The sequence below is a fragment of the Staurois parvus genome, unplaced genomic scaffold (assembly GCF_062004578.1).
Source record: "Staurois parvus isolate SC_StPar_1 unplaced genomic scaffold, SC_StPar_1.0 ptg001235l, whole genome shotgun sequence".
Classification (NCBI taxonomy): domain Eukaryota; kingdom Metazoa; phylum Chordata; class Amphibia; order Anura; family Ranidae; genus Staurois; species Staurois parvus.
Window position 1 is genome coordinate 111826 of NW_028319031.1, and position 144179 is coordinate 256004.

At 45.3% G+C, this 144179-nt stretch overlaps 1 long non-coding RNA gene across 1 annotated transcript; it reads left to right on the forward strand.

The window, feature by feature from the left end:
• The first annotated feature begins 38094 nt into the window (after window positions 1-38094).
• On the forward strand, window positions 38095-96837 carry LOC149437969 (uncharacterized). Its single transcript, XR_016307973.1, has 3 exons — window positions 38095-38289; window positions 93806-93974; window positions 95416-96837. It is a non-coding gene; the product is annotated as an uncharacterized LOC149437969 (long non-coding RNA).
• Window positions 96838-144179: the final 47342 nt, after the last annotated feature.

Sequence of the window (144179 nt, forward strand, 5' to 3'; positions counted from 1 at the left end):
AAACACGGAAAGGTTTCTTCACAGTAAGAGCTGTGAGAATGTGGAATAGACTCCCTCAAGAGTTGGTTGTGGCCAGCTCAGTGGATTGCTGTAGGAAAGTCCTGGATTCTTTCTCGGATACACAGAATATAACTGGATATAACATTTATAGGTAAAGTTGATCCAGGGAATATCAGATTGCCTTTCGGGGGATCAGGAAGGAATTATTTTCCCCTGCAGGAGCAAATTGGATCGTGCTTTGCTGGGTTTTTTTTTGCTTTCCTCTGGATCAACAGTGGGTGTAGGATTATAACTTTTTTTTAATGGTAGAACTTGATGGACTTTTGTCTTTTTTCAGCCAGATTAACTATGTAACTATGTAACAAGTACATCAGACCAAAATGAGGAGGAAAGAGGGACTTTGTTCCAAATGAGGGACAGTCCATCGAAATCAGGGACAGTTGGGAGCTATGCATTTATGGTTTGATGTTAGGTTTTAGAGGGTTGGTGGTCCTGGATCGGAACCTAGCACCTCGGCTGGGTCTGGCAGTAACTCTTCTTGCTGAGCCACCTGAGATGCTGGACAGCTCCCTGTCTGATCCATTGGCCAATCCTATATTGCACCCTGTTTCTGGTGAACCTTGAACCCTTTTCTCCTCCCTTGAACATCCTATTTAAGCCATGTATTTGCACTTCCTCTTTGCCAGATAATTGTGCACTTTCCAGCCAATATCTTGCTCTTGTCACTAGAAGAGGTAGAAGAGGCTCTGGTCCATAGAAGAGGTATGGACTCCATCACTTTTTATTCAGCACAAAGCCATTGGAGGAGTAGTGTAAGATACTGAGGCATTCCATAGAAGAGGTATGGACTCAATTCCATAGAATGGAGTCTGATCCATTATGCTCCCCAATCTGCAGATCCGATCCATCCTGCGGGGATCGTCGGCTTGCTTTACAATTTACCTTTTTGTGGAGCGGGTCTGGTGTCACCCCGTATAGGTTGCATGCCGATGATCCCCGCAGGATGGATCAGGTCTGCGGATTGGGGAGCATAATGGATCGGACTCCGATCCATTATGCTCAATCCGCAGATCCGATCCATCCTGCGGGGATCATCAGCTTGATTTACAATTTACCTTTTGGTGGAGTGGGTCCGGTGTCACCCCGTGTGGTAGGTGTCACCCGGTTCGGGGATCCTTCGGGAATCGTCGGCATGCAACCTATACGGGGTGACACAGGACCAGCGCCACGAAAAGGTACGCTGTAAAGCAAGCCGAGGATCCCCGCAGGATGGATCGGATCTGCGGATTGAGCATAATGGATCGGAGTCAGACAACGTTCTTCCCAAAAAATATCTCTTATAATACAAAAGTGCTGAAAAACAGCTATAAAGAACTAGAAATAAAAAAGTGTGGAAAAGTGTCCAAAGCTACAATGTGTGGAAAACTATTCAAAAACACAGCATATTAATAATCAATATATCTTAAAGTGATTAACATCAACAAAAATATCAAAAAAGTATTTAAAATAATTAATTACAAAGATGTAGGAAAGTGTTCAAAAGAAAAAGGTTAAAAAAAAAATCAATACATTTGTGAAACAATTTGTGCACCAATCAGTGAACTGATGGAAAGAAACGTCCTCTACCCAACCAGGGCAAACAACCAAGGAAATGTATAGCACTCTACCCAAACAATTTCTCTAAAAATCCTAAAAAAAAAATGTAAAAAAAACTGGTGATAAAAAAGTGTGGGAGAGTATCCAAATCTGAAAAAAGGCAGAAGCTGATTGGCTACCATGCACGGCTGCACCAGATTCTGAATGCACCAGTTTTAGCAAATCAAACCCCCCCCCCCCACGGCCCAGCTGAGTAGACCCCAAGTTGTAGGTGGTCCAAAACAGCATGTTTGAATCAGGGATGGTCCACCCAAAGATCAGAGACCATCAACAAGGATCACAGCAGCAGGATACTCCAGAGGCATTTGGGAACCACATGGCGCATCAGCAGGGATCACTACCAGCGCTACCACTCTATCATGCATGTTATCCCATAAAAGAAATAAACAGGCATCCTGTAGTGTTTCCTGTAGCTTTTATTTATTATATACGGTATATATTGTATATATAATCACATACAGACGTAAAACAATTGCATGAAGTAAAACCAGCACCGCCGTCACCTCCGGCGGGCGTGATAACCTCTGCCCCCCGGTGCGTTTCCTCCAAAAGCACTTTTTCGAGTGCTGACACTTACTGTCTATGCAAGATGCACTTATAAGACACTGCAAAAAAAAAAAATGTAAAGTGATTACACAAATAATTAACCCCTTCCAGTCCGGACACTTTCCCCCCCTTCCAGTCCGGACACTTTTGCCCCCTTCCAGTCCGGGCACTTTTACCCCCTTCCAGTCCGGACACTTTCACCCCCTTCCAGTCCGGACACTTTCACCTCCTTCCAGTCCGGACACTTTCCCCCCCTTCCTGCCCAGGACAATTTTCAGCTTTCAGCGCTAATACACTTTGAATGACAATTGCGCGGTCATGCAACACTGTACCCATATGAATTTTTTATCATTTTTTGAGACATAAAACTTTATTTTGGTGGTATTTATTCACCGCTGGGATATAAATGAAAATGTCCACAAATTTAGAAAAAAAAGTGTAAAATTCTGCAAATAAATAATATTTCATCATAAATCTTGGCCCAAATTTATTTTGTTATCTTTTTAGTAAAAAAAAAAAATAACCCAAATTAGTTGATAACCAAAAATTATAATTTGTAAACATTTCTTTTACATTTTTACATTTTATTTTATTATATTATTATTTATGTTTTTTTTTTTTACATACTGTCACCCTAGCAGTACAGTGTCACCATGGTGACACTACTACTTGGGGGTGATGAAGATTTTTTTTTTTTTATCACTGATTGCTTTTACACTCATAAAGGCTGTAAAAGCAATAATTTCTCCTTCTCTCTGGCTGCATTCTTGCAGCCATTGAGAACTACGTGTGAGCTGTGATTGGTCACAGCTTGTCACATGGTACAAGGCTGTTGCGAATAGCCTTGTACCACGTGACCTCTGGGATCATTCACAGATTTCACACGTAGTAAGCAATGATGTCACAAGTGACATCTTGCTTACTACTCTGCATGTGATCACTGATTGGCCAATCAGTGATCACATGATCTGGACCTTGCAGAGAGGTCACGTCCGACAATCGGTGTTCCACTGTGCTTGGAGGACACAGTGGGCACCAGATCGCGGTGCTGCGCGCTCCCAGGGAACGCGCACAAGCAGGGTGCGGGGAGGCCATTTATAAATGGCCACCCAACCCTGCACTGCCACCGCCTGGCCGTTTATATACAACAGCTGGACGGGAGGTGGTTAAACACACTAAAACAAAGGAACAAACGCTAAGGCCTAGTGCACACGATCAGAAAATCGTGCAAAAAATTACACTTTTGAAGCGGCCATGCGATAATCTGATCATTAGTACACAGCTTTCGTATGTAATTATTTGAAGGGACAAGCATGAAAATTTTATACCAGATCGCACGATTTTTCGTTTAAGAAGTACAGTTTTCTTCCGAAAATAGAATACAATATATGACATCACTTCCGAATTTTTTTTTTTGTTGTACAAGAATTTTTGTAACATTAGTGACCTCTTCACATTCCATATGAGACTAGCATGCAAAGAAAAATGGACGAACATTCGTCCAATATTCTCATCGTGTGTACGGGGCTTAAAGAACACAAAATCTAATAAATTACCCTATATGCACCCTCTAAATGAAAATAAAGAAAATTTCTAAATTTTGGCCAAGCAGCTAAATGAGCAAATTTGCAATTAAAAAAAAAACAAAAAAAAAACAACGCAATATCTCTCCTCTAAATAAAAAAGAAAAGAGTATTTTTTTTATTATTTCACCTAAAGCCGGCCATACACGGGTCGAATTCCAAAAGAAAATATTTTCTAAGAATTTTAGTTCAAATTTCGCACCATTAGTGGGTCACAGAAACAGCCGATTTTCATGTGACCATCGAATTTGAGTGATCGGCATGTTGAATCAATGATGGGAGAATCGTGCAAGAAATATAAAGCTGTGACCTGGAAAGAAAAGAACGTTCTTGGCCACGAAAATTCTTTTCTGCAGCAACATGAGGATAAATTGAAGGCTTGGTTGGTTGAATTTCGAAATCAATGGTGACACCATCAGGGTTACCAAACGCACAAAATTTCCGATTTTCTAAACTAAATCCATTCAGAATTTGACCCGTGTATGGCCTGCATAAGCAGCAAAATTTGAAGATTAAAAAAAAAATAAAGCTACAATCCTCAGCTCAGAAAACAAAATCAGAATTATAGATTTTTGTTTTCATTTTAAACTTTGCCTAAGCAGTTTAATGAGCAGAATTTAAAGGAAAAAAAAATCTGTAATATTTCTCTATAAAATAGTAAAGCCAAAATGAAATTTTAAAAAATGTAAAATATTACACAAATAACATATAAACAAGCAAAACTAAAAGGAACAAACACTAAAGAATACTAAATTAAAAATATTTTATCTATCTAAGTGACTATCTATCTATCTATCTATCTATCTATCTATCTATTATCTATCTATCTATCTATCTATCTATCTATTATCTATCTATCTATCTATTATCTATCTATCTATCTATCTATCTATTATCTATCTATCTATCTATCTATCTATCTATTATCTATCTATCTATCTATCTATCTATCTATCTATCTATCTATTATCTATCTATCTATCTATCTATCTATCTATCTATCTATCTATCATCTATCTATCTATTATCTATCTATCTATCTATCTATTATCTATCTATTATCTATCTATCTATCTATCTATCTATCTATCTATCTATCTATCTATCTATCTATTATCTATCTATCTATCTATCTATCTATCTATCTATCTATTATCTATCTATCTATCTATCTATCTATCTATCTATCTATCTATCTATCCATATCTATCTATCTATCTATCTATCTATCTATCTATCTATCTATCTATCTATCTATCTATCTATCCATATCTATCTATCTATCTATCTATCTATCTATCTATCTATCTATCTATTATCTATCTATCTATCTATCTATCTATCTATCTATCTATTATCTATCTATCTATTATCTATCTATCTATCTATCTATCTATCTATCTATTATCTATCTATCTATCTATCTATCTATCTATCTATCTATCTATCTATCATCTATCTATCTATCTATCTATCTATCTATCTATCTATCTATATCTATATATTTATCTATGTATACAGGGGCGTATCTACCATGAGGCAAACAAGGTGTTTGCCTAGGGCAGCAATTTTTTGGGGGGGCGGCACCACTCCCCAGAAGAAGGGACCTTTTGAGCAGCAGCGGACAGCAGGAAGATCAATGTGGTGGGATGTGCGGGAGGGTAGTTGCAGAGCGACAGTCGTGTACCTCTCCCTCCAGCAGCTGACGAGCCAGAACCAGGGGACAGTCTAGAGCAGGGAGAGAAGAGGCAGAGAGGAAAGAGCCAGGAGGAAGTGAGCTGTGTTGTCTTCTGTGGGCTCTCCTGCCTGTCATTCATCCAGTACATTACACTGACACCGATCACTGACAGATCGTATGGGATTGCACATAGAGAGAGGGAGAGGGAAGAGAGAGAGAGAGGGGGGGGGGAAGAGGGAAGAGAGAGAGAGAGAGAGAGAGAGAGAAGAGAGAGAGGGGGGGGGGAGAGAGGGGGGGAGAGGGAAGAGGGAGGGAAGGAGGGTGAGGGGGAGAGAGGGGGGGGGGAGGGAAGAGAGGGGGAGGGAGAGAAAGGGGGAAAGTGAGAGAGAGGGAGGAAGAGAGAGAGGGGGGGAATAGAGGGAGAGAGAGGGAATGGAGAGAGATGGGGAAAGAGAGAGGGAAAGGGGGGGGAGAGAGAGAGGGAGGAAAGAGAGAGGGAGAGAGGGGGGGGGGAGAGAGAGATGGAGAGAATCATATATACATACACACACTTATTGAACTCTCTTTCATTGGGGGGGGGGGGGGTGCAACACTTTTGTGTTGCCTAGGGCAGCACAAAATTTAAACACACTACTGTGTATGTATGTATAAAAATAAAATGCCCCATGTGCACTGTCTAAATAGAAATAAAGGAAATTTACTTTAATTTTGCCCAAGCAGCTTGATGAGCAAATTTGAAAAATTAAAAAAACTTTGCTATATCTACCCTCTAAATTAAGAATAAAAGAGTATTTTTTTACTTTACTCAAGCAACTTAATGAGCAAAATTTACAGATTTTGTTTTAAAAAAAGCTCCATTCCTTGTCTAAATAAAAGGAAAGAGATTTTAATTTTTGTTCTTTTTTAACATTGCCTAAGAAGCTCATTGAGTAAAATTTGCAGATAAAAAATGAATCTGGAATTTTTTTTTATAAAATAGAAAAGCCAATGCTGATAGTGCGGAGAGACGCGGAGTGTGACCCATGTATGTATCCCCTTGAATTGGTCCCCCGTCTGATGGCACGAGTAACGCTCAGCCATGGTTGGCTCCGATCCTTTGTTTCCCTCTCTTACAATCTTTGTTTGTCACACTCACAGTACACAGGTCTGGTGTCAGTGATTGCTGAATTGTTTCCGGGAGCTCCAGAGAATTGTAACAAACAGATCTGTAGCATCCTCTGTGTGCTCCATCATTAATCTCAGTGATTGCTGCCCCTCGGCCTGACCCCAGATCTGCGTCACCTAGTGCTTGGAGTATCCGGCTACTGAAAATAGTCCCCCACTGACCTCCTGATAAGAACTTCATTATCAGGTCAGACCTCAACCCTCTACCTTTATCACACCAACAGGATCCCAGGGTGGAAGTCGACTTTGGTCTAATTCAGTGCTCTCCAAACTTTGGCCCTGGGGCCAGATGTGGCCCTTTGCTTGGCTTTATCTGGCCCTTAGGGCATTATTCCTGCCACTAACACCAATAATGGGGCACTATTCCTTCCACTGACACCAACGATGGGGCATAATTCCTTCCACTGACAACAAAAAGGGACACTATTCCTTCTACTGATACCAACGATGGGGCATAATTCCTTCCACTGACACCAACGATGGTGCATAATTCCTTCCACTGACACCAACGATGGTGCATGATTCCTTCCACTGACACCAACGAGAGGGCATGATTCCTTCCACTGACAACAAAAAGGGGCACTATTCTCCCACTGACACCAATGATGGGGCATACCGTATTTTTCGCTCCATAAGACGCACTTTCCCCCCCCCCAAAAAAAGGGGGAAAATGTCAGTGCGTCTTATGGAGCAAATATGGAGAGGCCGGTCCGATATTTCCACCTCTGCCGCCGTGTCAGAATGCCGGGCCGGCCGCTCGTCTCTTCTCTGCAGCGGGACCTCACCTGTTCCTTGGTCCAGCGCTGCGCAGTCTTCCTGAGACGGAGTCTTTAGTGTGGGCTCTTGGCTGTGACAGCCGGGTGCCCAATGCGCATGCGCGAGAAGCTCTGTGCTTTGTGAATGGTATGGCGTCTTCTGGGACACATCACAGGTCCCAGAAGACACCGGACCATTCACAAAGCACAGAGCTTCTCAAGCATGCGCACTGGGCACCCGGCTTTCAGCCGGGTGCTCATACTAAAGGGAGGACAACTCTGCGGAAGTGGGAGTGGGTACCTGTCAAATTCAGGTACGCGCTCCCCTCCCCGCTTTTTGGACGCCATGGACATTTCTCAGTCTCTGGTCATCTCCTGTACTGTGTCCGCAGTCTCTGGTCATCTCCTGTACTGTGTCTGCAGTCTCTGCTCATCTCCTGTACTATGTCCGCAGTCTCTGGTCATCTCCTGTACTGTGTCCGCAGTCTCTGGTCATCTCCTGTACTATTTCCACAGTCTCTGGTCATCTCCTGTACTGTGTCCGCAGTCTCTGGTCATCTCCTGTACTATGTCCGCAGTCTCTGGTCATCTTCTGTACTATGTCCGCAGTCTCTGGTCATCTCCTGTACTGTGTCTGCAGTCTCTGGTCATCCCTGTACTATGTCTGCAGTCTCTTGTCATCTCCTGTACTGTGTCCGCAGTCTCTGGTCATCTCCTGTACTGTGTCCGCAGTCTCTGGTCATCTCCTGTACTGTGTCCGCAGTCTCTGGTCATCTCCTGTACTGTGTCCGCAGTCTCCGGTCATCTCCTGTACTGTATCCGCAGTCTCTGGTCATTTCCTGTACTGTGTCCACAGTCTCTGGTCCTCTCCTGTACTATGTCCACAGTCTCTGGTCATCTCCTGTACTATGTCCGCAGTCTCTGGTCCTCTCCTGTAATGTGTCCGCAGTCTCTGGTCATTTCCTGTACTGTGTCCACAGTCTCTGGTCATCTCCTGTACTATGTCCGCAGTCTCTGGTCATCTCCTGTAATGTGTCCGCAGTCTCTGGTCCTCTCCTGTACTATGTCCGCAGTCTCTGGTCATCTCCTGTACTATGTCCGCAGTCTCTGGTCCTCTCCTGTACTATGTCCGCAGTCTCTGGTCATCTCCTGTACTATGTCCGCAGTCTCTGGTCATCTCCTGTACTGTGTCCACAGTCTATGGTCATCCCCTGTACTGTGTCCGCAGTCTCTGGTCATTTCCTGTACTGTGTCCACAGTCTCTGGTCATCTCCTGTACTGTGTCCGCAGTCTCTGGTCATCTCCTGTACTGTGTCCGCTGTCTCTGGTCATTTCCTGTACTATGTCCGCAGTCTCTGGTCATCTCATGTACTATGTCCGCAGTCTCTGGACATCTCCAGTACTGTGTCCGCAGTCTCTGGTCATCTCCTGTACTGTGTCCGCAGTCTCTGCTCATCTCCTGTACTGTGTCCGCAGTCTCTGGTCATCTCCTGTACTATGTCCGCAGTCTCTGGTCATCCCCTGTACTGTGTCTGCAGTCTCTGGTCATCTCCTGTACTGTGTCCGCAGTCTCTGGTCATTTCCTGTACTATGTCCGCAATCTCTGGTCATCTCCTGTACTATGTCCGCAGTCTCTGGTCATCTCCTGTACTGTGTCCGCAGTCTCTGGTCATCTCCTGTACTATGTCCGCAGTCTCTGGTCATCTCCTGTACTGTGTCCGCAGTCTCTGGTCATCTCCTGTACTATGTCCGCAGTCTCTGGTCATCTCCTGTACTATGTCCGCAGTCTCTGGTCATCTCCTGTACTGTGTCCGCAGTCTCTGGTCATCTCCTGTACCATGTCCGCAGTCTCTGGTCATCCCTGTACTGTGTCTACAGTCTCTGGTCATCTCCTGTACCGTGTCCTCAGTCTCTGGTCATCTCCTGTACTGTGTCCGCAGTCTCTGGTCATCTCCTGTACTGTGTCCGCAGTCTCTGGTCATCTCCTGTACTGTGTCCGCAGTCTCTGGTCATCTCCTGTACTGTGTCCGCAGTCTCTGGTCATCTCCTGTACTGTCCGCAGTCTCTGGTCATCTCCTACATAAAAACTACATAACCGACCTGATACCCAAATACTACCCTACCCGTGCCCTCCGCTCCTCACAGGACCTCCTACTCTCTAACTCTAATTCATTCAATGAAATGAATGAAAATCCGGCATCTCTAAATACTTTTGTCACATTTTTTTCTTGGCAATGGTCAAGTCTTGTATTATGTTTTACTTCTTTTCTTCATCTACTCTGGGAATTCCGTGCTTCACCAACACATACACAGTAACAGAGTCTCTACAAAGGTCCCTTCCCAACCTTCAGGTACTTACCTTACCTGTGCTCTATCACCGCTCCTCCTCCCCCCCACAGCCAGCAAAAATACCTGGCACTTCTAGATATGGGAGATATGTGACACCTGGAACCTATAAGTAGGGAGGAGAATCTGATGCCTGGCACTTCTATGTAAGGGAGATATGTGACACCCGGAACCTCTAAGTAGGGAGGAGAATGTGATGCCTGAAACTTCTAGGTATGGAGAAGCATGTGACACAAAATACTTCTCGGTAAGGTGAACATGTGATGCCCGGCACTTCTAGGTATGGAGAACATATGATACCCAGCATTGCTAGGTATGGAGAACATATGATACCCAGCACTTCTAGGTATGGAGAACATATGATACCCAGCATTGCTAGGTATGGAGAACATATGACACCCAGCACTTCTAGATATGGAGAACATATGATACCCAGCACTTCTAGGTATGGAGAACATATGATACTCAGCACTTCTAGGTATGGAGAACATATGATACCCAGCACTTCTAGGTATGGAGAACATATGATACCCAGCAATTCTAGGGATGGAGAAGCATGTGGCACAAAGTACTTCTACGTAAGGTGAACATGTGACACCTGGCACTTCTAGGTATGGGTAACATGTGACACCTGGAATTTCTAAGTAGGGAAGAGCATGTGACACCTGGCACTTCTAGGTATGCAGAACATATGATACCTGGCACTTTGAGGTATGGGGAGCATGTAATAACACAAAATGTTAGGTATGGGGAGCATGTGACACCCAGCACTTCTAGGTATGAAGAACATATGACAGCCAGAACTTTTAGGTATGGAGGATGTGATACCTAGCATATTTATGGAGGGGGATGTGACACCTAACACTTTTGGGTATGGGGAACATGTGACAGCCAGCACTTCTAGGTATGGAGGAATATGTGACATCCAGCATCTTTAGGTATGGAAGAGCATGTGACAGCCTTCCCTTTTAGGTATGGAGGGGCATGTAGTACTTGGCACTTCTAGGTATGGGGAACATGTGATATCTAGCACATCTAGGTATGGAGGAGCATGTGACAACTGGAACTTCTAGGTAGGGAAGAACATGTGATACCTGGCACTTCAAGGTATGGGGAGCATGTAATACCCCGAAATGCTAGGTATGGGGGGCCATGGGACACCTGGCACTTTTAGGTATGGAGGAAGATGTGACACCCAGCACTTCTAGGTATGGGAAACATATGGCAGCCAGAACTTTTAGGTATGGTGGATGTGATACCTAGCATATCTATGGAGAGGGATGTGACACCCAACACTTTTGGGTATGGGGAACATGTGAAAGCCAGCACTTCTAGGTAAGGAGGAGCATGTGACACCCGCCACTTCTAGGTATGAAGGAGAATGGGACACCCACCACTTCTATGTATGAAGGAGCATGTGACACCCGCCACTTCTAGGTATGGAGGAGCATGTGACACCCGCCACTTCTAGGTATGAAGGAGCATGTGACAACCGCCACTTCTAGGTATGAAGGAGCATATGATACCTGCAACTTCTAGGTATGGAGCAGCATGTGACACCTGCTACGTCTAGGTATAAAGGAGAATGTGACACCCGCCACTTCTAGGTATGAAGGAGCATATGATACCTGCAACTTCTAGGTATGAAGGAGCATGTGACACCTGCCATTTCTAGGTATGGAGGAGCCAGTGACACGTGGCACTTCTAGGTATGAAGGAACATGTGACACCCGGCACTTCTAGGTATGAAGGAGCATATGATACCTGCAACTTCTAGGTATGAAGGAGCATGTGACACCTGCCATTTCTAGGTATGGAGGAGCCTGTGACACGTGGCACTTCTAGGTATGAAGCAGCATGTGACACCCGGCACTTCTAGGTATGAAGGAGCATGTGACACCCGGCACTTCTAGGTATGAAGCAGCATGTAACACCCGCCACTTCTAGGTATGAAGGAGCATGTGACACCCGGCACTTTTAGGTATGAAGGAGCATGTGACACACGGCACTTCTAGGTATGAAGGAGCATGTGACACACGGCACTTCTAGGTATGGAGGAACACGTGATACCCCACACTTCTAGGTGTTTCAAAGCCTGCCAGTGGGAGCAAAGAAGGAGCGGCCCTTGTAAGGTGAGTATAGGAGGGTTGTGGCCCTTTGCAGAGACACAGTCATTTTAACCTGCATGCTGTCTCTCTTTAAATTTTCAAGCTTTTAGGACCTTCTCTAGGTCTTTCCTGAACCCTCCTTAGGTCCTGAAAGCATCTTTATCAAATTACAGCCAAATGTTCAGAAGAGTGTGCTGATAGGCAGAGAGAGTCGATCTCATCATCTGCTACTTCCGCTTTCTAATCACAGGCTGGGGGAGGGACAAGCGTTGCGAAAGTCACTTAAAGCCGAGTTTTGCCCCCCCCCCCCCCCGGCAAAAAAAAAAAATGAAACGTCAGCAGCTACAAATACTGTACACTTACCTGTCCAGGGATCCAGCAATGTCCTCACCCCGAGCCCATTCTTCAATTGGCTATTGGGTGGTGACCAAGGGAAACCCACAGTGAAGCCTTGAGGCACCACAACCGGTCTCCTACTGAGCATGAGCAAAGCGGACCAATCAAGATCTTACTGGAGGGCCCAATGAAAAGTTGGTTTGCGCGGTCATGCAGCACTGTACCCATATGAATTTTTTAGCATTTTTTTGAGACAGATAAAACTTTAGGTATTTATTCACCGCTGGGATTTTTTTTTTTTGCTATATAAATGAAAATGTCCAAAAATTTTGAAAAAAAGTGTTTTTAATATAAAATTTTGCAAATAAATAATCTTTCTTCATAAATCTTGGCCAAAATGTATTCAGTTATCTTTTTAGTAACCCAAATTAGTTTATAACCAAAAATTATAATTTTTCTAATTTTTTTTTACATTTTTTAATATTATTATTTATGTTTTTTTTACATACTGTCACGCTAGCAGTACAGTGTCACCATAGTGGGGGGTTATGAAGATTTTCTTTTTTTTTTTTCTACACTGATTGCTTTTACACCCATAAAGGCTGTAAAAGCAATCATTTCTCCTTCTCTCTAGCTGCATTCTTGCAGCCATTGAGAAATACTGTGTGAGCTGTGATTGGTCACAGCTTGTCACATGGTACAAGGCTGTTGTGAATAGCCCTGTACCATGTGATCTCTGTGATCATTCACAGATTTCACACGTATTAAGCAATGATGTCAGGAAGTGACATCATTGCTTACTACTCTTCATGTGATCACTGATTGGCCAATCAGTGATCACATAATCGGGACCTCACACAGAGGTCCCTTACAGCGATCGGACACAGCGGGCACCGGATCGCATTCCCAGGGAACGCGCACAGTCCAAAATGGTGGGTGCTGTTTTTGAACGGCAACCCACTCCTGCATTGTTCCCGTCCGGCCGTTTATATACATGGGCTGGACGGGAAGTGGTTAAGGCAGGGGCGGACTGATAACTCATGGGGCCACCGGGCAATAGGGGATCATGGGGCCCCTGTGTCCTTGCCCAAACTCAAAAAAGCCTATGAAAAAGGTACCAGGGGCATCTCATGGGGCCCCCTACTGACCCCGGGCCCTCGGGCAGTGCCCGAGTTTCCAAATGGTCAGTCCGCCCCTGGGTTAAGCTCATGTGACCTCTACTTTGAATATCTTGGTGCCACCTCAAGTATCATGAAACATCTCAACTGTCCCCAGATGATCAGTTGGAGTAGTCTTTCTGCTCGTCGTATCTCAGGAGGTATCTGCTTAGAATGCCATTCCTCACTCCAACATTCAGAATCCTAACAGATGCCTCAAATTCTTCCATGCCACAAAAAAAAGATCATCTCATGCCTCCCTCAGCTCTGTAGATGAAGGCATTCGCACATCAAGGAACCTCAGAAGACCTGGTGATGCCTCCATTGTTCTCAGCCCTCGTTGTCTGTGCTTCCATCTGGCCTCTCCTGGTGGGTCATGGGTCACACACACAGTCCAAGCTGAGGCCAATGGCTGTGATTTAGGTGGGTCACTGACCTCAGGGAAACACTGAAACAGATACTTGGCCTCCTCCTGAGTTATGTATAAAGGGCAAGAGAAGCCGATTAACCCAACATGGTCACCCCAGTGACAGGCTAAGACTCCTCTGCTCTATTTAATCCACACAGTCCAGTGAGTGACTGTCATGAGAGATGCCACTATAGTGACTGATGTCTTACTGAGAAGGGTGAGCAAAATTGTCCATTTTTGCTTTTTTTAACATTTTGGCAAAATTCTGGACATTTTGCAGAATTTGGCCCTTTAGGCAAAATGCATTGAAGTCAAAGAGGAAAGTGAAATTAAAGGTGGCGGTAGGCTTTCAATGGCTCCTCGTGTTTGTTTTGGGTGTGTGTCTTTTGTTGTTTCCTGAAAGTCAAGTAACTATATAAAAAGTGAATAAATAATATAATAATATATAATATTTAAAAATAATATAATTTAAAAAAAATTAAAAATACATGCCTAAATATATAAATACATTGTAAATAGTTTCAATATATAAATATTGTATGCTGGTGATTCAGGGTTTTTTGGGTGGGTTTTTTTGGTGCATTTTGTTGTTTATGAAAATTAAGTAGGAAAGTGAAATTAAGGGGGCGGTAGGCTTTCAAGGGCTCCTCGTGTTTGTTTTTGTTATGTGTGTATTTTGCTGTTTCCTGAAAATGAAGTCACTATAATTAAATAAAAAGTGAATAAATAATATAATAATAAATAATATTTTAAAATAATATAATTATAAATAATTAAAAAAGTACATGAATATATAAATACATTGTAAATAAATAGCTACAATATATAAATATTTGTGAAGCTGGTGCTTTGTTTTGTGTGCATTTTGTTGTTTATGAAAATTAAGTACGGTAACTGTAATTAAATAATGGTTGAACTGAATGGACTTTTGTTTTTTTCAGCCAGACTATGTAACTATATAGTTAATAAATAAATAATATAATAATAATATAATATAATTGTAAACAATAAATAAGTAAATTGTAGATAAATAGTTGCGATAAACAAATATTTGTAAAGTGGTGATTTTATTTATTAATTTATTTATTTTAATTTTTTATATATATATATATATATATATATATATATATATATATATATATTTTAACATCCTGTGAAGAAAATAGTAAAATAAAAAAAAGTAATAGATTGCAAAACAATTAAGGAACAAATTAAGAAAAATACATTCTCCTACATTCTCTGCTGTCAGTTAAAAATTTTATTTGTACTTTTCTAAATAATTTTGTGATGGTTAAAAAACGCCCAATAATAATAAAGCTGATTGGGAAAGGGAAATTCCATCACACTGTATATCACACAAGATTTAACTCAAAAAGCTTTAAAACATTAGGTAAGTAATGGCATAAATATTTAATAAATAAATAATAATAGTAAACATAATATAATTATAAATTGTAAAATAATAAATAAATGAATAAATAAAATGTAAATAAACAGTAAGAAAAACAAATAAGCTGTTGCTTTTATTTATTTATATATTTTTTTTACTTTTTTCATATCCCGTGAAGAAAAAAGTCAAATAATAAAATACATTAAAAAAAAAAAAAAGGAACAAATTAAGACAAAATCATTCTTGGGTGCTGTCACCTTTAATTTTTATTTTTACTTTTCTCAAATTTTTTAATAATTAAGCTGATTGGGAAAGGGAAATTCCATCACATATCACACTAGATTCAACTCACAAAGCTTTAACACAAGGATACAGCCCTCTAATTTAGCCATGTGATTGTAATTTTTCAATTCCAGAGCCCTCACCCCTGATGTGAACGGCGTGGAAAAAAAAAAGAATAACCATAAAATACACACAATAAAAGGAAAGTTTTGCTAAAGGTGTATTTATTTTTTTCTAGGATATTCCACCTAAGCAGGAAATATGTACAAATTAGAAGATCATTTCACCAAATTATGTAAAAATAGGTAATTTGGTGCCAAAATGCAATTTTTCTGAAATCGTTTCGCTCATCCCTATGTACAAAAAAAAAAAAACGTATTCCCTTGTGGCACAGAAATTGATGGTTATTGTTCAGGTTGCTCAGTTTATGAAAGGTCCAATCTCATTGGGCGATATTTACGACTTGGTTGCCATTGCTCCTTCTTTCGCCTTGTTAATAAAGCAGGACTCTGAGTGAAGTCAATGGTCATAGCAAAAACTTTGGTTTTCTTTGGGGCTTCTCTTCGCCCACGACAGCCATTTAGAATAGGGACACTTCAGGCCACCACAGCACTGCCAGCCATGATGGTGATGAAGAGGCCACCATTGAGCCACGAAACGCATGAATGGTCTTTTTAACTGTTTCATGACAAATACATACCTGATATGCATACCTAAAAACTTCTTTCTTCGCTACGGCCATGTTTGTTGACCCAACCTCATTTTTTGGGGGGAATTTCCCAAGGAACATTGAGAGCGACCACGCACCGTATTTGCTATCCAGTTGTTGGATCCTTATCTTGGCTCTTTGCAACCCCTACAGAGGTGAGTACACATAGTCTGCCTTATAACGAACTTCTGACTACCTTGAACTTTTTGTCGCAACGACTACAGCCTTTTGAATCTTGTGGTGTACTCTCCTCCTGATTCTTTGGAAAATACAAAAAACAAAGAAAAAAAAAGAAAAAAGTCTACACACCCAAAAAGGCTAACCTCAAAAACACGTTTATTAGTAGAAAATATACAGAGTGAAATCACATTGCAACGGGGACCGGACGATCACTCCCAATCGTGAAGGTCCCCCCGGCGTGGAGAAAACTCCCACAAGGACACTCACCGATGGTACCAAAAGTATTCCCTGTGTCCACACAGCACCCTCACCTTCCCAATTGGTGCCGAGCTCACCCCCCCAAAAAAGATTCACCCCAAAAACCCCAACCACCCCTCAACAATCCCTCCAACCCCCAACCAAAACAAAACCAAAACCCCCGAGAGCACCTCCCAAGGCACCCCAATGCTCCTCCCACATTGACCCTCCCAAACAATACAAAAAATAGAAAAACCAAAGAAAAAAAGAAAAAAGTCTACACACCTAAAAGGCTAACCTAAAAAACATGTTTATTAGTAGAAAATATACAGAGTGAAATTTACATTGCATCAGGGACCTGGCGATCACTCCCAATCGTGAAGGCCCCCCAGCGTGGAGAAACCTCCCACAAGGACACTCACCGATGGTACCAAAAGTATCCCGTGTCCACACAGCACCCTCACCTTCCCAATTGGTGCCCAGCTCACCCCCCCCCCAAAAAAAGAGTCCCCCCAAAAAACCCCAACCGCCCCTCAACAAATCCTCCAACCCCCCAACCAAAACAAAACCAAAACCCCCGAAAGCACCTCCCAAGGCACTCAAATGCTCCTCCCACAGTGACCCTCCCAAACCCAGCCAACCAACCACCCCCTTCCCTCAGAGGGAAGGAAGGGAGCTGAGGTATAACTCCAGCCCACTATCGCCCCCTTACCCTCCAGGTTTTCTTTTTTTTTGGTTGGGGGGTTGGAGGGATTGTTGAGGGGTGATTGGGGTTTTTGGGGGTGACTCATTTTGGGGGGGTGAGCTGGGCCCCAATTGGGAAGGTGCGGGTGCTGTGTGCACACAGGTGATACTTTTGGTACCATCGGTGAGTGTCCATGTGGGAGGTTTTTCCACGCCGGGGGGTGGGGGGACCTTCACAATTGGGAGTGATCGCCCGGTCCCCGATGCAATGTGATTTTATATTTTCTACTAATAAACATGTTTTTGAGGTTAGCCTTTTAGGTGTGATTTTCCCCTTTTTTCCCCCTCCTTTTTATATTCTTTGGAAAATCCCTGCATTAATTAACCTTAGAGTATGATTATGAGATTGTGGATGGAAATCCCCCAACAAATGTAAAGAACATACAAAGTCCATGCAAACTGTGTTCAGGCAGGATCAAGGCATGCCAAGGCACACTCCGGAGCTGAAGATAGGCATTGTAACTGCTTAGCCACCATACTACACTATGTGACCAAAGCTTGGGTTAGTTCTGTTCTGGTTGGAGCCACAACCAGAAATGCTCCAACAAATGTGAAGAACATACAATGTCCATACAAATTGTGTCCTGGTTAGGATCCAAAGCCAGAACCCAGAGCTGTAGATAAGTACTGTAACTGCTTAGCCACCATGTTACAATACGTGACTAGAGCGTGAGTTAGCTGTGTTCTGGTTGGAGCCACAACCAGAAATCCACCAACAAATGTGAAGAACATACAAAGTCCATGCAAATTGTATTCCAGTTGGGATCCAAAGCCAAAATCCAGAACTGTAGATAGGAGCTATAACTGCTTAGCTACCATGCTACTCTACAAGACCAAAACTTGGGTTAGTTGTGTTCTGGTTGGAGCCACAACTAGAAATGCCCCGACAAATGTGAAGAACTTACAAAGTCCATGCAAATTGTGTCCCAGTTAGGATCCAAAGCCATCAGCTAGAGCTGTAGATAGGCACTGTAACTGTTTAGCTACCATGCTATCCTACAAGTCCAAAGCTTGGGTTAGTTGTGTTTTGGTTGGAGCCACAACCAGAAATGCCCCGACAAATATGAAGAACTTACAAAGTCCATGTAAATTGTGTCCCAGACAGGATCCAAAGCCATCACCTAGAGCTGTAGATAGGCTCTGTAACTGCTTAGGCACTATGCTACCCTACATGACCAAAGCTTGGGTTAGTTGTGCTTTGGTTGGAGCCACAACCAGAAATGCCCCAACAAATGTGAAGAACATACAAAGTCCATAAAAATTGTGCCAAAGTTAGGATCCAAAGCCAGGATTCGGAGCTGTAGATAGTCACTGTAATTGCTTAGCTACCACGCTACCCTACAAGACCAAAGCTTGGGTTAGTTGTTTTCTGGTTGGAGCCACAAGCAGAATTCCCCCAACAAATGTGAAGAACATACAAAGCCAATGAAAATTGTGTCCTGGTTAGGATCCAAAGCCAGGATTTGTAACTATAGATAGTCACTGTAATTGCTTGGCTACCATGCTATCCTACAAGACCAAAGCTTGGGTTAGTTGTGTTCTGGTTGGATCCAGAGCCAGGATTCGGAGCTGTAGATAGGCACTGTAACTGCTTAGCCATCACGCAAATCTATGTGACCAAAGCTTGGGTTAGTTGTGTTTTTGTTGTGTCAGGAATGGATTCACCACTGGTGGTGGGACTCACCTGCCGTGTGGGCTGCAGTACCAGGGCTGGCCAGCGGGTGCTCTCAGCAGCCAGAAGCTCACTCCTGCAATCAAGCCATCACCTGAGGCTGATTGCAGGAGGTGTATTTAAGGAATGGCCAGGCCTGCAGTCAGTGTCTTGGTGTATTGTTCCCATGAGCCCCTGTACCTGCATCCTGCCTGCTTCCTGCCTTATCCTGACTGTGCTTGATCCTGACTCTGCTTGAACGCTTGAACCGACCTCGGCTACTCCTGACCAATCTTCTGCCTACTCCTTGTACCTTGTCTGCCCGTTAGCTACCGACCCGGCCCACCTGACTACGTTGTGCTCCACATTTATACATATATAGATCAGTTAAGGGTTTGTTGCACCTGGTTGTACATATTTGTGTTAGTTTTGGGTTTGGTTTGTTTGCACTGCGTTTATCTTTGTGTTGCCTTTAATAAATTATATTGTTTTACACACTATACCTGAAGTCTGTGTTTCCCTGTGTCGGTCCACACACCTCTGGTCATATCTGGAGCCCTGACAGGTTGGAGCCACAACCAGAAATGCCCCGACAAATATGAAGAACTTACAAAGTCCATGCAAATTGTGTCCCAGTTAGGATCCAAATCCATCACCTAGAGCTGTAGATAGGCACTGTAACTGTTTGGCTACCATGCTATCCTACAAGTCCAAAGCTTGGGTTAGTTGTGTTTTGGTTGGAGCCACAACCAGAAATGCCCCGACAAATATGAAAAACGTACAAAGTCCATGCAAATTGTGTCCCAGACAGGATCCAAAGCCATCACCTAGAGCTGTAGATAGGCTCTGTAACTGCTTAGGCCCTATGCTACCCTTCATGACCAAAGCTTGGGTTAGTTGTGTTTTGGTTGGAGCCACAACCAGAAATGTCCCTACAAATGTGAAGAACATACAAAGTCCATAAAAATTGTGTCCAAGTTAGGATCCAAAGCCAGGATTCGGAGCTGTAGATAGTCACTGTAATTGTTTAGCTACCATGCTACCCTACAAGACCAAAGCTTGGGTTAGTTGTGTTCTGGTTGGAGCCACAAGCAGAATTCCCCCAACAAATGTAAAGAACATACAAAGCCAATGAAAATTGTGTCCTGGTTAGGATCCAAAGCCAGGATTTGAAGCTGTAGATAAGCACTGTAACTGCTTAGCCATTGTGCAAATCTACGTGACCAAAGCTTGGGTTAGTTGTGTTCTGGTGGAGCCAAAGATTAGAGGGGTAAGGTGCCGAGTAAAAATATAACATGGAGGGATCGGAACAGAATTTCAGGTTCAAGAAGTAAGAATGTTAGTTTTAGATTGAAGCTCTTCTTGAACCCTTTCATGAACAAAGGTCATTCATGAGAAAATGCCTAAACTAAATTTAGCAGTGCCAGTACGCATTGGTAACTTGACAATAGTTCCAAGGCTAATCCGCCTCCCTAAATCATTTTTTGGCCATCTGTGGACATTGGGCATGATACTCAAAAACCCCCAAAATGTCTTCAAAGTGCACAGAGCAACTACTGCCGTAACAATGGAGCTGCTGACACTGTCATTTTCCGTCGTTTGTTGCCATCATACATGTGCTTTCATGGGCTTGACATGTCTGGTATCTGTTTACTTGACCCAACCTCATCTATTATATTTTACAAAAAAAAGAAATCTGTAATATTGTATTTTTGCCCTATAACTAACCTTAGTGAATTTTTTTTTACTGAATACATGGGTTTATTTGCATTCACTGACAATGACTTCTCAGTTTTGTACAAATGTTCCAACAAAATTCTACTGGTGTATGGCCAGCTTTACCCGCAACAAGCATACAACTAGTGCCTCACCAAGCAGTGAATGTAGGCTGAGGATTCAAGTCTCAAGGTCAACATTTAAATAACAAATCCAGCAAGGAATGGTGGGAACCCCTCACAATGGGCACAGCGGGTGTACAGACTCTGGGAACTCAGCATAGGGATGGTGGGAACCCCTCATAATGGGCACGGCGGGTGTACAGACTCCGGGAACTCAGCATAGGGATGGTGGGAACCCCTCATAATGGGCATGGCGGGTGTACAGACCCAGAAACTCAGTACAGGGATGGTGGGAACCCCTAATAATGGGCACGGCAGGTGTACAGACCAGAGAACTCAGCACAGCGAGGGTGGGAACCCCTCATAATGGGCACAACAGCTGTACCTACCCAGGAACTCAGTGCAGGATTGGTGGGAACCCCTCATAATGGGCACAGCAGGTGTACAGACCTGGGAACTCAGCACAGGGATGGCGGGAACCCCTCATAGTCGGCACAGCAGGTGTACCTACCCAGGAACTCAGCGCAGGAATGGTGGGAACCCCTCATAACGGGCACAGCAGATGTACAGACCAGGGAAATCAGTACAGGGATGGTGGGAACCACACATAATGGGCAGGTGTACTGACCTGGGAACTCAGCACAGGGATGGCGGGAACCCCTTATAATGGGCACAACAGCTGTACCTACCCAGGAACAAAGTGAAGGAATGGTGGGAACCCCTCATAATGGGCACAGCAGGTGTACAGACTCCAGGAACTCAGTGCAGGGATGGTGGGAACTCCTCATAGATCTCTAAGCACAGTACAGATACTAGATATTAGCAGCAGTCTTAGTATACAGTGCATTAACTGCAACCTATCCATTTAATTTCTTCCCATTAGTCGGTCTCCAGTGAACATACAATATATTCTGCACTTTGCTCTCCTATGCTGGATGAGCCCCCGAAGTCTTCTGATCCTTGTAGCCGGTGTGACATGAAAGCAGAGTATTTATTCATGGGACTTGCAATGTTTGTATTGGTTTTGTGCCCCTTTTATCCCGGAGCTCTTTGTTCTTGTAGGTGAGTACACGCAAGGATCATGGCAGCACCTGCTCTTCCCACCATTGTTCTGAATGGAGGAGGATTGTTGGAGAAGAGTCGCCCCCATTATTTGATGGATTCTCTGAAAGGAGACACCCTCACCTGATACACTCCGACTCCTTTCAGATGGAAATGAGTTTAATCGGCCCATATTTGGAAACAAACCCAAAACAAACCAACTGGAGGGGAAATACCAGATTATTTTATCTTGGGCTATAAACCAGAGAAGGAAAACAGGAGTTCTGCCCTATCATGAGAAGATAAAATCACTGGATGTCGTCCAACTTCCTTTCCTTTTGATTTGGGAAATATTATAGAGATGAATTATATTCTGACTCATATAATTCCACCCCTGGACCGACATCCTGACTTGTTTTATTTCCGCTTTTTTTATGTCTATTGTCTGACATCTGCTGCCGACAACCAGTATTATTATTAATATTATACAGAATTTATATTATTATTATTATACAGGATTTATATTATTATTATTATTATTATTATTATACAGGATTTATATTATTATTATTATTATACAGGATTTATATTATTATTATACAGGATTTATATTATTATTATTATTATTATTATAATACAGGATTTATATTATTATTATTATTATACAGGATTTATATTATTATTATTATACAGGATTTATATTGTTATTATTATTATTATTATTATTATACAGGATTTATATTATTATTATTATACAGGATTTATATTTTTATTATTATTATTATACAGGATTTATATTATTATACAGGATTTATATTATTATTATTATTTTTATTATACAGGATTTATATTATTATTATTATACAGGATTTATATTATTATTATTATTATACAGAATTTATATTATTATTATTATTATTATTATTATACAGGATTTATATTATTATTATACAGGATTTATATTATTATTATTATTATACAGGATTTATATTATTATTATTATACAGGATTTATATTGTTATTATTATTATTATACAGGATTTATATTATTATTATTATTATTATTATACAGGATTTATATTATTATTATTATTATACAGGATTTATATTATTATTATTATACAGGATTTATATTGTTATTATTATTATTATACAGGATTTATATTATTATTATTATACAGGATTTATATTTTTATTATTATTATTATACAGGATTTATATTATTATACAGGATTTATATTATTATTATTATTTTTATTATACAGGATTTATATTATTATTATTATACAGTATTTATATTATTATTATTATTATTATAATACAAGATTTATATTATTATTATTATTATTATACAGGATTTATATTATTATTATTATTATTATTATTATTATTATTATTATAATACAAGATTTATATTATTATTATTATTATTATTTTTATACAGGATTTATATTATTATTATTATTATTATACAGGATTTATATTATTATTATTATTATTATTGTAAAGGATTTATATAGCGCCAACAGTTTGCTCAGCGCTTTACAATATAAAGGGAGACAATACAGCAACAATACAGTTCAATAAAAGATTAGGAGATACAAGGTACAAGGTTAGGAGGTAGAATGGAAAGATCTTTAAGATTGCAGCCTAAAAAAAAGAAAACTAATGTGGCCACTACATCTAATGACTGGTAAGCCACAATATATCCACTTAAAGACCCAGCCTTTTCTGACACTTTTTGATTACATTTAAAAAGAATTATTGTTTGCTAGAAAATTACTTAGAACCCTCAAACATTACATATATATATTGTAAAGCGCTGAGCAAACTGTTGGCACTATATAAATCCTGTATAATAATAATAATAATAATAATAATAATAATGTACACGGCTCAAAACAATGAAAGGAACACTTTGAAAACCCAGCAGATCTCAATGGGGAAAAATTTCATTCTGGATCTCCATGCTGACATGGACGGGGTCATGTGTTAGGAACGTAAGGACGCCCCATTATTTGATAGAAATGAAAATGATCGACCTACAGAGGACTGAATTCAAGGAACACACTCCGAAAATCAAAGTGAAATAATGATGCAGCAGGCGAGTCCATTTTGGTGAAATGTCATTGCAGCAACTCAGAATGGTCCTCAGTAGTTTGTATGGCCCCCACGTGTTTGTATGCATGCCTGACAACGTCGGGGGAGGGTCCTAATGAGACCACGGATGGTGTCCTGGGGGATTTCCTCCCAGATCTGGACTAGGTCACCACTGAGCTCCTGGACAGTCTGGGGTGCAACCTGGCGGCATTGGATGGACCAAAACATGATATCCCAGAGGTGTTCTATTGGATTTAGGTCAGGCGAGCGTGGGGGCCATTCAATGGTATCAATTCCTTCATCCTCCAGGAACTGCCTGCATACTCTCGCCACATGAGACCGGGCATTGTCGTGCACCAGGAGAAACCCAGGACCCACTGCACCAGGAGGAACCCAGGACCCACTTCACCAGGAGGAAACCAGGACCCATTGCACCAGGAGGAACCCAGGACCCACTGCACCAGGAGGAAACCAGGACCCACTGTACCAGGAGGAACCCAGGACCCAATTCACCAGGAGGAACCCAGGATCCACTGCACCAGGAGGAACCCAGGACCCACTGCACCAGGAGGAACCCAGGACCCCCTGCACCAGGAGGAACCCAGGACCCACTGCACCAGCGTAGGGTCTGACAATGGGTCCAAGGATTTCATCCAGATACCTAAAGGCAGTCATGGTGCCATTGTCTAGCCTGTAGAGGTCTGTGCGTCCCTCCATGGATATGTCTCCCCAGACCATCACTGACCCACCACCAAAATGGTCATGCTGAATGATGTTACAGGCAGCAAAATGTAAGGGGATATATTACATTTTGTTTTTGAGTTTAGATACACTTTCAATTTAATTACAATAAAAATGGATAGGTTACAACAAGTTTACGATGGAGTCACCATGGCCAGCCTTAGCTATTCGTACTTGCATGCATTCCACCCTAGATAACACCCACATGCTGAGCCTCCATGATTGAAAGAACTGAAATCCAACAAATGAAAAGGGCAGGCTGGGGACAGTCAGGATGGGCAGAAAAGCATTGGATGATGCTGGACGTCTTTCCAGACAGCAAATGAAGCGGGTTCTATCTGACTTGTTTCAGCTTCTACTGCACATTGTGAGAAGCCCACAGGGTGCAGTGAAATCAGAGTAAGCCATTTCAGTACAAACAAGACTGAAGGGGAAGCTGGAGTTCAGCTTTAAGGAATGCCAATGTTCTCATCATCTAATTAAACCTTTCCAAAACCAAGCTCTTAGTTTTCCCCCCAGCCCGTGCCCCCCCCCCCCCCAACCTCTGCATCACGACCAACAACGCCACCATCAGTCCCACCCCGCAAGCCAAAGTACTAGGTGTCACTGTGTCACTCAAGACTCAGACCTGTCCTTCCAACCCCATGTCCAATCGCTGGCAAACTCATGCAGGCTCCACCTCCGCAACATCTCCAAGATACGTCCATTCCTAACCCCAGACACTACTAAATAACTCGTTCACTCCCTTATTATCTCACGTCTGGACTACTGCAACTCCCTCCTCACCAGCCTACCTCATCACAGACTATCCCCGCTTCAGTCTATCCTGAACTCAACGGCCAGACTCATCCACCTCACCAACCGCTCCGTATCCGCCACCCCCCTCTGCCAATCCCTCCACTGGCTTCCAATTGCCTAACGCATTAAATTCAAACTACTAACATTGACATACAAAGCCATTCATAACGCTGCCCCAAACTACCTCACCGATCTGATACCCAAATACCACTCTACCCGTACTTTTCGCTCCTCACAAGTCCTACTTTCTAGCTCCCTGGTCTCCTCCTCCCACGCCCGACTGCAGGACTTCTCCAGGACTTACCCCATTCTCTGGAACTCACTACCCCAGTCCATCAGACTGTCACCTACTTTCCTCACATTTAGGCGCACCCTGAAAACCCACCTCTTCAGGGAAGCCTACCCCGCCCTCACCTAACTGCCGATTTCCTCCACTCCTCCAACCACTCCATCCCCCAAAGCCACTTCCTCCTGTATCACTATCCCCTCCCTCCTAGATTGTAAGCTCCAAGGAGCAGGGCCCTTGAACCCCTCGTGTATTGTATTGTTACTGTATTGTCTCATGTACTGTCCCCCACTATAATGTACAGCGCTGAGCAAACTTTTTGGCGCTATATAAATACTGTATAATAATATAATAATAATAATCATCTGAATAGTTGTGGAAAAGTTTATAAACGAATCAGATTTGTACTGCAGCCTTCTTTTACATGAAATAAATCGCATTTAATTTTTATGGCTCCATTAAAGCTGATAAACAAATACTGTGACCGCGGTCCCTATCATACCAGCAGCTGCCTGAGCCTTCTGTGCCAATATATCATTACAGAAGTAATTACACCGGGAAACGGCAAACACAAACACACACTTCGGCAAACTTTTCAGGAATGTCCACAATTTCCTTAGCAACTAATAAACACTTCATCTATCGAACTGTTTTTATTAGCTCTTGGAAGAGTACTTTTGGGAATGGTTGGATTATCAGATGCAAATACTTTAAATATATTTGATTGCTTTTGCTTTATCAGAGATGATTACTGGGGAATTATTATCATAAACAGTAGAGAGTTGGCTATAATAGTCCAGTTGGAGGAGGATTTTAATTAATAATTTAGGAGCACAAGAACATTTATCTAAATTATGACTTTTGAGAAAGATAACTTGCCTGCTATGGAAGCCAGGCTTGCTAGTTGACTATGGTGCAGAACTACATGCTAGTTGGTTATGGAACACAGCTAAGCTTGCTAGTTGACGGTGGTGTCAAGATTCCCAGTTGATTATGGAGCAGAGCCAAGCTTGCCAGTTGACTATGGAGCAGAGCCAAGCTTGCCAGTTGACTATGGAGCAGAGCCAAGCTTGCCAGTTGACTATGGAGCAGAGCCAAGCTTGCCAGTTGATTATGGAGCACAGCCAAGCTGACTGTGGAGCAGAACTGAGCTTGTCAGATGACTATGGAGCACAGCTAAGCTTGCCAGTTGACTATGGACCAGAGGCAGGTTTGCCAGTTGAGCACCTAAAAGACCCAAGCTTGTCAGTTGACTATGGAGCCAAAGGAGTAGGAGTATGGAGGAGAGCTAAGTTTGCCAGTTTACTATGGAGAAGATGCAAGCCTTCCAGTTGACTTTGAGGTTGAGCCAAGATTGCCAGTTGACTATGGAGTGGAAATAAGCTTGCCAGTTGACTATGGAGCATAGCCAAGCTTGCCAGTTCGTTATAGAGCACAGCTAAGCTTGCCAGCTCATAATGGAGCACAGCTAAGCTTGCTATTTGACTATGGAGGAGAACTAAGATTTTCAGTTGACTAGGGAGCAGAGCCAAGCTTGCCAGTTGACTATGGAGCAGAGTCAAGCTTGCCAGTTGACTATGGAGGAGAACTAAGCTTTCCAGTTGACTATGGAGCAGAGACAAGCTTGCCAGTTGACTATGGAGCAGAGACAAGCTTGCCAGTTGACTATGGAGCAGAGACAAGCTTGGCAGCCGACTATGGAGCAGAACTCAGCTTGCCAGATGACTATGGAGCACAGCTAAGCTTGCCAGTTGACTATGGAGCAGAGGCAAGTTTGCCAGTTGACCACCTAAAAAACCCAAGCTTGTCAGTTGACTATGGAGCCAAAGGAGTAGGAGTATGGAGGAGAGCTAAGTTTGCCAGTTTACTATGGAGAAGATGCAAACCTTCCGGTTGACTTTGAGGTAGAGCCAAGATTGCCAGTTGACTATGGAGTGGAAATAAGCTTGCCAGTTGACTGTGGAGCATAGCCATGCTTGCCAGTTCGTTATGGACCACAGCTAAGCTTGCCAGCTCATAATGGAGCACAGCTAAGCTTGCTATTTGACTATGGAGGAGAACTAAGATTTTCAGTTGACTATGGAGCAGAGCCAAGCTTGCCAGTTGACTATGGAGCAGAGCCAAGCTTGCCAGTTGACTATGGAGCAGAGACAAGCTTGCCAGTTGACTATGGAGCAGAGCCAAGCTTGCCAGTTGACTATGGAGCAGAGACAAGCTTGGCAGCCGACTATGGAGCAGAACTCAGCTTGCTAGATGACTATGCAGCACAGCTAAGTTTGCCAGTTGACTATGGAGCAGAGGCAAGTTTGCCAGTTGAGCACCTAAAAGACCCAAGCTTGTCAGTTGACTATCGAGCCAAAGGAGTAGGAGTATGGAGGAGAGCTAAGTTTGCCAGTTTACTATGGAGAAGATGCAAACCTTCCGGTTGACTTTGAGGTAGAGCCAAGATTGCCAGTTGACTATGGAGTGGAAATAAGCTTGCCAGTTGACTATGGAGCATAGCCATGCTTGCCAGTTCGTTATGGAGCACAGCTAAGCTTGCAAGCTCATAATGGAGCACAGCTAAGCTTGCTATTTGACTATGGAGGAGAACTAAGATTTTCAGTTGACTAGGGAGCAGAGCCAAGCTTGCCAGTTGACTATGGAGCAGAGTCAAGCTTGCCAGTTGACTATGGAGGAGAACTAAGCTTTCCAGTTGACTATGGAGCAGAGACAAGCTTGCCAGTTGACTATGGAGCAGAGACAAGCTTGGCAGCTGACTATGGAGCAGAACTCAGCTTGCCAGATGACTATGGAGCCCAGCTAAGCTTGCCAGTTGACTATGGAGCAGAGGCAAGTTTGCCAGTTGAGCACCTAAAAGACCCAAGCTTGTCAGTTGACTATGGAGCCAAAGGAGTAGGAGTATGGAGGAGAGCTAAGTTTGCCGGTTTACTATAGAGAAGATGCAAGCCTTCCAGTTGACTTTGAGGTAGAGCCAAGATTGCCAGTTGACTATGGAGTGGAAATAAGCTTGCCAGTTGACTATGGAGCATAGCCAAGCTTGTCAGTTTGTTATGGAGCACAGCTAAGCTTGCCAGCTCATAATGGAGCACAGCTAAGCTTGCTATTTGACTATGGAGGAGAACTAAGATTTCCAGTTGACTAGGGAGCAGAGCCAAGCTTGCCAGTTGACTATGGAGGAGAACTAAGCTTTCCAGTTGACTATGGAGCAGAGACAAGCTTGCCAGTTGACTATGGAGGAGAACTAAGCTTTCCAGTTGACTATGGAGCAGAGACAAGCTTGCCAGTTGACTATGGAGGAGAACTAAGCTTTCCAGTTGACTATGGAGCAGAGACAAGCTTGCCAGTTGACTATGGAGCAGAGACAAGCTTGGCAGCCGACTATGGAGCAGAACTCAGCTTGCCAGATGACTATGGAGCACAGCTAAGCTTGCCAGTTGACTATGGAGCAGAGGCAAGTTTGCCAGTTGACCACCTAAAAAACCCAAGCTTATCAGTTGACTATGGAGCCAAAGGAGTAGGAGTATGGAGGAGAGCTAAGTTTGCCAGTTTACTATGGAGAAGATGCAAACCTTCCGGTTGACTTTGAGGTAGAGCCAAGATTGCCAGTTGACTATGGAGTGGAAATAAGCTTGCCAGTTGACTGTGGAGCATAGCCATGCTTGCCAGTTCGTTATGGACCACAGCTAAGCTTGCCAGCTCATAATGGAGCACAGCTAAGCTTGCTATTTGACTATGGAGGAGAACTAAGATTTTCAGTTGACTATGGAGCAGAGCCAAGCTTGCCAGTTGACTATGGAGCAGAGCCAAGCTTGCCAGTTGACTATGGAGCAGAAACAAGCTTGCCAGTTGACTATGGAGCAGAGCCAAGCTTGTCAGTTGACTATGGAGCAGAGACAAGCTTGGCAGCCAACTATGGAGCAGAACTCAGCTTGCTAGATGACTATGGAGCACAGCTAAGCTTGCCAGTTGACTATGGAGCAGAGGCAAGTTTGCCAGTTGAGCACCTAAAAGACCCAAGCTTGTCAGTTGACTATGGAGCCAAAGGAGTAGGAGTATGGAGGAGAGCTAAGCTTGCCAGTTGACTATGGAGCAGAGACAAGCTTGGCAGCTGACTATGGAGCAGAACTCAGCTTGCCAGATGACTATGGAGCCCAGCTAAGCTTGCCAGTTGACTATGGAGCAGAGGCAAGTTTGCCAGTTGAGCACCTAAAAGACCCAAGCTTGTCAGTTGACTATGGAGCCAAAGGAGTAGGAGTATGGAGGAGAGCTAAGTTTGCCAGTTTACTATGGAGAAGATGCAAGCCTTCCAGTTGACTTTGAGGTAGAGCCAAGATTGCCAGTTGACTATGGAGTGGAAATAAGCTTGCCAGTTGACTGTGGAGCATAGCCATGCTTGCCAGTTCGTTATGGACCACAGCTAAGCTTGCCAGCTCATAATGGAGCACAGCTAAGCTTGCTATTTGACTATAGAGGAGAACTAAGATTTTCAGTTGACTATGGAGCAGAGCCAAGCTTGCCAGTTGATTATGGAGCACAGCCAAGCTGACTGTGGAGCAGAACTGAGCTTGTTAGATGACTATGGAGCACAGCTAAGCTTGCCAGTTGACTATGGACCAGAGGCAGGTTTGCCAGTTGAGCACCTAAAAGACCCAAGCTTGTCAGTTGACTATGGAGCCAAAGGAGTAGGAGTATGGAGGAGAGCTAAGTTTGCCAGTTTACTATGGAGAAGATGCAAGCCTTCCAGTTGACTTTGAGGTTGAGCCAAGATTGCCAGTTGACTATGGAGTGGAAATAAGCTTGCCAGTTGACTGTGGAGCATAGCCATGCTTGCCAGTTCGTTATGGACCACAGCTAAGCTTGCCAGCTCATAATGGAGCACAGCTAAGCTTGCTATTTGACTATAGAGGAGAACTAAGATTTTCAGTTGACTATGGAGCAGAGCCAAGCTTGCCAGTTGACTATGGAGCAGAGCCAAGCTTGTCAGTTGACTATGGAGCAGAAACAAGCTTGCCAGTTGACTATGGAGCAGAGCCAAGCTTGCCAGTTGACTATGGAGCAGAGACAAGCTTGGCAGCTGACTATGGAGCAGAACTCAGCTTGCTAGATGACTATGGAGCACAGCTAAGCTTGCCAGTTGACTATGGAGCAGAGGCAAGTTTGCCAGTTGAGCACCTAAAAGACCCAAGCTTGTCAGTTGACTATCGAGCCAAAGGAGTAGGAGTATGGAGGAGAGCTAAGTTTGCCAGTTTACTATGGAGAAGATGCAAACCTTCCGGTTGACTTTGAGGTAGAGCCAAGATTGCCAGTTGACTATGGAGTGGAAATAAGCTTGCCAGTTGACTATGGAGCATAGCCATGCTTGCCAGTTCGTTATGGAGCACAGCTAAGCTTGCAAGCTCATAATGGAGCACAGCTAAGCTTGCTATTTGACTATGGAGGAGAACTAAGATTTTCAGTTGACTAGGGAGCAGAGCCAAGCTTGCCAGTTGACTATGGAGCAGAGTCAAGCTTGCCAGTTGACTATGGAGGAGAACTAAGCTTTCCAGTTGACTATGGAGCAGAGACAAGCTTGCCAGTTGACTATGGAGCAGAGACAAGCTTGGCAGCTGACTATGGAGCAGAACTCAGCTTGCCAGATGACTATGGAGCCCAGCTAAGCTTGCCAGTTGACTATGGAGCAGAGGCAAGTTTGCCAGTTGAGCACCTAAAAGACCCAAGCTTGTCAGTTGACTATGGAGCCAAAGGAGTAGGAGTATGGAGGAGAGCTAAGTTTGCCAGTTTACTATAGAGAAGATGCAAGCCTTCCAGTTGACTTTGAGGTAGAGCCAAGATTGCCAGTTGACTATGGAGTGGAAATAAGCTTGCCAGTTGACTATGGAGCATAGCCAAGCTTGTCAGTTTGTTATGGAGCACAGCTAAGCTTGACAGCTCATAATGGAGCACAGCTAAGCTTGCTATTTGACTATGGAGGAGAACTAAGATTTCCAGTTGACTATGGAGCAGAGCCAAGCTTGCCAGTTGACTATGGAGGAGAACTAAGCTTTCCAGTTGACTATGGAGGAGAACTAAGCTTTCCAGTTGACTATGGAGCAGAGACAAGCTTGCCAGTTGACTATGGAGGAGAACTAAGCTTTCCAGTTGACTATGGAGCAGAGACAAGCTTGCCAGTTGACTATGGAGCAGAGACAAGCTTGGCAGCCGACTATAGAGCAGAACTCAGCTTGCCAGATGACTATGGAACACAGCTAAGCTTGCCAGTTGACTATGGAGCAGAGGCAAGTTTGCCAGTTGATCACCTAAAAGACCCAAGCTTGTCAGTTGACTATGGAGGAGAACTAAGCTTTCTAGTTGACTATGGAGCAGAGCTAATCTTGTCAGTTGACTATGGAGCAGAACCAAGCTTGTCCGTTGACAATGGAGCCAAGCTAAGCTTGTCAGTTGACTAAGGAGTACAGCCAAGTTTGACAGTTGACTATAGAGCACAGCCAACTGAGCATAATGGATCGGACTCCGATCCCAATCCGCAGATCCCATCCATCCTGCGGGGATCGTCGGCATGCTTTACAACTTAATGATATATAAATGAAAAATAACAAAAATGATGTGGCGCTAATACCATGTGAAACCCAAAAAAGTGAATATTAGATAAACCAATATATGAAAAATAATAAAATTATTAATAATGAATATACATAAATCATACAAAGTGATAATAATAATAGGTGTCTATAACAATCACACAAAACGTGTGCAAAAATAATAAATAAAAGTGCCAAAATAGAGTCCAAAATGGGACCGATATATATCAATAGTGCTCAAAACGATCCTAAAATTGGATCCAGAAGTGATATGAAAAACCAACTAAACGTAAAACAAAGAGTCCAAACTGGGACTGCACACACAAGCGCTCCAACACCCCCCCCAAAACAATGCTCTAAGGCACAAATCCCAATCCACATACAAACAAAGAACAATGTGTCACTGGAGCACTCGGGGGTGTTGGAGCGCTTGTGTGTGCAGTCCCAGTTTGGACTCTTTGTTTTACGTTTAGTTTGTTTTTCATATCACTTCTGGATCCAATTTTAGGATCGTTTTGGGCACTATTGATATATTTCGGTCCCATTTTGGACTCTATTTTGGCACTTTTATTTATTATATTTGCACACGTTTTGTGTGAGTGTTATAGACACCTGTTATTATTATCACTTTGTATGATTTGTGTATATTCATTATTAATAATTTCATTATTTTTCATATATTGGTTTATCTAATATTCACTTTTTTGGGTTCCACATGGTATTAGTGCCACATCATTTTTGTTATTTTTCATTTATATATCATTAGGTATATGATTGGATGTTGGCAGCTGTACCTCCTTTATTAATATTGTAGGGACTTAGTTAGGAGTGCAGGAGGTTCTTCACTCTCTTTTAGTAGTTTGCTTTACAACTTACCTTTTCGTGTAGCGAGTCCGGTGTCACCCCATATAGGTTGCATGCCGACGATCCCTGCAGGATGGATGGGATCAGGGGTGGATTGAGAACTCATGGGGCCCCCGGGCAATAGGGGATCATGGGGCCCCGTGTCCTTGCCCAAACTCAAAAAAGCCTATGAAAAAGTCCAGTGCATTTTTTTTTCTGCATCAAAAATGCATGGATAGCAGGTTACATGGATTCCACTTGCAAAGTTCATATGTGTGTTCCAGCGCAGGCAAGAAATGTAGAACATGCTGCTTTTTTCTGCAAGGAACTGTACCAAAACATGGCAAAAGGCATCTGGAACTAATTACACACACACACAAATAAAAAAAAGAAAAAAAAAAGAAATGAAGAACAATGTAAATAAAAAAAAGAAAAGAAATGAAGAACAGTGTAAAAAACAAAAAAAAAGAAAAGAAATGAAGAACAATGTAAAAAAAACAGAAAAAAAAAGAAATGAAGAACAATGTAAATAAAAAAAAGAAAAGAAATGAAGAACAGTGTAAAAAACAAAAAAAAAAGAAAAGAAATGAAGAACAATGTAAAAAAAAAAAAAGAGAAAAGAAATGAAGAACAATGTAAAAAAAACAGAAAAAAAAAGAAATGAAGAACAATGTAAAAAAAAAAAGAAAAGAAATGAAGAACAATGTAAAAAAAAACAGAAAAAAAAGAAATGAAGAACAATGTAAAAAAAAAAAGAAAAGAAATGAAGAACAATGTAAAAAAAACAGAAAAAAAAAGAAATGAAGAACAATGTAAAAAAAAGAAAAAAGAAAAGAAATGAAGAACAATGTAAATAAAAAAAAGAAAAGAAATGAAGAACAATGTAAAAAAAAAAATAAAGAAAAGAAATGAAGAACAATGTAAAAAAAAAAAAGAAAAAGGAATGAAGAACAAGGTAAAAAAAAAAAAGAAAAAAAAAAAAGAAATGAAGAACAATGTAAATAAAAAAAAGAAAAGAAATGAAGAACAGTGTAAAAAGAAAAAAGAAAAGAAATGAAGAACAATGTAAAAAAAAAAAAAAAGAAAAGAAATGAAGAACAATGTAAAAAAAAACAAAAGAATAAAGAAAAGAAATGAAGAACAATGTAAAAAGAAAAAAGAAAAGAAAAAAAAAGAAATGAAGAACAAGGTAAAAAAAAAAAAGAAAAAAAGAAATGAAGAACAATGTAAATAAAACAAAAGAAAAGAAATGAAGAATATAAAAAAAGAAAAGAAATGAAGAACAATGTAAAAAAAACCCAAAAAATAAAGAAAAGAAATGAAGAACAATGTAAAAAGAAAAGAAAAAAAAAAGAAATGAAGAACAATGTAAAAAGAAAAGAAAAAAGAAGTGAAGAACAAGGTACAAAAAAAAAAGAAAAAAAAAAGAAATGAAGAACAATGTAAATAAAAAAAAAGAAAAGAAATGAAGAATATAAAAAAATAAAAAGAAATGAAGAACAATGTAAAAAAAAAAGAAAAGAAAAGAAATGAAGAACAATGTAAAAAAAAAAAGAAAAAGGAATGAAGAACAAGGTAAAAAAAAAAAAGAAAAAAAAAAGAAATGAAGAACAATGTAAAAAAAACAAAAGAAAAGAAATGAAGAATATAAAAAAAGAAAAGAAATGAAGAACAATGTAAAAAAAAACCAAAAAATAAAGAAAAGAAATGAAGAACAATGTAAAAAGAAAAGAAAAAAAAAAGAAATGAAGAACAATGTAAAAAGAAAAGAAAAAAGAAGTGAAGAACAAGGTACAAAAAAAAAAGAAAAAAAAAAGAAATGAAGAACAATGTAAAAAAAAAAAAGAAAAAGGAATGAAGAACAAGGTAAAAAAAAAAAAGAAAAAAAAAAAGAAATGAAGAACAATGTAAAAAAAAAAAGAGAGAAATGAAAAACAATGTAAAAAAACAAAAAAAAGAGGGAAAAAACGCATCTGTAAGGTCTCTTTTACACTGACGGTCCGATCGGATCCGTTTTTCAGGAAGACCCAATCGGACCATCCATGGACTTCTATGGACTGGCGGGTGTCAGCGGACACCCACCGGCATCCAATCCGATCCTGTACACCAAAAACAAATGGCTGGGGATCCATTCCCCAACCGTCTGCTGGATCCGATCGGTCGGCAGTCAGGTGGTTTCCATCCGACCACCCCATAGAAGACAGCGGGCTGTGTCTGCGGACACGGACCTGTCATCTGCTTGCTCAGCAGGGATCAGCAAAAAGATATAAAAGGGGCGTAAGGCATCAAAAATGCATAAAACATTTTTTTTTAAAATGCTGCCTTGAAAACACATCAAAAACGCTCATGCAGGGACACAGCCAAGAACACATCCAGAATGCATTTCTATGGTGTCAACGAGCCCCCATCAAAAACGCTCACGCAGGAACAGGGGTGGACTGACGACTCATGGGGCCCCCGGCCAATAGTGGATCATGGGGCCCCTGTGTCCTTGCCCAAACTCAAAAAAGCCTATGAAAAAGATACCAGGGGTATCTCATGGGGCCCTCTACTGACCCCGGGCCCTCGGGCAGTGCCCGAGTTTCTAAATGGTCAGTCCGCCCCTGCGCAGGAACACACCCGAGAACACATCCAGACTGCATTTCTATGGTGTCAACCAGCCCTTAGCGCTACATAAAAAAATGCATGGAAAGTAGGTTAGCGTTTTTTTTTTGTTACTGCAGTGTAACGCACTACACTGGTATGAACTACGCCATTGGAACCCAGATAACTTATTGTACATGCGTTTTTTTTAGGGTCGGTTCACACCACAGAAACGCAGTCTGCATGTGTTTCTGCGTGCATATTTTTGATGCATTCCAATGTGTTTTTTTCTCCAAGGTTTCTTTAGCTTTTCTTTTGCTGCAATGCGTTCTGGAGCATTTGTGATACGTTTAGTTGCGTTCTGGTGTGTTTTTGATGCCGCGTTCCAGTACATTTCAGTGCAGAAAAGTGCAGCGTGTTCTAATTGTTTTTTGACTGCACTGTAACGCATTACACTGATGTGAACTATGCCATTGTAGCCCAGATAACCTACCGTCCATGCAGTTTTGATGCAGAAAAAACGCACTAAACTGCATCTGGTGTGAGCTTATGACCAGTTCACACTACAAAAATGCCCTCCAGATACATTTTTGCTGACAGTTCACACCGCATGCAGTTCTGGAGCGTTTTTGATGCAGGTATTGATGTATATGCAGTTTGATGTAGTTTGATGCAGTTTTTGATGTATATATACTGTATATATATATATATAATCATACTGCATGTTGAAATACATTTTTTAGATATTACAAAATATATGCAAAATATTTTACAAATTTTTTTTTAAAATATATTCTTCAGGTTTTTTTAACATATAAAAAAGTCATTTTAACATACATTTTTACATATATTTGTAAATGCATTCCAAAAATGTAGATTTGTATTTTTAAAGACATACAGTATATTTGAAAATGTACTTTTAATAATATTTTTCATATATGTTGTAATAAAAATGCATTTCAACATACAGTAAATATATATATATATATATATATATATACAAACACACACATACATACAGTATATATATATATATATATACACACAGATAGATAGATAGATAGATAGATAGATAGATAGATAGATAGATAGATAGACACATATATAAATAAATATATATATATATATATATATATATAAACATACTGCATGTTGAAATTAATTTTTTATATATTACAAAATATATGCAAAATATTTTACAAAATATATATTTTTTAAATATATTCTTCAGGTTTTAACATAAAAAATTAATTTTAACATATATTTTTACATATATTTGTAAATGCATTCCAAAAATGTAGATTAAATGTATTTTTAAAGACATACAGTATATTTGAAAATGTATTTTTATTAATATTTTTCATATATGTTGTAATAAAAATGCATTTCAACATACAGTAAATATATATATATATATACAAACACACACATACATACAGTATATATACACACACACACACACACAGTATATATATATATATATATATATATATACATACACACATATATATAGATAGATAGATAGATATACACATATATAAATAAATATATATATATATATATATATATAAATAAATATATATATATATATATATATATATATATAAACATACTGCATGTTGAAATTAATTTTTTATATATTACAAAATATATGCAAAATATTTTACAAAATATATATTTTTTAAATAAATTCCTCAGTTTTTAACATATAAAAAATTCATTTTAACATATATTTTTACATATATTTGTAAATGTATTCCAAAAATGTACATTAAATGTATTTTTAAAGACATATAGTATATTTGAAAATGTATTTTTATTAATATTTTTCATATATGTTGTAATAAAAATGCATTTCAACATACAGTACATGCATTAATATATATATACATATATATATACTATAATCTTTTTTACATACATATATATATATATATATATATATATATATATATATATATATAAAATATGTTTTTTAATTTTAATAATAATTTATATATATATATATATACACACATATATATATATATATATATATATATATGTATTGAAATATATATATATTGAAATATATTTTGAAATATATTGAATACGGCCAAAATTGTAGTATTACAAATATATGGCAATATATTTGGGAAGAATATTTTTAAAATATATTTAAAATATATTTTTCTTCCATGTGGGATTGTGTGGTCGGAGCAATGTGCGAAGGAGTTCAGATCATTACGGGTGCTAAAAAAGAAAAAAAAAAAAAAAAGGAAAAAGGAAAGAAAAGGGGCGGACCGGATTGCACGCTGGTGACCACATGACCAGCTTGGCTTTCCTCCAAAGCAGGCTAACTAATACAAAATGCAGCTCCAGCTGAATGAGAGCTCATAGGCAGAGCAGAGCCCCCACCAGTAAGGAGCCAACCCTTCCAGATCTGACATACTGGGAGCAGCACAGGGAGCCCCTCCACTCCCTGCATTCACTCAGCCAACATGAATCTGCGCCTTTGGATCCTGGCACTTGTCCTGCTGGTTTTAACCTTCACTTCAGCCTTTGGAGGTGAGTGCCCCCCCCCCCCTGTCCTTCAGCGCAGGGCACCTTGCAAATTGCAATGATATCCTTTTTTTTTTTTTTGATCACTAGTGCATGCCTTTCCTTATTTTAATTCATTCTTGCATGCCTCTTCGGAGTTGTCCAAACTCTTGGCTGCAGAGCTGACCATCTATCTCTATTGGAAACCGTTGTAATCTTTGTTATATATTAACTCATGCAATTCATTGGCCAGGCAATGTGACCGAATGTAAAACAACAATTGTTGGTACGGGGGGGGGGGGGGGTTATTGTATGAGAGAAGTAAACTTGTAACGGTTGCTGGAGAGCGTTGTGTGCCGGTGGAAATTTTGTGTCAGTGTTCAGCACTTTGCAGGATCGAGAGTCTTTGGTGTGTGTTGAGTTTAGGATTTGCAGCAGATTACCAGTGAAGCAGCACAGGCGGGTGCTGTGAATTAAAGGGGAGGTCCACCCACAAGTGATATTTTAGCTACAGGTGGAGCATGCTCATCTGCTGTCTTCTTATATGTCTGGGATACGATGTGTGATATCCCTGTTATAGTTCCCAACTGGGAAGAGTACATGGGTGTTGTGGGGGTTCTGGACCCCCTTTGTGTGGACAGGGACTTTCTGAAGCCATCACTTTGTTGATCGTGGTATCCTAAGGAGTGCCCAAAAATGTTGGCAGGATATTGGATGAATGTCTATGGCTGTCACACCGATGCTTTGATACCAGTGCAGCACAGATTCATTTTTGGCATACAAGTCTTGATGAAGGGGAGGGGGGGGGGATTTGAGAAACTCCGAAACGCGTTTCAATTCACCTTTTTATTGTATCTATTAAAAATGCCCATCATAGAGTGAACTAATCAGTGTGGAGCTCTATTTCCTCCAAAATCTTACTAACAATTCCCAACTATTCCTAGTCACAGAGGGGGGTTACGTGTTCATGACCACCTTTGTGTTTATAGCTACTCCTGCTACATTCTGTATAATATAGAATATTGTTTTACTAAATTGTAGGATGGGTGGTGGGAACCCCTCATTTTAGGCACAGTAAAGGGGAACAGGGAACTTTTACTTAAATCTTGATATTTTTATATTAATGTATGTGTGTGTGTATATATATATATAATCTTTTATTTATTATTTTATACTTTTTTAAAATTACTGTTTTTAATATACATTTAATGCTCAAACATTTTATATTGTTATTATTATTATTGTTTAGGTGTTCCTGTCCAGCTTTTGTGTTTTTAGCTACTCCTGCTACTTTCTGTATAATATTAAATATTTTTTTATTAAATTGTAGGATGGGTGGTAGGAACCCCTCATCATAGGCACAGTAAACGGGAACTTTTACTTAAATCTTGATATATATATATATATATATATATATCAATAATATATATATATTTATATTATTTCATTTTGTTTTATACCCTTTTTAAAATGACTGTTTTATATACATTTAATGCTCAAACATTGTATATTATAATTAGATTATTATTAATAATACAATTTTACATTAATTTATTATATATATTAATTTATATTTGTGTATGTATGAATATATATATATATATATTTTTTTTTTTCATTTACATTATATATGAAACCCAAACTTTGAAAAAAATTATATTACTTTACACTTTTATGTATATGTATATATATATATATATATATATATGTGTGTACAGTGTGTGTATGTATGTGTATGTGTGTATATATATATATATGTGTGTGTATATATATATATATATATATAATATTTTATTTATTTTTTAATCTACATTATATGTAAATCCCACAAACTTTGGAATATTTATATTGATTTATACTTTTTTATATATATATATATATATATATACATTCAGTCATATCCGACCCTTGGAGATTGCATGGACCATCACTCACAAGTGACTTTTTTCCATGAATTCACTTAGCAATTATTTTTATAGGGTAGGTTGCCAGGTCTTTCCCCAACCCCCACCATGCAGGAGAGATCCCGCATTGCCAGGGATATATATAGATATAGATATATATATATTGTGTGTGTGTGTGTGTATATGTATATATATATATATATATATATTATGTGTTTTGGATTTTAATTTGAATTATGGTTGGACTGACCCTTTGCCGGTTATGATACTATATTGTCTTTCTGAGTTGAAAACTTTCACTCAACCATCTGTATTATCCGTATCCCCAAAATCCATGTAGTTTGCTGCTATAGAGTTGGAGAATCACACAGAAGTCACTAACAATCCTAGTTTTCCACTGCTGGTTACTCGCATACATAAAAGTGACGTATGCATTGTGTCAGTCTGCTCTCCATCTTGGCAATCTTGCTTCGTATGTAACGGGTCCACTGTACGGTCCAGTCATTTTTTGGCTATACGTTTGCATGCACGGTGTATGCTGCTTCTGGAGACGTATCCTGCATTGTGTCTCATAGATGGGTGTATGCTTGCCTTCAGTCTTGCAGCAGCATGCATCCATTATTCATGCTTTCATATACCTGATAATTAAACCATCTGAGCTATACAATGAATTCAGTCTTTTTTTCCCGGTAACATATGCAGAGGGAACAATGGGAGACATTCGTAATGCATTGACAGATCTAAAATAACTTGATCCTCATGGAGCGGTGGTGGGGACTGAACGCGATCCGGGGGCATCTGGTGCGGAGTTATTACTACAATTGGAACAAAAGCTTGGCAGGGAGTTTCTGGAGAGGAGAAGTCATTTCTTATACATGGTTGCCTTTTGCATGAATTTCCCCATCGCTGGGAAGTCTAATGGGCTCCACATACAGTATAATGGGCTCCACATACAGTCCCAGCGAAGGGTCAGATATGACAGGAATGCACTTTTCTTGAATAGCATTGGTTGTGTGCCCAGCCATGCGATGAGGGGATGGAAAGCAATAATACATTATATAGGCCGTATTCAATGCCCCGTGTGAAATGTGCTACAACATTAACCCTTTAGTGCTTTACAGGCTTTTCACTGAGCTGTTTGCCAAGGTGACTGTAGCCACATCGGTACACTTGCAACCAGGGGCGGACTGACAACTCACGCGGCCCCTGGGCAATAGGGGATCATGGGGCCCCTGTGTCCTTGCCCAAACTCAAAAAAGCCTATGAAAAAGGTACCAGGGACATCTCATGGGGCCCTCTACTGACCCCGGGCCCTCGGGCAGTGCCCGAGTTTCCAAATGGTCAGTCGGCCCCTGCTTGCAACAATACAGTTACAGTTAAGTGCTCTCCAAGATACGTGTTTTTCCAAATGGCCAGTCCGCCCCTGGTTAACCCATGCCCTCCCGTCCATTTCTGGACCTAACAACATTCTAACCTACTTACAAGATTCATTTGTATTGATAACTCCCCCTGGGCTCCCAGCCTTACCTATTAACTGTTAGCCAATGCTTATGGTATTATTCCTCTTCTAAATTTTCAATTAAAATTATGGAGGAGTCAATGGCAAGAATGGAAATACCAGAAGTAACCTTCAAGAATTAGAGCCAGCAAGTTGCTGCACTATTCAAAACCCAGAACAGGAACGTCAATTTTTCGCCCTACATACCCTTTCATTGTTCTTTTATAGGGAGTTCCACTTGTTCGGGTCATCTTTCAAGGGTAAGCACACACAAATACCATGCTTGTATGGTTGCTATTCATGTCCATCACACACTGAACAGTTATCAAAATACAGTGAGCACATAGATGGAAAAAACACCCTTGTGAGGTCCCCTCAACTGTGATAAACTTTGGTGAAGATTCTTGGAAAGATCAGATAGAGAGGTTATGTCAATATGAGTTAATAACTCACAGGATCTACATGTTTACTCTGAGTGATGGGATGTGGTCTGATTCTGGGTGCTCACCTGAGTAGAGTACCACTAAAAATACCTGCATTTGATAGCAAGATTTGAACCACCTCTTGTTCATACCAAACTAGATGGACACTTGGCGTGAATGATTCCTAAGACTTCCCAAATGAGGTCCCCTCCACTGTGATACACTTTGGTGAGGATTCTTGGGAAGATCAAATATTGAGGTTATGTATGGGACCACTAGGATTACCTGTATTAGATAACTAGATCCGAACCACCTCTCGTTCATACCAAACTAAGGTCCCAGATAGGCATCTGGTAGGAATGATCCCTAAGACCTCCCATATGAGGTCCCCTCCACTGTGATACACTTTGAGGATTCTTGGGAAGATCAGATATTGAGCTTCTGTATGGGACCACTAGGATCACCTGTATTAGATAACTAGATACAGACCACCTCTCGTTCATACCAAACTAAGGTCCCAGATAGGCATCTGGTGGGAATGATTCCTCTACGGTGATACACTTTGGTGAAAATTCTTGGGAAGATAAGATATAGATGTTTTGTATGGGACCACTAGGATTACCTGTATTGGGTAACTAGATGGGATTCACCTCTCATTCACACCAAACTAAGGACCCAGATGAGCACTTGGTGTGAATGATCCCTAAGATCTCCCATATGAGGTCCCTTCAGTGGTAAATGTTGGTGAGGATTCATGGGAAGATAAGATATGAAGATTATGTAATAACGTATTATGTTATGCAATAGACGTATTAGATAACAAGACAGGATCCACTTCTCATTCATACCAAACTAAGGGCCCAAATGAGCATATGCATGTGTGTGTTGGGGTACACTATGATGTAGGTGCATTGAAGCACTTAACTGTCACTAAGCGTGAATGCTCCCTAAGACCTCCAAAATAAGGTCCCTTCCACTCTGATCGACTTTGGTGAGGATTCTGATCAGATATGGAGGTTATATCATTGAGTTAATTACTCACAAAACCTACTTATTTGCAACTGAGTGTTGGGATGTGGTCTGATTCTATAGCTCAGTACACACGGGCCAGTTATCGGCTGATATTGGCAAGTTCAATAGAAACCGGTCAACATTTGGCCCTTGTGTACACCTGCCTGTCCAACAGAACCGACATGCTAGAAAACCTGCATCCAGTTAGCATCCGATCAGTGCCAACGGCTGCAAGAGCTCACCAGTGTGTTCTGGGGCAGTCCCCCTGCTAAAACACAATGGCTCAGTGGGGAGATTGCTGTACTAACATCCATATAGTTAGTACAGCGAGCTTCTCCTGAGCTCTTCAGTTTTTTTTTTTTACGTTCAGCCGCTGGGTTGCCTGTATTAGATAACAAGATAGGATCCATCTCATTCATACCAAACTAGGGGCCAAAATGAGCATATGTATTTGTGTCCTGGGGTACGCTATGATCAGGGGTGGACTGACCATTTGGGCACTCGGGAACTGCTCAAGGGCCCAGGGTCAGTAGGAGGCCCCATGAGATGCCCCTAGTACCTTTTTCATAGGCTTTTTTGGGTGTGGTTTGAGTGTGTGTGAGGACACAGGGGCCCCATGATCTCCTATTGCCAGGGGGCTCCATGAGTTATCAGTCCACCCTTGGCTATGATGTAGGTGCAAATTGAAATACATTGGTTTGCAATCGGCCTCCACTTAGTGTGAATGATCCCTAAGACCTGCCGTATCAGGTTCCCTTTTCTAAGGTAAACTTTGGTGAAGATTCTTGAGAAGATCAGATAAAGAGGTTGTGCCAAGATGAGTTAATAGCTCACAGGACCTACATGTTTATTCCAAGTGTCGGGATTAATCTGAGAGCTCACCTGAGTATACTGTAGGACCACTGGCAATACCTATTTTAGATAACAAGATATGAACCACCTCTCATATACTAAGTATATGTATCTGGGTGTTGAGGTGCACTATATTGGATGTGCATTGGGGTGTAGTTAACTTGCACTTGGTGTGAACGATCCCAAACACCTTTCATAGACATACAATACAAACCAAATGTTGGTTCATCTAAGAATATATCTCTTTTGCATCTATCTCATCAGTTTTTGCATCTTAAGACATTCGAATAGCTGTACACAATACCCATGCGTTTCCTGGACACATCAATACAGAATGACCTGCCATTGTAGTGTGGGTGGTTTGCAAACTAAAGATCTTACTGATAGATAAGATTGTTCCAGTTTATGGAAAGATCTTTCAAACACAGCACCATCTCTAGATAACGTCACCATCTCCTGGACGGCCTCCTACCTAGCCACTTGAAGCTGATAATCCCTAGCTCTGGGTGCCTATGTTCTGGTGAACACAACAATTCATTATACTAGGACCTGATCTGATGAAGCTCCCTGATAAGAGGGATTGAGTTGTCACTGCCTGGGAGGAGGTGAAAACTGATATGGCTGATAAACTGAGTCAACTTCATCTGTCTGTCATCTTCTGGCTGCAGGTTCAAAAGTTTCTGCTTGGACACAAACTTTGTTCCTCAACGGAAAATCACCATCTAGGAATACTATGCTAATGACCGGTGGATTTAAGCAAACATTGAGTTCTCTTCTTACCTCAGTTTACATATTGGGAATTTAGTTCTCTTCTTACCTCAGTTTACATATTAGGGATTGGTTTTATAGAATCTTAATAATGCGATCTGTTCTCCTATCTCATCCTACTCTAATCTACAATCGCGATGAGCACATTTTATACAAATTTGGCCAATTTCAGGTCTAATCTTTGTCAAACCAATACAGCTTACTCATCCTTGTTTCCTGTATTAGATTGGGTGTTTAATAGTTGTTAAAGTCTATTTATACCTTCATTTTGGATGGAATGTGAAAGATTTGGAACTCCAACCAGGTTTTTATTGCAGCCTGTGTCCCGTAGAGGGGATTCGCCCTCTTTGTAATGGTGACCATTGCCATCAGTTTGAGGAATCCCAACATTTTACAGCTGTCACCAAAGCAAGAATGGAGGGGAAATCTTTCATGAGGACAATTAAATGTCTAGAAACAGAATTCCCCTCCCTTTTGGAGGGTCACTTCATGTTTTGTCTTTGGGACAGGAAATGAAGACATATCTCACCAAAGAGATACTAAAAATAAACTGAATGTTGGCTTGCCCATTTCCTATTCTACCCAAAACAACAACAAAAGAACTAAAACCCAAGTACACTCTAAATACAATGTAAGAGCAGGATATACTGTACTATTATCCCCATGATATCAAGGCTCCTTGCTTTCTATGCCGTTGCTGTGTAATTTTTGTTTTTGAAGAAAAGTTAATACAGTCCCTCCAATGAAAAGCATGTTAGTCTAAAACGGATACAAATGAAGGAAGTTAGTGGTCATGGCTCACCAAAGCAATGTTGACTGGGACTAGGGAACCCTCATTCCCGGCCTGTGCAATGTATCTTTAGAGATGTTCTTTGCTGAGATGGATACATAAGCATTAATATGAGGGGGCTGAAATACTCTTCCTAGAGAAAATGCTGTGCCAAGCTCCCTTCAGTGCTGACTGTACATCTGAAGGCTAATGTATTTGAAGGGGAGGATCAAAACTTCAGAACTCTAGTTTGCTCCTTCAACTACACAGTTGAGATTCCTTTTTTTATTGGATTAACTTGCGTTTCCCCCCGAAGAGCGATCCGATGATGAATGGACCAGGGGCGGACTGTCCATTGGGGAACTCGGGCACCGCCCGAGGGCTCGGGGTCAGTAAGGGGCCCCAATAGATGTCCCTGGTACCTTTCATAGGCTTTTTTTGGGTGTGGTTTGAGTGTGGACGAGGATATAGGGGCCCCATGATCCCCTATTGCCCGGGGGCCCCATGAGTTGTTAGTCCGCCCCTGGAATGGACATAATTCTTCATTACCATCTGTTTTAGACCCTAAAGCCTGCACCAGCACTCTGCAACCACATTCATTGCACGTGGTAGTGGGAGAGTTGCGCGTCAGCCCTATTTACTTGAATGAGTTGCATTCAAAGGGCGATACTGCCTGCCAAATGTAAATGGGACAGTGGTTGCCACACCGTGAAGCCAAGCATCGTGGCAAAAGCATGTGTATACCTCTCTATGACCCCCTTGTAGTTTAGGGGGAGCAAAGGGGGGTTGTAAAACAAACCATATTCAGGACAAGATTTTTGAGTGTTCTCTTGGATCCAAGTAGTACTCCATTAACTATAATCACATGACCAAGTATTACACTGTGTACATCTCAAAGCCTCCTGTGTCTTGTTGGTACCAGTCCCAAAACAAGCAAATCCAGCTTAACTCATCCACGACCATACCAAACTCAAGCCACAGTCATGTCAACCAAATCTCATAGAAAACGTTCCGGCATCGGATACCATCCCCACTTGTTGGCCAACGGACTGTAGCTGAAGCCGGAGCTTTTTCTATGAAACATGGCTGACATTTACAGTGTGCAACCTGCGTTTTGTATGGTCATACATAACCAAGTACCTACTGTAGGCCTTTAGACATGTGACCAGTACTAAAAGGGACCTGGAACAGCATTTTCTACAGAAATGGTTTCAAACCTTCTACTTTAAAAATCCATTATGATAAAAAAGATCTAATATTATTATACAGGATTTATATAGCGCCAACAGTGTGCTCAGAGCTTTACAATATAACAGGAGACAATACAGCAACAATACAGTTCGATACAAGAGGGTTAGGAGGGCCCTGATACTTGGAGCTTACAATCTAGGAGGGAGGGGCTAGTGGTACAAAAGGTAGTAACTGTGGGGGATGGACTGGTAGGAGTAGAAGATTCCATTATTAGCTGAGGGCAGGATAGGCTTCCCTGAAGAGAGCGGTTTTCAGAGATCGCCTAAAAGTGAGCAGAGTAGGCGATAGTCTGATAAATTGGGGTAGAGAGTTCCAGAGAATGGGGGAAGCTCTGGAGATGAGCATGGGAGGAGGAGACAAGGGAGCTAGAGAGCAGGAGGTCAAGCGAGGAGCGGGAGTACGGTTTGGGTGATATTTGGAGACAAGATCGGTGATGTAATTTGGGGCAGAGTTATAAATGGCTTTATATGTTACTGTTAATGTTTTGAATATTATCCGTTGGGCAATGGGAAGCCAGTGGAGGGATTGGCAGAAAGGGGTGGAGGACACTGAATGGAGACCAGTGGAGGGATTGGCAGAGAGGGGTGGAGGACACTGAATAGAGACCAGTGGAGGGATTGGCAGAAAGGGGTGGAGGACACTGAATGGAGACCAGTGGAGGGATTGGCAGAGAGGGGTGGAGGACACTGAATAGAGACCAGTGGAGGGATTGGCAGAGAGGAGTGGAGGACACTGAATGGAGACCAGTGGAGGGATTGGCAGAGAGGGGTGGAGGACACTGAATGGAAGCCAGTGGAGGGATTGGCAGAGAGGGATGGAGGACACTGAGTGGAGGCCAGTGGAGGGATTGGCAGAGGGGGGTGGAGGACACTGAATGTAGACCAGTGGAGGGATTGGCAGAGAGGGGTGGAGGACACTGCGTAGAGGCCAGTGGAGGGATTGGCAGAGAGGGGTGGAGGACACTGAATGGAGACCAGTGGAGGGATTGGCAGAGAGGGGTGGAGGACACTAAATGGAGGCCAGTGGAGGGATTGGCAGAGAGGGATGGAGGACACTGAATGGAGGCCAGTGGAGGGATTGGCAGAGAGGGGTGGCAGATATGGAACAGTTAGTAAGAATATAGACTTTGACAACTGGTCACAAAAAAAAAAATTAGGAACTTTTCCAGGGACAAAGCTCCATAAACTGGTATTATCTCTACAAATCAAGGACCACGCGCAAATCTGATGGTGTTTAGATAACAGGTAGACCTTAAGAAGGCCTTGAGGCAAGTGTTAAGGAATTTCAGTCCTCACAGAAGGTTTACATTGCCAGGAAAAGTCCTACCATATGTTCGATGTTACGGAGCGCCACTAATCTTCCGCCCTCAAGGTTTGTTATTGCTCGGGATATAAACTGCATTTAGAATTGTGTGATCTACTTATCCCCCCCACTATAAACTAAGTACACAGCCAGCTAATTCACCTCCCAGCACGCCCGCTCACTGTTTGCTGTTCATTAAATCCTGGCAGGACGGTTGCTATAACTTCCTTTGGGATGGCTGCCAAGAAGAGAATTATTGTTAAACATGTTGTATAAGTTTTACAGCGACAGGTGAAGAGCATTAGACCCAACGCAGCATGCCGGCTAACAAGCCGGGGCTATTAACGCCAAATAACCATGTGTGATGAGAAATAACCCGAATCAACCAAACAATCATCATCATTCATTGTTGTGGCCGATTGGAACGTAAACTTTGCTTGATGGCATTGGGGGAGGGGAGGATGGGGGAACGTCTACAGCCATTCAGAGTTCATAATATAATGTTCCCCTAGATACTGCATTGTATTTACAGTCACGCAAGGCGACCAGCAAAAGGTGGACATTTACAAATGGGCACAATGGAAACTTCAACATTGTACAAGCACGATGGAACAAAACACATAATAGTTGCTATTCACCAAGATGGTTATTTTTCCTTTAAAGATTAACTTAGCTAGAGATGTGTATAAAGGTGAAGTTTCCCTTTAATGGGGCAATGGGGTTGATGGAAGTCATTCACTAAACTAAGGGAAAGTTATTTATTACAGGTACTTATATAATACCGTCAATTTACGTAGTGCTTTATTATTATTTATTATTATTATTATACAGGACTTGTATAGCGCCGACAGTTTGCTCAGCGCTTTACAGTAACAATACAGTTCAATACAAGAGGGATTAGAGGGCCCTGCTCCTCGGAGCTTACAATCTAGGAGGGAGGGGATAGTGGTACAAGAGGTAATTAGCTGTGGAGGATGGAGTGGTAGGAAGAGTAGAGGATTCCAGTATTGGCTGAGGACGGGGTAGGCTTCCCTGAAGAGATGGGTTTTCAGAGTGCGCCTAAAAGTGAGCAGAGTAGGCGATGTCCTGATAGATTGGGGTAGAGAGTTCCAGAGGATGGGTGAAGCCCTTGAGAAATCCTGGAGACGGGCATGGGAGGAGGAGACAAGGGAGCTAGAGAGTAGGAGGTCTTGCGAGGAGCGGAGAGTACGGTTTGGGTGGTATTTAGAGACAAGGTCGGTGATGTAATTAGGGGCAGTGTTATGAACGGCTTTATACGTCAGTGTTAGTGTTTTGAATTTTATCCGTTGGGCAATTGGGAGCCAGTGGAGGGATTGGCAGAGAGGAATGGAGGACACTGAATGGAGGCCAGTGGAGGGATTGGCAGAGAAGGGTGGGGGACACTGAATGGAGGCCAGTGGAGGGATTGGCAGAGAGGGGTGGAGGACACTGAATGGAGGCCAGTGGAGGGATTGGCAGAGAGGGGTGGAGGACACTGAATGGAGGTCAGTGGAGGGATTGGCAGAGAGGGGTGGAGGACACTGAATGGAGGTCAGTGGAGGGATTGGCAGAGAGGAGTGGAGGACACTGAGTGGGGGCCAGTGGAGGGATTGGCAGAAAGGGGTGGAGGACACTGAATGGAGGCCAGTGGAGGGATTGGCAGAGAGGGGTGGAGGACACTGAATGGAGGCCAGTGGAGTGATTGGCAGAGAGGAGTGGAGGACACTGAATGGAGGCCAGTGGAGGGATTGGCAGAGAGGGGTGGAGGACACTGATTGGAGGCCAGTGGAGGGATTGGCAGAGAGGGGTGGAGGACACTGATTGGAGGCCAGTGGAGGGATTGGCAGAGAGGGGTGGAGGACACTGAATGAAGGCCAGTGGAGGGATTGGCAAAGAGGGGTGGAGGACACTGAGTGGGGGCCAGTGGAGGGATTGCAAGAGAGGGGTGGAGGACACCGAGTGGGGGCCAGTGGAGGGATTGGCAGAGAAGGGTGGAGGACACTGAATGGAGGCCAGTGGAGGGATTGGCAGAGAGGGGTGGAGGACACTGAATGGAGGCCAGTGGAGGGATTGGCAAAGAGGGGTGGAGGACACTGAGTGGGGGCCAGTGGAGGGATTGGCAGAGAAGGGTGGAGGACACTGAATGGAGGCCAGTGGAGGGATTGGCAGAGAGGGGTGGAGGACACTGAATGGAGGCCAGTGGAGGGATTGGCAAAGAGGGGTGGAGGACACTGAGTGGGGGCCAGTGGAGGGATTGGAAGAGAGGGGTGGAGGACACTGAGTGGGGGCCAGTGGAGGGATTGGCAGAGAGGGGTGGAGGACACTGAATGGAGGTCAGTGGAGGGATTGGCAGAGAGGGGTGGAGGACACTGAGTGGGGGCCAGTGGAGGGATTGGCAGAGAGGGGTGGAGGACACTGAATGGAGACCAGTGGAGGGATTGGCAGAGAGGGGTGGCAGATACAGAATGGTTAGTAAGGTGGATGAGTCTGACAGCAGCATTCATGATGGACTGGAGTGGGGATAGCCTGCGATGAGGTCGGCCAGTGAGGAGGGACTTACAGTAGTCAAGGCGAGATATAACAAGGTAGTGAATGAGTCTACATATGAATGCTTTACATATATATTGTACATTCCCATCAGTCCCCAACCCTTACCCCCGGTTCACATCTATGCGCCCGTGCGGGCCACGTTTTGCATGGCCACGAGAGCTCATTCATTTGAATGGACTCCCGTGCCTGTGACACGCAGGGGAAGACGTTCCTGCACTTTTTTGGAAAACACAGCCCCCACGGAAACCTCGGTTCCCAGTACGGTTGTGTTTTCCAGTGCGGGCAGGCGTGCCATTAGAACTAATGGCACCTGCCGGCGGGTCCGCATTTCTCTGTGCGGGTGGTGCGGCTGCACAGATTTTCATGCGGATCCACAGCGGCACCACCCGCACAGATGTGAACCTAGGGTCAAGGGGCGTACAATCTAAGGTCCCTAACTCACATTCATACACATACTAGGGCCAATTTTAGACGGGATCCAATTAACCTATCTGCATGTCTTTGGAGTGTAGGAAGAAACCAGAGTACCTGGAGGAAACCCGCACAGGGAGAACATGCAAACTCCAGGCAGGTGGAGCCATGGTTGGGATTGGAACCAATGACCCTGTTACTGCCAGGCGGAAGTGCTAACCATTTAGCCACTGTGCTGCCCAAAAGTTCCTTTGCTCTTGGTTGATGCATTGGGCTTAATTTACTAAAGACAAATAGGCTGTTCACTTTGCAAAAAAATCATCTCTCCGATTGGTTTAGCAAAGTAACTTTTTTGACTTTTTTTTTCTGTATATTTTGGTCCAATGCTAAAGTTGGCAATGATCGAAATTACCTGCCAGCAATTGATACATACTAGCAGCTACTGATTGCTAAATTTGCAACATTGATGATCATTGGTAATTAATTGGGATGCTTTGTAAAATACCAGGGTATGGCTTTGGGGGTTGGGGGAGGCAGGAGACAGGAGGGAAGAGAAGTTCCAGAGTTACGCTTTAAGGGGTGCCCAGCAGTGGGGAAGATTAGACGTGGACCCTGTGCATTATATGAGGCCTGAAGATATCTAGAAAAGTTAATTCTAGAAAAATCTAAAGCATGAAGTACTGCAAGAGGGAGGCACTGGGAATGGGGGGGGGGGGCAGTGGGAATTGGGGAGGGGGAGAGGGGGGCTGGAACTCAGAGTTTGGCTTTGATCATGGGCAATTGCAGTTGGGTGCCAAAATTACCCGTGTTCAGTCAACTTTTACTAGAGGGTAGTATTTTAAAGACTGGTGATCCTTGGGATTCTTCCGTTTTTGGAGAAGGCCCATCACTTTGTACCTGAGCCATAAACTTTTACTGTCAGCCCATTGTTTTCAGACAAGAAATAGACACCTTTAAGGTTTACTCCCAACGCCCCCATCCCAAGTGTTCATGGTTGGGGTATCCCTCAAAATCCTTCTATCCTCTTTTTAACATCATGTATGACGAGCTACCTGCGGTGACAGCCATTGAAGACTCCAGACTGGCTGACAGATCCACATTCACACTCTGTGAATCTTTAATCTTTGTTGTCTCGTCACTCTGCAGTTCGGTAACTTAAGACAATCGAAAGGATTTTCTCAGGTTGTTAAACGCTCTCTGGCCTCACGCTTTCTTCATCCCACTTCTCCGCACATCGGGGGAATCCCCTTACGTATTGTTACAGCTACTGCCAAACATAAGGAAACTCACATATCAGTAGCTGGAAAACGGAACGTAATATTGAACGCCATTATGAAGGCATTTGAGGGATCCCTTGGCCAAGAGCATTGCAAGGCTGGGAAGTCACTTTATTTTCACAAAGGATCTACACGACCTGCCAGAATGGGAATTGAAAATAAATTATATAACAGTAAAAGCTTTACATGATCTCTAATAACTGATACTTTTCATTGTTCGCAAAACCATCCTGTTTTAATTAAAAAATAAAAAAAACAGTTTCAGTTCACAGAAGGTCTACAATGGCAGTAGAGGAGGTAATAATAATCCAATAAAGTGTATGTAAACTCAAACATTTTCAGTAGTTTGGGCATTATGTCTTACTGTACACAGAGTTCTTAGGCCTAGGGGCGAACTGACAACTCATGGGGCCCCCGGGCAATGGGGGATCATGGGGCCCCTGTGTCCTTGCCCAAACTCAAAAAAGCCTATGAAAAAGGTACCAGGGGCATCTCATAGGGCCCCCTAAGGAACCCGGGCCCTCGGGCAGCGCCCGAGTTTTCAAATGGTCAGTCCGCCCCTGCTTAGGCCCCTTTCACACGGGCAGACCGTTTGTCCATTTTTCATCCATCTGTTGACAGGTTGAAAATGGACAGCAATGTATTTTTATGGACCAGCGGATGTGAACGGATGATCATTCATTTACCATCTGTTTACACCCGTGTCCATTACGGTCTTTTTTTTTTTTTTTTAAGGTATAAGGGTACATCCAGATCTGTTGAAACAGAATAGAAAGGATGTAAACAGATGCCATCCGTTTACATCAGTTCCGTTTTATGTCCGTTTTTAGGCAAGAAAATTTTTTTGTTTATACTTTTATCACTTCTGATTGGTCTCTGCAACAACTAAGTAAAAACATGCAAAAACGGATGTAAACTGAACTGAAATAAACTGACATGAAAAATTATGTAAACCAGGGGTGGACTGACCATTTGCAAACTCGGGCACTGCCCGAGGGCCCAGGGTCAGTAGGGGGCCCCATGAGATGCCCCTGGTACCTTTTTCATATGCTTTTTTGAGTTTGGGCAAGGACACAGGGGCCCCATGATCCCCTATTGCCCGGGGGCCCCATGAGTTGTCAGTCCACCCCTGATGTAAACTGAAATAAAATGATGTAAACCGAACAGGTTTTTCCTTTAAAAAACATGTCTTATCAGCTGATGCCCATGTGAAAGGGGCCTTAAGCAACTATTTTTTGGGAATCTGTTGCACAACTTCTTATCCAAAGATCCAGTTAGTAACAGCACTTCCTGCTGTAAGCTGACAACGCTAATATACTGCCTTGCAATTAGCAGCAGTGTAGTCACTATGTTGTGTGGGCTCTTTATGTCGAGAGTTCAGCTGCCAGTCTGATAGCCCAATGGCCAACTGAAGGAGCTCACATGGCAGGGTGACAAAGCAGCTGCTAACTGAGAGGGAGTGATTTGGTGTTGTCAGCTTGCAAAGGGAAAAACTATTACTGGCAGGATCTCCAGATAAGAAGTGAAGCCCCCTTCCTCCACTGCAAGGGTTTAAAACTCATTAAAGTGTAATTTCATTTTTTCAGAAAGCCCCCCCCCCCTGTATTTACCTCCGTGGGTGATGAGCTGCAGCGAGTGTAGCAGTCTCTGGGGTTTTTTCCCCTTTTTTTCTGCAGGGCTTCTGGGGCAGATCAGAGCAATTCCAATTGGTCAGCACTGCCACAGAGAATCACTCTGATCCGTGCTGGAAGCCTTGCACAAAGAAGTGTGAGAAGAGCATGGATTTCAAATCCCAAGGGTGCTACACTGGCTTCACGGGCACTTACAGCTCATCACCCACAGAGGTAGGTAAAGCAGGGACTGGGGGTGGGGAGGGTCAAGGACAGAGTTTCTCAACAAGGGTTCCTCCAGAAGTTGCTATCCACAAACCCATCCAGCACACTACAGATCCCAGCTTTCGATATCCAAAGTGCAATGTGCCAATAGAGTGTGGGGGGTAAGATTCTGGGCCAATGCGACCGGAGGATCCTGCAGGTACCAGAAGAGATCTTGTGGAAGATCCAGGGCAGCTTGAGAGACAAAGGAGCAGCAGGTCGGGATCTTCATTAGCAATATATTTAAAATTTATTCGATGAAACAAAAAAGCACACTTATGTGCAAGGTTCTTGGCAACCGGCTCAGATGGTGAATCCACCACCCTCCGGTACTGTTCTCTCCCTCCCTCTCCCATTAGTGTGTAGAGCTTCAAGGAGGCAATGATAGCGGTGCTGGACGCTGGCCATTGGCGGTCTATGACAGATCTGAGTTCTCTGATATGCCAGGAAGCTAGATTAGCCGATGCCTTATTACAGCTTGATGGTGCCTTTTATATTCTTGGATTAACCACCGGAGCCGATTGTCATGTAAAACCTTGCATGTGAATGTGCTATTTTGTTTTATTGAATAGGTTTTACTATATTGCTAAGGAGAATCTCACTCTGTTGTTCCTTTGTTTCTCCAGAGGTTGCTAGGGGTTCCTTGAGCAATTTCTGCCTCTCAGGTAAGCTCCACTGACACCATTGATCTTTTAAGTTATCTGTAAGGGGGCAATTCTTCCCAATGACCACCAGTGTAAGGAGCATTCTTCCCAATGACCACCAGTGTAAGGAGCATTCTTCCCAATGACTACAAGTGCAAGGAGCATTCTTCTCAATGACCACCAGTGTAAGGATCATTCTGCTCAATGACCACCAGTGTAAGGATCATTCTTCTCAATGACCACCAGTGTAAGGAGCATTCTTCTCAATGACCAGCAGTGTAAGGAGCATTATTCCCAATGACCACAAGTGTAAGGAGCATTCTTCCCACTGACCACAAGTGTAAGGAGCATTCTTCCCACTGACCACAAGTGTAAGGAGCATTCTTCCCACTGACCATCAGGGTAAGGAGCATTCTTCCAAAAGACCACCAGTGTAAGGAGCATTCTTCCCAATGACCACAAGTGTAAGGAGCACTCCTCCCAATGACCACAAGTGTAAGGAGCATTCCTCCCAATGACCACCAGTGTAAGGAGCATTTTCTCCATGACCACAAGTGTAAGGAGCATTCTTCTCCATGACCACAAGTGTAAGGAGCATTCTTCTCCATGATCACAAGTGTAAGGAGCATTCTTCTCCATGACCACAAGTGTAAGGAGCATACTTCTCCATGACCACAAGTGTAAGGAGCGTTCTTCTCCATGATCACAAGTGTAAGGAGCGTTCTTCTCCATGACCACAAGTGTAAGGAGCGTTCTTCTCTATGACCACAAGTGTAAGGAACATTCTTCTCAATGACCACAAGTGTAAGGAGCATTCTTCTCAATGACCACAAGTGTAAGGAGCATTCTTCTCAATGACCACAAATGTAAGGAGCATTCTTCTCAATGACCACAAGTGTAAGGAGCATTCTTCCCACTGACCACCAGGGTAAGGAGCATTCTTCCAAAAGACCACCAGTGTAAGGAGCATTCTTCCCAATGACCACAAGTGTAAGGAGCATTCCTCCCAATGACCACAAGTGTAAGGAGCATTCCTCCCAATGACCACCAGTGTAAGGAGCATTTTCTCCATGACCACAAGTGTAAGGAGCATTCTTCTCCATGACCACAAGTGTAAGGAGCATTCTTCTCCATGACCACAAGTGTAAGGAGCATACTTCTCCATGACCACAAGTGTAAGGAGCGTTCTTCTCCATGATCACAAGTGTAAGGAGCGTTCTTCTCCATGACCACAAGTGTAAGGAGCGTTCTTCTCCATGACCACAAGTGTAAGGAGCATTCTTCTCAATGACCACAAGTGTAAGGAGCATTCTTCTCAATGACCACAAGTGTAAGGAGCATTCTTCTCAATGACCACAAGTGTAAGGAGCATTCTTCTCAATGACCACAAGTGTAAGGAGCATTCTTCTCAATGACCACAAGTGTAAGGAACATTCTTCCCAAAGACCACCAGGGTAAGGAGCATTCTTCTCAATGACCACAAGTGTAAGGAGCATTCTTCTCACTGACCATCACACTAATGTATTATGAGTTGTAGATATAGTACCTTCTAGCAGGGGGTTCCCTGAGGCCAGAAAGTTATTTCAAGGGTTCCTCTGGGTTGAAAAGGTTGAGAAAGGACGTCCATTCACTTTTTTCTGGAAATAACTAACCCTTTTAAAATATAAGTTTACCTTTTTGGACAAAAATAGTAAATGCAAATTTTTTTGCAGGTAAATTATTGTTTTTGTCCAAAGAAGCCTGTAAAGAATTGCACCAGTGATCAGTAGATCGTTGATGCCATGCAGGTCTCCTGCAGACCTGTTGGAATATCTGCTAGCCGTACGGGATGTATAAGGTGTATGGCATGTACGGTCAAGCAGATATCCTGACCGGAAGCTTCAATGAACTACCACGGCACTCCACATTGCCATGGTAGTTTATGGAAAACTAAAAGCCCACAGCCGCTAAGGCTGCCGGGACTTGTAGGCACTCATTCACAGAACTCTGTGAATGAGAGACATGGCCATGTGGGCGGAGCCCTGCATGGCCACGCTGTTTTCAAATCTGACAGTACAGGAAGACTTCTCCCCATACTATCTGTCAGAGGAGGGGGGCGGCTGCGGCTATGGGAACATGTGACATGTTCCACCCTAAAAACGGGCAGAACATGTAACATGTTCCAAAGGTGAACGTATCCTTTAAGTCTATGGGGTAGAGGAATAAACTTTTAATACAGACCTCATTCATTCTCTTCCAAGCCCTCTAAAAGTGATTTGGTGGCTGTAGAGCTGCTCATATTACTTTTTACCAGAAAGTCCATCACCAGCACTAAAAATTTACACCAGAATAATGGCTTCAGCTGCAACTTCAGCTCCTGGTACAACCTCTTATTCCTGATAACATGTATATACAGTCTAAGGATGGGAAGCAGTTAAATATGAGCCCAAGACAATCTTTGAAGTTTAGGAAGTCTTCTACTGCTCATAGATGGTGGATTGTGCAGAATGAAGACATTGAACTGGTCACAAGCATCTACTGACCAACAAACTTCAAGGCTGATATGACCAATATTATTATTATTATTATACAGTATTTATATAGCGCCAAAAGGTTTGCTCAGCGCTGTACATTATAGTGAGGGACAGAACATGAGACAATACACGAGGGGTTCGAGGGGCCCTGCTCTTTCGAGTTTACAATCTAGGAGGGAGGGGATAGTGGTACAGGAGGAAGTGGCTGTGGGGGATGGAGTGGTAGGAGGAGTGGAGGAGATTGGCTGTTAGGTGAGGGTGGGGTAGGCTTCCCTGAGGAGATGGGTTTTCAGGGTGCGCCTAAAGGTGAGGAGGGTAGGTGACAGTCTGATGGATTGGGGTAGTGAGTTCCAGAGGATGGGGGAAGTCCTGGAGAAGTCCTGCAGTCGGGCATGGGAGGAGGAGACTAGGGAGCTAGAAAGTAGGAGGTCTTGTGAGGAGCGAAGATTACGGGTTGGGTCGTATTTGGGTATCAGGTCGGTGAGGTAGTTTGGAGCAGCGTTATGAATGGCTTTGTATGTCTGTGTTAGTAGTTTGAATTTAATGCGTTGGGCAATCGGGAGCCAGTGGAGGGAATGACAGAGGGGGGTGGAGCCAGTGGAGGGAATGACAGAGGGGGGTGGCAGAAGAAGAGCGGTTGGTAAGGTGGATGAGTCTGGCCGCTGAGTTCAGAATAGACTGAAGCGGGGATAGTCTGTGATGAGGTAGGCCGGTGTGGAGGGAGTTGCTGTAGTCCAGACGTGAGATAATGAGGGAGTGAACGAGTTGTTTAGTAGTGTATGTATCTTGGAGATGTTGCGGAGGTGGAGCCTGCATGAGTTTGCCAACGATTGGACATGGGGTTGGAAGGACAGGTTTGAATCTAGAGTGACACCTAGGACTTTGGCTTGCGGGGTGGGACTGATGGTGGCGTTTTTAGTCATGATGGAGAGGATGGGGGGGGGGGGCGCGGGCTGGGGGGAAAATTAGGAGCTCAGTTTTGGAAAGGTTAAATTTGAGGAAATGGAGCGACATCCATTCTGATATGTCGTTCAGTAGGTGGGCAATACGGGCGGGGACTGAAGGGGTGAGGTGAGAGGTAGAGCAGTAAATTTGCATGTCATCGGCGTAGAGGTGATAGTTGAAGCCAATATTGCAAATGATGGGCAACCAGCCACTCAAAACACAATTTACAGATACCATTTTCCATAATTCCTGTTTCTTGGTTGATTCAGAAACTTTAAAGCAATTTTAAAGTACAGTCCTACTATCAAAGTAATTTGTTCTGCAGAAGCTCTCAAGAACCTGTTTGGAGATCTGCTTTGAGTTTCTCTTGATTAGACATATGGTGTAACATTCCAGCAAGTTAAAACCCGCATCCACTTCACTCTGCTAAGCGCCGCCTTCATCCAACATTCTGGAGCAGAAAATGAACAACGGGGCCAACTTGTAAGTGGCCTTACACAAGTCCCATTAGCAAAGACTCACAACAAGATCTGAGCCAGCCAGCTCGCCCCGAGGACGTAATGTAGATGTGCCCTGACACTTGGTGACCTCTATTTTTCTCTTCATCCCTGATTGTTTACCCACATGAATCTGGGCATTGTAGACGTATGTCCTTCTCTACACACCAGGAAAGATTAGGCGCTCATGATGGTATCCTCTGTGCGTGCTCCAGCACTAATGAAGAGACCTAAACACCCTATCGGGAACACGGATCACACGCTGACGATTCTTATCATCCATAACCTAAATAATAGAAGATGCTTTCAAGTCTAATGCTGTTTAACTTTCTTCGTCACACGCTACTTCTCTTCTCACCATTTTCCCAGACAGTTATCTCTTTATTGTCTCAGCTATCCCCACCACTGGGAAAACGGGCCCTAACAGTGATTACAGATTGCTAGTCCCATTTTTTTTGAGCATTGCTTGGGATTATTGAGCCGTTTCTAAACTGTTAGGAAACCATAATAAAAATCTTTGGAGGTTTAAGGCGCTCTTTATCTTCCAGGGAGACCTCCTTCCTATTTTTACGATGGCGAATGTGGCTGTCACCTTTATGTGAGATTCATGGTGGTCCCATTGCTCGGAGAAGTAGCTCTGTGATGGGCTGTTTGTTGGTAGAGAGGTACCTGCCAGACGATGGTTGTCTGTAGTAGTAAGCATGTGTACCGCAGTTAGCATCTGCCAAGGATCAAAGGGTTTGAGATGGACTCATGCAAGCACAGGCAAATATTTACAGGTAGATACCTCCCAGGCCTGGTGTTTTCGAGAGATATCTGACCAGCCTCAGTAGACTGAACTGCATGACGGAGAAACTCGTTTTGCCCCTTTGGGTCAAAGTGACAGGTTCTCTTGGAAGCCCACTAATACTTGCCTGCACATGTTCCCCCACTATTCTTTTGGTCCATCCATGGAAATATCAGTTGCCTATCTATATGGTGGAATGTGACCTTCTCCCCTTCCACCATTGAACTCAAAATGGCCACATAGTATTACATTGTTATCATTGTAAAAATAATACAAGCTTTAATGTCAAAACAATGCTCTATGACAGGGGTGCCAAACTCAATTTCATTGCAGGCCGCATCGGCATTATGGTTGCCCTCAAAGGGCCGGTTGTATCTAGAAGACTAGATGTCCAGAGCACGCCCACCCACCCTTACATTAGAAGTCAAGAGTGCCCACCCTCCCTTACATCACAGTGCACCCTCCTTACCTTGTGCTGCTGCTGGGAAGAATCTGGGGGTGGAGCTGGGAAGCAGAAAGTGCAGGGTCTGGAGGAGGACCAGCGAGGGACTGGAGTCTGCTGCCAACTGCTGAGACGGGGGAGGGGCAGAGACGAGCCATGAAGAATCTGGTGGAGGAGTTCTGTTCTCCTCTCTGCTGCCGACTGCTGGGACAAGGTGGGAGCGGAGTTGAGGGGGTGCTGCAGCTGCAGGAGAGGTGAGAGGGCCACAGGAAATAGTCTGGAGGGCCTGGATTGTGCCTGCAGGCCTTGTGTTTGACACATGTGCTCTTTGTCATATTTGGGGAGATGTTGTGTGTTCCTAATATCTGGGGATCACTCTCTGAAGCCTAAGGTCAAATGCGTGAAATACTGGTGCTGTCAATTAATGCCCTCATAAATGCTTTCTAGTATATATTGCAGGTATGCTAAAGTCAGAATGTCCATTTAGAATGCACTTCTCCACCCCTGTAGTACTGGACAAGCCTGCTGCCTCTTGTTCCATGACCCTGTGATGCACATCATGCTCAGTTGGGCTAGAGTGGACCGAATACAGCTCAAATTGTGGTCAATTAATGCTGAATTGGCAGAAATTGGGGCACAAGGGTGGCGGTGTTGGCACCACCCGGCTTTACAAATTTCAATCTGAAGATCAAAAATGTGACTGACGCCAATAAAATGCAGTCACTATTAAGCTATTCTGATAGCCATGGGTGCAGCAGCGGTCTGAATACAATAGCCAGCAATTAAACAGTATTGGTGGGGAAATCAACTGATTTAACTAATTCAACTCATAGAACTAAACTAGATAAATCTTAACATGCATGGCTACCTTGAGAAAGAGAGGGCAAAGCTTGGACCATGGAACACCCTGGCTTCACTTTTTGTTGCTATGTAGTAAATCAAGGTAACGACCATTAGAGAGATTTGGGTGGCAGAGGAATAGAATGCACAGGATTTGTAACCATATAGGAAAGAGTGCTACTGTGTCCATTATCAATTCCTGATATTGCTGTGCTAAAGCCGAGATACAGGACACATTGACCTTGAAGATAAAGTATTGTTTTCCTTTTTTTTTTTCTTTCTTTCTTCTTTTTTTTTTTTTTTTTTTGCTTGCTGTAGCAAACGTGCAAACATACACATACAGTAAGTTCCACCACGGGAACTCTGGTGTTTGTTTAACCAATGTAATCAGTCATTTAAACAGAGAATGTACAGTGGAGGTGAACCTGAGATATGGAGGCCTACCGTACAGATCAGGAGAGTTTGTAGGAAATGAAGCTGGAGCTGCTTCACCTTTTTTTATATCTGCTAAAAAAAAAAGTTCACTTGTGTATGTGCAGTTGTGTTAATGCCCAACGTCAGGCACACACAAAAAAATACTCGTTCTGTCTAGAGGTTCCATAATGAGGAGAAATTCCTTGTCTGTTTCATGCTCCAGTAGACTTCCTCCATCCATGCTCCAGTAGGCTTCCTCCATCCATGCTCCACTAGGCTTCCTCCATCCATGCTCCAGTAGACTTCCTCCATCCATGCTCCAGTAGACTTCCTCCATCAATGCAACTGATCTCCTGTATCCTCCTCTCTATCTTGCTCTTAGCTGCATTGGTACTATCTCCTCCAAGTATAATGCAGGGTTAATGTAGGACTTGGAAGGGTCTGCCACAGTCCCGAGTTTCTAAGAGAAGCAAAGAACAGGTAAGATTAGGGGTGGACTGACAACTCATGGGGTCCCCGGGCAATAGGGGATCATGGGGCCCCGGTGTCCTTGCTCAAACTCAAAAAAGCCTATGAAAAAGGTACCAGGGGCATCTCATGGGGCCCCCTACTGACCTCAGGCCCTCGGGCAGTGTCCGAGTTTCCAAATGGTCAGTCCGCCCCTGGGTAAGTAGTACCACCTTTCATTCTACCGCTAGACATGATGACCATTTAACTCTTGCAGTACGTAGATTTTTTCCAATTCCTGGATTTGAGCTTTAAGCCATTTCTCTTGTTGGTCAACTCAGCTTATGACTGTCAAGGCCGGCTAAACGTAATTACAAATATTTTGTAAGGTGAAATACTTCATATTAGACTACAGCAGCCTTTCTCAACATTTTCAACAGAGAGGAACCCTTGAAATAATTTTCTGGTCTCAGGGAACCCTTCCTAAAAATCACTTTAGCTACAACTCATGATACATTATTATGATGGTCAGTGAGAAGAATGTTCCTTACACTTGTGGTCAATGGGAAGAATACTCCTTCCACTTGTGGTCAATGGGAAGAATGATTCTTACACTTGTGGTCATTGGGAGAAATGCTCCTTACACTGGTGGTCATTGGAAGAATGCTCCTTACACTTGTGGTCATTGGGAAAAATGCTCCTTACACTTGTGGTCATTGGGGAGAATGCTCCTTACACTTGTGGTCATTGGGAAGAATGCTCCTTACACTTGTGGTCATTGGGAAGAATGCTCCTTACACTTGTGGTCAGAGGGGAGAATGCTCCTTACACTTGTGGTCAGTGGGGAGAATTAATCCCTTACAGATATCTAAAAAGATCAATGTCAGTGGGAACTGATCTGAGAGGCAAAAATTGCTCAAGGAACCGCCAATAACCTCTGGAGAAACCCTAGGGTTCCATGGAATCCTGGTTGAGAAACTCTAGACTACATCAATCTCAACTTTACTCTCAAGAGTAAAGTCTGTCTTAACTGTATCCATTGGATCTCAAATGTTGACTTGACTGGATTTCAAGATCTTGGTGAAGATAGATGTCTATTGTAAGGACGATGATCTTAAGTGGGGCTGTTTTTAAGGCATAGGAGAAGAATGTCACCAGCACACTGTGGATCTCCAATGTGGGTCAAAACTTTTTTTTGGCGATCACATTATTACAGCAAGAGCAATGTTTCAGAGCCTCGCAGGACCCCTTTATCAGGCGTGTGACCTCACAGGCCTGATGAAGGGTTTTTTATGGCATGACAAGACAGCAGATGAAACCAAGTGAAACACACAAAAATGCCAAATCAATTTTTAGGTTCTAACAAAACAATTCTTCAATTATCTAAAAATGTAAAAAGCCGACACATTTCGACATATTCCTTTCTTGTTAACATTAACAAATTCCATACAAAGGACCAAGGAACGGTGCATGGAGGTGGGTAGAGGGCAGAGACAAGGAGTGACTGGGAAAGGGGGAGTTCCTGCTCCTATTCGCTGAGAAACAAAGCCCCGCTTATAATGTTAAGAATAATAATATAGACACACATATACTGTATATATAAAGATATAAAAACATGCCCCACTCTTGAAACTTGCTTCTTTTTACCCCAAGCTACTCACCCCAGTCAAGTGGCCTCCATATTAAACTTATTATTTGTTATTAGAATGATCAATTTCAAATTCACTTATGCAGGCCATAGATGGGTCGAAAATCGGCCGATTTTTTTCTTTTAAAAATACGAAAAATCGGTCGTTCAAGCGGCCGACGTTACCAGCAACGGTAAAAAAAATCGGACGATTTTCATCCCGTCTACAGCCGGCAAAAAGTGTCCCTGCAGAGAGCTCCGCTATTTCTTTGACAGTTCCTTGTCATTAATAGCGGTTGCAACAATGTATCTATTTGTATCCATTTAGGATACAGATGTTTTTATTCGAAAACAAATAAATACAATGTTGCAACCGTCATAAATGTCAAGGAACTGTCAAAGAAATAGTGGAGCTCTCTGCAGGGACACTTTTTGCCGGACTGGAATTCCTCTTCTTTTTCATCCTCTTCTTCTTTTTCATCCTCTTCTTCTTCTTTTTCATCCTCTTCTTCTTCTTCATCTTCATCCTCTTCTTCTTCTTCATCTTCATCCTCTTCCTCTTCTTCATCCTCTTCCTCTTCTTCTTCATCCTCTTCCTCTTCTTCTTCATCCTCTTCTTCTTCTTCTTTCTCTTCTTCATCCTCCTACTTCTTCTTCTTCCTCTTCTTCATCCTCTTCTTCTTCTTCTTCTTCTTCTTCTTCTTCATCCTCTTCTTCTTCCTCTTCTTCATCCTCTTCTTCCTCTTCTTCATCCTCTTCTTCCTCTTCTTCATCCTCTTCTTCTTCTTCATCCTCTTCTTCTTTTTCTTCTTCTTTTTGTCTTCCTCCTGCAGGTCACGGCTCATGCGCCGATATTTTTTTTCCAACTTTACCAATAAAAAAAATCTGCCAAAATACCGAAAAACGGCCAAACAATTAGCCCAAATCACGCCGATTTTCGACCCATCTATGGCCTGCATTATTATCTCAAAGACCATTGTAAATATGTTTTCATACAACCCATTGTTCTAACTGGGACCTGGGATTTATCAAATTAACAGTCGGGCTCACCTGTTGTAGACAGGTGAGGTAGTAATAATAATACCTCACCTGTCTACAACACGTCCTGTCAAATCTCCCTATTTGTCATGGCATGAATATTACTGGGAAGGAGTGAAGGTCGAGTAAGGAGAAGATGTGACATTGCTGACAGATTCTTGATGCAGTGCCTTTCCTGTGTCCGCCATGATGGACAATGGCTCTTTCACACAGCTAACAAAACTCATTTTGTGCTGTTATTCCAGTGGAGAACAATCCACAGATGACACCACTGCCCGCCGATACTACAAGGCTGGGCCAGGACTATGGAACAGATCCTTCAGATATGCACTTTGTCCTCATTCCTGTCATCAGAGCAAATTGATATTAAAGATACCAGAAGCCATCCGCCCAAGAAAAACTGAAATATTAGCTCTGGTTGAGCTGGCCCCTGTCCTGTATACCAGCTCTTATGCAGGCCATAGATGGGTCGAAAATCGGCCGATTTTTAGTCCGAAAATAAAATCGGCCGATTTTCGGATCGTTAGTGGGCTATTTATTCGGCCATTTTTTGGTATTTTGGCAGATTTTTTTTATCGGTAAAGTTGGAAAAAAAATCGGCCGCTTTTGCCGATCGGCCGATTTTCGCAGCAATGATGGGCAAATCGGCCGATTTTTTACCGATAAAAAATCTGCGCATGAGCAGTGACCTGCAAGAGGAAGACAAAAAGAAGAAAAAGAAGAAGAGGAAGAAGAAGAGGATGAAGAAGAAGAGGATAATGATGAAGAAGAAGAGGATGATGATGAAGAAGAAGAAGAAGAGGATGATGATGATGAAGAAGAGGATGATAATGAAGAAGAAGAAGAGGATGATGATGATGAAGAAGAAGAGGATGATGATGAAGAAGAAGAAGAAGAAGAGGATGATGATGAAGAAGAAGAGGATGATGATGAAGAAGAAGAAGAGGATGATGATGATGATGAAGAAGAGGATGATAATGAAGAAGAAGAAGAAGAGGATGATGATGAAGAAGAAGAAGAGGATGATGATGATGAAGAGGATGATGATGAAGAAGAAGAGGAGGAGGATGATGAAGAAGAAGAGGAAGAAGAAGAAGAAGAAGAGGAGGAGGAGGAGGATGAAAAAGAAGAAGAAGAATTCCAGTACAGCAAAAAGTGCTGTACTGAAAAGAGCTCCGCTATTTCTTTGACAGTTCTTTGACATTTACAGAGGTTGCAACAATGTATCTATTTGTTTCCGAATAAAAACATCTGTATCCTAAATGGATACAAATAGATACATTGTTGCAACCTCTGTAGATGTCAAAGAACTAGCAGAGCTCTCTGCAGGGACACTTTTTGCCAGCCCTAGACGAGATGAAAATCGGCCGATTTTTTTTTTTTTTTACCATTGCTGGTAACGTCGGCTGCTTGAACGACCGATTTTTCGTTTTTTAACAGAAAAATCGGCCGTTTTTCTCCCCGTCTATGGCCTGCATTAGTCAGTGAAGCTAAGCCTGTTCAGCTTCACTGCTGGCAAGGTTGGTTTTCCCAAGATCTAGAGAAAGACAGGGGATTCAGAGACATAGTGAGCAATTGCCTATAGAGAAACTGCTGAAATCTGAGTTTTGTTCAAAAATGACTTTATTTGACAGCAAAGGAGAGGGAAAATAAAAAATTAGAGTGATAACATAAATTCAACTGGGGTACCAACAGCAAAAAAACCCCCAACAAAGATTCTAAGGTTTTAACCCTCCCCTACTCTTAAAAAAAAAAAAAAAAAAAAAGTGTTCCCTCCCCATTGGAAAGATTTGTCCTCACTTCCTGAAGAAAAATAATAAGTGTAAGCTCAATCAAAGGATAGAGTCCAAAAGGTGTTTATTCTTTTTATAAAAGGTCTCCTCCCACGCATGATTGCAAGACTTCTCCAGGTCCTCTCCCATCCTTTGGAACTCACTACCCCAATCCATCAGACTGTCACCTTCCCTCCTCACCTTCAGGCGCTCCCTGAAAACCCATCTCTTCAGGGAAGCCTACCCCACCCTCACCTAACAGCCGTTCCCCTTCATTCCTCCCACCACTCCATCCCCCACAGCCACTTCCTCCTGTACCACTACCCCCTCCCTCCTAGATTGTAATCTCGAAAGAATAGGGCCCTCTAACCCCTCGTGTGCTGTTTGTAGTTGCTGTTCTGTTTCTTGTATTGTCCCCCCCTCTATTGTACAAACCCTTTGGCGCTATATAAACTCGATGTAGTAATAATAATAATAATAATAATAACCAAAATTCCACAAATAAACCCGTTTTGAAGGGCTTAAAGTAGAACTAAAGGTAAACCTTTTTTCATTTTGGATAGAGTATGGAGGGTTATGACATTCGTCAAGTTGTTGTGTTTTTTTTTTTGTTTTTTTTTGCCATCTATGCCCCATTTGGAGGATTTCCCTTCACTTCCTGTCCCATAGCCATAACAGGAAGTGAGAGGAAATCCCTCCAAAAAGTGATGGAACCCCTGGTTGTCACCAGGGTCACCAGAACTATTGTCTTCATAGGAAGGTTTCCCCTCTTCTTCTGTTCTGGTGACATCCCAAAATTGTGCATTTTCTTTTACTTTCACTTTCTATAATAAGGGTAAAAAAGACAATTAGAGAGGGCGAGTCTCCCGAACGAGATCACAGATGGCAATAAAAACTGGATAGGTGTTTTCATCCCTCTCCACCGTATCCCACACTAAAAGAAAAAGTATTGCCTTTTAGTTTTACTTTAAGGGTGGCCACTTCATTAGGGCTAAACTTAACAAAATATATAAATATATATATTTCAGAATATATATTCCTCTCTCCTTTGAGCATGGCCCCTTACATTTTTCTTCTAGTTCTTTCCTTGGGCTCCCTGTTTGGAGCTCTCTGCGAACATACTCCCATCCATCAACTCTACATGGCCCCATGGAAGTAGACCTTGTCTGAGGATCCAGGGCCAACCACCTACTTGATTCCCTTCACCACCTGTTTTGTCACCCGGATAGGGTGGATCTCTATAGTGGGAGACACAGACCAAAATAAAAGCATGTCAATGGATCTTACGCCTTCTCCACTCTATTCCTAACCAAAAATAAAGTGTTGGCATATATGGACTTTTGGTCAGTTGGTGCCAGGTCTTGAGGGCTTCCTTGAGGTCCAAAAATTAACAATTATTAGGTCACCTGGACAGGGGAGTCTCCATAGAAGGGGGCACAGACCAAAATAAAAGCATGCCAGAGGATCTTACTCCTTCTCCTCTCTACTCAGAACCAAAAATAAAGCTTTGGCATAGAAGGGCTTTTGGTCAGTTGGTGCCAGTTCTTGAGGGCTTCTTTGAGGTCCAAAAATGAACAATTATTCGGTCACCTGGACAGGAGGAATCTTCATAGAGGGGACAAAGACCATAATAACGGCATGCCAGAGGATCATACTCCTTATCCACTCTATTTGGCATAGATGGGCTTTTGGTTAGTTGGTGCCAGTTCTTGAGGTGTTCTTTGAGGTCTAATGAACAATTATTAGGTCACCCGGACAGGGGAATCTCTACAGAAGGGGGCACAGACAAAAATAAAAGCATGCTAGAGGCTCTTACACATTCTTCACTCTATTCAGAACCTAAAATAATGCTTTGGCATAGGTGGTCATTTAGTCAATTAATGCCAGTTCTTGAGGGCTTCTTTGAGGTCCAAAAGTTAACAATTATTAGGTCACCTAGACAGGGGAGTCTCCATAGAAGGGAGCACAGACCAAAATAAAAGCATGCCAGAGGATCTTACTCCTTCTCCACTCAGAACCAAAAATAAAACTTTGGCATAGAGGGGCTTTTGGTCAGTTGGGGCCAGTTCTTGAGGGCTTCTTTGAGGTCCAAAAATTAACAATTATTAGGTCACCTGGTCAGAAGAAATCTCCATAGCGGAGAGACTGATTTAAAAAAAAAAGCATGCAAGAGGATCTTACTCCTTCTCCACTCTATTCCTAACCAAAAATAAAGTTCTGGCATAGATGGGCTTTTGGTCAGTTGGTGTCAGGTCTTGAACGCCTATTTGAGGTCCAACAATGTATAATAATTACATCCCCTGGACAGGGGGAAACTTCATAGGGGGACAGACTAAAATAAAGGCATGCCAAAGGATCTTACTCCTTCTCCACTCTATTCAAAACCAAAAATAAAGATTGGGCATAGATTGGCTTTTGGTCAGTTGGTGTCTGTTCTTGAGGGCTTCTTTGAGGTCCAAAAGTTAATTATTAGGTCACCTGGACAGGGGAGTCTCCATAGAAGGGGGCACAGACCAAAATAAAAGCATGCCAGAGGATCTTACTCCTTCTCCACTCTATTCCTAACCAAAAATAAAGTTCTGGCATAGATGGGCTTTTGGTCAGTTGGTGTCAGGTCTTGAAGGCCTCTTTGAGGTCCAAAAATGTATAATAATTACATCCCCTGGACAGGGGGAAACTTCATAGGGGGACAGACCAAAATCAAAGCATACCAAAGGATCTTACTCCTTCTCCACTCTATTCAGAACCAAAAATAAGGATTGGGCATAGATTGGCTTTTAGCCAGTTGGTGCCAGTTCTTGAGGGCTTCCAAAAATGACCAATTATTACCAAACTTACCAATCTTTTCATTGAACTTATTGCTCTTTCTCTCTACATTTTATTCTACTGCTACATGGCTGCCCTGTAATTATTCCAAGCATATGTGAGTGTTCTATAAATGACTTCCTCTCTAATACTGACTGCACAAGTCAACTTTTTGAAACAAAACATTTGCAAAGTATTTGCCCAAATAATTGCCGACTGTTGGAAGTATACGCCGCAGATGTTCACTTTCCTCTGCAGTGCCATCTCTAACAATGACCAGGTGAGACAAATAGCTTTTCATGTAGAAATATCCCCCGCTGTTTACTAAGAGCCGCTCCGATGGGCCAGGAAGTTGGTACTTAGGCCATCGATTACTCACATGTGTTCTGCAGAGGACTCTGAGATGGGTTTTTTTTTTAAAGCGCTGATGCATAAGGCTCCTGAAACCCACCAGTGACTACAAGCCAGCTGGGGGCCAAGAGGGCAAAGAAACCTTTGAAGTGGGTGATCCATCACCTAGGGTCTTAACCCGTGTACACAAAACATTCATTAAAGGCCTGTTACCAGGAAGAGCATTGTGGGCCCCCAGATACTAGGTGAAACGAGACTTTTGTAGAACTTTATTTGATCAAACTTTGCACTTCAGCTATATACCAGCAGAAAGGTTTTCTAGTTTTATTCTCCCCGTCTCTTACGTAGATTGAAGGAGACCTTCACTGGAGTGTTACGTCAAATGAAACCTGCAAAGCAAGAGTTTTGATACTCCCCTACGACACTATAGTACCCAACAGAGCACAGGACCGCTCTAGGTGATGTAGTCACTGGACTGCACAGGTGAGACCGAACAGCTGGCACCCCAATGTCCCCAGCAGTGTAGTCCCATTGCACTGCACAGGTGCCACCCCAATGTTCCCAGTGATGTAGTCATCCAACTGCACAGGTGCCACCCCAATGTTCCCAGTGATGTAGTCATCCAACTGCACAGGTGCCACCCCAATGTTCCCAGTGATGTAGCCATTGAACTGCACAAGTGTCACCCCAATGTTCTCAGTGATGTAGCCATCGAACTGCGCAGTTGCCACCCCAATGTTTCCCAGTGATGTAGCCATTGAACTGCACAGGTGACACCCCAATGTTCCCAGTGATGTAGCCATTGAACTGCACAGGTGACACCCCAATGTTCCCAGTGATGTAGTCATCGAACTGCACAGGTGTCACCCCAATGTTCCCAGTGATGTAGCCATCGAACTGCGCAGTTGCCACCCCAATGTTTCCCAGTGATGTAGCCATTGAACTGCACAGGTGCCACCCCAATGTTCCCAGTGATGTAGTCATCGAACTGCACAGGTGACACCCCAATGTTCCCAGTGATGTAGTCATCGAACTGCACAGGTGTCACCCCAATGTTCCCAGTGATGTAGCCATCGAACTGCGCAGTTGCCACCCCAATGTTTCCCAGTGATGTAGCCATTGAACTGCACAGGTGCCACCCCAATGTTCCCAGTGATGTAGTCATCGAACTGCACAGGTGACACCCCAATGTTCCCAGTGATGTAGTCATCGAACTGCACAGGTGACACCCCAATGTTCCCAGTGATGTAGTCATCCAACTGCACAGGTGCCACCCCAATGTTCCAGTGATGTAGCCATCGAACTGCACAGGTGCCACCCCAATGTTCCCAGTGATGTAGCCATTGAACTGCACAAGTGTCACCCCAATGTTCCCAGTGATGTAGTCATCCAACTGCACAGGTGCCACCCCAATGTTCCAGTGATGTAGCCATCGAACTGCACAGGTGCCACCCCAATGTTCCCAGTGATGTAGCCATCGAACTGCACAGGTGCCACCCCAATGTTCCCAGTGATGTAGTCATCGAACTGCACAGGTGCCACCCCAATGTTCCCGGTGATGTAGTCATCGAACTGCACAGGTGCCACCCCAATGTTCCCGGTGATGTAGTCATCGAACTGCACAGGTGCCACCCCAATGTTCCCAGTGATGTAGTCATCGAACTGCACAGGTGCCAGCCCAATGTCCCTAATGATGTAGTCATCGAACTGCGCAGGTGCCAGCCCAATGTCCCTAATGATGTAGTCATCGAACTGCACAGGTGCCACCCCAATGTCCCTAATGATGTAGTCAGGGACAAACTCACCAGCCTCAGGGATGTTTGGTTGCCCAGGAAAGTCTCATCAAAAGAGAGGCTATGCTCAGCAAATGGGGACAGATGGCCATCATACAGCAGAGTGCAGGAGAGGGGCAGCATTGTATCTTCATGTTTGAAGCTGTGCAGGCACCAGTACACTATGGCTCTGCTGGAGCTAGTTGCATATACACAGCAAAGGAAATCTGCCCTGTCCCAGCATGTCCCATGGCTCCAGCAGCGCCATATTGGGGTGGTGTCGGGTGCCAAAGAACTACACCTCTGCAGACATTGGATAGGAGAAATGCCCAAGAAATGAAGAAAGGCGGACCAACTGTATAGGGGGCACCGCAGAGCTGCCGATCAATATGTGCAGCAAATAACTAGGGAGCCTAACGAAGCATTTCTGGGACAAAGCCTGGGACAATTAAGGGACAATCGGGACCGTCTTGGCAAATCCGGGACAGTTGGTATATATGCTATGTATAGACATCATGCCAGGGAAGGAGGTGCCATCTTGACACAGCAGCAAGCAGCATCTTGAAAGAAAGAAGGTGGGGGGAGAGAGAGAAGGGGGGGAGAGAGAAGGGGGGGGGAGAGAGAGAGATGGGGGCGAGCGAGAGAGAGAAGGGAGAGAGAGGAAGGGGGAAGGAGGGGGAGAGAGAGAGAGAGAGAGAGAAGGGGGGGAAGGAGAGAGAGGAAGGGGGAAGGAGGGGGAGAGAGAGAGAGAAGGGGGGGGAGAGAAGGGAGAGGAAGGGGGAAGGAGGGGGAGAGAGAGAGAGAGAAGGGGGGGGGGAGAGAAGGGAGGGAGAGGAAGGGGGAAAGAGCAGGGGCGGACTGACAACTCATGGGGCCCCCGGGCAATAGGGGATCATGGGGCCCCTGTGTCCTTGCCCAAACGCAAAAAAGGCTATGAAAAAGGTACCAGGGGCATCTCATGGGACCCCCTACTGACCCCGGGCCCTCGGGCAGTGCCCGAGTTTCCAAATGGTCAGTCTGCCCCTGGGAAAGAGGGAGGGGGAGAGAGAGAAGGTGGGGGGACAGAGAGAGGGGGGGAGAAGGGAGGGGAGGGGGGGTGGTGGAGAGAGAGACTGTAAATAGTGATAGTTTTTGTCATGTAAGTACCTGAATGTGTCTATGTATCAGCCTCTTGTAGTCTCTATACAGCAGATCTCAGACTGGGAAACAGAAGCAGCACACAGAGCCAATCCGTTGTGTTGCAATGCAAAGAGCATGCTGATAGTAGGAGAGACCAAACTGACAGAGAGATGACCTTATCAATCCACCGCTCCTTCTTTCCCTGTCCTGTCACTGGTCGGGGGAGGGAAAGGCACCTGTAAGTGAAAATGAAACAGACAGGGCTGTGCTATGTGGCAGAGCTGTGGAAACCTCAGGCCTGGATGGACACAAAATCATTTCATGTATACAGAGCTGCAATAATTTGTGTCTTTTATATCTGCTCGGCGTTCCGTTTGAAGTAGACCGACCCAGGCCTGTTAGAATTTCCATTGGGCTGCTAGTCTGCAGTTCCGTGTTGCGCTCTATGCTGTATATAGATACACCTTTCGGAATAATCGCGATGATCTGCGCACGATATTCCTGTGCCATCCGGGGGGACAGACGCCTGTCTAGGAATTCCTGCTCTCAGATCGCACACCTGCCCCTGCATGCACCACCGATAATGTGGGCTGCTGGGTCAGGAGCCCGGGGCCAACCTCTATATACCGCCAGCCGAGCAGCACCTGGAAAACGTGTTTTTCTTTCTTTTTATTCCCTATGAGCTCCACCTGTAAATGATATTTTCTGCCGGAACATGAAAAGGCGGAATATTTTAAGTGCTGTTGCTGTAGAAAAGGCAGAAGAGAGATCAGGATTATCCGGGATGGGAGGGGAAGGGATGTCAGATGTTGGATGACGGCTCTTTGAAGGTCTCTTTATATGGCGGCGCACAGCGGGGTGACGTCTTCTCTGCAGGTACATGAAGGAGACTCTGATGACTTCTAAGGGAGATAAATCGCCTTCACGTACCATGTGTGCCGCCGTTCCAGAGGATTCCCCGGATTCCTGGCTTCTCATCGGCTCCCCGAAGGTTGAGATCTGTTCCGAATTATCGCTGTGCTTCTTTACAGCAAATGGTGCCATTCATCTTCCCGATGTATGAGAGACGAGGAAACTGCAACAATGTATGAGAGACGAGGAAACTGAAACAATGTATGAGAGACGAGGAAACTGCAACAATGTATGAGAGACGGCGAAACTGCAACAATGTATGAGAAACGGTGAAACTGCAACAATGTATGAGAAACGGTGAAACTGCAACAATGTATGAGAAACGCCAAAACTGCAACAATGTATGAGAAACGGTGAAACTGCAACAATGTATGAGAAACGCCAAAACTGCAACAATGTATGAGAAATGGAGAAACTGCAACAATGTATGAGAGACGGCGAAACTGCAACAATGTATGAGAGACGAGGAAACTGCAACAATGTATGAGAGACGGCGAAACTGCAACAATGTATGAGAAACGGTGAAACTGCAACAATGTATGAGAAACGCCAAAACTGCAACAATGTATGAGAAACGGTGAAACTGCAACAATGTGTGAGAAATGGTGAAACTGCAACAATGTATGAGAAATGGAGAAACTGCAACAATGTATGAGAAACGGTGAAACTGCAACAATGTACGAGAAACGCCAAAACTGCAACAATGTATGAGAAACGGTGAAACTGCAACAATGTATGAGAAACCCAAAACTGCAACAATGTATGAGAAACGGTGAAACTGCAATAATGTATGAGAAATGGAGAAACTGCAACAATGTATGAGAACCGCCAAAACTGCAACAATGTATGAGAAACGGTGAAACTGCAACAATGTATGAGAAACGGTGAAATTGCAACAATGTATGAGAAACGCCAAAACTGCAACAATGTATGAGAAATGGAGAAACTGCAACAATGTATGAGAAACGGTGAAACTGCAACAATGTATGAGAAACGGTGAAACTGCAACAATGTATGAGAGACGGCGAAACTGCAACAATGTATGAGAAACGCCAAAACTGCAACAATGTATGAGAAACGGTGAAACTGCAACAATGTATGAGAGACAGCGAAACTGCAACAATGTATGAGAAATGGAGAAACTGCAACAATGTATGAGAAACGGTGAAACTGCAACAATGTATGAGAAACGGTGAAACTGCAACAATGTATGAGAAACGACGAAACTGCAACAATGTATGAGAAATGACGAAACTGCAACAATGTATGAGAAACGATGAAACTGCAACAATGTATGAGAAACGATGAAACTGCAACAATGTGTGAGAAACGACGAAACTGCAACAATGTATGAGAAAAGATGAAACTGCAACAATGTATGAGAAATGGAGAAACTGCAACAATGTATGAGAAATGACGAAACTGCAACAATGTATGAGAAACGACGAAACTGCAACAATGTATGAGAAATGGAGAAACTGCAACAATGTATGAGAAACGATGAAACTGCAACAATGTATGAGAAACGGTGAAACTGCAACAATGTATGAGAAATGGAGAAACTGCAACAATGTATGAGAGACGAGGAAACTGCAACAATGTATGAGAAACGGTGAAACTGCAACAATGTATGAGAAACGGCGAAACTGCAACAATGTATGAGAAATGGAGAAACTGCAACAATGTATGAGAAACGGTGAAACTGCAACAATGTATGAGAAACGGTGAAACTGCAACAATGTATGAGAAACGACGAAACTGCAACAATGTATGAGAAACGACGAAACTGCAACAATGTATGAGAAACGACGAAACTGCAACAATGTATGAGAAACGGTGAAACTGCAACAATGTATGAGAAACGGCAAAACTGCAACAATGTATGAGAAACTGTGAAACTGCAACAATGTATGAGAAACGGTGAAACTGCAACAATGTATGAGAAATGGAGAAACTGCAACAATGTATGAGAAATGACGAAACTGCAACAATGTATGAGAAACGACGAAACTGCAACAATGTATGAGAAACGACGAAACTGCAACAATGTATGAGAAACGATGAAACTGCAACAATGTATGAGAAACGATGAAACTGCAACAATGTGTGAGAAACGACGAAACTGCAACAATGTATGAGAAAAGATGAAACTGCAACAATGTATGAGAAATGGAGAAACTGCAACAATGTATGAGAAACGATGAAACTGCAACAATGTATGAGAGACGGTGAAACTGCAACAATGTATGAGAAAAGATGAAACTGCAACAATGTATGAGAAACGGCGAAACTGCAACAATGTATTGCTGCGTAATCCTACAAACGCCTGGGATTGATTGTGAGGGTCGGATTGGTGATGAAATCTGTCGCACGTTGCACACACTGCGTTACGGGGGTCCACTGCACCCCAAGTCTAGGTTCACACCTGAGCGTTTTCCATTCCACAGTCCATTTAACATGGTTTCCTAGGGGACAGGTTCACATCTCTGCGTTTTTCACCCGCTGCAGTTTTTTGGAAGGTTTCAGGGAGTTTTTTGAATGTGAGACGTTGCAGTTTTAGTTCAATAAACTTCAATGGAGATGCTGCAGAAATGGGTTCTGTGTGTTTTTGACGTGTTTTTGGCACGTTTTTGGATTTTGCGGTTTAATCTGCCCAGCAACAAGTTGGGAAAAAAACCCTACAAAACGCATCAAACACATCATAACGCATGTGCAGAAATGCAAAACGCACCGCAAAAAGCACTGCAGAAGCGGATCAAACACAAACTGCATAGGTGTGAGCTGAGTCGGTTTGCAGCACAATTTTGGTGTTCTGGATGCGTTTCTGCATGTACGTTTGGGATGCTTTCAGGTGTGTTCCCCTCTTCTTCTTTTTTTTTTTTTTGCTTCATCTCCATTAAGAACATTCCAATGCATTTTTGATGCGTTCCAGTCCATTTTGGATATGTTCCAGTGTGTTTTCGATGTATTCCAGTGTGTTCCAGTGCATTGTGATGCGTTCCCGTGCATTTTTTAATGTATTCCAGTGCATTTTGATGTATTCCAGTTCATTGTTTTTGCGTTCCAGTGCATGTCAGTGCATTTTTGGTGCGTTCCAGTGCATTTTTTGATGTATTCCAGTGCATTTTTGATGCGTTCCAGTGCATTTATTTGAGTTTTGCCAAGTTCCAGAAGCGTTTCAAACAGAAAAGATGTAGCATGTTCTAATGCACCAGAACACACTGCACTGGTGTGAAGGCCACCTGAATCTATATTAAACACTCTCCATGCGTTTTTGATGCAGAATAAAAATGCACCGGACTGCATTTGGTATGAACCAGCCCTTCGGGCCGATTCAGGGCCAGTTCACACCACAAAAACGCACTCCGTTCCGTCTGGAACACATCTGGACTGCGTTTTCTATAGTGTGAGCCGACCCTTAAATCCGCCGCTCATCTGAAGAGCAATCGAGATTTGGATCAATTTTTCAGACCCAAATTATCTTGACAAACGCGCCACGACGGTGTGCATTTCATGCGTTTGCAGGGCGTTTGTGTTGCTTCCCTGTTTGCTTCAATGGGCTGTGATGATGACCCGTTGGTTAGTTCACACTATAGAAACGCAGTCCAGATGCTTCCCAGACACTGCTTGCCGTTTTTCATGCGTTCCGGGTTAATTTTTTGCCATTTTTTGTTTTGAATGTGCGTTTTTGATGCGTTCCAGTTCATTTTTTTCCCCTCTCTTTTTCTTCAATTCAATTAGGGACATGTGCATTCCAGTGCATTTTTGTTGCATTCCGGTGCATATTTGGTGCGTTCTGATGCGTTTTTGTTGCATTCCAGTGCATTTTTGAGGCATTCCGGTGCATATTTGTTGCATTCCAGTGCATATTTGTTGCGTTCTAGTGCGTTTTTGTTGCATTTCGGTGCGTTTTTGTTGCATTCCAGTCAGGGGCAGACTGACAACTTATGGGGCCCCCGGGCAATAGAGGATCATGGAGCCACTGTGTCCTTGCTCACACTCAAACCACACCCAAAAAAGCCTATGAAAGGTACCAGGAGTATCACATGGAGCCCCCTACTGACCCCAGGCCGTGCCAGAGTTCCCAAATGGTCCGTCCGCCCCGATTCCAATGCGTTTTTGTTGCATTCCAGTGCATTTTTGTTGCGTTCCGTTGCGTTTTTATGCGTTTTACCACGTTTCAGTGCAGCTCTGTGCAGGTAAAATGCAGACTGCTCTATTTTTTTGTTTTCTGCACCCGGAACGCACTGGAACCGCAAGCACTGATGTGGGCAGCACAGCGGCTGAATGGTTAGCACTTCCACCTGGCAGTACTCGGGTCATCGGTTCGAATCCCAGCCACGGCACCACCTGCCTGGAGTTTGCATGCTCTCCCTGTGCCTGCGTGGGTTTCCTCCGGGTACTCCGGTTTCCTCCCACACTCCAAAGACATGCTGGTAGGTGAATTGGCTCCTGTCTAAACTGGCCCTAGTATGTGTATGTATGGATGTGAGTTAGGGACCTTAGATTGTACGCTCCTCGGGGGCGGGGACTGATGTGAATGTACAATATATATGTAAAGTGCTGCGCAAATTGACGGCGCTATATAAGTACCTGAAATAAATAAATAAATATGAACGATGACTGACAACCAGATCACCTACTTTCTGTGCGTTTTTGGATGCAGAAAAAAAAAGCACCTAAACCGCATGTCATGTGATCCGGCCCCTAATACAAAGCTCATCGGTCGATGAGAACGAACCCTCCGATGCGCGTTGGGAATCCCATCCGGAACTTTGCGCTCAGGATTCTCGGTCTGGTGAGGAGGGTGCGGAGAGAAGCCGCACAGAAGAGGATTGTTTGTTGCGGGGTAACGTCTGGCGACACAAAGCCGCTGTCACAGGTGTCACCGCCGCCATACATCGGCGTGATTTACTGCGGCAGGAAATGAAGACGTGACCTCTGTCCCACATTAAGGTATTCCTACAATGGGCCGCGCCTGGAATTCAGGATTCTGGCGGATTACCGCCAATTAAACGCAGAAAGAAAAGGGAGAACAAGCGGAGCGGGGAGGTCGCGGAGTCATTAGCACAAAATTAAAGCTGAAATATTAATGGCGGACAAATCGGGAGGCCAGAGGGGGGCGCCGCGCGGCGGGACAAAGAGCGCGCTGGAAGCTGCACTTTTCTGATGATAATTATGTTGTCTGCTCAGACCGCCGCTAGTAGCTTCCTAGAGACCGGATTGGCCGGGAGCCAGGACCAATCTGTGCTGGAACTCGGGAAAATTCCTGGACAGCTCCAGAGGATTCCGGCAGCAACAACAGAGGGCCCGGGGCCCCGCAGCACTCCACTACTTCTGTAAAGCTAAAGTTTAATCTGCTTATATTTTGGCTTCCCTAACCCCCCCCTTCATTGATCATTCTGTTTTTATGACATACCCAGGGGCGGACTGACAACTCATGGGGCCCCTGGGCAATAGGAGATCATGGGGCCCCTGTGTCCTTGCCCAAACTCAAAAAAGCCTATGAAAAAGGTACCAGGGGCATCTCATGGGGCCCCCTACTGACCCCGGGCCCTCGGGCAGTGCCCGAGTTTCCAAATGGTCAGTCCACCCCTGGACCTACCTAATTTAGGGGTCATCATTGCATTTCTGTGCTTCTCTATGCAATGCAGGCAGATCATGGCTGGTGGGAGGGTGCTGTACATAGCTTCCTGAAAACATCACAACACCCTTCCTCCTCTGAAGAGCCCTCAGCCCTGATGCAGGCAGTGGGTTGGCTCTTGGGAGGAGCTATGAAAATATCAAAATGCCATGATCAGGGGCAGACTGACAACTCATGGGCCCCCGGGCAATAGGGGATCATGGGGCCCCTGTGTCCTCGCCCACATTCAAACCACACCCAAAAAAGCCTATGAAAGGTACCAGGGACATCTCCTGGGGCCCCCTACTGACCCCGGGCCCTCGGGCAGTGCCTGAGTTCCCCAATGGTCAGTCCGCCCCTGGCCGTGATAGGTGGTAGTGGGTGTCGGGGCATTCCTAGGCTGCGGTAGGTAACGCCCACATGTGATGCTGACCATCAATGATTGGAAGAACTGAAATCCAAGAAATGAAAGGGGTGGGGCCAGGGACAGTCAGGCTGGGGAGGAAAGGGCTAGATCAGGGATCTCCAAACTTTAGTTTTCTGTCCTTCAGACTTTAGGGGGGCCGGACTGTGGCCAGTGGGAGAAGAAATTGTCCTGGCATCAGTGGGAGGAATAGTGCCCCATCATTTGGTGTCAGTGGGAGGAATAGTGCCCCATCATTGGTGTCAGTGGGAGAAATAGGGTCCCATCATTGGTGTCAGTGGGAGGAATAGTGCCCCATCATTGGTGTCAGTGGGAGAAATAGGGTCCCATCATTGGTGTCAGTGGGAGGAATAGTGTCCCATCATTGGTATCAGTAGGAGGAATAGTGCCCCATCATTGGTATCAGTGGAAGGAATAGTGCCCCATCATTGGTGTCAGTGGGAGGAATAGTGCCCCATCATTGGTGTCAGTGGGAGGAATAGTGCCCCATCATTTGGTGTCAGTGGGAGGAATAGTGCCCCATCATTGGTATCAGTGGGAGTAAACAGGGCCCCATCATTTGGTGTCAGTGGGAGGAATAGTGTCCCATCATTGGTGTCAGTGGGAGGAATAGTGCCCCATCATTGTATTAGTATCAGGGGGAGGAATAGTGCCCCATCATTGGTGTCAGTGGGAGGAATAGTGCCCCATCATTGGTGTCAGTGGAGGAATAGTGCCCCATCATTGGTATCAGTGGGAGGAATAGCACCCCATCATTGGTATCAGTGGGAGGAATAGTGCCCCATCATTGGTATCAGTGGGAGGAATAGTGCCCCATCATTGGTGTCAGTGGGAGGAATAGTGCCCCATCATTGGTGTCAGTGGGAGGAATAGTGCCCCATCATTGGTGTCAGTGGGAGGAATAGTGTCCCATCATTGGTGTTAGTGGGAGGAATAGTGTCCCAAGGGCTGGATAAAAGCAAGCAAAGGGCCACATCCAGCCCCCAGGCCGCAGTTTGGAGACCACTGGGATAGATGATGCTGGACGTCCTCCAGCCAGGAAATGAGGCGGAGCTCTCTCTGACTCCCTGCAGCTTCTAATGCACAATGTGAGGAGCTCACAGTGTGCGGTGACATCAGAGGAAGCCGTTTCAGTCCAGCAGAGGAGCCGCTACAACTGAAGGGGAAGCCGGAAGTCAGTAATGAATTCTGGGAGGACCCAAAGAATAATGTGTCCGGTTTCCTCCGGCATCTGCTGGATATCTCTCTTTCAATGGATTCTCCATCCAAATCTGAGGCCGACTCTCCAGGAAGACGAGTAGAATTCAGGGAAGGCTCTCGGGGGGAAGATTTGAGCTATTAATGGAGTCATTGAGGAAAGTGAGCCGCGGATTGGCTGCCGGCCATCACATTTCCTTGTTTCGGTGCCACGAAAAATAATGGGAAAAGGAAAGCAGCGCGGAGCACGTGGAGCCGGCTCAATGATCTGTTCAACGCGGAGATCTGAGCTCCGGAATCCGAGGATTTCACCAGGAAATAAAAATCTGCGGCCAATAAATATTCCAGGAATTCCTTCTTCTGCTGTGTGTGAGAGATGAACCCCGTACAGCAATGAGCGTTACGTAGGGTGGCCAGCACACCTAGCTGATGGCTGTGCTCAGCACAGGGGTGGTGGGAACCCCTCATAATGGGCACATCAGGTGTACAGACCCCAGAACTCAGCCCAGGGATGGTGGGAACCCCTCATAATGGGCACAGCGGGTGTAAAGACCCGGGAACTAAGCACAGGGATGGTGGGAACCCCTCATAATGGGCACAGCGGGTGTAAAGACCCGGGAACTAAGCACAGGGATGGTGGGAACCCCTCATAATGGGCACAGCAGGTGTACAGACCTGGGAACTCAGCACAGGGATGGTGGGAACCCCTCATAATGGGCACAGCGGGTGTACAGACCTGGGAACTCAGCACAGGGATGGTGGGAACCCCTCATAATGGGCACAGTGGGTGTACAGACCTGGGAGCTCAGCACAGGGGTGGTGGGAACCCCTCTTAATGGGCACATCAGGTGTACAGACCCCAGAACTCAGCCCAGGGATGGTGGGAACCCCTCATAATGGGCACAGAGGGTGTAAAGACCCGGGAACTAAGCACAGGGATGGTGGGAACCCCTCATAATGGGCACATCAGGTGTACAGACCCCAGAACTCAGCCCGGGGATGGTGGGAACCCCTCATAATGGGCACAGAGGGTGTACAGACCTGGGAACTCAGCACGGGGATGGTGGGAACCCCTCATAATGGGCACTGCTGGTGTACAGACCTGGGAACTCAGCAAAGGGATGGTGGGAACCCCTCATAATGGGCACAATGCGGTGTACAGACCTGGGAACTCAGCACAGGGATGGTGGGAACCCCTCATAATGGGCACAGCGGGTGTACAGACCTGGGAACTCAGCACAGGGATGGTGGGAACCCCTCATAATGGGCACTGCTGGTGTACAGACCCGGGAACTCAGCACAGGGATGGTGGGAACCCCTCATAATGGGCACAGCAGGTGTATAGACCCGGGAACTCAGCACAGGGATGGTGGGAACCCCTCATAATGGGCACAGCGGGTGTACAGACCTGGGAGCTCAGCACAGGGAAGGTGGGAACCCCTTATAATGGGCACATCAGGTGTACAGACCCCAGAACTCAGCACAGGGATGGTGGGAACCCCTCATAATGGGCACAGCGGGTGTACAGACCCGGGAACTCAGCACAGGGATGGTGGGAACCCCTCATAATGGGCACTGCTGGTGTACAGACTCGGGAACTCAGCACAGGGATGGTGGGAACCCCTCATAATGGGCACTGCTGGTGTACAGATTCGGGAACTCAGCACAGGGATGGTGGGAACCCCTCATAATGGGCACAGCGGGTGTACAGACCTGGGAGCTCAGCACAGGAAAGGTGGGAACCCCTCATAATGGGCACAGCGGGTGTACAGACCCGGGAACTCAGCACGGGGATGGTGGGAACCCCTCATAATGGGCACAGCAGCTGTACAAACCCGGGAACTCAGCACAGGGATGGTGGGAACCCCTCCTAATGGGCACAGCGGGTGTACAGACCCGGGAACTCAGCACGGGGATTGTGGGAACCCCTCCTAATGGGCACAGCGGGTGTACAGAGCCAGGAACTCAGCCCAGGGATGGTGGTAACCCCTCATAATGGGTGCAGCAGGTGTACCTTATATCAGGAAGTGCTTGAACAAGGCAGGATCACTGGGTATTTTTGTAATGATCGCTGTCCCTCAAGATATAAATCTGTATGTAATCGGTGTCGGCTCCGCTCTTAATTCCATTAACTCCAAGATTACATCTGCCCCGGGACCCTCATACACCAAGGATGCTCAGATCCGGGACCCTCGTACACCAAGGATGCTCAGATCCGGGACCCTCATACACCAAGGGTGCTCAGATCCGGGACCCTCGTACTGAAGATGCTCAGATCCGGGACCCTCATACACCAAGGGTGCTCAGATCCGGGACCCTCGTACACCAAGGGTGCTCAGATCCGGGACCCGCGTACACCAAGGATGCTCAGATCCGGGACCCTCGTACTGAAGATGCTCAGATCCGGGACCCTCGTACTGAAGATGCTCAGATCTGGGACCCTCGTACTGAAGATGCTCAGATCCTTCCTCCCTATTGGGGGGGGGGGGGGTGAGTGTCCTTTCAATGTTCTCCATGAATAGAAATCTCCATGGAGAAGAGAAGACATGTGTAGGAGACGTGCGGCAGAACATATGTGGACGGATTATGAATGCCATCCTATACAATGGCGCGGATTGCATTGACAGGCTGCGTGCCGGGAAGGTGCCGGGAAGGTTGTGATCCCCATCACTCAGGACCAGGCGTGCCGACAGATGATTTCAATTGTTCAATTTTCTCCTCCAATCTGTCAGGGAGATTCATCAAAGCAGAAAATAGGAACGGCCATTGCAGATTTCATGTCCTCAGACTCCCGACACACATGGTGATGAGATGTGGAAGGATCGTGAGATGTGGAAAGATCGTGAGATGTGGAAGGGTGTTGAGATGTGGAAGGGTGATGAGATGTGGAAGGGTGATGAGATGTGGAAGGATTGTGAGATGTGGAAGGGTGGTGAGATGTGGAAGGGTGATGAGATGTGGAAGGATTGTGAGATGTGGAAGGCTCATGAGATGTGGAAGGGTGATGAGATGTGGAAGGATCGTGAGAAGTGGAAGGATCGTGAGATGTGGAAGGATCGTGAGATGTGGAAGGATCGTGAGATGTGGAAGGATCGTGAGATGTGGAAGGGTGATGAGATGTGGAAGGATCGTGAGATGTGGAAGGATCGTGAGATGTGGAAGGATCGTGAGATGTGGAAGGGTGATGAGATGTGGAAGGGTGGTGAGATGTGGAAGGATCGTGAGATGTGGAAGGATCGTTCTCTTGTATAACAATGGCGGCCTTCCAGCAGCACGGCTTACATTTCCTCCATTCTAAATCAATATTTCCAAAACAGGTCCGTAGACATCAAGACCAAAAATTTGGGGCTTGTGGTTGGCGGGAGGGCAGAGGCGTAACTAGAACCTTGAGGGTTCCGGCAAAAGAAACCATGAAGGGCCCCCTTGACCACCAGAGACCTCTCCATCGGTTCTGGGACCCTTCCCTTCGAGTCCCTTACCTCCCTTTACTCTGTCCAAGTCCCAAGGAGATCGCAAGCAAGTCACACGACTTTCAGTAGAAGGACCTTTTCACATGTTTGGAAGCATCCTACTGTCTTGGTCCCCCCCACGGTGGCAGAATGCCAGGGCCCGGTCGCAAGTGTGTCTATAATATAATGGGGAGGTGTCCTGTAGTTCGCAGAGAGAAATAGGAAGGGCTGATAACATTTCTCCACATTTCAGTACAGCACAGGTGCGGTGCATAGGAAGTTAGAAGCTCATTAGATGTTTGGAATGATCAACAAGTATATGAAGATTGCACAGCAAAGACTAGACTAGACTGTAAGGCCAGGTTCACATCTGTGCGGCCATGCGGGCTGCATTTTGCATGGGCACGAGAGCCTATTCATTTGACATGGAGGGATGAAGTCCCTGCACTACTTCGGAAATCACACCCCACACGAGAACCGAGGTTCCCAGTATGGTTGCGATTTCCAGTGCGTGCGGCTTGCCATTAGAATTAATGACCCCCGCCCACGGGTCCCGCATTCTTCTGTTCTGGTGGTGCGGCTGCAGGTATTTTTGTGCGGGTCCCACAGTGGCACCACCCATACAGATGTGAACCTAGCCTAAGAGGAGAACGCGGCACATGGAGCTGGATGTGAACCAAGCCTAAGAGGGGAAAGAGGTACATGGAGCTGGATGTGAACCAAGCCTAAGAGGGGAACGTGGCACATGGAGCCAGATGTGAACCAAGCCTAAGAGGGGGAAGCGACGCATGGAGCCAGATGTGAACCAAGCCTAAGAGGTGGAAAGCGGCACATGGAGCCGGATGTGAACCAAGCCTAAGAGGTGGGAAGCGACGCATGGAGCCAGATGTGAACCAAGCCTAAGAGGTGGAAAGCGGCACATGGAGCCGGATGTGAACCAAGCCTAAGAGGTGGAAAGCGGCACATGGAGCCGGATGTGAACCAAGCCTAAGAGGGGAAAGCGGCACATGGAGCCGGATGTGAACCAAGCCTAAGAGGAGAACGCAGCACATGGAGCCGGATGTGAACCAAGCCTAACAGGAGAACGCAGCACATGGAGCCGGATGTGAACCAAGCCTAAGAGGAGAACGCGGCACATGGAGCCAGATGTGAACCAAGCCTAAGAGGGGAAAGCGGCACATGGAACCGGATGTGAACCAAGCCTAAGAGGGGAAAGAGGCACATGGAGCCGGATGTGAACCAAGCCTAAGAGGGGAAAGAGGCACATTATTATTATTATTATTATTATTATACAGTATTTATAAAGCGCCAATAGTTCGCTCAGCGCTGTACATTACAAAGGGAGACAGAACATGTGACAGAACAATACCAATACAATGCAAAACATGAGGGGATCGAGGGCCCTGCTCTTTCGAGCTTACAATCTAGGAGGGAGGGGGTGGTGGCACAGGAGGAGATAGCTGTGGGGGATGGAGTGGTAGGAAGAGTGGAGGAGGGAGGCAAGTTAGCAGGGGGTGGGGTAGGCTTCCCTGAAGAGATGGGTTTTCAGGGTGCGCCTAAAGGAGAGGAGAGTAGGTGATAATCTGATGGGTTGGGGCAGGGAGTTCCAGAGGATGGGTGACACCCTGGAGAAGTCCTGGAGGCGGGCATGGGAGGAGGAGACCAGGGAACTAGAGAGAAGGAGGTCTTGTGAGGAGCGGAGTGTGCGTGCTGGGCGGTACTTGGATATTAGGTCAGTGATGTAGTTCGGGGCAGTATGGTGGACAGCTTTGTACGTCAGCGTTAGGATTTTGAATTTGATCCGTTGCGCAATCGGAAGCCAATGGAGGGATTGGCAGAGGGGGGTGGCGGAGACAGAGCGGTTGGAAAGGTGAATGAGTCTGGCAGCCGTGTTCAGGATGGACTGAAGAGGGGATAGCCAGCGGCGAGGCAGGCCAGTGAGGAGGGAGTTGCAGTAGTCGAGTTGTGATATGATGAGGGAGTGGATGAGCTGTTTAGTGGTTTCTGGGGTTAGGAACGTGCGGATTTTGGCGATGTTGCGGAGGTGGAGTCTGCACGAGTTTGTTAAAGATTGGACTTGGGGCTGGAAGGATAGGTTGGAGTCCAGAATGACACCCAGTACTGTGGCCTGCAGGGCGGGTTTGATGGTAGCGTTGTTGGATGTGACGGAGAAATCAATGGGGGGTGGTGTCCGGGCTGGGGGGAAGACAAGAAACTCGGTTTTGGAGAGGTTCAATTTAAGGAAGTGGAGCGACATCCAGTCTGATATGTCGCTCAGTAGGTGTGTGATTCGGGCTGAGACCAAGGGGGTGAGGTGGGGGGTTGAGAGATAGATTTGTGTGTCGTCGGCATAGAGGTGGTAGTTGAAGCCGTGAGAGTGTATGAGTTGGCCAAGGGAGGAGGTATAGATGGAGAAGAGAAGGGGCCCGAGGACAGAGCCTTGAGGGACCCCAACAGAGAGGGGGAGTGAGGGGGAGGTGGTAGCATTATAGGTAACGCTGAAAGAGCGTTGTGACAGGTAGGATGAGATCCAGGAGAGAGCAGAATCTCTGAGGCCGAGGGAGTGTAGTTTTTTGAGGAGGAGGGGGTGGTCGACTGTGTCGAAGGCCGCAGAGAGGTCAAGGAGTAGGAGCACTGAATAGTGTCCATTAGCTTTGGCGGTTAGCAGGTCGTTGGAGAGTTTGAGTAAGGCAGTTTCGGTGGAGTGTAGGGGACGGAAGCCGGACTGTAGGGGATCGAGGAGGTTGTTGTCGTTGAGGTGAGAGCATAGGCGGGTGTAGACTAGGCGCTCGAGGAGTTTAGATGTAAATGGGAGCAGGGAGATGGGTCTGAGGTTGTTTGGGTCATTGGGGTCCAGGGAGGGCTTTTTAAGTATGGGGGTGATGTGTGCATGTTTCAGAGGGGAGGGGAAAGTGCCTGAGGAGAGGGAGAGATTGAAGATGTGGGTGAGGGAGCGTAGGATGGAGGAGGAGGAAGGTCGTAGGAGTTGTGAGGGGATAGGGTCGAGGGGGCAGGTGGTGAGGCGGGCATCAGAGAGGGTCTTGGAGACTTCCTCGATGGTAGTAAGGTCAAAGGTGTGGAGTGTTGGGGGAGCTTCAGTATGAGGAATGTAGGGTGGGGTGGAAGAGGAGGTCAGAGCAGTGGTGGGGCCGTGGGAGAGGGGTGATGAGGGGGTAGCTGAGTGAGGGTGAAGGGGGTTGGAGAGAGTTTGAGCAGCGACGAAGTCCCTGCGGGTTATGTCGAGGGGGAGGGGGGATAAGGGGGTAGCTGTGTGAGAGGGGACAGGTTGAGAGGGCGTGTGAGTTGCGGCAATGTCCTTGCGAATTGTGTCAATTTTGTTTTTGAAGTGATTGGCAATCTCAAGGGCAGTGAGTGAGGTGCTGGGTGGAGGTGGGGGTGGAGAGATGGAGCCGGATGTGAACCAAGCCTAAGAGGAGAACAAGGCACATGGAGCCAGATGTGAACCAAGCCTAAGAGGGGGGAAGAAGCGCATGGAGCCAGATATGAACCAAGCCTAAGAGTGGAAAGCGGCTCATGGAGCCAGATGTGAACCAAGCCTAAGAGGGGAAAGCGGCACATAGAGCCAGATGTGAACCAAGCCTAAGAGGGGAAAGCGACACATGGAGCCAATCAGTTGTACTGCGATTCTCATGTGATAACCGCACACAGGCTGGTAGGAGGAGAAGGCAGAGTGACAGAAAGATGAGCTCAGCAGTCTGCTGCTTCTCCTTTTGATGTTCAGTCACAGGCTAGGCGAGGGACAAGACCTGTAAGTGCTACTGAACTTCAGCAAACAGGTCTTCTGCCCTGCCAGACTGGACTATGCTATGTGACAGAGCTGTGTAAATATCAGGACCGGATGGACAAAAATGACAAATCCTTTAGCAGGTAGAACAGCTCTTTTTTTATCTGCATTTCATCTGTGTATTTACAGTATCTGTTTGCCTGGAATTCAGCTGTGAATCCAGAAGAGACATCTTATGTTTACTAATTAATCGGGGGAATCCACTTAAAGAACTAGGCCTGCAGCCAAATGGCCGTGTTAATGAGGAGCGAAGCGTGGGAACGCGCTGTATTTCAGGTCTGTGTCTATATCAACTTTAAGAAGAATCGTTCCAGAACTGGAAGCTTGGATGAAGATCCCCCAAATTACAGTCGGCACAAAATTCTGACTTGTAGAAATCCATCTGTGGCTACATCTGGTAACAATATAACAGTAACAATTAAACACGGAACGCATTTCTAAGTATGTCGAAATGCGTTCCGTGTTTAATTGTTACTATGTCGCACACGCTTCAAAGAGCTCAGCCTTTCTGTTTAGGAATTGTGTTGTCCAGCAGCGCTATGAAACATCCCAGCGACACGGCTGTCAGTCTACGGGGCTCTGCTGGGATTAACATACTCCTCAGTATTATCCCTCTTTAGGCCGGTTTTAGGCACAATGAACTTGAACGGGGCATGTAATCCTTTTAGAGATAGGAATGTCGTTGAATTCCCTTCCAAAATCCTCCGAAGGAGAAGTAAGTTGGATGCTTCTGTACAGTAAAATGCAAAGGTTGTGGAGGTCCACTGCGGACCAACTCCATGTTTACGATAAAAGGAGATTATGAGACATAAAGCGGAGGGAGCATCTATAATGTTTCTTCGGTTTTATCCCTTTACATAAGTAAAGGAATCTTAAGTGATGACATCATAAGGGCACAGAGGTCTTCACTTCTTTGGAAGTAGGAACTAAGAGGTCTTCATTATGTTGGAAGTAAGATCTATGAGGTCTTCAAAGAACCAGCAAACACAAATGCTCCTTCGCTTGGGGATGGACTCGATGCAGGCTACAACCACATTAAGAATGTCCTGGAACATGCACACCTTGCTGCCCTCAATAGACCGGGGAAATCCAAATATACTGAATGAGGAAAGAACAAACAGAGGGTGCACAGGCCTAGTGCATTACCATAAAAAGTGCCTTGACTTTATTGTCGTTTTTGAGTACAACTCCTACTTTATTTCTTATTAAACATTTTTTATGGTAATGCACTAGGCCTGTGCACCCTCTGTTTGTTCTATGAGGTCTTTACTCTGTCGGAGTTGAGATCTAAAATGTGTCCAGACCTTTGGATATGGGATCTAAAAGGTCTTTATTCCATTGGAGGTGGAAACTAAGAAGTCTTCACTCTGCTGGAGGTGGGATCTAAGAAGTCTTCTCTGTGTTGGAGGTGATATTTAAGAAGTCCTCACTCCGTTGGAGGCGACATGTAATAGGCCTTCACTCCACTGGAGATGGAAACTAAGAAGTCTTCACTCCATTGGAGGTGGCATCTAAGAAGCCTTCATTCTGCTGGAGATCAGATCTAAGAGGTCTTTTCTGTGTTGGAGGTGGGATCTAAGAAGTATTCACTCCATTGGAGGTGGGAATTTAGAGGTCCTCATTCAATTAGAAATGGGGTCTAAAAGGTCTTCACTCCACTGACAGTGGGACCTACGTAAAAAGTCTTCACTCTATTGGAATCCAAGAGGTCTTCACTCCAATGAAGGTGAAATCTAAGAAGCCTTCACTCCCTTGGAAGTAGGATCTAAGAGGTCCTCACTTTGGAGGTGGGATCCAAGAGCTCTTCACTCAATTAGAGATAGGATCTAAGAGGTCTTCAATCTGTCGGAGGTAGAATCTAAGAAGGCTTCACTGTGTTGAAGAGGTCTTCACTCCATTGGAGATTAGATCTAACAGATCCTCACTCGATTGGAGGTGGAGGTCTTTACTCAATTAGAAATAGAATCTAAGAGGTCTTCACTTCATCAGACGTTGGATCCAAAAGCTCTTCACTCTACCTGATTAAAGAGATCTGCCTGATTGTAGAGATCTAAGTGGTTGCCTTGTGTCACTTCCTCTACATACAGGGCACCCCATTGGATACCAGTACCCCATTGATAATATTTGCTGTCAATCAAAGTGACAACACCACAATGCAGAGCTGTAATCCATGTGGATTCAGCACTGAGCAGTGTTACCATGCTGCAGTAAACTCACTGCAGGCCATTCAGCATTTTCACCCTTGGAGAGAGTCAATGGTAGGATCACTAGGTATGTAAATATGCTAAGCTTTACCATATTAAGATTTATTTAGTTTGATATGCTTCCTTTTTAAATGATTGGCTTGCATTTTTTTTAATTTTAGGTACAGTTATACTTTCATATATCAGTGGTCTCCAAAATTTGGCCTGGGGGCCAGATGCGGCCCTTTGCTTGCTTTTATCCGACCCTTGGGGCAATATTTCATCCACTGATGCCAACAATGGGGCATAATTCCCCCCATTGACACCAATGAAGGGGCACAATTCCTCCCATTGACAGCAAAAATGTAGCCCAATTTCTCCCAGTGACACTAACAATGGGGCCCAGTGACCAATCACCAATGATGAGGCACAATCCCTTCCAATGACACCAAAAATGGGGCATTGTTTTTTCCAGCTGATGCCAGCACCTTTTCTACTCCCAATGGCCATGGTCCAGGCCCCCTAAAGTCCAAAGGACAGTAAACTGGCCCTTTGTTTAGAATGTTTGGGGACCCCTGATGTATATCATACTTCCATAGCGCCATCATACTGTATTCTGTAGTGTTTTGTGAGTAGAGTATATAGCAGGGGCGGACTGACCATTTGGAAACTTGGGCACTGCCCGAGGGCCCGGGGTCAGTAGGGGGCCCCAGGAGATGCCCCTGGTACCTTTTTCATAGGCTTTTTTGAGTTTGGGCAAGATCACGGGCCCCATGATCCCCTATTGCCCGGGGGCCCCATGAGTTGTCAGTCCGCCCCTGGTATATAGTGACACTTATAACAAATCTGGACAATAAGAGTTTGCAGTCTGTTAGTCTCAGTACGAATGAGCCTCATTCTGCCATTGAATATCATGCTGCAGAAAAAAGCAGAGAGGCGAGAGACAGGACGGCTCCTAGAGGTATCATGAGGATAGAAAGTGTTGGAGTAACAGATTATTATTATCCTCATTCTTATTAATGCATTCTGACGGGTTCAAGTTACTATCACGCCAGCAGCCTCACTGATAGAGACATGTAATCTCCATTAGAGGACGCCTTCAGGGGAACGTTCCCGAGTGCAATCTTCCAAGCCTCAGACCCAGATGAGCCCTACAGCCTAGACAAGCTGCTTCTTCAGTTTCATTATGAGCAAAGCCAACCACTGACAGACGATTTCTAGGACTGAAGAGGGTTTCTAAAATCAGAACAAGGCTGGGCGCTCACCTCATCTTTGCCTCATCATGTATTAATAAAAGAATTTTAATTGGGAGGGGAAATAGATCTGCTCTACAAAAACAAATTGATTTACTAAAGGAGCGGAGAACATTCACTTAGCTGTAAATAAGATTGAGAGATCATTTCAAGGCTGAAATGTAATTGTATTTATTTATTTAAATCTATAGTCTACCATTCCTGAAAATAATGAATGCAGCTTTTGCCTGCTCTGTGATCCAGCACAGGTCTTCTTCTGGGTCAAATGACGTCCTCTGTCATTCAGCTCACTTCCTGGAGTGTAGGACGTCATGGTCCCACCCCATGGGAAACAGGAGGAGGCCGTGTGTGTCACATGACTAGCATGAAAAAAAGCTAAGTATAAAAAAATAAAAATATATACTAGGTATCTCTCTCTGCCAATCCCTCCACTGGCCTCCACTCTGTGTCCTCCATCCCTCTCTACCAATCCCTCCACTGGCCTCCACTCTGTGTCCCCCATCCCTCTCTGCCAATCCCTCCACTGGCCTTCACTCATTGTCCTCCATCCCTCTCTGCCAATCCCTCCACTGGCCTCCACTCGGTGTCCTCCATCCCTCTCTGCCAATCCCTCCACTGGCTTCCACACGGTGTCCCCCCATCCCTCTCTGCCAATCCCTCCACTGGCCTTCACTCATTGTCTTCCATCCCTCTCTGCCAATCCCTCCACTGGCCTCCACTCGATGTCCTCCATCCCTCTCTGCCAAGCCCTCCACTGGCCTTCACTCGGTGTCCTCCATCCCTCTCTGCCAATCCCTCCACTGGCCTTCACTCAGTGTCCTCCATCCCTCTCTGCCAATCCCTCCACTGGCCTTCACTCAGTGTCCTCCATCCCTCTCTGCCAATCCCTCCACTGGCCTTCACTCCTTGTCCTCCACCCCTCTCTGCCAATCCCTCCACTGGTCTCCACTCAGTGTCCTCCATCCCTCTCTGCCAATCCCTCCACTGGCTTCCCATTGCCCAACGGATAAAATTAAAAACATTAACAATAACATATAAACCCATTTATAACTCTGCCCCAAATTACATCACCGATCTTGTCTCCAAATATCAAGCTGTACTCTCCGCTCCTCACACAACCTCTTGCTCTCCAGCTCCCTTGTCTCCTCCCATCCCATCTCCAGGACTTCTCCAGAGCTTCCCCCATCCTCCGGAACTCTCTAACCCAATTTATCAGACTAACGCCTACTCTGCTCACTTTTAGGCGATCTCTGAAAACCTATCTCTTCAGGGAAGCCTATCCTGCCCTCAGCTAATAGTGGAATCTTCTATTTCTCCTACCAGTCCATCCCTCACAGTTACTACCTTTTGTACCACCAGAGGGGCTCTCCCTCTTAGATTGTAAGCTCCCAGGATCAGGGCCCTCCTATCCCTCTTGTATTGAACTGTATTGTTGTTGTATTGTCTCCCGTTATATTGTAAAGTGCTGAGCAAACTGTTGGCGCCATAAATCCTGTATAATAATAATAAAGGTGTCTTCTTGATGAGTAGAGTAAGCCAAAAAGAGTTTCCTTTTCTATGATTGGATGATTGAAGTGATTGAAGTTCACCTTTTTTTTCACCAATCTGGTTGACCATTCTACACTGCCCTTGCCTTAGTTATCTGGTGTGTGTGATAGCACTGGATCTAAGGTTTGATCTTGGTGAAAATACTGTGGAGACCATTTTCCTTCCAGGGGCTGGTACCCAAAGAAGGTTCCCTGTTAGGGTTTCGGGTTTCTACCTGACAGCAATGAAGAAGAAGACGCTCCGCTGGAAAACTCTTTGGTGGGCATAGAGGTTCGCCTAATCCAAAAGTTTGCCATACTTGAGGGTATATTTGAGAAATTGATTGAAGGTAGTAGTTCACAGGCAACAGGTCAAGCCAGTGCATTTTGGGGGAACTACTTCGCCCTTCTTCAGGGCTGTAAGCATAGATGTGATGGGAACAAATCTGGAAACCTGGAAATAGTTGGAACAGTGATATGACAAGGAATGAGGCTGCTTTTAACAGAGTGGCGGTCATAGACCTACATCAAGCAGGCACCAGGGAAAAGCTGACTCTTCTTCAATTTTTGTTTAATTTCCGGTTGTTGGTTAGATCTGTGTTTTCCCATAAAGAGCCCTATGACTTCCTAAATTTTCACCTCTTTTCCCGAATCTTCTCTTTTTCCAATAAGTCCTACCAGGGGCGAACTGACAACTCATGGGGACCCCGGGGAATAGGGGATCATGGGGCCCCTGTGTCCTTGCCCACACTCAAACCACACCCAAAAAAGCCTATGAAAGGTACCAGGGGCATCTTATGGGGTACCTTACTGACCCCGGGTCCTCGAGCAGTGCCCGAATGATCAGTCCGCCCCTGTGCTCTACTGACCAACTTCCTAATTTTCTTCCACCAGCCGTGTTCTACAGTATAGGGTAAATACATAGATCTTTATGAAATATCCTGATTTCCGGCTTTCTCTCCTCTGACTCTTATGATATTAAAACTGTATTAACAATGTTGCAAATTGTCTTTGAAATTTGGATAATCCGTACACTGGATACTCATAAAGCTGCAAGCTGCATTATAGATGGAATTAATTTCCAGACTCTGGCAAAAGAAGTCCAACCACTAAAGCAACAACGGCACATTTAAATGTATATTCATTATCAGAGGATGTATCATGCTGACCAGAATTTAAAAAAAAATTGTATTTTTAATTTCTGAAAATGGTATTACTGTATATGTTGCCACATAGCACAGAGTACTAAGGACCTTCTCCTCTCCACAGCTCCACTAGGTGAAGGCTCAGACAGGAAGGATGAAGAGCAGAATATTCGCACCCTTGTGAGTCAGAACAAGAACACGCGTCACGTGCCTCAGCGTCAAGGAGCCTTAAGGAAACTCCGGCGCCAAAGACCACGCCTCTCTCACAAAGGGCCAATGCCCTTCTAGAAAAGGTAAGACTCAAAGAAGCCCAAGTACAGTGTCCATGCCACCATTTTCCTTAAGAAAAAAAATCAGATCAAAATTTATTTCTAGCAAAAAAAATTTTCATTTTTGAATAGAGTAAGGGAAAATCCACTATGTTCACCCAGTGTGTAGAGAAGTAGAAGAGGGGCCCTTCAGACCCCTTCAGACTTCTCTAGGGCACCCTACTTGCTGAAGTAGCAGTGAAGGGGATCCTTTTGGGCTCTTACTTGTACTTGGCTGTGGTTGCCCTTTTAACACCACTGTCCTAATAAGGATGTATAATACTAATATATATATATATAACCACATAGGGCACATAGGCTTTGGCAAACAAGGCATTTGCCTAAGGTAGCATTTTTCAGGGGGGCAGCACCAGGGACACAAGAAGCATGGGGACCAGGTGGGATCTGAGAGAGGTTGCAGGCTGCTTGATGGTGCATGCAGAGACTAACTCTTGTTCCCGGGGATGTCCGAAGCTGAAGGTGAGTATCTTTCTTGACGAGGGGGGGTGTTAGTGGAAGGCTCTCTCAGGTGAGGGGTGAGCAGGGGTGTTGTTGGTCAATGTCAGGTTCTCTCCATGGGGGAGCACCTGATTTTTGTGTTGCCTAGGGCAGCACAAAACCTAAATACACCACTGGCAGAAAGAGGAAGGAGGTTTCTACAGGAGGGGTGATTGGTGCGGCGGGGGGCATTTACTAGAACAGATTACCAGTAGTTCCCCCTTGCAGCAGCTGAAAGCCGGTGGGAGGGAGTGGAGATTAATATGGTAGCACTGCGAGGAAGGCGAGGGGTGCATACAGGGGAGCCCAGGCAGCAGGGGGAAGGGGGAATCCTAATATAGACAGAAGGGGGTGATCATTGTGGCTGGGGGCAATTACAGGAATCTATCCCCTGAATGAATCTCCCTACAACAGCTGAAAGCCAATGGGTGGGAGAGAAGGAGAAGCAAGCTTTCAGCTGCTGCAGGGACAGCCTTACAGGGGATCGGTTCCAGTAATTTCCCCCTCCAGTCACCCCTTCCTTTCCACGATCTGATTCCTCCTGCTGAACTGATAGGGCCTGGGCGCCACACAAATGGACCGGTGGTACCTGCCCTTGTCAGTGGCCCTGGACTGCAGATGAAAACCATTTCCAGTTGCCTTCAATAATACGTAATATAGAACATAATTGCATAACCTGGAATGTAATGAGGGAGCATGCCTGTATAGCTTGGTCAGCAGTTGGTCAAGCAGACACTTCCATAGATGAGGCAAATATCAAATACAGCAATCTACTGTTACAGTAATGGTATGTCTGCAGACGTGAGGCCAGAAGACTATAAAACGTCTAAATTTAAACCCTTAAGTCTGTTTCATATCAAATCTCCTTACTGTATGCAAAACATTTCTTCCATGTCATATTAACCCCTTGTGATGTCTTTTCTTCCAGATGGTTTGCCAAGAGACCTACTCTTTTTTTTTCTACTGAAGTTATCTGGTTTGTTTGACTCTGGACCCCTTGGGTGAGGGAAAAGTTCCAAATGAAAATCCTAGCCTCCCGCCTCGTGCCTCTCGGATCTGTCTACGTCTGGATGCCTTCCCGTCTGACAAAGCAATGGATTCAGGGACACTTCTTGGGAGAGGATTATCTGACCCTGTCCAGGATAGGACAAGTCTGGCTGCAGCTTAAATTGGCCTTTGTTCCCTCAGGAAAGCTTGTTTAATTACTACTGGATCAAGACTTCAACTACATTGTTATTGCCCGAAGGTCTACCTTACTGATTTATTGGCCGTGCCATTGCGGGTGCTGAGGAAACAGCATAGACTGCTCAAAATTAATGACTTTAAAGCCAACATCATTCACTTTTGGTTACTTTACGATATTCCTTTCCTATCCAAATCAGCTGCCTTGTTGACATAGCCCAAGTCAACTGCCTCGTTGGTGGTGCTGGTGCCATTGCTGGTGCTGAGGAGACAGCATAGACTGCTCAAAATGAATGACTTCAAATCCAACAACATTCACTTTTGGTTACTCTACGATATTTCTTTCTTATCCAAGTCAACCGCCTCGTTGACATAGCCCAAGTCCACCTGGTTTTCAGTCAACTTCATCAGAATTGGCCCACCAACTTTCTCCCAATGTGTTTCGTCCATCACCTTGCTCCTCAAATGTCTTTCAAACCAGATAAATGAACTTTCTTCAAATTTTAATATGCAGACAAGAATGATTATCTAAGTTTCCTTATGAACTTGTAAACATTTTCTAAAGGTTCTTTATTAACAAACCACGATTGCCATTGGCCAGAGAGCGTAAAGGCCTCAATGTCCATTCTCCTTTGCGTCCAATATCTATGTATCGCGTCTGTCATAATAGCACTTTCTAAACTGGGTCATTTTAATGAAAATCAAAAAAAAAAAAAATTGTACAAAAAACAGTATTGTCCCTTTCCTTCAGACTTTCTTCCCTTCTTTTAAAACAAATGGATTTTTATGTGTATATGTATATATATATGTGTATGTATCTCTGGAAAGAAAAATTCTTATTTTTTTTAAATATTAATGGCTGTATTCTATTTATTTTGTGATATTTTAATTTAAAGCGATTGTTAGAGAATTGTGGTTCTTGGGCATTTGCATATTTTACTAAATATATACAAAAAAAAATTATACTGAACAATTATTTCTCCTCGCATTATCTTCTGACCAAAAACATCTCTATAGTTCCTTAAAGATGTGACTATCCCTAAATAAAATTACAATTCTGAAAATATTACTACAACTATATATTTTTCAGAGAGAATAGCACTGTTTTTTTTCTGTCTAACACATCATTATACATGAAAAAAATTAAAGTTGAATATTCCATTTTAAATTCTTTTCTGTCAGTGTTTTCCCTCATTTGGGCAAATGGGGAATTCAATATTATTATTTATTATTATTATTATTATTATTATTTTATTATTATACAGGATTTATATAGGACCAACAGTTTGCTCAGCGCTTTACATTACAGTTGGAGACAATACAATAACAATACAGTTCGATACAAGAGGGATTTGAGGGCCCTGCTCCTTGGAGCTTACAATCTAGGAGGGCGGGGTGAATGGTACAGTAGGAAGTCACTGGGGGGGATGGAGTGGTTGGAAGAGTAGAAGATTCCAAAATTAGCAGAGGGCGGGATAGGCTTCCCTGAAGAGAGAGGTTTTCAGTGATCGCCGAAAGGCACGTAGAGTAGGTGATAATCTGATAGATTGGGGTAGGGAGTTCCAGAGGATGGATGATGCCCTGGAGAAGTCTTGGAGATGAGCTTGGGAGGAGGAGATGAGGAAGCTAGAGAGTAAGAGGTCTTGCGAGGAGCGGAGTGTACGGTTTGGGTGATATTTAGAGATAAGATCGGTTATGTAAGTTGGGGCAGTGTTGTGGATGGCTTTATATGTCATATTTAAAGTGGAATTGAATTCAAAAAGTAAGGATTTGCTATGTTATAAGCAGGGGCGGACTGAAAACTCATGGGGCCCCCGGGCAATAGGGGATCATGGGGCCCCTGTGTCCTTGCCCAAATTTAAAAAAACCTATGAAAAAGGTACCAGGGGCATCTCATGGGGCCCCCTACTGACCTCGGGCAGTGCCCGAGTTTCCAAATGGTCAGTCCGCCCCTGGTTATAAGGAACATCTAGAAATATTACTTGTGGCAAAGCAGTACTCTGAAAAAACTACCCTTTATCTTGGGCATTCCTTTTCTGTAGCCTATTAGCTTTTGTATCCTCAATGTGAGATCATCTAAGACTCTGCCTGCTAGCCTCACAAAATTTGCAGTGAGATTTGGTGGTTACTTCTGTGCTGTTTACTGTTCTCCTTGCTGGAGAGGAAGCTGTATTTGAGGACCTGTAGTGCAAGCATCTCCCTGCTTCTGCTTCATCTATTCTCCAAATCGATGCTCCCTCCACCTCTCCTGATACTTTGTAAATATTACTCCACCAGTCAATAGGGGAACAACTCGGACATCTAGAAAGTCCTGCCCCCTTACTAAAATGGTCTTATCCACCCAGACACGGGCAGAAGGTATAGTAAAGCCAGCCATATCCAGTTCAGAAGGGGCTGGCTGAATTTCAATCCATGTATGGGCAAGCTGGTTGTACACAAGTTGACTTGTGTACAACCAGCTTGTTGGGTTTTTCCTAAATGATCAGTGCAACTGGCTATAGCCGGCAGTACTGATCATTGTATTCTGATGGCAGGGAATGCTCAACCACAGCGAAAGGGATTCCCCCATCCACATTGAATGTGTTGATGGAGGAAGTGAGACTTTATTTTGTCCAACCCACTTGGATGACTTGATTTTCATACCTTCCAACTTCAGATGGAAGGATAGAAAATCGCTCGATTTCCCCGTCAACACAGTCAGTTTTGATGGGGGAATGCCTCCTGCAGCGCTATTGTTTTCTGCCAATGAAGGGGGCATGGGGAGCCTCCCCAGCTGGCAGAACACAATGATTACTGCTATCGGCTATAGCCGCCGGCAGTAATAAAATGTAAAAAACCCTACAGGCTGGTTGTACCCAAGTCGATCGACGGATCAACTTTGGTATAATCTGTCTGGCCATACATGGATCGAATCTTGGCTGGTCCATGCTGAAGCGGCCGAATTTCGATCCCTGTATGGCCGGCTTAAGTCTGTACTGTGGGAAATCTCTCTTGAACAGCTTCTTGTCTTCTGCTGCCTTTTTTGGGGGGAATAGCTTCCACAGTTCAAGTCCTATTTAAACAAGATGCTTATTTATTCATTTCAGGTACTTTTTTATAGTGCCACTGATTTACACAGCACTTTACAAATTTAATACACATTCACATTGGCCCCTGCCCTCAAGGGGTGTGCAATCGAAGGTCTCTAGCCCTCAAGGGGCGTACAATCTAAGGTCCCTAACCCTCAAGGGGTGTACAATCTAAGGTCTCTAGCCCTCAAGGGGTGTACAATCTAAGGTCCCTAACCCTCAAGGGGCGTACAATCTAAGGTCCCTAACCCTCAAGGGGCGTACAATCTAAGGTCCCGAGCCCTCAAGGGGTGTACAATCTAAGGTCCCTAACCCTCAAGGGGTGTACAATCTAAGGTCCCTAACCCTCAAGGGGTGTACAATCTAAGGTCTCTAGCCCTCAAGGGGTGTACAATCTAAGGTCCCTAACCCTCAAGGGGCGTACAATCTACGGTCTCTAGCCCTCAAGGGGCGTACAATCTAAGGTCCCGAGCCCTCAAGGGGCGTACAATCTAAGGTCCCTAACTCACATGCATACATACACATACTAAGGCCAATTTAGACAGGAGCCAATTCACCTACCAGCATGTCTTTGGAGTGTGGGAGGAAACCTAAGAACCCGGAGGAAACCCACGCAGGCACAAGGAGAACATGCAAACTCCAGGCAGGTAGTGCCATGGTTGGGATTCGAACTGACGACCCGAGTACTGCTGCTTGGTTAACATAAGGTTTATGATTATTGATAAGTAAATTCTCTTTTCTTTAGATAATTTGAACTGAATAATTTAAACCTGTGGTTGGCTTTGTAGGTCAGATCCTCATAATAGAGCATCAGCATACAGGGTCCTTTTCAACACCTACCAATGCTCTCTTGCAACCAGGGCTGCTGTTAGAAATCATGGGGCCCTGTACAACCTACCTGAGCCTACCTACCTGAGCTTACCTCGCTCATCCTGAAACCGATCCCCTTGATCCCCCTGTGTGCCTGCAGTAGCTCCCAGCAGGAGAGGAGGGAAACTGGCAGTGCTGCAGGAGAGAGGGTCACAAAGGGGGATAGGGGCACAAATACTAGAACCAGATACACAGAATATAACTGGATATAACATTTATAGGTAAAGTAGATCCAGGGAATATCCGATTGCCTCTCGGGGGATCAGGAAGGAATTGTTTCCCCAGCAGGAGCAAATTGGATCGTACTTTGCTGGGTTTTTTTTTGCCTTCCTCTGGATCAACTGTAGGTGTAGGATTATAACTTTTTAAGTTTATTTCAGTTACTTATATATCGCCATCAATTTACGCAGCACTTTACATATATATTGTACATTCACATCAGTCCCTAACCCTCAAGGAGCGTACAATCTAAGGTCCCTAACTTGCATTCATACATACACATAATAGGGACAATTTAGACAGGAGCCAATTAAGCTACCCACATGGCTTTGGAGTGTGGGAGGAAACCAGAGTACCCAGAGGAAACCCACACAGGCACAGGGAGAACATGCAAACTCCAAGCAGGTGGTGTCACGTTTGGGATTTAAACCAGTGACCCTAGTACTGCCAGGCAGAAATGCTAAGCATTTAGCCACTGTGCTGCCAGGTTGTACTGGTTGGACTTTCTACCAATTGTGAAGTGAAAGGAAAATGAGAAATGGTTTTCAACATTTGTGTCCAATAAATCTGTGAAAAGTGTGGCGGCATTTGTATTCGGCCCCCCGGAGTCCATACTTTGTAGGACCCCCTTTGGCTGCAATTCCAGCTGCAAGTCTTTTTGGGGATGTCTCTTTGCACATCTAGAGAGGGACATTTCTGCCCATTCTTTGCAGAATCTCTCAAGCTCTGTCAGATTGGAGAGTGTCTGGGAACAGCAATTTTCAGGTCTGGCCACAGATTCTCCATTGGATTTGGGTCGGACTGTGACTGGGCCATTCTAACTCATGAAGATGCTTTGTTCTAAACCATTCCATTGTAGCTCTGGCTGGATGTTTTGGGTCGTTGTCCTGCTGGAAGGTGAACCTCCACCCCGGTCTCAAGTCTTTTGCAGACTCTAACAGGTTTTCTTCTAAGATTGCCCTGTATTTGGCTCCATCCATCTTCCCATCAACTTTGACCAGCTTCCCTGTCCCTGCTGAAAAAAAGCATCCCCAAATCATGATGCCGCCGCCACCATGTTTCACAGTGGGGATGGTGGGTTCAGGGTGATGTGCAGTGTTAGTTTTCTGCCACACATAGAGGTTTGCTTTTAGGCCAAAAAGTTCCATTTTGGTCTCATCTGACCAGAGCCTCTTCTTCCACGTTTGCTGTGTCCCCCACATGGCTTCCTGCAAACTGCAAACAGGACTTCTTATGGCTTTCCTCCAACAATGGCTTCTTCTTGCCACTCTTCCATAAAGGCCAGATTTGTGGAGTGCACGACTAATAGTTGTCCTGTGGACAGATTCTGCCACCTGAGCTGTGGATCCTTGCAGCTCCTCCAGAGTTCCCATGGGCCTCTTGGCTGCTTCTCTGATGAATGCTCTCCTTGCCCGGCCTGTCAGTTTAGGTGGACGGCCATGTCTTGGTAGGTTTGCAGTTGTGCCGTACTCTTTCCATTTTCTGATGATGGATTGAACAGTGCTCCGTGAGATGGTCAAAGCTTGGGATATTTTTATAACCTAACCCTGCTTTAAACTTCTCCACAACTTTATCCCTGACCTGTCTGGTGTGTTCCTTGGCCTTCATTTGTTCACTAATGTTCTCTAAAAAACCTCTGAGGACTTCACAGAACAGCTGTATTTATACTGAGATTACATGACACGCAGGTGGACTCTATTTACTAATTATGTGTCTTCTGAAGGCAATTGGTTCCACTAGATTTTAGTTGGGGGTATCAGAGTAAAGGGGGCTGAATACAAATGCACACCACACTTTTCAGACATTTATTTGTAAAAAATGTTGAAAACCATTTCTCATTTTCCTTCCACTTCACAATTCTGTGCCACTTTGTGTTGGTCTATCACATCCAATCCCAATAAAATACATTGATGGTTTTGGTTGTAACATGACAACACGGGGAAAATTTCAAGGGGGAGGAAGACTTTTTCAAGGCACTGTATCAGTGTATCAGGAGACCAAATTTGTGCCTGCTGTAGGAACCGGCTTTGTGCTGGTCCTCTATGGGTTAATCTTGGTGTGTATTTGCCGATGGGAATGGATTTACACCTGAGCCTTGACTCTTGTTATCAGCGTAGCATGGCGGACGTGCGCCCTTGCAGTGAATTCCTCGGCCCGGTCACATGGTCCATGTGTGCCGTGTTATTTCTGTAACTCATCCAAAGCACAGTATAGCGTACGGGATTTAATCGATGTCATACGTGAGGGATGTGCGAACCGAAATCAAGCCCGGGGGGGGGAAGTCAGCGAAACCTCCGAACTACGCTACGTTCTATGCAGACCGCAATAGCCAATTCCAGACCAGGCCTTTTCTGGCACGTTTTGTTCACAATCAGTATTTTTTGCTAGAACATTTCTAAGAAGCCCCAAACATAATTTTTTTTAAAAAAAACAGAGGCCCTAAAGAATACATTGATGGGTGTTGCAAATTTTTATGTCACACAGTATTTGTGGGAATTGTTAGGGGAAAACACAATTTTTTGAATTTTAACCACTTGCTTACCACCCTATAGCTCAGGCATCACTAAATGGCGGACCGTGGTCTGAATACGGACCGGGTGACAGTCCTGTCTGGACCGCGGCCACACCACTTAGCAGCCTGAGTGGACTGCTCTCCTCCCGGAGATGGAGGAATGGCAGGGGGGACTCCTGTTCTGTATGCACTTGCCTGCCACCGCTGTAGTCGCAGTGCGAAGTCACAGCAGGGAAGATGACGGGAGGAATGGAAGGAAGGACTCTTCTTCTGAATGTGCCGGCTTGCTACCGCCGCCGCCAAACTCAGAACAGGGAGGAGATCGGGAGACACTGGAGGTCTACAGGGGGACCGGGGGACAATGCAGGTCTACAGGGGGAGCGGGAGACACAGCAGGTCTACAGGGGGAGCGGGAGACACTGGAGGTCCACAGGGGGAGCGGGAGACACTGCAGGTCCACAGGGGGAGCGGGAGACACTGCAGGTCTACAGGGGGAGCGGGGGACAATGCAGGTCTACAGGGGGAGCGGGGGACAATGCAGGTCTACAGGGGGAGCGGGAGACACTGCAGGTCTACAGGGGGAGTGGCAGACACTGCAGGTCTACAGGGGGAGCGGGAGACACTGCAGGTCTACAGGGGGAGCGGGAGACACTGCAGGTCTACAGGGGGAGCGGGAGACACAGCAGGTCTACAGGGGGAGCGGCAGACACTGCAGGTCTACAGGGGGAGCGGGAGACACTGCAGGTCTACAGGGGGAGCGGGAGACACTGCAGGTCTACAGGGGGAGCGGGAGACACAGCAGGTCTACAGGGGGAGCGGGAGACACTGCAGGTCTACAGGGGGAGCGGGAGACACAGCAGGTCTACAGGGGGAGCGGGAGACACAGCAGGTCTACAGGGGGAGCAGGGGAGGGGAGCCATCCTTTCATATTAACAAGTGGGTCACTCTCCTTTTAACAAGAAGAGTTGGGCAGCTCACGCGCTCAGTGAAGATCTTCTGTGCCTCCTGGCCTCCTCCATGTTGTGATGTAAGCGGGGCTATAATGTTGGGGGGGGGCTATAACGTGAAAGGGAGTTGTGATGTACGGGGGGCTGTGATTGGAAAGGGGGAACTGAGGACATTAATTGGGGGCTGTGATGTGAAAGACCTGAGTAATAGAAGAAAAATGAGATTTGGACCTCTGCAGGAAGAAAATGCTACCAACCAGACCTCCGAGAATTTTAATTCAGTACCCCTGCTATAGCAGATATACTGCTACAGGGCGGCCGCTCTGCGCAAAATCACACATATATATATATATATATATATATATATATATACATGTGATTTTGCAGTTCCACGTAGGGCCTCTCCTGGTGTACCACCCCAGGTTCCCAGGGGGGTGTAGGACTGCTCACTCAGGCCTTCTGCTGGGCTGGCTCCTTTCATGGTTCTGCCTATAGGTAGGCCTCTTCCCACAGGTCCCCCTCATAGGCTACTGCATCTCAGCCTTCCTCACTTGTTCCACCTGAACTCTCCTGCTGCTGAGCATGCCCAGTCATACTTAAGGGCTGCTCTGGTCCCATGCCAAGTCTCCTGCTTGGGGATTGGCCAGAGTCCCTTGAGTATGCAGACCTGCCCCTACTCACCCCCACCCACTGCTTCTAGAAACTTCTCCAAGAGTGTATAGACGATGATATACCCTGTTCTGTTCCCCACCCATTTATTTATGTGGCCGGGGATTCCCAGCCATGTAAGTGAATGGGCCATGCAATATTAGTAGTTGGTAAGGAGACAATGGGTGCAAGCGGACCCTGCTTCCTTAGCAACCATTGACAGGTAGAAGTTGTCAATTTCATCCACGCCAAACACCCTAAATGTACATTCAGACCAGGGGCGGACTGACCATTTGGAAACTCGGGCACTGCCCGAGGGCCCGGGGTCAGTAGGGGGCCCCATGAGATGCCCCTGGTACCTTTTTCATAGGCTTTTTTGAGTTTGGGCAAGGACACAGGGGCCCCATGATCCCCTATTGCCTGGGGGCCCCATGAGTTGTCAGTCCGCCCCTGATGCAGACCAAACATTCAGCTCATCCTTTGCCATATTAAGAGCAGCAGAGATCACAAACTGGGAATTCCTCTTTAAATAAAGATGAAGAAAAGCAAAATATCACTTAAGCAGCTCCGTGATTAAAACTTTTTGACTGCAAAATCAGAAATTTGGCTGTTATGTCAAAATCATTGAAATCAGTCCACTTGTCCCTAATCCTGCACATTGGGGTGCTGCAATTCCGTTCATTAACCACTTGCCCTCCAGAAGATTTACCCCCCTTCCAGACCAGGACATTTTTTGCGATGCATCACTTTAACTGACAATTGCGCGGTCATGCAACGCTGCACTCAGATGAAATTTATGTCCTTTTTTTCCCACAAGTAGAGCTTTCTTTTGGTGGTATTTTATCACCTGCATTTTTTTGCTCTATAAACAAAAAAAGACCGACAAGTTTGAAAAAAACAAACAATATTTTTCTACTTTTTGCTATAAAAAATATCAAGTAAAAAAAATTTAAAAATCAAATTTCATCATAAATTTTGCTACATGCTAAAAAAAATCCCAAAATTAATTGGTTTACCTGAAAGTTATAGCGTTTACAAATGGCGGTATAGATACTGCAATTTATTTTTTACACTAGTAATAGTGGCGATCAGCGACTTATAGCGGGACTGCGGTGGGCATTCTGACACTGGGGGAGGGGGAACTGACTAACTGCCACTGCCACTGATAAAAAGCATGGACACTGTACTAATGCCACTGGGCAGGAAGGGGTTAACATGAGGGGCGATCAAAGGGTAAACTGTGTGCTGGATGTGTTACTATGGAAACATGCTATGCAGAGAGAAAGAAAGCAGCATGTTCTTGCTGACAGGGGAGAGACCTGTGTTGTTTACACATAGTTCTCTCCGGTCACTGTTCCTCAGCGATCGCCGGGTGCCAGTGGGGAATCTGCAGCCAGGGCCCGATGATCGACATCTGTAGCTGACAGTGGCGGTGCAGGTAGGGTGACATGTACACCCACTAGCTAGAAAAGCGTTACTAAACCCCGGACCCCGCACTCACTATATCCGGTCTCCCCGGACCCTGCATTCACTATATCCGCTCTCCCCGGACCCTGCATTCACTATATCCGCTCTCCCCGGACGCAGCGTTCACTATATCCGCTCTCCCCAAACACAGCGTTCACTATATCCGCTCTCCCCGGACCCCGCATTCACTATATCCGCTCTCCCCGGACCCCGCATTCACTATAATCACTCTCCCCGGACCCCACATTCACTATATCCGTTCTCCCCGGACCCCGCATTTACTATATCCACTCTCCCCGGACCCCGCATTCACTATATCTGCTCTCCCCGGACCCCGCATTCACTATATCTGCTCTCCCCGGACCCCGCATTCACTATATCCGCTCTCCCCGGACCCCGCATTCACTATATCCGCTCTCCCCGGACCCCGCATTCACTATAATCACTCTCCCCGGACCCCACATTCACTATATCCGTTCTCCCCGGACCCCGCATTTACTATATCCACTCTCCCCGGACCCCGCATTCACTATATCTGCTCTTCCCGGACCCCGCATTCACTATATCTGCTCTCCCCGGACCCCGCATTCACTATATCCGCTCTCCCCGGACCCCGCATTCACTATATCCGCTCTCCCCGGACCCTGCATTCACTATATCTGGTCTCCCCGGACCCTGCATTCACTATATCCGCTCTCCCCGGACCCTGCATTCACTATATCCGGTCTCACTGGACCCTGCATTCACTATATCCTGTCTCCCCGGAACTTGCATTCACTATATCTGCTCTCCCCGGAACCCGCATTCACTATATCCGCTCTCCCCGGGCCCTGCATTCACTATATCCGCTCTCCCCGGACCCTGCATTCACTATATCCGTTCTCCCAGGACCCTGCATTCACGACATCCGCTCTCCCTGGACCCTGCATTCACTATAATCGCTCTCCCCGGACCCCGCATTCACTATAATCGCTCTCCCCGGACCCCGCATTCACTATATCTGCTCTCCCCGGACCCTGCATTCACTATATCCGCTCTCCCCGGACCCTGCATTCACTATATCCGCTCTCCCCGGACCCTGTATTCACTATATCCTCCCTCCCCGGACCCCACATTCACTATATCTGCTCTCCCCGGACCCTGCATTCACTATATCCGCTCTCTCCGGACCCTGCATTCACTATATCCGCTCTCCCCGGACCCTGCATTTACTATATCCGCTCTCCCCGGACCCCGCATTCACTATATCCGCTCTACCCGAACCCTGCATTCACTATATCCGCTCTCCCCGGACCCTGCATTCACTATATCCGCTCTCCTCGGACCCCGCATTCACTATATCCGCTTTCCCTGGACCCTGCATTCACTATACCTGGTCTCCCTGGACCCTGCATTCACTATATCTGCTCTCCTCGGACCCTGCATTCACTATATCCGCTCTCCCCGGACCCTGCATTCACTATCTCCGCTCACCCCGGACCCTGCATTCACTATATCCGGTCTCCCCGGACCCTGCATTCACTATATCCGCTCTCCCCGGACCCCGCATTCACTATATACGCTCTCCCCGGACCCTGCATTCACTATATCCGCTCTCTCCGGACCCCGCATTCACTATATCCGCTCTCCCCGGACCCCGCATTCACTATAATCGCTCTCCCCGGACCCTGCATTCACTATATCCGTTCTCCCCGGACCCCGCATTCACTATATCCACTCTCCCCGGACCCCGCATTCACTATATCTGCTCTCCCCGGACCCCGCATTCACTATATCTGCTCTCCCCGGACCCCGCATTCACTATATCCGCTCTCCCCGGACCCCGCATTCACTATATCCGCTCTCCCCGGACCCCGCATTCACTATATCTGCTCTCCCCGGACCCCGCATTCACTATATCCGCTCTCCCCGAACCCTGCATTCACTATATCCGCTCTCCCCGGACCCTGCATTCACTATATCCGCTCTCCCCGGACCCTGCATTCACTATATCCGCTCTCCCCGGACCCTGCATGCACTATATGCGCTCTCCCCGGACCCTGCATTCACTATATCCTGTCTCCCCGGACCCTGCATGCACTATATGCGCTCTCCCCGGACCCTGCATTCACTATATCCTGTCTCCCCGGAACTTGCATTCACTATATCTGCTCTCCCCGGAACCCGCATTCACTATATCCGCTCTCCCCGGGCCCTGCATTCACTATATCCGCTCTCCCCGGACCCTGCATTCACTATATCCGTTCTCCCAGGACCCTGCATTCACGACATCCGCTCTCCCTGGACCCTGCATTCACTATAATCGCTCTCCCCGGACCCCGCATTCACTATAATCGCTCTCCCCGGACCCTGCATTCACTATATCCGTTCTCCCCGGACCCCGCATTCACTATATCCGCTCTCCCCGGACCCTGCATTCACTATATCCGTTCTCCCCGGACCCTGCATTCACTATATCCGCTCTCCCCGGACCCTGTATTCACTATATCCGGTCTCCCCGGACCCCACATTCACTATATCTGCTCTCCCCGGACCCTGCATTCCCTATATCCGCTCTCCCCGGACCCTGCATTTACTATATCCGCTCTCCCCGGACCCCGCATTTACTATATCCGCTCTCCCCGGACCCCGCATTCACTATATCCGCTCTACCCGAACCCTGCATTCACTATATCCGCTCTCCCCGGACCCTGCATTCACTATATCCGCTCTCCTCGGACCCCGCATTCACTATATCCGCTTTCCCTGGACCCTGCATTCACTATACCTGGTCTCCCTGGACCCTGCATTCACTATATCTGCTCTCCTCGGACCCTGCATTCACTATATCCGCTCTCCCCGGACCCTGCATTCACTATCTCCGCTCACCCCGGACCCTGCATTCACTATATCCGGTCTCCCCGGACCCTGCATTCACTATATCCGCTCTCCCCGGACCCCGCATTCACTATATCCGCTCTCCCCGGACCCTGCATTCACTATATCCGCTCTCCCCGGACCCTGCATTCACTATATCTGGTCTCCCCGGACCCTGCATTCACTATATCCGCTCTCCCCGGACCCTGCATTCACTATATCCGCTCTCCCTGGACCCTGCATTCACTATATCCGCTCTCCCTGGACCCTGCATTCACTATATCCGCTCTCCCCGGACCCTGCATTCACTATATCCGCTCTCTCCGGACCCTGCATTCACTATATCTGCTCTCCCCGGACTCTGCATTCACTATATGCTTTACTGCATCTACAGACTGATTTTACCGGGTTCAGTAACACTTTAAAAGCACCCCAACACACGGCGCCAACAGATGTGCATTGTTGGGCATCACAACCCACATTAATGCACAACCATGAATACAAACCATCAGACTGTTTTCCGTGAGTCATTGCAGCTTTGCTCATGTGATGTGCGTTGCTGTGCGTGCCGCCTTATGATACGAGTCTGTTAATGTTTCCTCGGCTTGTAAGGCGTGACATAATCCAGGCATGGAAGATGTATTTATAACACATGCAACCCAACCCGCCAACAAACTTGGACGCTATTAAAGTGAATGACGGATCAAAGTGCTGGCATGAGAGAACCCTGGAGTCAGAAAGGGCAGAGAAAGTTCATCTGCAGGACAGAGCTGGTGTCATCAGGGGGGTGTCATCAGGGGGGATCGAGGACTACATTCAGAATGGGAAAAAAAAATCCAAAGACATATGTCACATTCTGAAGACATTTATAGGGATCCTGTCCCCTGAATAGCACTTAGTGGAACCTGTAAATAAACGTATTACCTTTCAAAAACCTTCCGCTTTTATAATTAAAGAGCCGCCCTGGAGCTCCAGTTCAGTGACTTTTGCCTAGGGCGAGTCATCAGTCTGCTGCAGGCAGGAGGAAGCATTTCCTTAGTCTCCCTTCCCCCTGTGATCAGACTGCAACATTGTAAGGGCTCATGTACACGGGGCATTAGGAAAACTCTTCTGAATGATGGAATTTGACTGCTGGAAAATGTAGGTTAAAAAACGTCTGTTTAGCTGCGTTTGCATAACGGGTGTATGCGCATTTAGAAGCGTTTCTGAGCGTTTGCTGTTTCGGAAGCGTTTTTAAACAATAACCTCAGGAGACCTTCCCAAATACCCAGAAGGCACTGAAAAATAGTAAATAATTAACTATTTCAGACATTTTGAGAGAAATACAGTGAAATAAATAAGTATTTGATCTCCTGCTGATGTTGAATGTTTGCCCACTCACAAAGAAATGATCGGTCTAAAAATCGAATGTTCGGTGTATTGTAACACTGAGAGACAGAATAGCAACAACAAATTAAGCAGAAATGCATGTCTAACAAATGATGACTGATCTGCATGTTCATGAGGGAAATAAGGATTTGATCCCCTATGATTCAGCAGGATTTCTGGCTCCCAGGTGTCTTTCATACAGGTAACAAGCTGAGATTAGAAGCAGTCTCTTAAAGGGAGTGCTGCTAATCTCATTTTGTTACCTGTATAAAAGACACCTGTCCACAGGAGCAATCAAACCATCAGATTCCAAACTCTCCACCATGGCAAAGACCAAAGAGCTGTCCAAGGATGTCAGGGACAAGATGGTAGACCTACACAAGGCTGGACTGGGCTACCAAACTATGGCCAAGCAGCTTGGTGAGAAGGTGACAACAGTTGGTGCAATCATTCACAAATGGAAGAAACACAAAACAACTGTCAGTCTCCCTAGGTCTGGTGCACCATGCAAGATCTCACCTCGTGGAGTGTCAATGATCATGAGAACAGGGAGGAATCATCCCAGAACTACACGTGAGGATCTTGTCAATGATCTCCAGGCAGCTGGGACCACAGTCACCAAGAAAACAATTGGTAACACACTACGCCGACAAGGACTGAAATCCTGCAGTGCCCGCAAGGTCCCTCTGCTCAAGAAAGCCCATGTCCAGGCCCGGCTGAAGTTTGCCACTGAACATCTGAATGATGCAGAGGAGGACTGGTGGAAAGTGTTGTGGTCAGATGAGACCAAAATCCAGCTCTTTAGCATCAACTCAACTTGCGTGTTTTGGAGGAGGAGGAATGCTGCCTATGACCCCAAGATTACCATCCCAACTGTGAAACATGGTGGTGGAAACATTCTGCTTTGGGGGTGTTTTTCTGCTAAGGGGACAGGACAACTGCACCGCATCAAAGGGGCGATGGACGGGGCAATGTACCACCAAATCTTGAGTGAGAACCTTCTTCCCTCCGCCAGGGCATTGAAAATGGGTCGTGGATGGGTGTTCCAGCATGACAAGGACCCAAAACACACGGCCAAGGCAACAAAGGAGCGGCTCAAGAAGAAGCACATTAAGGTCCTGGAGTGGCCAAGCCAGTCCCCAGATCTTAATCCGATTGAAAATCTGTGGAGGAGCTGAAAGTTCGAGTTGCCAAACGTCAGCCACAAACCTTAATGACTTGGAGAGGATCTGCCAAGAGGAGTGGGCCAAAATCCCTCCTGAGATGTGTGCAAACCTGGGGGCCAACTCCAGGAAACGTCTGACCTCTGTGGTTGCCAACAAGGGATTTGCCACCAAGTACTAAGTCATGTTTTGTGAAGGGGATCAAATACTTATTTCCCTCATGAACATGCAGATCAGTCATCATTTGTTAGACGCATTTCTGCTGAATTTGTTGTTGCTATTCTGTCTCTCAGTGTTACACCGAACATTCGATTTGTAGACCGATCATTTCTGTGTGAGGGGCAAACATTCAACATCAGCAGGGGAGCAAATACGCATTTCCTTTACTGTAGAGAGAGCAGTATGTGTTGAAATTAGCTGTCTTTTCTGGTTGTATTCACTATGGATACCATCCAGGGGCGGACTGACCATTCGAGCACTAGGGCACTGCCCGAGGGCCCAGGTAGGGGGCCCCATGAGATGCCCCTGGTACCTTTTTTGTAAGCTTTTTTGACTGTGGGCAAGGACACAGGGGCCCCATGATCCCCTATTGCCCGGGGACCCCATGAGTTGTCAGTCCGCTCCTGATCCCATGACGAGCATAATGTGGCGCGTTCTACCATTTTTTCCTTCGCGCAAAACCTGGAACTGACTGCGCTGGTGTACCGGGTCCATTTGAATACATGGGAAAGGTTTTGCATGCATTTCTGATGATGAAAGAAGGCTCTGGACAGCATTTGGATACGAAACAATTAGAAAACGCTTCTAAACGCAAACGCTTATAAACGCAGTTAGCCAAATTTGCAAGTGTTTAGCGTTTGAAACGCTGATAAAATCTACTCCTGAACGCAAGTTTGGTGCGTTAAAAAAAATGACTGTAAACTCAACTGCCTGTAAACGACTGTAAAGGACGATGTGTACATGGACACATAGGAAAACATTAGGGAGAGTTCAGGGGCTGCTGAAAAAAACGCAGAAAAGCTCCTGAACGTGAGTTTATCAGCCGCCGTGTACATGGAGCCCTTACTTTGTAGTAAGTCACTAGGTGAGAGGCGGCAGCATGGGGCTGATCTGTGTCAGACATTTGTGAGCACAGCTAGGAACTGCAAAACACCAGGATTTACATGATTGCCGCTGACAAACTCCCTTTTTCCCTGGGGGAGGCCAGCGATGTACAGGTAGGTCACTGTGCCTCTGGGGGCCACCCTTCCACAGTATATTGCATGCGGGCAGTCCAAAAGCATTTAAAATAAGGAGGCCCCACATTTCCACTTCCTCACATGAATGAGTACTAGCGGTGAGGTCTGCCTGCTGACGCGTTTCAGGGATGTACCCCCTTCCTCACATGAATAAGTATCAGCGGTGAGGTCGGCCAGTTGACGCGTTTCAGGGATGTACCCCCTTCCTCACATGAATGAGTATCAGTGGTGAGGTCGGCCAGTTGACGCGTTTCAGGGATGTATCCCCTTCCGCACATGAATGAGTATCAGCGGTGAGGTCGGCCTGCTGACGCCTTTCAGGGATCTACCCCCTTCCGAACATGAATGAGTATCAGCGGTGAGGTCGGCCTGCTGACGCGTTTCAGGGACGTATCCCCTTCTGCACATGAATGAGTATCAGCGGTGAGGTCGGCCTGCTGACGCATTTCAGGGACGTATCCCCTTCCTCAAATGAATGAGTACCAGTCGGGTACTCTGCCATCATGTCGGGCCATTTCCGCATTTTACCGGCTCTTATATGCATCTGTACTTGTGAGTATGTTTTTTACTTTTTAATTTTTCATTAAACCTTGGATAATGCACTAGGTGTTTGCGCCCCCTCTGTGCTTTTCTTTCCAGTTAGCACCCGAGAAAGGATCCGATGGTGCAGCCGGCTGAAAATGGAGGCGATGAGAGACTCTATGGTCTCTGATCACTTCTATCATGATGGAGGACTGGAGTGACGTCATGACGTCACTTCTGGTCCGGGGCGGATGCAGACAATTTTTTTTCTCTTTTTTAACTACTTGCTTTGTGTAACTAAAAAGGCCGGCTTGTTTCACCCGTTGGCTTGTATACACGTTTTGGGCAATTTTTAGACATTTTGCCAAGGCACCCCTGAAGAAACCTCAAGGCACCCCTGAAGAAACCTCACGGCACCCCGGGGTGCCTGGGCATCCTGGTTGAGAAAGGCTGCTCTAGGTCATTACACTGCTCCTTTGCGCCATCTACTGGCCATTATGCAATATTTTGCTACTAATAAAAGAACATTCAGGTAGAACAGAACGTGGCCTAAGGAACATTCGTTTTTGCCCATTTCACACGGAACCAATGTACATGCAGATTCACTGGATGAATTGTGATGCACATATTTTATAAATGACCCCCCCCCCCGGGTATTTACTTCTTACTGCAATGGTTTAAATAGGGGGAAAAAAAGGGGGCGCAAATAAAAAGACAATTTTTTAGAAATCTTTTATGAAGAAATACATTTTAGGTTTACTGACACTTTAAAAACAAAAGCAAATTGTCACTCCATGTAAAAGCTGATCGAACTTCTGAAAAGGATGTGAGGACTGCGACACACACACACACACACGCACATGCACACACACACACGCACACACGCACACACACACACGCAATTCAGTAATCAAAGAACCTTCACTGTCTGTATTCTGACCCGGACCCTCGTCTCTTTTCCAGGATCCAAACCATAAATGCCGTGTTTGTGATGAACACAAAAAAAGGGAATCCAGAGACGGCGTGCTGTAAAATCTCCCAGCAAGGTCTGAGAAAAATAAAGAGCGGATTCCACCCCGGAGGGAACAAAGAGAGAGATTTAGGGCGACACCACAAATTATAGTATAGGGCCAACTAATAGCCCGACAAGGATATCTGTGTCTCTATTAAAGGGCCTCAAAAAACTAATTACAGGCTCGCTTATGTAAATTCGCTTTTAATACCACCAGTGGATGAAAACGAGAAACTTTCAAGGACTTTCTTAACTCAAGAGAACCAGTCACCACCAGGCCTTTGCAAGAACCTGAGCAATGCGACTTAAAGCAGAGTTCCACCCAAAAGGGGAAGTTCCGCTTTAAAGATTGGTCCCCCGCTCCCCATGACTTCGGTTCACATCTGTGCGGGTGGTGCCGCTGCAGATCCGCACGAAGATCGCCTGCACAGATCTTCGTGCGGATCTGCAGCGGCACCACCCGCACAGGGAATTGCGGACCCACAGACGGGTGTCATTAGTTCTAATGGCACGCAGTCCGCACTGGGAAATGCAACCGTACTGGGAACTGCACGGCTGCATAGGTGTGAACCTACAGTTAAGGATTGACACCTTTGGGGAGCGGGGGGGGCATAAGTACCCAAATTTGATAGGTACCTGCTCCCACTCCCCGCTGCGATCACCTAGGAGCTCGGAAACAGAAGTTGTCCTCTCCCCTCCCTCCCCGAATTCTTGTGGGACACATGACAGGTCCCAGAAGACGATAGTGCCATTCAGGAAGTGCAGTGCTTCTTGCGCATGCGCAGTGGGCACCCGGTGGTGAAGCCGCAAGCTGTCACAGCCGGGTGCCCACATTGAAGATGCTGGCACCTGGAATACAGGACGGCCAGTGAAACGGGCTGTGGCGGGGGCAACGCGGGACCGAGGGACAGGTGAGTGGTTGCTTTATAAAAGTCAGTAGCTACAGTTTTTGTAGCTGCTGACTTCTATTTTTTTACAGAATGAGTGGAACTCCGCTTTAAAGTGGCTGTAAAGGTAGAAGGTAAAAAAGGTTGAGTGTGCAGTCCCCCAGCCCCCCCCCCCCCCAATACCATGTGACTTAAAAAATTGCAACAATCGCCATTTCATTCTCTAGGGTCTTTGCTAAAACATTAAAACATTTTTGGGGGTTATAAGTAATTTTCTAGCAAAAAATACAGATTGAAACGTTATTATTATTATTATTATTATTATTATTATTATACAGGATTTATATTATTATTATTATACAGGATTTATATTATTATTATTATTATTATTATACAGGATTTATATTATTATTATTATTATTATTATTATTATACAGGATTAAATTATTAATATTATTATTATACAGGATTTATAATATTATTATTATTATACAGGATTTATATTATTATTATTATACAGGATTTATAATATTATTATTATTATACAGGATTTATATTATTATTATTATTATTATACAGGATTTATAATATTATTATTATTATACAGGATTTATATTATTATTATTATTATTATTATTATACAGGATTTATATTATTATTATTATTATTATTATTATAATACAGGATTTATATTATTATTATTATTATTATTATACAGGATTTATATTATTATTATTATTATTATTATTATACAGGATTTATATTATTATTATTATTATTATTATTATACAGGATTTATGGCGCCAACAGTTTGCTCAATGATTTACAATATAACGGGAGACAATACAGCAACAATACAGTTCAATACAAGAGGGATAGGAGGGCCTGATCCTAGGAGCTTACAATCTAAGAGGGAGGGGCTAGTGGTAAAAAAGGTAATAACTGTGGGGGATGGACTGCTAGAAGGAGTTCCAGGTCACGGCTCATGCGCATTTTCTTTTCAGAAAAACGATCATACGATTTGACCATCGAAAATCGGTCATTCTTCCCAAATTTTCCAACAGCCCCGATCACCGAAAAGAGGAGAAACCACGAAAATCGGCCGGTGCCATTGACCCACCAACAGAGCGAAAATTGGCTGATTATTCTTAGGTCCAATTTTTGGAGGAAAAATCAGTCGAATTTTGACCCATGTATGTCCGGCCTGTAGGCTAGATTCACATCTGTGTGGGTGGGTGGTGCCACTGCGGGTCCGCACAAAAATCCGTGCAGCCGCACCACCCGCACTGAGGAATGCGGAAACCGTGGGTGGGTGCCATTAATTCTAATAGCACGCTGTCTGCACTGGAAAACGCAACTGTACTGAGAACAGAGGTTCCCGTGCGGGATGCGTTTTCAGAAGAAGTGCAGGGATTTCTTCCCTGCGTGTCACGGGGCACGGGAGACCAATCAAATGAATGGGCTCTCATGCCATCACAGAGCATGGCCCACACGGCCACATATATGTGAACCGGAGGTAAGTAACTAGGATTGTTAGGAATTATTCAATATTTCTTTTTTTTCTCTTTAGCGCAGCACCTATGCTGTGATACTGTGTGGCTTTTCACTGTCCTATTCTTGTTTTTGTTTTTTTGTTTGTTGTTGTAGCTATATTTGTAAAACCAAATAAAAATGTATTATGGAAAATAATCAAGAGCCTAATGCAGGCCATACATGGTTCGAATTCCGAACGATTTTTCGTCCAAAAATCAAAAACCTCATTCGCTCAGTAATCCAATGGTGCCATCAATGACTTCGAAAATCGTCCAACCGAGTCATAAGGTTCGCCCCATATAACCGGCGAAACTTCTGTTCCTTCCAGGTCACGGCTTATGGCGCATATTCTTTTCAGAATAACGGTCGTATGATTTGACCATCAATGAGTCGAAAATCGGTCGTTTTTCACAAATTTTCCGACATGCCCGATCACCGAAAAGGGGAGGAACCACAAAAATCGGCCGGTGCCATTGACCCACTAACAGAGCAAAAATCGGCCGATTATTCTTACAAAAAAAATCGGTTGATTTTCGACCCGTGGCCGGCCTAAGTGCCAAGAACTACGATGATGGAATTCTTTGTGGCCATGAAATGGATCCCGACCAGGGGCGGACTGACCGTTTGGAAACTTGGGCACTGCCCGAGGGCTCGGGGTCAGTAGGGGGCCCCATGAGATGCCTCTGGTACCTTTTTCATAGGCTTTGAGTTTGGGCAAGGACACGGGGACCCCATGATCCCCAAGCTAATGTGAAGTTCAGGAGCTGAGCCCTCTGAAAAGTGACCCCGCACTTCCAGGAACAGCCCGTTATGTATATACCAGTTGGTGTACTGACCGGTACGGAGGAGATATGGTGACATACACGGCTCTATTTATGGCGGGGATGACATCTACATTTACAGGTCGGGTTCAGTTTACATAAATGATTCATCTTTCTTCTGACTGCAGCTGGAGCTGCTCATGAGCTGCATTCTATTAGCGAACGGTGATGGGCCGAACACCCCCCCCCCCGTTCAGTTCGCGGTCGAACATCTGAACTTACAGAATGTTGGACTGCGAACTTTAAACACAAACAATTTACTGAGCGGTAACTTCCTGCATCTGAGTATGTGGTAAGATGCCGCCCAGTTAGGCTCCATTCATACATATGCGCCTTTGGGGTCTGCACCCCCCCATGTTTACCAATGGGTACCATTCATATTTTTTGCGACTTCAAAGTAGTTCCCGCACTACTTCAGTCCGGCTTTCATGCGACTTGAGGGCCATAGACGTCAATGTAAACCCTCCAAAAGTCGCATCAAAGTCGCACCTGAATGTTGAACATGCAACTTGTGTGCGATTTTGTACAGCAGAAACACTTATCCTTAGTCAAAGCCAAAGTCGCACCAAAGTCGCACTCATCCAAAAGTCGCATCAAAGTCGTACCAAGGTCACATCAAAGTCGCACTCATCCAAAGTCGTGCCAAAGTCGCATCAAAGTTGCGCTAAGGTCACATCAAAGTCGCATGTATCCAAAGTCGCATCAAAGTCGCACTCATCGCATCAAAGTTGTGCCAAGGTCGCATCAAAGTCACACTTATCCAAAGTCGCATCAAAGTCACACCAAGGTCGCATCAAAGTTGCATTAAAGTCATATCAAGACACAATGAAATCACACGATTTTGAAGTCGCACAAGTGTGAATGGAGCCTTACTAAAAATCCGGCCTAAGTTCTATTATGAAGTCATGTGGTATTTTAGTAGTGAAATATTCATTCATGTATCTGCTGTCAGTGGGGTTCCCCGCCAACAACTGAATGTAAAAAGAATTGTCGGCAAATTTTAAAAAAAAAATGACTTGGGGTCCCCCATACCAAGCACTTCGGGTCTGGTATGGATTTTGAGGGGAACCCCCACACCAAAATAAAAAAATCCATACTAGACACTTATCCAAGCATGCAGCCCGCAGGTCAGGAAAGGGGGGGAGACGAGCGAGCGCCCCCTCCCTCCTGAACCATACCAGGCCACATGCTCTCAACACTGGGGGGGTGCTTTGGGGCAGGGGGGCTCCCCCCCAAAGCACCTTGTTCCCATGCTGATGGGGACAAAGCCTCTTTCCCACAATCCTGGGCTGTGGTTGTGGCGGTCTGCGGGCGGGGAGCTTAGTGGAATCTGGAATCTCCCTTTAATAAGGGGGCCCCCAGATCCCGCCCCCCATGTGAGTATGGGGTACATGGTATCGCTACCCATTCACAAAAAAGTGAAAGTGAGTGTAGTGTAACAATGACAGTAGACAGTCTTTGGCAAGTCCAAAAAGAAAAAAAATGTCCCCCGAAGTAGATCCAACATCAATCAAGATGCCGCGCCGCCACCACCACTACCCAAAAACCCACTCTCGACACTGGCTCCCGTCCTCTGACAGCTTAAATACTGTCATGATGTCACAAGGGGGCGGGGGTTCAACACTGACTTCTGGCTTGTGAATGAAAGAACTCAGATTGAAGCGCCACACCAAAAAAAACCCGAAATGTTCAGATAAAGATTTTTTCCAAAATGAGCCGACGCATTTTGGGGGTCAGACAACACTTCATCAGGGCCTATGATTGAATGATCATGTAGACTGGACTGGATCTAGATACTGAACCGGATGTGGATATCCAGCTGCTGAACCAGGTGATTCATAAAACCTACAGCCTATCAGCAGCTGGTTTGGATAGAGGGTGCTTTATGATACGCGTTAGTCCTTTTTTCATTTTGGAATAAATCTTTATATGGAGGTCTAAATTATTATTATTACAGGTGTACCTCGGTTTATGAACGCCTCGGTTAACGCAATTTTCGGTTTACGAATGAAAATCCATTGAAAATAATTCCTCGGTTTACAAATTTTTTACGATTTTTTTTCGCAATACGAATTGTATGACAATTTTTAAATGCAATTGCCAGCTTTTTTTTTCTTCACTATAGCTCACAGAATTGGCTGTCACTTTCCCCCGAGCTAAAGGAAAGTTTGTTTCTTCTAACTCGGCAAACAAACTAAAAGGAAACTTTGTTTCTTTTAAGAAACTATGAGGAAACATTGTTTCTTTTAACTGGGGAAACAAACTAAAAGGAAACTTTGTTTCTTTTAAGAAACTAAGAGGAAACATTGTTTCTTTTAGCTGGGGGGGGAAGTGACAGCTGATTCTCTGAGCTATAGTGAAGAAAAAAAAGGTGGTAATTACATTTAAAAACCGGTGCTGACCTATAGTGACAGCGACTTTCTTTTAAGAAACTAAAAGGAAACATTGTTTCTTCTAACTCAGGAAACAAACTAAAAGGAAACTTTGTTTCTTTTAAGAAACTAAGAGGAAACATTGTTTCTTTTAACTGGGGAAACAAACTAAAAGGAAACTTTGTTTCTTTTAAGAAACTAAGAGGAAACATTGTTTCTTTTAACTGGGGAAACAAACTAAAAGGAAACTTTGTTTCTTTTAGCTGGGGGGGAAAGTGACATCTGATTCTCTGAGCTATAGTGAAGAAAAAAAAAAGGTGGTAATTACATTTAAAAACTGGTGCTGACCTATAGTGACAGCGACTTTCTTTTAAGAAACTAAAAGGAAACATTGTTTCTTCTAACTCAGGAAACAAACTAAAAGGAAACTTTGTTTCTTTTAAGAAACTAAGAGGAAACATTGTTTCTTTTAACTGGGGAAACAAACTAAAAGGAAACTTTGTTTCTTTTAAGAAACTAAGAGGAAACATTGTTTCTTTTAACTGGGGAAACAAACTAAAAGGAAACTTTGTTTCTTTTAGCTGGGGGGAAGTGACAGCTGATTCTTTGAGCTATAGTGACGGAAAAAAAAAGGTGGTAATTACATTTAAAAACCGGTGCTGACCTATAGTGACAGCGACTTTCTTTTAAGAAACTAAAAGGAAACATTGTTTCTTCTAACTCAGGAAACAAACTAAAAGGAAACTTTGTTTCTTTTAAGAAACTAAGAGGAAACATTGTTTCTTTTAACTGGGGAAACAAACTAAAAGGAAACTTTGTTTCTTTTAAGAAACTAAGAGGAAACATTGTTTCTTTTAACTGGGGAAACAAACTAAAAGGAAACTTTGTTTCTTATAGCTGGGGGGGAAAGTGACATCTGATTCTCTGAGCTATAGTGAAGAAAAAAAAAAGGTGGTAATTACATTTAAAAACTGGTGCTGACCTATAGTGACAGCGACTTTCTTTTAAGAAACTAAAAGGAAACATTGTTTCTTCTAACTCAGGAAACAAACTAAAAGGAAACTTTGTTTCTTTTAAGAAACTAAGAGGAAACATTGTTTCTTTTAACTGGGGAAACAAACTAAAAGGAAACTTTGTTTCTTTTAAGAAACTAAGAGGAAACATTGTTTCTTTTAACTGGGGAAACAAACTAAAAGGAAACTTTGTTTCTTTTAGCTGGGGGGAAGTGACAGCTGATTCTTTGAGCTATAGTGACGGAAAAAAAAGGTGGTAATTACATTTAAAAACCGGCGCTGACCTATAGTGACAGCGACTTTTTAAAAACATTTTTATGACCTCCGGAACAGATTAATTGGTTTTCAATGCATTCCTATGGGAAACTGTGTTTTGGTTTATGAATTTTTCACAATACGAGAACGCATTTGTAAACCGAGGTACACCTGTACTATTATTATTGTTATAAAGGATTTATATTTTCTTCCATAATGCAGTGAGTGATGGTGGCCACCCTAAGACAGGAAGTGTGTTACTGGCAGGATCACCGGGTGAAAATAAAGGGAGAAAATAAAAATAAAACTAATGTAGCCAGCACATTGGAAGACTGCTATATTACTTTTTTTGTGGGGGAGGGGTTATATATGATTAAATGTACCAAAAATGATGTGACTTTGATAAATACTGTAAAATTCTTCAGGTCAGCAAATGATTCATATGAACTGACGCATTCTGACACCGCTCCGTACACATCAGTGACCTCTGGTCAGGGAAAGGTTACAGATCGTGTCATTTGGGGTTGTATGGGATTTCCTCTTTGTCTTTGGATGGGCCTCATGTATGGGCAGAGGGAGGATATTAAGTGTCATAGCTGCAGATGTGGAGATGCACCGAGATGCGGCTTAAAATAGAAACTGTTTCCAGTAACCAATTCCTGAAATAGCCGTCTATAAACACCTGAAATCCGGCATCCTGCCGACCGGCTATATTATTAGGTGCAGAGCAGTAGAGGCGAGGAAGAGTTCACCTGCCGGAGCTCGGCCCGGTCCATGTGCGGTCATATAATGGTTCTGTGCTTAAAGCTGAACTCTAGGAAGAGAAAATATCACCTGAATCCATTCTCCATGTCTTTGTGCACATATGGTGGTCCTCGAGGAAGATATTATTCGAAACGTGTTGGACTATCCCGGCTTCTACTAGAAATACTGGAAAACTAACAACAATGTAACTATCGCCCCCTCCGGGTCACTCCGGGTATTGTTATGATGTATGATTGAAAGTCACTATAATGTACAATTCAGCTATGGTGTGATTTTAGGCATGTTCACAATGAAGGATGTATCAATGAACAGATTCTATTTTATGATGCTGGCTACAAGCCCTTTTTGTCCCATATCTACTACCCTATTAGAGCGCCCCCTCTCTGGATGGAGGAGCAACAGAGACACCTTTCAACTGCAGCCCTGTGAATCTAGGGCAGTGGTCTCCAAACTGCAGCCATGGGGCCAGATACAGTCCTATGCTTGCACTATGCCCCCACTGACACCAACGAAGCGGGAACAATTCCTCCCACTGACACCAACAATGGGGCCCACTGACACCAATGATGGGCCACAATTCCTCCCACTGACACCTACAATGGGACCTACTGACACCAACGATGGGACACAATTCCTCCCACTGACAACAACAATGGGATCCATTGACACCAATGATGGGGCACAATTCCTTCCACTGACACCAAAAATTTGGCCCACTGACACCAATGAAGGGACGCGATTCCTCCCAATGACACCAACAATGGGTCCCACTGACACCAATGATGGGACACAAATCCTCCCACTGACCAACAATGGGATCCATTGACACCAATGATGGGGCACAATTCCTTCCACTGACACCAAAAATTTGGCCCACTGACACCAATGAAGGGACGCGATTCCTCCCAATGACACCAACAATGGGTCCCACTGACACCAATGATGGCACACAAATCCTCCCACTGACCAACAATGGGATCCATTGACACCAATGATGGGGCACAATTCCTACCACTGACACCAACAATTTGGCCCACTGACGCCAAGGAAGGGACGCGATTCCTCCCAATGACACCAACAATGGATCCCATTGACACCAATGATGGGACACAATTCTTACCACTGACACCAACAATGGGGCCCACTGACACCAATGAAGGGACACAATTCCTCCAAAAGACACCAAAAAGTGGGCCCACTGACATCAATGAAGCGGGAACAATTTCTCCCACTGACCAACAATGGGATCCATTGACACCAATGATGGGGCACAATTCCTTCCACTGACACCAACAATTTGGCCCACTGACACCAATGAAGGGACGCGATTCCTCCCAATGACACCAACAACGGATCCCATTGACACCAACTATGGGACACAATTCTTACCACTGACACTAACAATGCGGCCCACTGACACCAATGAAGGGACACAATTCCTCTCAATTACACCAAAAATGGGGCCCACTGACACCAACAATGGGGCACAATTTCTCCCAATGACACCGATAATGTGGCACAATTTCTCCCAACGACACCAACAATAGGGTCCAATGGCACCAATGATGGTGCACAATTCCTTCCACTGAATGAAAAAAAAAATAGTGCCGCACTTTCCTCTCAATACAATATCATCAAATTCATAAAATGAGAAAATACATAAAATAAAGAAATTCCTATATAATCAATGACATCAACAATGAGGTCCAGTGACACCAATGATGGTGCACAATTCCTTCCACTGACACCAACGATGAGGCACAATTCCCCTCACTGACATCAAAGATGGTGCTGGTGTTTCTTTTCCACTGATGTCAGGATCTTTTCTACTTCTAATGGCCATAGCTTGGCCTCCATAAAGTCTGGAGCAGGGGTGGACTGACCATTGGGAAACTCAGGCACTGTCCGAGGGCCTGGGGTCAATAGGGGGCCCCTTGAGATGCCCCTGGTACCTTTTTCATAGGCTTTTTTGAGTTTGGGCAAGGACACAGGGGCCCCATGATCCCCTATTGCCCGTGGGCCCCATGAGTTGTCAGTCCGCCCCTGGTCTGGAGGACAGTAAACTGGCCCTTTGTTTAGAAAGTTTTAGACCCCTGATCTAGGGAGGGGGGGGGAGTGTTAGATTAACAGATTTAAATACACTAACAATCTGAAGCCAGTCTCCAGCGAATACTTTCAAAGCAGCAAAACAGTTTTGTTCCTTTTGGGATCAAGGTTTTACATACTGCAAATAAGTAAAAGTTAATCATTGTAAGCACCCCTGTCAGCGGTAAATGGTTTGTCTCAACCCTCTAACTGCTACATCTACAGGACATCTTGTTCTTTTGAAAAACAGCAGACTTACTGGCAGGATCACCAGGTGGAAATAAAGGAAAGAGATCCTAAAATAAGAAAACGAATGCAGCCACTACATCTAAGTATTGGTAAACTGCAATATAATAAATGTTTGCATTTGGGTTTATTACCACTTTAACCACCTCCAGTCCGGACACTTTCACCCCCTTCCAGTCCGGACACTTTCACCCCCTTCCAGTCCGGACACTGTCCCCCCTTCCAGTCCGGACACTTTCCCTCCCTTCCAGTCCGGACACTTTCCCCCCCTTCCAGTCCGGACACTTTCCCCCCTTCCAGTCCGGACACTTTCCCCCCCTTCCAGTCCGGACACTTTCCCCCCTTCCAGTCCGGACACTTTCACCCCCTTCCTGTCCGGACACTTTCCCCCCCTTCCAGTCCGGACACTTTCACCCCCTTCCAGTCCGGACACTTTCCCCCCTTCCAGTCCGGACACTTTCACCCCCTTCCTGTCCGGACACTTTCCCCCCCTTCCAGTCTGGACACTTTCACCCCCTTCCACTCCGGGCACTTTCACCCCCTTCCAGTCCGGACACCTTCCCCCCCTTCCAGTCCGGACACTTTCACCCCCTTCCAGTCCGGACACTTTCCCTCCCTTCCAGTCCGGACACTGTCCCCCCTTCCAGTCCGGACACTTTCCCTCCCTTCCAGTCCGGACACTTTCACCCCCTTCCAGTCCGGACACTTTCCCCCCCTTCCAGTCCGGACACTTTCCCTCCCTTCCAGTCCGGACACTGTCCCCCCTTCCAGTCCGGACACTTTCCCTCCCTTCCAGTCCGGACACTTTCCCCCCTTCCAGTCCGGACACTTTCACCCCCTTCCAGTCCGGACACTTTCCCCCCCTTCCAGTCCGGACACTTTCCCTCCCTTCCAGTCCGGACACTTTCCCCCCTTCCAGTCCGGACACTTTCCCTCCCTTCCAGTCCGGACACTTTCCCCCCTTCCAGTCCGGACACTTTCACCCCCTTCCAGTCCGGACACTTTCCCCCCCTTCCAGTCCGGACACTTTCCCCCCCTTCCAGTCCGGACACTTTCACCCCCTTCCTGTCCGGACACTTTCCCCCCCTTCCAGTCTGGACACTTTCACCCCCTTCCAATCCGGGCACTTTCACCCCCTTCCAGTCCGGACACCTTCCCCCCCTTCCAGTCCGGACACTTTCACCCCCTTCCACTCCGGACACTTTCCCCCCCTTCCAGTCTGGACACTTTCACCCCCTTCCAGTCCGGACAATTTCAGCCCCTTCCACTCTAGACACTTTCACCCCCTTCCAGTCCAGACACTTTCACCCCCTTCCAGTCCGGACACTTTCCCCCCTTCCAGTCCGGACACTTTCACCCCCTTCCAGTCCGGACACTTTCACCCCCTTCCTGTCTGGACACTTTCCCCCCCTTCCAGTCCGGACACTTTCACCCCCTTCCACTCCGGGCACTTTCACCCCCTTCCAGTCCGGACACTTTCACCCCCTTCCAGTCCGGACACTTTCCCCCCTTCCAGTCCGGACACTTTCCCCCCCTTCCAGTCCGGACACTTTCACCCCCTTCCTGTCCGGACACTTTCCCCCCCTTCCAGTCCGGACACTTTCACCCCCTTCCAATCCGGGCACTTTCACCCCCTTCCAGTCCGGACACCTTCCCCCCCTTCCAGTCCGGACATTTTCACCCCCTTCCACTCCGGACACTTCCCCCCCTTCCAGTCCGGACACTTTCACCCCCTTCCAGTCCGGACAATTTCAGCCCCTTCCACTCTAGACACTTTCACCCCCTTCCAGTCCAGACACCTTCCCCCCTTCCAGTCCGGACACTTTCCCCCCCTTCCAGTCAGGACACTTTTCCCCCCTTCCAGTCCGGACACTTTGCCCCCTTCCAGTCCGGACACCTTCCCCCCCTTCCAGTCCAGACACTTTTACCCTCTTCCAGTCCGGACACTTTGCCCCCTTCCAGTCCGGACACCTTCCCCCCCTTCCAGTCCAGACACTTTTACCCTCTTCCAGTCCGGAGACTTTCACCCCCTTCCAGTCCGGACACTTTCACCCCCTTCCAGTCCGGACACTTTCACCCCCTTCCAGTCTGGACACTTTCCCCCCCTTCCATTCCAGACACTTTCCCCCCCTTCCATTCCGGATACTTTCCCCCCCTTCCAGTCCGGACACTTTCACCCCCTTCCAGTCCAGACACTTTCCCCCCATTCCAGTCCGGACACTTTCACCCCCTTCCAGTCCGGACACTTTCCCTCCCTTCCAGTCCGGACACTTTCCCCCCCTCCCAGTCCGGACACTTTCCCCCCCTCCCAGTCCGGACACTTTCCCCCCCTTCCAGTCCGGAGACTTTCCCCCCTTCCAGTCCGGACACTTTCCCCCCCTTCCAGTCTGGAGACTTTCCCCCCCTTCCAGTCCGGACACTATCCCCCCCTTCCAGTCCAGACACTTTCCCCCCCCTTCCTGTCCGGACATTTTCACCCCCTTCTAGTCCGGACACTTTCACCCCCTTCCAGTCCAGGCCAATTTTCAGCTTTCAGCACTATCACACTTTGAATGACAATTGCGCGGTCATGCAACACTGTACCCATATGAATTTTTTAGCATTTTTTTTAGACAGATAAAGCTTTAATTTGGTGGTATTTATTCACCACTGGGATTTTTTTTTTTTTTGCTATATAAATGAAAAAGTCCACAAATTTTGGAAAAAAAATGCAAACAAATAATATTTAATCATAAATCTTGGCCAAAATATTCCGTTATCTTTTTAGTAAAAAAAAAATAACCCAAATTTATAGCCAAAAATTATAATTAAAATTTGATTTAAATTTTTATTTTATTTTTTATAGTTTAGTATAGTTTTTTTGCATACTGTCACCCTAGCAGTACAGTGTCACCATGGTGACACTGTACTACTTGTGGGGGGTGATGAAGTTTTTTGTTTTTTTTTACACTGATTGCTTTTACACCCATAAAGGCTGTAAAAGCAATCATTTCTCCTTCTCTCTGGCTGCATTCTTGCAGCCATTGAGAAATACTGTGTGAGCTGTGATTGGTCACAGCTTGTCACATGGTACAAGGCTGTTGTGAATAGCCTTGTACCATGTGACCTCTGTGATCATTCACAGATTTCACATGTAGCAACAGGGGCGGACTGACAACTCATGGGGCCCCCGGGCAATAGGGGATCATGGGGCCCCTGTGTCTTTGCCCTAACTCAAAAAAGCCTATGAAAAAGGTACCAGGAGCATCTCATGGGGCCCCCTACTGACCTCGGGCCCTCGGGCAGTGCCCGAGGTTCCAATTGGTCAGTTCGCCCCTGCGTAGTAAGTAATGAGGGCAGAAGTGACATCTTGCTTACTACTTGTCATGTGATCACTGATTGGCCAATCAGTGATCACATGATCAGGACCTCACACAGATGTCCCGTACAACGATTGGTGTCCCACCGTGTCCGGAGGATACAGTGGGCACCGGATCGCGGTGCTGCGTGCTCCCAGGGAGCGCGTACAAGCAGGGGGCAGGGAGGCCGTTTATAAATGGCCACCTGTCCCTGCACTGCCACTGTCCGTCCGTTTATATACATGGGCCGGACAGGAAGTGGTTAAGTGTCCACGTATCCGTAGTTTTTTCTTGCTTAGGGTCCATGTACATGAGCCTACCCTGATTGCCAGCCACGGGAAACCGCAAATCCGTGGCAAAACACAGGAACCGCGGTACCGCGATTTTGCAGCATTTTGCGTTTTCCCACAGTCGGCGGTCAAAACGTTCCTATCCTGAATGCAATTCTTCCACGGCCAGGAGAGGGAGGTTTGACCTCACCTAAACACGTCACATGGACACACAGGCTTTTATGGAGTTGAGTTTATAAGCTTTGGCCAAAAAAATGCCAACATCTCCTGAACTCGAGTTTAGGAGCTGCCCGTGTGCATGGCGCCTTAGTAGATAGAGAATACAAATCTTGTGTGTACTAATGGTTGGGCCTTGCAGTGTTATGCTTTAGCAGATATTTATATGTATCATGTATACATCGCGCTTTTAAAGGATGAATGGAATGTATACAGATTCCTTGTAGCGGGAGGCTGTGCAGGATCAGATCATGTTCCAGTATCCCGTGTCCTACAAGTTCTTGGAGTCTGCAGAGTGACAGCTGCACCAACTGCGTACCATTCATGCTGCAGTAAATTATTGCACCAACATAGCATGGCTGCTATGCAAAATATTTTTTTCTTTATGGACAAGTCCAAAACACACAAAGGATTATCAGCATATCTCCTGGGCGCAACGAACACCTCAATGTCCTCGTAGGGGAACAAGGTAAGTAAAATGCACCGGGAAACAAGAGACTGATTTTGATCCGGCTTCTGTCCCCTTAGCATTAACAATATGTAAAGGTCTCTGTGTAGTACTGTAAATGGACAGTCTTTAGTCCTAACTCCTCAGCCGGCTAGTGTTGGGGCCCAGTTGTATCATTGGTGCACCTCTGAATAGTCCCAATCACTAGATGGCTGTATGGTCAGTTCTTAAAAGGCTCAGTCTCTTTAGCAGCAGATAAATAATCCCTACAGCAGCAGCTCACCAGTCCCAGCGATGCTGCAGCAGGGGCGGACTGACAACTCATGGGGCCCCCGGGCCATAGGGGATCATGGGGCCCCTGTGTCTTTCAAACTCAAAAAAGCCTATGAAAAAGGTACCAGGGGCATCTCATGAGGCCCCCTACTGACCCCGGGCCCTCGGGCAGTGCCTGAGTTTCCAAATGGTCAGTCCGCCCATGTGCTGCAGCTCACCGTCCTGTCACACACAGCGATTAGTCCACTCTCTGTTCTGTATACAGGTGACTCTGTCTGTAGCCACACCGGGGCTCAGCATGCCAGATCCTGTTGAGGCCTCTGTTGTGCAGCAGTAGTGGTGCACACTGGACAGCAAGGTGCACTCTTCGGGCTCCATTATGGCAAGAGGAAGATGTGTCCTGTACAGCCTGAGAAAATGCCGCACTTTCCCCTCCTCCTGGCAATCTCACTCTGGGAAATGCAGTTCAAAAGCTCTTGATTACAGTAGATGTGAAGGTCTCTGTGTAGCACTGTAAATGGACAGTCTTTAGTCCTAACTCCTCAGCCGGCTAGTGTGGGGGGCCCAGTTGTACTGTTGGTGCACGTGTGAATAGTCCCAATCACTAGATGGCTGTATGGTCAGTTCCTAAAAGGCTCAGTCTCTTTAGCAGTAGATAATAAATGCCTACAGCAGCAGCTCACCAGTCCCAGCGATACTGCAGCTCACCGTCCCATCACACATAGCGATTAGTCCACTCTCTGTTCTGCATACAGGTGACTCTGTCTATAGCCACACCTGGACTCAGCATGCCAGACCCTGTTGTTGCCAGCTGTAGTGGTGCACACTGGACAGTGAGGTGCACTCTCTGGGCTACAAGAGGAAGATGTGCCCTGTACAGCCAGAGAAAATGCCGCTCTTTCCCCTCCTCCTGGCAATCTCACTCTGGGAAATGCAGTTCAAAGGCTCTTGATTACGGTAGAGTTTCTCTCCTCTGGACTACAATTCCCACAGTGCAGTGCTGCCTGACTGGCTTGGCGGTTGCCAGGAGATCGGTAGCCCAACCCCTGAAAAACAACCCCCCACCATAATCCCTGAAGTGGCCATCCCCAAACTGTTCCCACAAAATGTGGAGCATGAAATTGTCAAAAATGTCTTGGTATGCTGACACCTTTACAGTTCTCTTCACTGGAACTAGGGGGCCAAGCCCAACCCCTGAAAAAAAACCCCACACTATAATTCTCCCTCCATCAAATTTTACATTTGGCACAATGCAGTCAGGCAAGTACTGTTCTCCTGGAAACCGCCAAACCCAGACACATCCATCAGATTGCCAGACAGAGAAGCGTGATTGGTCACTCCAGAGAACACGTCTCCACTGAGTCCAGTGGCGGCTTGCTTTACACCACGGCAACTGACGCTTTGCATTGCACTTTGTGATGTAAGGCTTGGATGCAGCTGCTCGGCCATGGAAACCCAATCCATGAAGCTCTCTACGCACTGTTGTTGTGCTCATCTGAAGGCCACACCAAGTTTGGAGGTCTTTAGCTATTGACTCTGCAGACAGTTGGCGACTTCTGCGCACTGTGCGCTTCAGCATGTGCTGACCCCGCCCTGTCATGTGACATGGCCTACCACTTGGTGGCTGAGTTGCTCTTGTTCCCAGTTATAATCCCACTAACAGTTGAGCGTGGAATATTTAGTAGCCAGGAAATGTCACGGATGGACTTATTGCACAGGTGGCAGCCTATCACGGGACCACGCTTGGAGTCACTGACCTCCTGAGAGCGACCCATTCTTTCACCAATGTTTGTAGAAGCAGTCTGCATGCCTAGGTGATGATTTTATACACCTGTGGCTATGGAGATGATTGGAACACCTGAATCACATGATTTGGAGGGCGGGGCCAAAACGTTTGGCAATATAGTATATCATTGAGTTTGAAGAGTAATAGTGGTTTGTTTCAGTATCTACAGAGCAAAAGCAAGTAACAATCTGTGGATTTGGATTGGTAAACTGTAGTGGAGTTCTTTATACTCCAATGGAGAACCAACCGTACCTGTGCTTGTTCAAGAATATGAATATTTAGTCTTGGGTTGTCTAAGAATTTTTCAGGCTAACTTGTAAATAGATTTATACTTGCCTCCCTTCCCTTCCTTACATCGTGGCATGAGGTCAACTGAAGTCTGACTGAGAAGTTGTCCAGTTGGGTCCCCAACTTCAACCACACAGGTGACAACCTATCACGGGACCACGCTTGGAGTCACTGAGCTCCTGAGAGCGACCCATTCTTTCACCAACGTTTGTAGAAGCAGTCTGCATGCCTAGGGGCTTGATGTGGCCATGGAGGGGATTGGAACACCTGAATCACATGATTTGGCACGGTGTCCCAATACTTTTGGCAATATAGTGTACCTTCCCATCCAGGGGTGGACTGACGACTCATGGGGCCCCCGGGCAATAGGGGATCATGGGGCCCCTGTGTCCTCGCCCACACTCAAACCACACCCAAAAAAGCCTATGAAAGGTACCAGGGGCATCTCATGGGGCCCCCTACTGACCCCGGGCCCTCAGGCAGTGCCCGAGTTCCCAAGTGGTCAGTCCGCCCCTGTTCCCATCTATTTACTAATGCTAGCAGCATAAGGATTAAAAATAGTCCATGTTGATTGGGAGAATGAAAGTTAACTTTAAGTAAGAAAACATGTCTCTTGAATTCAGGCAATCTCTGATTATCCCAGAAATCAGCTTTATTCTACTTTAAAAAATGTAAATAAAAAAACCCTTTAATTTAATTATAAACAGTTTTTTTTTAATTCAATTTGAATATGTAAAAAGAAAAAGCCCAGAAGCATTATTTGAAGTCATATGATGTCCCACTAAACTGCAGAATGTAATTATTTACAGAGACCGTTTTTTTTTTTTTTTGTTATTGAAGGGGTTTTTTTTCATGCCTGTACTTAAATCTTCATATTCTCCTCAATCAGTCAATGACTTTAAATGCAATAAAGTAAAGTTCTCCAGAAGCCGTTAGGTCGGATCTCACGCTATTTATCTCAAAGACCTATCTAACCAGAAAGAATTGCAAGCAGTACAGAATCATTTGTACATTTTTAATTGACACAATAGGTACACAGTCTTATTTGAACCATCCGTGGCTTGTTTCAGTATCTACAGAACAGAAGCAGGCTGCATGCCTAGGTGATGATTTTAAACACCTGTGGTTATGGAGGTGATTGGACACCTGAATCCAATGATTTGGAAGTCTGGTCCAATACTTTCAGCAATATAGTACATCATTGAGTTTGAAGAGTAATCGTGGCTTGTTATCTACAGAACAGAAGCAGGTAATAATCTGTGGATTTGGATTGGTAAACTGTAGTGGAGTTCTTTATACTCCAATGGAGAACCAACCAACAAGAACATGAATATTTAGTCTTGGGTTGTCTAAGAATTTTGTAAACAGATTTATACTTGCCTCCCTTCCCTTCCTTACATCGTGGCATGAGGTCAACTAAAGTCTGACTGAGAAGTTGTCCAGTTGGGTCCCCAACTTCAACCACACAGGTGGCCACCTATCACGGGACCACGTTTGGAGTCACTGAGCTCCTGAGAGCGACCCATTCTTTCACCAATGTTTGTAGAAGCCGTCTGCATGCCTAGGTGATGATTGTATACACCTGTGGTCATGGAGGGGATTGGAACACCTGAATCACATGATTTGGAGGGGGGCCCTATAGTGTATATGGACATAATCGTAGTGAGGGCAATGGTATGCAGGTCTGATCTTCCCATTAACGAGACTTGTCTCTCCTCCGTGCTAATTTTACTGCACAGTATTATTGCTGCGCTGACACAGTGAGGGGTGTAATATAGGATGTCATTCCTCCCTGCACATCCCATGGACAGTTCAGGGCCACATTCCTAACTGACATCCAACTGACACTGGAGTGCACACATAATGGGCACTATGGTCTCCTATTGTCGATGTTTAATATTGTGTATGACTCCTATTAGTTGAGATGATTCCTCTTGGTGATTAAAAAAAAAAAGAACCCAAATCAAAAAGGAGGTGCTTCGGAAAATCCGGTGAATAGCAATAAGAACACAAGATTAGAACCCCTGTCAGCTTTTTATTGCGGTCTGTTCCCCCATTAGGATGATGCACCCTCTCTATTTGTCCCGTTTACTGCTCTCACTGAGAATGAAAGTGCAAAAAAATCCCACATTTGGGGAAATCTTCCAAAATCTTCAAATGACAAGACTACTTTAAACCTGCCGATAGATGGATTTTTTTTTCCGTGTAGTGGACTGAACAAATACAAAAAAAAGAGAAAAAAACAGATGGATTCCCCTAGCCACATAAGTGAGGTGGATGGAGGACATTGTATTCTGACAGTGGCTGCATCCCATGGGCTGTGGCCGCCAATCAACAACATTTTTCCAACATTCTTGCTTGCCAGAACTCAATCAGTGGCTAAGTGGTTAGCACTTCCACCTGGCAGCACAAGGGTTGTTAGCAGGGGTGGACTGACCATTTGGAAACTCGGGCTCTGCCCAAGGACCCGGGGTCAGAAGGGGGCCCCATGAGATGCCCCTAGTACCTTTTTCATAGGCTTTTTTGAGTTTGGGCAAGGACACAGGGGCCCTATGATACCCTACTGCCCGGGGGCCCCATGAGTTGTCAGTCCGCCCCTGGTTGTTGGTTTGAATCCCAACCATGGCACCACCTGCCTGGAGTTTGTCTGTTCTCCGTGCCCCCGAGTGAGTTTACTCCAGTTTCCTCCCACGCTCCAAAGACATGCTGGTAGGTTAATTGGCCCTAGTGTGTGTATGAATGTGAGTTAGGGACCTTAGATTGTACACATGTTGAGGATTAGGGACTGATGCAAATGTACAATATATGTAAAGTGCTGCGCAAATTGATGTTGCTATATAAATAACAGTAACAATGACCTTAGGTAAGCGGGAGTGACTACACATGGATCAAAATTTAGCCAGCCAAATTTCCATCCATCAATGGCCAGATACAGTGACCCTGATAAAAAGCAGGGATTGCCCTGGAGGGATTTCTGTTTTTGCTATGGGAGAGGAAGTGAAAGGAGATCTCTCCAATGGAACACAGATTGCCAAAAACCCTAAAAGAAAATCCCATATTTTGGGTTGTCCCTAGAACAGTAATAGAGGGGAAATCTTCCGATGGAGACACTACTTCACTAGTTCTGGTGACCTGGGGGGGGGGGGGGGGTTGGACAGGAAGTGAAGGGAGATCTCCCCAATGAAACATAGCTGGCCAAAAACCCTCCATTATTTTCTCAAAAATGAAAGTTTTGCCTTTAGTTCCATTTTTGAATAATACAAAGGCATTTAAAATAAAAAAAGGAATTAAAGACCCAGGAGGACCCCACTGCTGACACAGAAACATAAAAAAGTCAGATTGGAGTTTGCTAAAATATACCTGAGGAAGCCAAAATCCTTTTGGGAGAATGTGCTGTGGACAGATGAAACAAAATGGCAGCTTTTTGGTAAAGCCCATCATTCTACTGTTCAGAAAAAGCAATGAGGCCTTTAAAGAAAAGAATCCAGTCCCTCCAGTCGCACATGGTGGGGGGTCACCAATATTTTGGGGTTGCTTTGCTGCTTCAGGCACTGGATGTCCTGAGCTGACCATGTACATGGAAATATGAAATCTGAAGACTAACAAAGAATTCTGGGGTGCGATGTAGGGCCCAGTGTCAGAAAGTTGGGTCTCCATCAGTGGTCATGGGTCTTACAGCAGAACAATGACCCAAAGCACACGTCAAAAAGCCCCCAGAAATGGTTTCAAACAAAGCGTTGGAGAGTACTGAATTGGCCAACAATGAGTCCAGATCTCAATCCCATAGAGCTCCTGTGGAGAGATCTCAGAACAGCAGTTGGGAAAAGGAACCCTTCCAATCTGAGAGACCTGGAGCAGTTGGTGAAAGAAGAGTGCACCAAAATTCCGGTAGAGAGGTGGAAGAAACTCATTGATGGTTACAGGAAGCCATTATTCTTCAAAGAGGTGTGCTACCAAATATTACATTGAGGGTACCAATCATTTTGTCCAGTCCATTTTTGGCTATTTGCGTAGAATGTGTCATATTTGGCTTTTTGTTTCTCCACTTTTTTGTGTCATACCAATACAAACAAAAGAAATAAACATGAGAAAGCCGAAACATTTGTAATTGCAACAATTTTCTGGGTGAAGTGGTGCGTTATCTGACAGAAATGCAGGGGTGCCAATACTTTTGGCCATGACTGTATATGCGCTTACAATGGGTAAGTAGTCAACAGGTTCTTCACTTCACCTACAAAGTGTTCATGAGAGAATCCAAGATGGCCACGGGCAAGTACGTGCATGCACAGTGGTGTGTGTTCCAGCTCCATCGAGAGGGGTCCTGAAAGGTGAGCTTGGCTGAAGCAGCACTAAAACTGTGATTGGACTGCAAGTGAGCATCATCTGTATTGCGCAACCAAGTTAGGACACCTATGCAGGTTATATATGTGTGGGACATTGTTGATCAGGCTTTCCCTATTGGACCATTTGTAGATGGATGGTTAGGTAGCGGAGATACAATGTGACACATCCAGGGGCGGACTGACCATTCAAACACTCGGGCACTGCCCGTGGGCCCAGGGTCAGTAGGGGGCCCCATGAGATGCAACTGGTACCTTTCATTGGCTTTTTCATAGGCTTTTTTGGGTGTGGGCGAGAACACAGGGGCCCCATGATCCCTTATTGCTTGGGGGCCCCATGAGTTGTCAGTCCGCCCCTGGACACATCTGATTAAAATAACCAGGATCCCTTTTTGAATAAGGCAATGCACATTTGGCATGGAGTGTTCAGTAAACAGTTACATTGGTTTATTCAAACAGGAGAGCTGGAAGTCTTCAATGGGAGATATTATATGCATAGCGGACTTTCTATTTATTAATTTAGTTGAGTATTGTACATGATACTGTTTTTATGTGCAATAACAGTTCATTTTTTTAGATATACTTTCAGGAGTCGAAGCCCTTCTTCTAGGTCCAGACAGAATATTTAATCATCTCAATGAGAAACACCGACATCTGGCATCTCTATCCTTACTCCAGCCCAAACGACAGTCAACAAAAAAACCTCGGAGAATAAGACCCCCACAGTGGGACATCCACAGACTTAAATGTTATCGTCAAGATACATACTGGTGCTCAGGGGCGGACTGACCATTTGGAAACTCGGGCACTGCCTGAGGGCCTGGGGTCAGTAGGTGGCCCCATCAGATGCCCCTGGTGCCTTTTTCATAGGCTTTTCTGAGTTTGGGCAAGGACACAGGGGCCCCATGATCCCTTATTGCCCGGGGGCCCCATGAGTTGTCAGTCCGCCCCTGCCTCGGGCCATAGGGGATCATGGGGCCCCTGTGTCCTTGCCCAAACTCAGAAAAGCCTATGAAAAAGGCACCAGGGGCATCTGATGGGGCCACCTATGCAAGTTTCCAAATGGTCAGTCCGCCCCTGGCCCGGGGGCCCCATGAGTTGTCAGTCAGCCCCTGCTGGTGCTGCTACATTTGGCCGGGGAATCTACGTAGACCTCTGACCATGTCGACATGTTACTAGTCTTTTGCATGGCAATTGTTAATGTGCAGAAATCCTGACAGCCAAGTCCACCATGCATGTCCAATTTGTCTCATTCCGTCTCCTCTAATCTGGCACTTGCAAGGTTCACTTCTTGTCAAAAGAGCTGACTGTTAGACCTTCCAATCAGATCTCACCAGACACCTTGGAGCTGGCGGAAATCGTCTAAAAGCTTCCAGCTCTTTACTCTCTAAAAGGTCACTTTCCTGAAGTTACAAGAGTTGGCCATGAATGGGCCATGTAAGAAGATGCTCCATCACCTTTTAAAGGGTCATGGCAAGGTCAGTGGCCAATTTTGTGTTTTCGCTCCCCATTGTCATTAAGTTTTTCTTTATTAGAATAAATCCTTTCCTTTTTTGTCGGGAACCTTTTGTGTGGTAGCAAAGGGACAAATAAACCAAAAACGTATCTGTTACTGGCGGCTACCAAAGCCTGACATCTGTGACCTGACTCGGAGCTTTCATTCAAGCAGGACATAATGCCACCACAATGAATTCTGGGTAGTAAAGGTTTGCAGATGCAAAGGAAAGTTATTAAAACTGGCGCACTCAGAATCTGGTGCAGCTGTGTATGGTAACCAATCAGCTTCTGACTTCAGCTTGTTTATTTAACCTCTTGGCGCCGGTCGAACGCAAATATGTGGCCTCCTGGCATCTGGGCTTAGACGCCGAGCGGCCGCACATTTGCGTTCTATTAAAAGAAAACATATGTGCTGAGAGCACGCGCCCTGCACGCTCCCAGAATGCAAGTGTATAATCCAAACGCACACGTTCCTGCGTTAAAATTGGCTGTGTGTATAAGTGGGTGCTGCAGTGACCGTTGGCTGGAACCGAACACATGCCTGATGAAGGGGTCCTGCGAGGCTCCGAAACGGTGCCTTGCTGTAACTATGTGATCCTTTATTAAAACCTTTGGACCAGGGGCGGACTGACACATCATGGGGCCCCCGGGCAATAGGGGATCATGGGGCCCCCGAGTCCTTGCCCAAACTTAAAAAAGCCTATGAAAAAGGTACCAGGGGCATCTCATGGGGCCCCCTACTGACCCCGGGCCCTCGGGTGGTGCCCGAGTTTCCAAATGGTCAGTCCGCCCCTGATTTGGACCCATATTGGTGATCCTCGGTGTGCTGGTGACATTTTTTCCCTGCACGCTCCCAGCACACATGTCCGGTACTCACGGAAAGATCTCGATCTCCTCTTTCGATCGGGACCTTTCCCGATCACGTGATGTAACGGCGGTCACATGACCCTAAACCCCGCCCCATCTTCATGCTTCTGAAACCCTTAAAGGGCCGGGAGGTGCCGGCGCCAAGGGGTTAAGCTTTGACAATACAACCTGGAAGCTGATTGGTTTCTATGCAGAGCTGCACCAGATTCTGCACTCTCCAGTTTTAGTAATAACCCCCCAAAAGTGAGTATCCAACCCAAATTCCACTGCTGTATCGCACTTCAAAGATCAACCATCGCTCCCCACTCAACTGGTCAAATATCTAAGGCAGGCCATTGATGGAGTGAATTTCTTTCCATGGGTTGCAGGAAAGAAATTCACTCGATTCTCCCCCATCAAGCATAGACCATGTTGACAGGGAAATCTATCCCATGGAGCTATTGTGTTCTCCCGGCAGGGAGGGGAAGCACTGTGGAGAACACAGTGATTTTTGCTAGCGGCCATAACAACCGATAGCGATAATCGCATGTTAAATCTGGCAGGCTGGTTGTGCCCAGGTTGATCAATCAATCAACTTGGGTACTTTCACCCTGTCCATACATGTTCATGCCTATACATGATTCCAACAGTCTATGGCCGGCCTAAGGGAACACCTAAGGCACTTGTGTCAAATACAAGGCCTTCAGGCTGAATCCGGCCCACCAGGCCATTTCATGTGGCCCTCGCACTAAGGGATTTCTTTCATCCTGGAACATGGTGGAACAGATTTCTTCCACCTCCAACTCTCGCCCTCGGGTCCCTGCTCACCACTCTTTTCTGTGTTGACAAGGACAGCTTTCCTCTCAGGGGCTCTCACAGATCCCTGCCAGCCCTTCACTCACAGCAGGGACAGTGGAGATGTGGATGCACTTGCAATGTGGGATGGGGCATCGCATAGTAAGCTGCACTGTGATCCTCATCTGTGCCGGGTGTACAGGACACGACCAATGATCTCCCTGTAAGTAAGAAAGAGAAAGAGTTTCCTACACTGCCAGGAGGTACTAGAGCTGGACAGGGTAGGTGAGATGTGAGAAGCAAGGGGTGGTTCAGTGGTCATAGCTGAGGGGGGTGGAAGTGAGATGTGGACAGTCTGTGAAAGAGAGCTGAACCCTGCACACTGTGCATAACACATCCCTAAACCCTGCACTCTATATGTAGCACACTCCTGAACCCTGCACTCTATATGTAGCGCACTCCTGAACCCTTCACTCTCTACACAGCACTCTCCTGAGCTCTGCACTCTCTACATAGGGCACCGCTGAAACTGTATTCTGTACATAGTGCACCCTGGAACCCTACACTTGGTATGTAATGTACCTCTGAACTCTGCAATCTGTACATAGAGCACCCCTGAAACTGCACTCTGTACATAGTGCACCCTGGAACCCTACATTCAGTATGTAGTGCACCTCTGAACTCTGCAATCTGTACATAGAGCACCCCTGAAACTGTATTCTGTACATAGTGCACCCTGGAACCCTACACTCTGTATGTAGTGCACCTCTGAACTCTGCAATCTGTACATAGAGCACCCCTGAAACTACATTCTATACATAGTGCACCCTGGAACCCTAAACTCAGTATGTAATGCACCTCTGAACTCTGCAATCTGTACATAGAGCACCCCTGAAACTGTATTCTGTACATAGTGCACCCTGGAACTCTACACTCAGTATGTAGTGCACCTCTGAACTCTGCAATCTGTACATAGAGCATCCCTGAAACTGCACTCTGTACATAGTGTATCCCTAAGGGAGTATTTATCAGAAGGTAAATAAGGCATTTGCCTTGGTCAGAGTTTTTCAGGGGGTGGCACTGCCCCTTGGGAGAAAGGTGACAGAAGAGGTTGACAAGTGAGACACTGCCTGAGCTCCGCCATGGGGGCCGAGAGAGGCTACAGGCTTCTGGAGGGTGTAGGTAAAGGCCGACTCTTGTTCTTACACAAGGGCGACATTGGGCATAGTTAGAGGCCAACTCTTGTTCTCGCACAAGGGCAAAACTGGGAATGGATAGAGGCTGACTCTTGTTCTCGGACAAGGGTGACACTGGGGATAGGTAGAGGCTGACTCTTGTTCTCGCACAAGGGCAACACTGGGGATGGGTAGAGGCTGACTCTTGTTCTCACACAAGGGCGACACTGGGGATGGGTAGAGTCTGACTCTTGTTCTCGCACAAGGGCGACACTGGGGATGGGTAGAGTCTGACTCTTGTTCTCGCACAAGGGCAAAACTGGGAATGGGTAGAGGCCGACTCTTGTTCTCGCACAAGGGCAACACTGGGGATGGGTAGAGGCCGACTCTTGTTCTCGCACAAGGGCGACACTGGGGATGGGTAGAGGCCGACTTTTGTTCTCGGACAAGGGTGACACTGGGGATAGGTAGAGTCTGACTCTTGTTCTCGCACAAGGGCAAAACTGGGAATGGGTAGAGGCCGACTCTTGTTCTCGCACAAGGGCAAAACTGGGAATGGGTAGAGGCCGACTCTTGTTCTCGCACAAGGGCGACACTGGGGATGGGTAGAGGCCGACTCTTGTTCTCGCACAAGGGCGACACTGGGGATGGGTAGAGGCCGACTTTTGTTCTCGGACAAGGGTGACACTGGGGATAGGTAGAGTCTGACTCTTGTTCTCGCACAAGGGCAAAACTGGGAATGGGTAGAGGCCGACTCTTGTTCTCGCACAAGGGCAAAACTGGGAATGGGTAGAGGCCGACTCTTGTTCTCATACAAGGGCAACACTGTGGATGGGTAGAGGCTGACTCTTGTTCTCGCACAAGGGGACACTGGGGATGGCTGGTTGCTTTCATTCAGGAAAAGTGCAGGTGAGTGCTGGAAGAACGCATCTCTCTGTCTGTGGATCTGGGGATGGTCAGCTGCCTTCTCTCTCTCTCTCTTTTTTTTATTGGTGGGGACGCCCAAAAATACACCTCTGTGTATTCCAGAACACCACACATAACGCGCTCCTGGTATTTATTGCCCCTTTAAGATCCTCCCACTGTTGCACTCTGGCCACACCTACTGTTCGATGCAGTTCGGTAAGGGGGGCAAGGGGCACCGATTCTCTGAAAAAAAAAAGCCCTGGATATAGCTATATGATCTTACAGATGCCCTTTGAGGACAACCATAATGCTCATACTGATGGCATTCCCCTCCCTCCTAGATTGTAAGCTCGAAAAAGCAGGGCCCTCGAACCCCTCGTGTATTGTATTGTTACTGTATTGTCTCATGTTCTGTCCCCCTTGCTACTGTACAGCGCTGAGCATACCCTTTGGCGCTATATAAATACTGTATAATAATAATAATTGACTTTGACACCCATGACCAGGGGCGGACTGACCATTCGAGAACTCGGGGCACTGCCCGAGGGCCCTGGGTCAGTAGGGGGCCCCATGAAATGCCCCTGGTACCTTTTATAGGGTTTTTTTTGAGTGTGGGCAAGGACACAGGGGCCCCATGATCCCCTATTGCCCGGGGGCCCCATGAGTTGTCAGTCTGCCCATGACCTAAGGGAACATGAATTATCAGTTGCTTTGGCACTGCTAAAATTTATTAGGTCCTGCCGATAAAGTGTATTTGGGAGAGAAAGGGAAAGAAAGCGAGTTAGAGCAAGAGAGAGTGAAGGAGAAGGAGAGAGAAAGAGAGAGAGAGAGAGAGAGAGTTAGAGTGAGAGAGAGGGGGAGAGAAAGAGAGAGGGAGAGAGAGAGAGAGTTAGAGTAAGAGAGAGGGGGGGAGAGCGGGAGAGAGCGAGCAAGAGCGAGTTAGAGTGAGAGAGAGAGAGAAAGCGAGTTAGAGTGAGAGAGAGAGGGGGAGAGAAAGAGAGAGGGAGAGAAAGCGAGAGGGAGAGAGAGGGGGGGGGGGTGAGTTAGAGAGAGCGAGAGCGAGAGAGCGAGAGAGAGCGCGCGCACGCACTTGCGAGAGAGAGATAGAGAGTGAGAGAGGGGAGAGGGGGGGTTAGAGAGAGAGCGCGCGCACGCCTGTGCGAGAGAGAGAGTTAGAGTAAGAGAGAGTTAGAGTAAGAGAGAGAGAGAGTTAGAGAGAGGGGGGTGGGGGAGAGAGAGGGGGAGAAAGCGAGAGAGAGAGAGGGGGGGGAGAGATAGGGGAGAGGGAGAGGGGGGAGAGAGAGCGCACGCATGTGCGAGAGAGAGAGTTAGAGTAAGAGAGAGAGAGAGAGGGGGGGAGAGAGAGAGAGAAGGAAGATGGAAGACAATAAAAAAAAAGTTACAAGTAAGAAGACCAAAGGAAACAATAAAAAAACAAATGGAATTCTGTTATTGTTAGCTCTCTGCGGTAATAAAGACATCAGTTTATTTGGACTAGAATCCATTTTCGGCCAGTTTGGAACTGTATATCCAGCTCTGATAACTGTCATGGCTTTGACATGTACGCCTGTTCTCGCAGGAAAACTACAATGAATCTTACAAAAAGCTACCGCATACACGACTGTAAATCAAGTTACTGTATGAAACATAACCCAGGTCAGAATGAATAGTAAAGTTTCTATAAACAGAAAAGAAACCCTACATCACTCGGGGATGAACTTCAAAGTGACGGAGGATAAAACGGTTCTCTTTTACAAGACCAACTACTGTTTGTCTCTCTGGCCGTTTGCACAGATGGTTCAAATAAGACTGTGTACCTATTGTGTCAATTAAAAATGTACAAATGATTCTGTGCTACTTGCAATTCTTTCTGGTTAGATAGGTCTTTGAGATAAATGGCGTGAGATCCGAGAGGGATACGACCTAACGGCTTCTGGAGAACTTTACTTTATTGCATTTAAAGTCATTGAGTGATTGAGGAGAATATGATGATTTAAGTACAGGCATGATAAAAACCCCTTCAAGAACAAAACAAAAAAAAAAAGTCTCTGTAAATAATTACATTCTGCAGTTTAGTGGGACATCATATGACTTCAAAAAATGCTTCTGGGCTTTTTCTTTTTACATATTTAAATTTAATTTAAAAAACGGTTTATAATTAAATTAAAGGTTTTTTTGTTTACATTTTTTAAAGTAGATAAAAGCTGATTTCAAGAGACATGTTTTCTTACTTAAAGTTAACTTTCATTCTCCCAATCAACATGGACTATTTTTAATCCTTATGCTGCTAGCATTAGTAAATAGATGGGAACAGGGGCAGACTGACCATTTGGCAACACGGGCACTGCCCGAGGGCCCGGGGTCAGTAGGGGGCCCCATGAGATGCCCCTGGTACCTTTCATAGGCTTTTTTGGGTGTGGTTTGAGTGTGGGCGAGGACACAGGGGCCCCATGATCCCCTATTGCCTGGGGGCCCTATGAGTCATCAGTTCACCCCTGGATGGGAAGGTACCAAAAGTATTGGGACACCGTGCCAAATCACGTGATTCAGGTGTTCCAATCCCCTCCATGGCTACAGGTGTATAAAATCATCCCCTAGGCATGCAGACTGCTTCTGCAAACATTGGTGAAAGAATGGGTCGCTCTCAGGAGCTCAGTGACTCCAAGCGTGGTCCCGTGATAGGTTGTCACCTGTGTGGTTGAAGTTGGGGACCCAACTGGACAACTTCTCAGTCAGACTTCAGTTGACCTCATGCCACGATGTAAGGAAGGGAAGGGAGGCAAGTATAAATCTATTTACAAGTTTGCCTGAAAAATTCTCAGACGACCCAAGACTAAATATTCATATTCTTGAACAAGCACAGGAACGGTTGGTTCTCCATTGGAATATAAAGAACTCCACTACAGTTTACCAATCCAAATCCACAGTATTACCTGCTCCTGTTCTGTAGATACTGAAACAAGCCACTATTACTCTTCAAGCTCAATGATATACTATATTGCCGAAAGTATTGGGCCAGACTTCCAAATCATTAGATTCAGGTGTCCAATCCCCTCCTTGGAGACAGGTGTTTAAAATCATCCCCTAGGCATGCAGACTGCTTCTACAAACATTGGTGAAAGAATGGGTCGCTCTCAGGAGCTCAGTGACTCCAAGCGTGGTCCCGTGATAGGTGGCCACCTGTGCAATAAGTCCATCCGTGACATTTCCTGGCTACTAAATATTCCACGCTCAACTGTTAGTGGGATTATAACAAAGTGGAAGCAACTGGGTACAACAGCAACTCAGCCACCAAGTGGTAGGCCACGTCACATGACAGAGCGGGGTCAGCGCATGCTGAAGCGCACAGTGCGCAGAAGTCACCAACTGTCTGCAGAGTCAATAGCTAAAGACCTCCAAACTTGGTGTGGCCTTCAGATGAGCCCAACAACAGTGCGTAGAGAGCTTCATGAAATGGGTTTCCATTGCATCCAAGGCTTACATCACCAAGTGCAATGCAATGCGTCAGATGCAGTGGTGTAAAGCACGCCGCCACTGGACTCTAGAGCAGTGGAGATGTGTTCTCTGGAGTGACCAGTCATGCTTCTCTGTCTAGCAATCTGATGGACATGTCTGGATTTGGCGGTTGCCAGGAGAACAGTACTTGCCTGACTGCATTGTGCCAAGTGTAAATTTTGGTGGAGGGGGGATTATGGTGTGGGGTTGTTTTTCAGGGGTTGGGCTTGGCCTCTTAGTGCCAGTAAAGGGAACTCCTAAGGTGTCAGCATACCAAGACCTTTTGGACAATTTCATGCTCCCAAATTTGTGGGAAGAGTTTGGGGATGGCCCCTTCCAGTTCCAACATGACTACGAACCAGTGCACAAAGCAAGGTCCATAAAGACATGGATGAGCCAGTTTGGGGTGGAGGAACTTGACTGGCCTGCACAGAGTCCTGACCTGAACCGCATAGAACACCTGTAATGAACCACCTGGCGGTACCTCTAGCAACCCACAGGATAGGATTCCCCAGAGCGTGGAGTCTAAGTCCCAGTCTGTTTGTTCACCAGGGCCCCCCGATGGTGGGGAGTACACCCACCCATGGTAGAGGGATCCGCCAGAGGTATCTGCAAGATGAGAGCCTGATGTGAAGAGGCGGATGTGCCCGAGCAGGACGGATGGATGGATGAGCAGAAGCATGGTCAGACAGGCCGAGTCGGTAACCGTCGGAGCAGCGCGGTACAAGGCAGTGAGCAGAGAATGGTCGGGTCAGATGCCGGGTCAGTAACAGAAGATCAGATCCAATGGGGGGCATCCAAGAGAGAGGTCAGGCAAGCCAGGGGTCAGAGCAGGAGCATATAGCACAGTCAGGGAAAATCCGGGTCAGCAACGATCAAATAGCAAAGGATACAGGAGCAGGAACACAGGATAGACCAAACGGCAATCAGTGTCAGCGCAGATCGGATTT